The 144,179-nt window shown below is 33.1% G+C and overlaps 2 protein-coding genes and 2 non-coding genes across 4 annotated transcripts; 3 read left to right on the plus strand and 1 right to left on the minus strand.

Annotated features, from left to right (window-relative positions):
* Positions 1–16,221: 16,221 nt before the first annotated feature.
* LOC123691602 (homeobox protein dve-1) lies at positions 16,222–86,870 on the minus strand. The gene is made up of 6 exons (XM_045636085.1): positions 86,674–86,870; positions 51,160–51,331; positions 23,395–23,583; positions 22,718–22,947; positions 18,220–19,047; positions 16,222–18,101 (listed from the first exon to the last, which is right to left on the minus strand). The coding sequence occupies exons 1-6, from the start codon at positions 86,761–86,763 to the stop codon at positions 17,436–17,438; spliced, it is 2,175 nt and encodes a 724-aa protein (XP_045492041.1). The 5' UTR covers positions 86,764–86,870; the 3' UTR covers positions 16,222–17,435.
* Positions 86,871–95,773: 8,903 nt separating this feature from the next.
* Positions 95,774–95,845, plus strand: Trnap-ugg. The gene has a single exon. It is a non-coding gene; the product is annotated as a tRNA-Pro (tRNA).
* A 4,526-nt stretch (positions 95,846–100,371) lies between these two features.
* On the plus strand, positions 100,372–100,443 carry Trnap-ugg. Its single transcript has one exon. It is a non-coding gene; the product is annotated as a tRNA-Pro (tRNA).
* Positions 100,444–113,362: 12,919 nt separating this feature from the next.
* LOC123692182 (mid1-interacting protein 1-B) lies at positions 113,363–116,853 on the plus strand. The gene is made up of 2 exons (XM_045636899.1): positions 113,363–113,587; positions 116,244–116,853. The coding sequence occupies exons 1-2, from the start codon at positions 113,544–113,546 to the stop codon at positions 116,701–116,703; spliced, it is 504 nt and encodes a 167-aa protein (XP_045492855.1). The 5' UTR covers positions 113,363–113,543; the 3' UTR covers positions 116,704–116,853.
* Positions 116,854–144,179: the final 27,326 nt, after the last annotated feature.

Consider the following 144,179-nt stretch of genomic DNA (forward strand, 5'->3'; position numbering starts at 1 on the left):
GATTTGCTACTTCATATAATATATTAGATACTTATAGATTTGGGGAATAAACTTTAATTTTCTGTTATATAATTATGATGATAGGGATTCTAAGAATAAGGTCATATATAAAGCATTTACATTGCTCAGATTCGGTAAAAGCTCACTGAAGGAGCGTGACTGTATTAAAACGCAAATGAGAACCTAGACAGGAACATTTATAGTAAGATCGTAGTTGACTTTATCTTATATAATCTTATGAAATCATTTATTTTGGTAAGGTTTGAAGAAAATATTATTCGTGTAACAATAAAACATAATGTAATGTCCAGAAGAGCGAGATGTTCTAACACAAGCATTTAAATGCTTAAAATGAGATGTCTCAATGACTGGTAAAATTACAAACATATTTGTTACGGAATAAATATTTTTGGTTTTGGTTTTTATTTAACTCATTTCTTGAAGTTTTTTGTGCAATGTTATAAACTGGAGTCACATTCATAATTTAGATTATGACTGCAACTTATTTAGCAGTATTTATCTTTTCAAACCCTTGGAATTTTCTTTTTGTCGTCATCGTAGCGTAGAGTTAATTAATATAGAGACAAGCTGTTATACCGTATACGTTAAGTTGATACGCAATGAAAGACTTCGCTTACCTAAAATGTTTTAAGCCCTCTTTCCACTCTATCTCTATTCAATAGATAGGTATACCTATACTATATTTCCACAGTTGATAAATATCTCAAATAATGTTTTAACAATCCACGCAGCGCAACAAGCCTCTCACAAATACAACATTCAAATTTAAAATTGAATATAATTTCACAAACCAAGTCCAAAATGAAGTAGGAAATTAGTCAAGCGCCCGTTATCACGACAATCATCCGCCTAAACAAACAGCTTATTCATAAATCTCTCGCATTATTCGCGGGAAGGTGATACAACAAATATTACCCGTATAAATCTGCGAGGTATCGCACAAGAATTATGTGAAAAACACACGGGGTTTGAAAACGGCGAACGTTATTTTAAAATGTTAAACTCAAAATTCTAGAAGTAGTTAAATTCTAGATTCAAATTGTATTGCCATTATTGATTTGGTATGTTTATATATGTATTTATTTATTACAAAAGAACATGTGTTTCAGTAAGATATCTATTTATAGGTAGGTGTACATTACAATTATAACAGGTAAGACTTCCGTCCGTGCTAGTCACCGACTGTATTGCAGCAGCATCCTCTTACAACGTGAACATTTTAACACTGAACATTATCATACAAAAATCATACTAATTACTTTTTATGCGACTTAAAGGTGTGTAGAAATAAAGGTTTACATGCCTAGTCACTCGTAGCACAGGACAACTGACAAAAAAAATAATATGACTATTTTTAAACAAATAAAAAGTCCACATATTTTTAAATATATTATGCTCTACGTTTTCGCCGTCCGTGTGTAAATTTGTAATCGAGCACCGTCGCGCCATAAGACAATAGTAAGGCAATAATAAAAATGTTGAATAGCCTCCGTAATGATATTGTTCCCGCAATGCATTCCCAGATAAGGGATAAACTGTACCCAGAAGTGTGCTAGATGTAATGAATGCTTTTATCAGCTCTTACGTGATATACTGTAGTGGCTTGAGTGATTTCATAATTAAATGATGTGCTATATTTCTTTGAGATATTTTTTCCGTAATAAGAAAATCGATGTAAGAAAAAATTGGAAATGAAACTGTTAAAATATTGTTTTTAAATATGTAGATACATATATGTAAGTTTTAAATATTGTGATTTAATTGATTAGAATTTTACGTTTTGAATTACCTATGAAATTAGAAAAATGTAACATTTTCACTCCTGAAGTTTATCTTATTATAAAATCATACACAATAGTAGGTAACTAAACTGAGATTAATTCTAATTACCTACAATAATTAACACGCCTTATAGTTAAAATTAATCACTATATAATTGAGCTGACAAACGCCTTGATGACGTCATTACTTCACTCGTAGCTCCACAACACAACATTTTCTTAAATATATTTCGTTTATTATCCATTGACCTTATCTGACGGAATTGTGAAAAAACCGTCATGACTTAGGAACTGTAGGTGACATTAAATACTTCTCTATTCACGTGGAGGGGACAGATACTGTGGAGTTATTTAAAAATATAACAAGCGGGTGTTGCCAGATAAGGCTGTGTTTCCTGCCTCCCCCGTCGTCGAATTATTTCAAAGTCCGATGTCGCTGTCGTATTCAACACTCTCTGTTAAAAATTTTAGTGTTGTCGAATTATGTCGATGTTCAGGACTCGTGTAATTTTCAAATAGTTCAGATATAATTAATAATAATAAAGTCAATTTATAAATATAATTGTTAAAGTTAATTCATAAGCTTACAGACTATTTCGAATCGTTATTTTACAAGGTAATTTTTATAAATGCATATCTATTAATGCTAGTAGAGCTATTAATAAAGTGAATTTTAAATAATTTTATTTGTTGTTAGTCAAGAGAAATCAAATAATTTACCAGTAAAACTGTTATTAATCAGTTGCCTATAAAAGTAGTTATTTTTTATCGATAAAATTTATAATTATAATAGTATAAAGTCGTCACATCACTAGCAGCAGATCTGTAAAGAGCGCCATGTCAGATGCTCGCCGCTGTTTCTTAATTTCCTCTTCGAGATAAGATTGGCTTTTAGCTTTTTATTGAATTTTCTGTTAGACGTAGCTTTTAACAACTACAGTGACTGGAGACTGAAAGTTTTAATATATACCTACTGATTATATAGTATATACAACGCGTGGGTTTATAACCAGAAAAGTTGTATAAATTATGTTTGTTTCATTGGAATAAGAAATCTTCAATGAAATAAATCAGAAAATTGGAATAAAAATTGAACAATTGCAAATCACAATTTTAACTTAAAAACCTATACACATTTTTTGTAAAACTTTTCAAGCTTTCTTATTCGGCTTTTTACATAATTTAATAATATTATGTAAAAAAAACCTTAGACAAACAATTATAAGCTACTTGAATAAAAACCTCACTGAAATGAAATAAACGATAGCTTCATCAGCTATTTGCGACGTCGGTTTATGGGTAATTTAAAGATTGTGCATCTGAATACATTTGCTGTTATCTCTCGAATAAACCGACTTAGCTATCGCTGCACATTTCCGCAAGCTACGAATGTGCCTTGTATTTTTAAAGCTTATTTTTTGATGTAATCTCTTGGTAATATGATGATACATATTATATGCTAAAACATTATGTTCTAAAAGAACAACTAGATTAAAAAAAACGCCTTTTACTGTATTTTGAAAAAGAATACACTCATAGGTATGAGAAGCTTACGCTATATAAGCACATAATTGTAATAACTTCTAGAATACATAATATATAAATATTAGATAATGAAATGGTCCATTGGTGTCCATCAAATATATTCACAAAAAGAACGATAAAATTTTAATTAAAGTGTTAGTTAAAATATTGTTTTAAAAAGATAACAATAGGGTGAAATAATACACACCAGCGTTAAAAATGATAACATAGTTTTACACTTCACCAACGTGGGGTAAAATGAAGATCTTTAGTGAAATATGTAAACTTACTACTTTATCTTTAGTGTTTTACTTTATATTTATCTATTATCTTTTACTAATAAAATGAACAATGTATCTTTTATAGTACATCAATTAATACTTATTATATAACTTACGTTTGGAAGAAATAGAATAAAAAATAATGCTGTAAAATTAAAGCAAACGTATAATATATTCCTTGTTAATTTTTATTGATAAGCCGTGCTCTGTTCTATCTTTAGATCTTCTCATATTATGAAAAAAAAAATTAAATTGCTTAATATTTATCAAAATGTAAGTTGTACCTTGTATCTTTTACAATACAATCAACGAATGAGCTTTACCCTAAAAAAGCTCAGTCATAAAAATCGTTCATTAAATACGGAACCACATCCATAACAACGGTCACGCATTTTTTCTCAAAAGGTAATGAAAGCTGTCATTCCGAAAGGGAATTGAGTTCTTATCAAGGAGTGTCGTTCTTAAACGGTTGATTAGCCTCCCTTCAACCTCACTTTACGATTAGACCCTCTGGGATGTAATTAAACAATTTTGATGAGTGATCGTTAAAAATTAACTTGTTTAGTCCGAGGGACGGTTTAATGCCTCTGTTTTTGTTTTCTTAATTCGTGATTTCTTTCAATCGGTAATTAAATTATACTGTTGTAAGGAGTATTACTTTTTAAATGATTTAAATTAGTTTGGAATTAATTCGATGTTTCCATCACTTATCATTAACAATAATATGATTACATACTCATAATACAGTTCTCTGTATTTTATATAGTTTTGTACGTATTTACCTACTAATACTTATTATGTAGATTGCAGTCAATAAGAAACAAGTCATTAAAATCATATAAGTATTTATAAAACCTTTTCATCTGTCACAATATGTTTAATCTAATCTAGTAAAAAGTGACAAATATTATGCGACAGACGAATGAGGAGCAGTAAACAGTTAAGCCCGAGATGCAGACGCCGAGCGTGGGATATTTTCACCTGAGACCGCGGTAAACAGTGCCGAGAATTACTGGTAATTATTAGGAGCTGTTATTACCAACTATACCTATGATATATATGCGATATATTTGAAGCGCAGATTGTTGCTTCCAGTGGATCATCCTATGTTTATATTAATTATAAAATATATTTTGTAGCCACTAGCCAGGGTGCGTAATAGTAATCAATACTAAACAAGAATAATTAAATAATACTCTACAACTCTCTTGCAATTGCTGAAAGCTTAAGCAGAGCTTTTTTTTAGTCTACCCCGCGACAGCTTGACGTAGAAAAATATTGCTTTATTATAGAGAGAGCTTTATTAGTCGCCTTACTTTCAGAGTCTGCTCAACTCACAGGTGAATCCAGGCAACATTATCATATTAAGATAAAGCCCTTCATAATGTGTCCCTCTTTTTTCTAAGTTTTACTACGTAATAACAGCTCTATATAATTACTGAAAGCCTGGTGCATAGCTGCGATCTCGCTAGATGTCAGAGTGTGCGGTGTTACTCATGCGTTAATTTCGCACGTCGCGACAAATTAATTCGAGCACAGATTTAGACGCGAATAAAATGCGCTCCCGTGGCTTGCCCCTAAAGGCACACAATTGTTTGTTGTATAGCATAGAATAATTAACGTGGCGAAATGTGTATAGCAGGACATTGGGGTCTGTGAAGGTCCAGTTTTTGATTAACAATAAAAGTTATTTTTTACCGATTTCCTTGTAATAAATTATTTTTATAATCTTACTCTATAAGCTCTACGTAAAGTAAGTTATACAAATGCACATAAAAATCAAGAAGTATTTAATTTTTCAAAAATGATAAGAAATTCTAAAAAATAGAATAGGAGAAAAACTAAACAGAACACAGATAAAGTACAAAACAAACAAATTTCAATACAATCGTTCATTCGGAAGAATTGTCAAACCGAAACATGATTTCGCTTCGATTATCTTTGAAATATAAATGAGGGTGGATAATTGAATATCCCACCCCGATTGGCTGCAATGAATAAAAAATAAGCCGCGGTTGAACCGAAAAAGCGTGAGGGAGTAAAAAAATAATATTATCCCGTGGAAATGAATTAACCATCTCTGAGATACTACGGCCTAGGAGAGGGGCTTGCTAAGTATGGAGTCGTACTTTTCAAATGATATACAGTACTCCCAAACTAATAATGCGCATAGAAAAATTCGTCACTGTTCGGCAACTGTCATATTCCGCGAGCCTCCGAAGATGATATGTATATAGAGTGGTTAAATGTATTTTCTTCATGCATAGTTTATTAGAATTATGAGTTTCATTGTGATTATATGATAAAAGAGATAAGTAACGAAATTTGTTTCGATAATTCAATGTAAGTTAATAGCGAGGATAAGCCACACGATTACGAATATACAGGGTTACTTGTAAAACACCAGCAACCTCGCAGGACAAGATAGCTAACATCATAAGTAACAACATTTGTTCTACGACTTTTGGCATAACGCAATAAATTATTTTTAAATGATTTTTTAAACTTTTATTGTACTCTCCTAACATTTGTAAGTCTATGTTCTATTCATTATTGGATGGACGACGCGACGCCCCCTTCCCCCTCTCGTTCGCTTCATGTTAACGTAATTTTTGGCAGGCGTAGAGTTTATAATATTCAAACGGAAAATTAAATGAATATTTATTTTTGTATGAAAATAAAATCTAACAAATTATCAAAAGTCGTAGAACAAATGTTGTTGCTTATGATGTTAGCTATCTTGTCCTGCGAGGTTGCCGGTGTTTCACAAGTAACCCTGTATATTTGTTGTATTGATTTACTTGGAAAATTCTATACTTAGAACTATTAAAGTGTCTTTCTGAAACTGGCATAATGATGGATGTATGGAAGGTTAAAATAAGACAAAGTTTGTATTTAAAAAAATGATTTTCAAACACTGGTTTACATTTAAATTGTGAAATCTAAGTACTTAATCATTAAATTCTCAGTACAAAGGATTTACAGAATCAGGGAATATCTCTATTTCTGATATCGTAGAATGATCAGAACTTTCATTATGCTCTTATTAATTTTCACTTTCCCCACTGCTATCTGCTAAATGTGTAAATAATCATTTTACCGGAAAATTGAACTTTGAAACAAAACTAAGAAGGGTATGTAACAGCAGCTCTATATAATTCCATACAGAGATAATACGTGCGGTCACCACCAATAAATAAAGACGACTGACGGATTTTTGAATATTTTGACTGACAAGCTACCGTCACTTATCGCCCGAATTGTTTTCAATTGTGTATGACTCTGAATTGACTCCTATTTCTTCCCAACAAGGTGCAAGATGCAAGTGCATTGTTTAGGGCACTTACGATTCAATGATTCGGGGTGATTCGGGTGTTTCTGGAAATACGATAATTAGCGAAGATCTGCATGCGCATTATTAATTTTGGAGTACTGTACCTACGTTACGAAAATTGTAAGTCATTTGACTGTTTTTGTGGATAATTGTTCGTTTCTATTTCAAATTAAATAAATTATGTTCAAGAATTGACTTTAGAAGTTACAATACCTAACCAAGTTGTTTAAAACCAACATCTAATGTAAGCCAAAAGTAAAATATTCTACTTCATCAATTTTACAAGTAAAGTGGATCGATAATAAAAGGGAGATTATTCAGTTCATGATATTATAAAAGCTCATATTACTATATAAATTAATGTAATTATATAAATGTATGTCATAAAATACTACTAATAAATACATTGTAAGAGTCAATATTTTCCACATTCATAAACGACAATCGAACACATTTCCTTAATTAAAGAAAACTCGACCGAGTGCTCTCCACACTTACTTAGCCAAAATATCTTTCGCAGGGTAAGTAGGGAATAAAATTAACCGAGGATGATCACTAATGAAAATAAATTGACGGCAGGAGATTTGAGATTACACCGGCCGCAAGCGACTACGACAGTCGCCGTACGGAGCGGGGCGACTCACGCGAAAAATACTCTATTTAGAGAATTTCGTGGTATGTTTCTAGATTTTGTATGCTATAATTTCAAGGTTGTTTTTTGTTTTACTATGCGTTAGAAGGTTTACAGTGTAAACATAAGTAGATAATATCGTTATAATAAATACTAATTTGTATTTCTTTATCATAGTTACCAAAATGGTATAAATTGGTTCTATTGTTTTACGATGAAAAATTATACACAACGCGTAGTTGGCAAAACTTTTTTTGTAGAGTTAGGATAATATTGTAGAATGTAGAATGTAGACTGTAGAGAATTGATAAAATATTCGTGAATAGATTTCTTCATAAACATCGAATGTATACTTGATATTTTTCATAGCAACATAGTCATTACCAGGGGTGGCTGCAAAATGAGCTACATATCCGACGCAGGTTCATCTTCTTAAGTCAATGTAAGGATCAACTCTTGAGTTATGGCTCCTTGGATTGCCGTTCTTATTAAATAAAGTACCTTTATGTTTTACCGCCTGGGGATTATATGGAACGTTGTTTGGATTAATTAATTTTATAGGTATTGGGTTTTTATCAATTATATAGGTAAGATTGTGAGTAATAATAAGTAACTGCTAATATTTGCTGTTCATTTATTTTTTAACTTTATACCGAGGCTTTATGTTATTGGAAGTTTGTGAAAGAGATGCATTGTTATATTGTATTTTATTTCTCATTTCAAGGATATGGGGCATAATTGTATTCTATATTTTTAGCCGTAAAACAATTCTTATATTATTATATGCTATGTTATTATATTATATAGCATCATTTTTTTAAATGCATCATATGTAGAGCTTAAGGATTAATCAATATTATTTTTGTTAATCACATTGTACATTAGTTTAATGGTGTTATGTAAATAAATAATTAATTACTGTGCTATATTAAATTACTTGTAATATACATGCACGCACACATACTAGCTTAATATATTGTATGCTCATTTAATAATATTAAAAAAAAAACAAATACTTTATACTTCAGATAATAATTTATTTTAATCTTCTACAAACAGCTTTACGTTGTAGCCCAAAAAATGTCATGTCAATTAATAAAGTCTCTTGTAAGCCGAGGCTTAGCCAATTTCTTGTTATATCATAACTAAGGCTTGGACGGGCCGACAGATACGCTCTTGGCCAAGTTTTCCAGATATAAGCGAGCGAATTAAAGCTGATTTTAAGAGAAAATCCTATGTTTATAGTGAAAATTTAAGGAACGGACGATAAGTGTAAAGAATTTAATCTAGTACCTATATCACACAACATTTAATAAATCTGTAAAAAAATTAAAATAATACTACTAAAAAAATAATACTACTGATTAAAAATAATACTTTTATACTATGATAATACTATTTAATGAACTTTATAGTTTACGAATGAAGTATATCGTATTTTGTTATCAAGTTGTATAAACAAAATTATGACGTTATCTACGATGATATTGTAGTTTTTTACAATAAGTTTATCAATAAGTTTCTTTGAGATGAGTTTATGTTTCTTAAATTGTGAGGTGCAGGATAAATTGCATAATATTTGTAAAGAGTCGCACATGTTCTTTATCAGCAGTATTGTTTGCGTATATTGTTACTGCAGATATTATTATTAATTGCATATTATAATAAATTATCTAGCTTCAAACGATTAATACGCATGATTATAAATACTTGAAGTTTATAAGGTCTTCTTATTTCTTGTTCGTGTCTTATCATACATTTTTTAAGCGTCCAAAGCAAGGGCTACAAAATTTTTACACACTTTATCGTAGCTTCCACTGGACCACTTGCCCAACCGGCGATATTACGGTGTATTAAGTTGCTAGAGTAAATCTTCCTCGCTAGGCAACGGGCTTAAGAGTTTTATTGTGTACAACAACTGGCTGGTTAGCTGCCGTTTTCTTAAGATGTCACGTCGCTAAAAGCCTGTCTGGATCGAGTTATCGAAGGTCGCAAATTGGGGCTTCGAATTAATTGTATCTTGGATTGAGGTGTGCTGGATTAGCGGAACGAATGATGTAATTTTTGATAGGGTTATATGTTGATGGTTGATATTGTGGGTTGAGATATATTAAGAGTGTTTTGATGAATATAAAACGTACCTTGTATTAACAATTAAAATCATACAGATACATAATACATGTAAAGACAAATAGAAGACGCATAAATAACTGAATAAAATGAAATAGAGAATATTTGACTTGATTCTTGTCCAACTGAATCTACTGTCCCTATTTTTATGTTTGTGTTTCTACTTCACCAAATATATATTTTCTATCTTTAATTACCTGCGATGATTAGTATTAGAAACTATAGTTACTCATTAACTCATTAAAAATCTTTGAACTTATTGCTAATAGCACCTATTCTTTATTACTATGTAAACAGCATACCATTTGTTACAACCGTCTCTGTTATTAGGTACTTAGCGTATAATAAATTACTTCATTACGTGAACGTCATAATCCGCGGTTAACTAACATGAATGCTCGGCTCTGCTCGCAGGCAGTTTGTTTAGATTAAAACTTAATGCCCGAGCTAATATCAACGAGAAAACAACAATATTTTTACAGCGCTGTGAGAAGCTTGATTGTTTAATTTATTTTTAAGTGGTGAGACGGTTTTCGTTTGAAGTTGGGACTCTTACTTTTTCATGATTTACTTTTATATTTAGCACTAGACCGAATTTAAAAATAAACTCCCAAATAAGAATATACATAAATAATAAATATACATGATTTTTTTTCAATAAATATCTTCAGATATTTTGCGCCTGTTATTTATAAAGGCAAAGTTCAATTTAAGGAGTAATGCCATTTATGTAGTAGAGGAGTATATACATGATATACAGGGTGTCCCAAAAAGTAGTGATGAACGGAAACTGGGAGGTAGAGGACCTAGAGGGCTATCCGAATCACCCCCATGTATGTTATGCGATTTTTCGTATTTTCGGAGTTATGACGTTTTTTTCAATTTTTCGCCTATCGCCGAGTACGATGATATTTTCACTCATGGTGACGTCAATTATTGCGCTAGATGCCTGATTTTTTTTGTGTGCTAAGCTTAGAGGTAGGCCAATTCAGTATGGTAACATTTACTATCGTTAGATCTTCGAATGGAGTAAAAAAAAGAATTAAATGCCAAGAAAGGTAAAATTACCCAGTATGTCTACAACTTCAAGGGCCCGTAAAAAAATAAAATCACAGAAAAAAAGTTTTCCATTTGGCTTTTAAAAACTTGCTCTATCTATCAGGTAGCTTCCCTAAAAATTTCATTTTATTATTCAGAAGGCTTCAATCGAAAAATTGAAATCTAAGTGTGGTAAGTGCAAAAATTTTTTTAACGTGATGATCATTAAAACCAATAAATAGGTGTCTTATTACCAGAAATTTTTAAAATAACCCCGCTGTTGCCCAATGTAAGTGCGACATCACCATAAAAAGTTGTCTTTTAAATGTTTGAATGCCCTTTTATCATTTTTAATGGTTTCTTCTGCTACTATGAATTTCCGGGTTATTTCGTCCAAATTGTGGCATTCTCTCAAGTAGCCGAGGTCTTCTTAGTATAACCATTGAAACAAATTAATGGGGTTTAGGTCGAGGGACCGTGGAGGCCATGCTTTAAGGCAGGCGTCACCGGCGCATGCGCAGGCTGCAACGACCAATCCATCTTTAAGGGTATCTTTGCCCTTTAACCTGGCCTCCACGGTCCCCGGACATAAACCCTATTGATTTTTTCCGTGGGGATACTACAAAGACGAGAGACTGCCACAATTTGGACGAAATAACCCGGAAATTCATAGTAGCAAAAGAAACCATAAAAAATGATAAAAGGCATTCAGAAATTTAAAAGACAACTTTTTACGGTGATGTCGCGCTTGCATTGAGCAACAGGGGGGTCATTTTAAAAATTTCTGGTAATTTAACACCTTGTTATTGGTTTTAATTTGTTTTTATTATTCATCATGTTAATTCAATTTTTGCACTTACCACATTTAGATTTCAATTTTTCGATTGAAGCCTTCTGAATAATAAAATGAAATTTTTAGGGAAGCTACCTGATAGATAGAGCAAGTTTTTAAAAGCCAAATGGAAAACTTTTTTTATGTGATTTTATTTTTTTACGGGCCCTTGAAGTTGTGAACATACTGGATAATTTTATCTTTCTTGGCATTTAATTCTTTTTTTTATTCCATTCAAACATCTAACGATAGTAAATGTTACCATACTGAATTGGCCTATCTTTCAGCTTAGCAAACAATCAAAAATCAAGCATTTAGCGCAATAATTGACGTCACCATGAGTGAAAATATCATCGTACTCGGCGATAGGTGAAAAATTGAAAAAAAACGTCATAACTCCAAAAATACGAAAAATCGCATAACATACATGGGGGTGATTCGGATAGCCCTCTAGGTCCTTAACCTCCCAGCTTCCGTTCATCACTACTTTTTGGGACATCCTGTATAAGTAATTTTGGATTTTATATACCTAGTTATAATAAAAATAATTTTGTTAATAATTTCGAACGACAATAAAGTATCTAATTTCATCTACGATGTTTCACGAGTTTCTTTTTAACTTATATATATTTTTTAATATTATTATAATGAAATGCCTTAATTACTAGCGTGTTTAATTATAATAATTAACAATATATTTTGTGTATATGCACAAAAAGGGCGAATGCTGTTTTCCGATTCATTAAAGACATATAAAAGCAATAATTGTAAATATTTATTAAAACGAAGTAATAATTACTAGTCATAATAATTATAAACGCAAAGTTTACAACGCTAACATAATTAGCGAAACATCATTAGTAAGTATCGTAGTGAAGAATGGATAAGAAAAAGATGAGTGTATGATCAAAGAAATACTGAAGACGCAACGAAGCTCGAAATCTCCTGCTAATTGGCTTAATCCATATAACATCGTACTCAAAGGTTTTTGTATCAAGACGTTGCACCGATGTTTTCATTAGGTGAAACAAAAGAATATGTGAGTTATTAATGTTGTTTTTATATTCCGAAATAAATGCAATTGTTTTCTTTGCTTCTTATTTATCTCTATGATATTTATGATAATATCATATGCTAGATATTTATGATTATTAATTATTTACGTGACTTTATAAATATAATGTTAATAAAGCTACTACACAATCATGATTAACCCTTAGCTGGTATCGCCTTTTTTGGCAACACTACCGGTATCGTGGGTCAAATTCTACCCATACCAAACAATCTGTTGTAGAACGTAGATTTTTTATTATTTGTATAAAATATGGTTAGATAAGAAATAAAAAAATATTTTTTTACAAAATAACCTTATTTAATTTTAGAATATAAAAAAAATATCATGTTTTACACACATTTGTAAATAACCTTATTTTTTGGCACTTTTTGGTTAATGTGAACTTAAAATATAAAAAAAAAATAGAAATGTTAGAAAAACTTTTACTAAAATATATTTATGGCACTTCTCATATCTTTATTATAACAAAAAAACAAATTGATTCTGAAATCAGCATAAAATAAAAATAAAAAACCGGCCAAGTGCGAGTCGGGCTCGCGCACAAAGGGTTCCGTAGCAGCAAATATAATAAATTACAGTTAAATCAACCTATCTCAAAAACTATAAGAGATACTTTGATCAAACCAAAAATCGTTGAAAGAGTTAATTAGCATGCATCACCTCTATTTTTTTTAGAATTTTATACCCCGTAGTTATAAAAATAGAGGGGGGGGGACATACTTTTTACGACTTTGAGAGCTGATATCTCAAAAACCGTTCACTTTAAGAAAAATGTTTTTTAGAAAACTTTATATCATTTTAAAAGACCTTTCCATTGATACCCCACACGGGTATGTACATCGAAAAAAAAAATTTCATCCCTCAGTTACATGTATGGGGGGCCCCACCCCCAATTCTTTTTTTTACTATTTAGTGTCATATTTTTGTAGCGGTTCATACAACACATATTCCCATCAAATTTCATCACTGTAGTACTTATAGTTTCCGAGTAAATCGGCTGTGACAGACGGACAGACGGACAGACGGACAGACGGACATGACGAAACTATAAGGGTTCCGTTTTTGCCATTTTGGCTACAGAACCCTAAAAATGACAACCAAAACCAAAATGACTTCTACCATCAACTATCATCCTCATCTTCTTCACTCTCATCTCTCGTATTTTCGTTCCTCGTATATTTTCTATTATTCTCGTATCTCCTCTTCGTTTCCACTGTCGTAAGAACTTACTCCAAATACACTGTCTTCTAAGCAACTAACAGATTAGGGATTGTCTCGATCGCTGATGATTTCGTCGTCACAAAGTTGGTTTACATTTGGTATTCTTTCATTTTTCAATTCCAAATCATCACTTAAGTCGTTCATCAACTCCTCGATTTGTCTGTCGTTCAAAAAGCCCTCCAATGTAGTACAAATAAACAATAAAACCAAAAAAGTAAGTAATTACACTCAGTGAAAAAAGTTACTTATTTGGTGTCGTGGGTCGAACGTGACCCAGAAAGCTACTTACCTCCGCTCCTAAGATAGTCACAGTTCTGCACATCCACCCCCCGCTGCAGCTAGCGACGCACTGAGAATACTTAGAAGCGCACAGTCGTTGCATAAATATTTAAAGAATTATAACCGAAAATGTTCGCTTCTGGGTCAAATTTGACCCACGATACCTGCTAAGGGTTAACTTTATATTAATTTGAATATTGTTTTTTTTTGTAAGTAAGTAGGTGCCTTTGTCGACTTGTGTTTTTATCCAAAACCTAAATTTCATTCGATATTTTTTAATTACTTACGTCCTTATATTATCATCTTACAAAATCCTATATTATGACATTTGTATTGCAATCCACAATGCCAAATCCGCAACATCTCCCGAATACCTCCCAATCCATAAACCAAAACAATAAACCGAAATGATCTCGCAAACGAGATAATGGCGGTCATTCAGTGAAGATCGAAGACGCGACAAAGACGTCTGCAGATATCGTCGATACCACCAAGACTTGTAAGTTTGACAGGTGATTTGGGTCCGTCGGGCCGGTGACTCTTCCGTCGTCTACAAGCGATATCTATTGACACATGTTATTGAATTGTTCGGTGAAATGCCGATTAAATTTAATTGATTGGCTAAATTTTAAGGACTGTTATATTTGTATGGTATACGAATACTCTAAAGACATTACAAATTACCATCATGTTTTTTACAAATAAATTTTGCGCCTGCCATTTTTTTATGAGCAAATGTCTCTAACAAACTATTTGTGCAAAAAGACTTTAATTATGTGTAATTTATGAATTTCATTAGTTCTCTTATAAATATAATATGTATATACTGTAATTAATTAGTGTCAATAATATGAAGTTCCAGACTTATATTATTAAAGATTTTTATTTGCACCAAACTACTAACATGTTCTGAAATTTGTTTAATTTTACACTGTTATCAATCATTAGAAAAATATATATTATTATCATATAAAATTTAACAAAGAACTTTTCTAAATTTGGAATCAAGGTATAAAATTTAATAATTGTTAACTTTGCGACGTAACATCATATTTTATTTATAGAATAAAAGCAATAGTTACAATTAAAAAGGTATGTATATTTTTAGATATCCAACAAATCAGGTAGGTGTTTGAATGAAGCTATAAAATAACTTTATCATATACAGGTACCTTTTATGATTTATTGACAAAAATTCTAAATATCGAGTCAATTATCCAGTTATAAAATGTAGTGTTTTTATTTCTGTTTATGGTAGATCCTTTGTACCTACCTATATTTATAGTACCTACCTACCTAGGTATGTGTTCATGTTCCATGTTTCTAAGATTTACACAGTACAATTTTATAACAGTAGCAAAGTTATAGTTAACTATAAGTTTTAGTATTTATGTTTTTCTAAATAAGAATAACTTTTATCCCCCTTACGGCTTAATTTAACTGTGTATGAGAAATCTGTATCGACCTGATAAATTAAGGTACTGAATTCAGCCAGCTAGAGTCATTTTTTGTTAGATTTATTTTAACTGTCCTACACATTATAGGTATACAATATATATGTACTAACAATATGAATGTGAAAAAATAAATGGTGATGTATAAATATTTGTTACTCTTTTACGCAAAATCAGCATAATAATATGATGATCTATAAGAAATTTGTCAGACATTTTTCATTGATGAGAATCGGAAGGTTATGAATTATGATGAAATAAACATTTGATTTTCTTTGACCTAACTTAGACTGGATAAAAATGATAACTTTTTAAATACATAATAACATATCTTATTTATATAAAGAGTAAAGACACATATTCCAGCAAGTTTAAGAAGTTAACTAGGTATTATATTTAATGAGTTTGGTAAGAACGTATGGACTATGTGTGGTTGTTACTCAAAAATATGGTGTTTGTCCGAAACTTGGTAGAGTCTGGATTAGCACGCCATTTTTTCCTGATACCAAGCCAGTGACGATGAAACTCTGCCTGACTAGACGTGTTCGATTTTCTATGACCTACCATATACTTTACTTAATTTCTATAGGTATTGTAAGGGATTCAATAAAATAGCATGTTTCAGTATCATACGTAATATATTCAATAAACTTTTCGTTTATATAATTGAATGGAATAAACATTTAGCCGATATTAATCAATTATACAAGCCATAAATGCTTTTGTTGTGAGCCTAATGACGTAGCTTTACAATAATCTTATAACATTAATAAAATATTTACAATTATTTGGAAATACCATCACAGCTTCACAAAACAAGCATAACATCGAAATAACAAAACAATTTAATTTTTTATTTCTATTTCGTTTAAAACTATAAAACAATATTTTATGAAACTGCGCGAAAAAACAGCCTCGTTTTATAAATGCGTAAATACTGTAACAGTTTATAACTTGTCTCACTTTAAAAATAATTGCTGTTTTTCTTATCTGAATGGTAGAGAAAAGTACACTTTTAGAGTATACTTTTTAGAACAGACTAGGTTTAATTTTTGTCAATTGTAAGCGTATATTGCATATCAATATTATGTACAGTTTTATGCCTATTATTAATTTTTTGGGCCGGTAAGACAAGTATCTATGGGTATGAGTTTGGTTTAATGTACTTTATTCTAATCAATCTTTGGATTGAGTATTACTTAACAAAAATAAGGAATGTGCGTATTCTATAACTTTGTAGAGACTAACGAACAAGAAAGTCAATTATACTATAATATAGAACATAATATACAGTTATGTGCGATATAATTCTAAAGTATATCTTATTGACTCATTATTTTCTATACATTAATCATAAAATTATTTTTATGTTCATCTAGATAAGTACCAACTACATAAGCACAAATGATGAGATTATCCACCTTTTAGATACTATGTATTACAATTTCTATAACGTTAATAAATAAAAAGTACACTACTTATATACAAACGCGAGATAATATTATAGTACATAATATATTTTGAGATTCAAATTCATAATTATGACGTGACAAAGGGAAAATGATTTTTACATTGAGTTTAATGTACTTAAATATCAATTTTAGTTTTCATATGATTCTTAATATTAACAAGCAAACGTATAGCTTACGATTATTAAATACCTATAATTTAAAGACTTCTGTAATACGTTATAGGATGCACAGATGCAACATTATTTAATACTAACATGGCACTACACACCATCAACGGTTCTTATTCAGTCTTTCTAAAATGATGTCACGGTTATTGGCTAACATTGAATAGTCAATCAATTTTTCTATACAGTCGTATTGGTTCAGACCATTTTCCTTTCCGCGATAGCGTGTGGGTGTCCCGGATGCCCGTAATGTCCCGGCGAAGTCGGTTCGTACAGTGACATCTTCAAGCGTTTGCACTTTGCCCGTCGGTTCTTGAACCAAAACTGAACATTTTTCGATTCGAGCCTCGGAAATTTTTGCCTGTACGGCATCCTGTTTAATTCTTCGGTATATTTAAGAATCAAGTTGTGAGACGGGTGCGTGTTCATGGAAAACCACTGTTCTAGAACAGGGACTTCAGAGACGGGGTCAATGAAGGTCCGGTTGCGTTTGCGGCGTTCGTCGGAAGCTCCCGCTAGAGCAAGGTTCAAACCACTAGCGCCTTCACCAGGAACCGGTCCAACTCCAGGAAAGCCACTCATGTACTGGCTCATATACATAATCCCGTGGCTGAACATTGGGTGATTTGGAACCATGGGAAACGGTAGACGATCGAGGTGTGGTGACGCAGGTCTGTAATGACGTTCTTGAACTACTTCATCATCAGAAGCGAGGTCCTGCTCGTCGCCGACCCCATTTTCGTCATCATTGTTGTTGTTGTTGTTATTGTGCGAACTATCACTGTTTTTTGCGGGTGACCGTTGTGGTGATTGCATCTGCTCAGATTTTGTTAAATCTCGTGGCTCTTGTTTGATGTCATGTACCTGTAAAAATAAATATGTTTAGAAAGAAGTAATAATTCAGTAAGAGTGTTTGTTTTAGAAAATTTTACTAGACCCTTAACGACTAACGTATTGTTGTATTATATCATATGAAATTTACCTTTATTATATCTGGAGGCTTTGGTGATTCCTTAGATAATTCTTCTTTTTCATTTTCATTGTTATTTTTTCTGGTAGTTATGAGTGATAATGGAGCATCTGGACTGTCTGGCCTTTCATCGGTATTCATATCAACACCATCGTCTTCCATATCAGACCCAGCATTTGATAAATTGTCTTCAGACATCACAGACATTGGGTATCGCCCAGGGCTTCCAGAAAGCTGCATTGGGCTCTTTAATAAATTGTGATCATGCGGTGAATAGTTATCATTGCCAGTCAATAATGATCCATTTGATGGACTATGACTTCTACTATTAAAGCCATTAATACCAAGATGTCCTCCCAATCCACCAATATTGCGCAATTCGGCTCTCTTTTGTGCAGCTCTTGCATTTTTGAACCAGTATACGACATTATTAACGTCCAATGGTTTTCGGCCTCTTCTCGATTCCAGATTATTCAATTCTCGAACATATTGTTGTATCTGTTGCCTGCTAGGATGCTGATTTTCAGCAAACCAACGTTGCAGCTTTGGTAATTCTAGCTCAGGATCGAAGCTTGTTCTCATTCTAGTTTTTTGAGTTGGATATTGACTTTGAACGGTTTGAAGAGCTGGATGCAAATGTTCCGGCATGGCATTTAAGGTAGGAGATCTGTTCTTGGGTCCTGGCGAAGGATACCGTCGAGGACTAAAGGGCGGGGGACGAGGTGACACTTGTGCACTCCACCAAGATTCGAATTTGCGACGAGTTTCTTCCGTAGGCTCGTGTATATTGTGTGGCCCTGGTGTTCTATCCTGCCCTCTGCATATCTGCGCCAATGTCACCTATAACAATAAAAAGTATATCAAGTCTCACGCTACCCATACCAATGTTTGTACAACAAACAGAAAACAAAAAGAAACCGCAAACAATTTTAGATGGTTTTAAAGAGGTCAGTCTAACCAATAACAGATACATAGATAATTGTTTGAATAAACAGCGAGCATTGTTTCTCAGAACATTGCCATTAGATTATGAAAATATTAGGCCGGCTGTTAATGTATGTGTCATGCGCCAGCGGCCGGCTCGGTGCAGATGCGAGGTGTTTGCTCGCTGGTTAGTGCGTATCACTCCTTCGCCGCCGCCGAAACTTCAATCATGGTTTGCTCTAAAACAATGAGCGGGAAGGGCGTCTTTATAATTAGCATCCACCTACAACGCCTTAACGAAACGCCGGCACACCGTGCAACTAAGTGGTTGTACTAAAATGTTTCGTCGGTATCCAGATTGAAAAGTACACTCTCGACTCGTTTAAAACAATAGGCAAATAGAGAGATTTTCACGTTCAAAGTCTCGTTTTAATTATATAACTATGTATTTAACATATCTTGACACCCTTATTTGATCAAGAATTAATTATTCAAGCGGGAAAATTGAATCATATATCTTTTAAGATAATACAGATGTTTAGCTTTACAGTTATGCAAGCAAAATCTGCTCATATCAGTAGATTACATTGTACAATGGCAGTGATTACGTTGTGAAGCAAGTTGTCGGCCTTGCACGTATGTCTATGCATTGCCGAATGTTAGTTAAACAGTAGCCAAGTATTGCATCAGATAGTGTTAATTCATGTCAACCTGGAGGCATTAGCATCTAGCCACAGTGATACGTTAATCCGCCTCTTTGTTTTGTGTTTTTAAATAGTGCGGTCATATTTGCTTTCAGATATCGTCTGCTTCAGATACATGTAAGATTTACGAGAGCTGGCGCCTCCGTGATAACTCTGTCATGTGTAATCTTCTCGGTACGTAATTCGGTGTGTGATTGCGAACATCACTTGATACACTCGTAGTTACTAAGGACAACTTAGAACACAATAGGCTTAGTCTTATCTGATATTAATTTCATTCTGTTTATATTTGCTACTTTACACCTGTCAGAATTAGAGGAGATAACACTTCTCCGAGATATCATTAAGACACATTTATGGAATTCATCTCTTGATTCTAATTCAAACAGTTCTCAAGAGCGTTGTAAAAGTTTGTTGCGAATGGAAATGGAAGTAGCGCAAATTGGCGCGATAAATTACCATAATATCATAGTCGGAGTTCATCTGGCGTTTAGCTACTGTTAACTTCGAGCGATGTCTTTGATTATCTCGCCTCATTGCGGCTTCCTTTGACTTATTAGTTATCGCTTCACAACTTGTAAATTCTCGCATTAAGGTTTTTCGACTCCATATTTTAGATATTGGTGAATTATTTTTAAGCAATGTAATTATTCGTCAATTACGTATAACCCTGAAAGCGCTAAATTGAAATCTCAAACCCGAATCGTGTCAGACGAGGGCGCGCCTCGAACGCTAACCTCGCGTTTAATAAGATTATAAAGCATTATTTTATGGTATTAATAAGATCAAAAGCGTTCGTACATCTAAAACTCCTTTTAACCCTCTTTCGCTAACTCAAGGTGGTAAGATGAGGGATCGGGCCCGCTTGTATTACGCTAATATATTGGAGCACGTGGGTAATGGGGATTTATTATTTGATTAAAACATGTGATCGAAAATTTGTATACAAAATATTTTTTTAGGTTATTTTATAAAAAACTAAAAAAAAAACTTATAATCAGAAAACCTGAGCGAAAATTATGGAATATAAGTAGTAAGTAGGTCCTCTTACGTACTCTTACGATACTGCATAGATACCTATTATTTCTTTATTTTATGGCGTTAATTAATTTAGTTAATATTACAATTCACTAAGGACATGAATGTTAAAGAGCAAATTTTCAGTGTAACATTTTATCTGAAAGTTTGGCAAGAAAAGGGAGAAGCTTTAAATTTATTCCTCCTTAATCTAAAGTGTCTTCACTTAACTAACCCTATGACGAGGTGAATGTTTAGAAAATTTAATAAGGTTCCAACGCGGATGAGTTTCAGGTTCTATTCAATGTGAGGCATTGATGTGCTTTGTCTTAGTTTATAAAACTGTATAGATTCACAATTATTTTTACAATTTTATATGGGAGATCATCAAAATAAAGAAGTAGGTACTAATGAAAATATTAAAAACAAAGATCTCGAGATCTTTTACAACGAACATAATTTATAATTATAAATGTTAGAAAATGGTAAGTCGTTAATCATTGTAGATTTTAAATATCAAGTTCTCATAATTCATACATAAAACACGTTATTAAATATTCCGATACATCTTGTTACAAAGGAAGAATATGAAAACAGCGTTTCCCTGATCCTTATTAGCAGGGACTTAGACAGCGTGTAAATTATAACGAGCCCCAAATATACGGGAGTCTACTTAACAAGACTTTGATAATCTGTCTCCATCTTTAAAATCCGACCTCGCGATGAGCGGCATTTGTATGTTTGAGATACGAAGGCGAAATTGTTAAGAGGACTTAAAATACAACGACTTACCGTACTTTCGATTGTTATTGTAGCGGTCCTAATTGAATAACGGTTACGATAATTGCGTTTTCATTGGTCGGAAAACGACGAAAATTTCAGGTGAACTTATAGTTATATTCGGGGAAAATTATCTATGAAGGGACAAGGGTTATTTTGCTTAATAATGATCGTTTTGTGTGGGTTACGGTTTTCTATAAATTTTCTTTATCAAAGCACTCGTATTTGGAGTATTGACACGACTTAATTATTTTAAAATGATTCACTTTTCAATATTGTTCCCAAAATAAAACAAGTAATTAAATATTTCAATTATTAAATTTATAACATTAACGCACTGCCCTCGCATTAATATATCGACAAAATCGTAATAATTTATACATAACCACGAATATTTTCAATTGGTAATGGAGGACTATTCAGTAGCCGGCTTAAATATGAAAACAATGAATTTCCCGGTAATGAGGGGGGATGTTTAGGGGTGAGGTGAGTATTGTTCTGTCCCGGGGTTACAATCAGGTATTAAAACGTAACATTACCAGGACAGTGGGAATCTGGCTCAGCCCAGTGTAGCGCGATCGCATTGTCGTTAAGAGTTGGTTTTAATGCCTCGATTGATGTTATTTGCTTTGACAGATGTTTAGATGATACGCCGAATTTGTATTTGTTACATCTCGCTAATTTAGTTGATCTAATTAAAACGCAATTGTATTGAATTGGTATTGAAATACAGTTGTTGAAACGAAAACTATGGTAGTGGTGTAAGAGGTTGATGTCTATCGATTTGTTTTCCTTTTAATTTGGTTTTATGCTATTAGTATATTGTAGTTTGTACTGAAAATACTAGTATGAATAGGTTTAAACGTATTACTAGTGGATTAGTGTGTTTAACTAGAAATTAGTAGTTGCCTAGTTTTTTTCATAATCTATACATGCCCTTGTTCTTTCCTTCAATATGTTATAGCTTGGTCTTTCCTTGAGTACTTCAGTAATTTTAAGTTCATTAGCATAACATTTAAGAATTATCATATAATAGATTGAAAAATTTAATTTTTATAGGTATAAGATATATATACGTGTTTTACCTCATCCAAGGGGCAGCCAGTGGACATCAAAAGCGGTCTGCTCTGGACTAGTAGCAATCTCAACAGCTTGTCCTTAATATCTTGCAATGGTGTTGGTCTTGGTCGCAACAGTTGGATCCTCAAGGTTGCGACTGTGGTCAGCTCACCAAGTACTTCGCCAACCGTCGCGAGTGGCCCGTCAGATATACGCTCGAAGGGTAGTGGCTTCCAGTTGTTTATGACTACAGATCCTGGTGGATAGGTATTGAATTAGTGTAAGGAATAGTAAAGTGACTACGGACCCTGAAAGAGTATGATGAGATGTAAGTGAAAGCAAAAAAATCCAATAAGAAATTACTTATCGGATTTTTTAGGACTCGGAGAATTTTTCCCTATTGTAGCACCACGAATTCTGTTGTTTCAATTGATACTTGTAAAGTTTTAACGTATCTAACTATTTAATAAAGTACAATATTGTTCTTTCTTTGCACTTAATTGCAGATCTGCATATATAGCAAGTTTTGATAAATCTCTCGCTAAAATAGATTAACCATCAAATAAGGATCGATTGCATTTAGTCATTTACTGTACTGTGATGGTTAAATATCTTATTATGCTTATGAAAAGTAGATAATGTGATGTAATTATATTATATTATAGTAGATATATTATATTTTATATACTAATAAAAACCTTACCTTTAGCAGAAGCAGCCAGTTCATGAGGATATCCAAGCCGCATCATAGCAGCCGGCACCAGTTCATGGAACGCGGTTGCCGCAGGGATGATGACGTAGCTATCAGTCTCCACCACAGCCCGACGACGCCAGGCTCCCTCTTCTAGAGAGGAGACCGCTTCGACCACGCAGTGGACTGGTAGGGTCTTACCTAGAACAAAAATAGATATGATTAATTAACATATCAATTATAATTTTTACTTCGAATTTTAACAATTTACATGAGATATTGCAGATGCATGGTAGGTATATGTCGTAAGACAAGTGACAGTAAATGTCTATATTTTGTATCATGTGTGTGTATATTAATTAAAGATAAAAAAGAGTAAAACTTTATTCTCTGAAACTATCAATACCTTAACGTTTGGTTTAAGTTCACAATTAAACAAACGAGGAAAGCTTTAATAATCGAAAAATATAATCTTTTATTTACAGCTTTAGTTCCTCATAGTTCATTTATTCATATTTGACGTAGATCGCAATGAGGGACGACGTCCACGGTCCACTTAAGTAAAAACATGACGTAAAAGTTTTCTCGCCTGAAAAATGTTCGGAAGCCGTCGAAACACTGTCGTCAAGAAAGCGTATTAATTATTTAGTAACTTCTCAAGCGAAAATGCTTTTGACTTGCTCATGGCAGCGTTAAAAAACCTAAAGAGTGAAATGTTAAAATAATAATTAATCCTTGTTCTGTGTCGACGCAGCCGTCTGTAGATCGCTTTGTGTCGGCCAATGCTTTTACCGTCACTTTGAGTCTTTCTTCAGCGATATTAAATAGTTCCTGCTGCTTCGTTGCATTTTTACGCCGATGCATTAAAATTATGAAAAAAGTAACTGGCGCTTTTAAAATATTTTTAACTTTTTTGCTTTGGTATCGCACAACAACAATATTCGTACTTTTTGTTCCTATGTAGGTATTTAGTATTGAGCATTCATTTAAAAAACATTATAATAACCTTCTGTTGAGTTCTAAAACAGTTCACACTAAACACAAAATGATAATTTAATACGATACAATGTTAATCACTTAATTCCTTCAGATTTAGGGTCAAAATAGAATATGATGGGTTTTAATCTCATAATGTAACTTTCAATAGATTTCGAGCAAGTTCTTTAGTCGATGAGATTTGGAGGGTAGTTTCAGGTTAGCACCTATGCTTTAATATGGATTAGTTGTGATTTAGTCGCGGGGCCGGACGGTCCTTCGGTCAGTTTAATCCCGTGGCTTACAACTACCGACTTTATTAATATTAGGTTCTGCGCGATAAATAATCTCGATTCGAGTTTATTAATGGAGAAAATTACTTTGGTAATTATATTCGAAGTCCAATATATCTCTTAACTATCGACATACAAAAACATTCTGGATAATTCGATATATGTATATAATGATATCCTATGTTTCTCAACTACTCAACGATATGAATAGATCAATACGCAAACAATCACGGATTATACCAACTAACACGCTAATCTTCCACCAAAGAACTTGTACCGTAAATTGCATCTTAGTTCGCTACATTGTTCATTAGCGCATAACATAAAATGGCAATTAGGTTCGCTCGCTCCAAAGCTTAACCGATCTAAGCTCTCTTAAAAAGATTTCAGTCTTTAACAAAAGCGTGCACCGATGTCAAGGAGCGCCTGATGTATAAGTAGTGCGAAATGCGAATTAAAACTTTACACCAACTGGAGTTTAACGAACGTTTAGTGACGTTGATGTGTGAATACATAATCGGGCTTGGCTGGTTAAAACAAAGTATAAACAATGGGGTACCTTTTGTATAGTATGTACTTGAGAAGTAGTGAAATAGATTATTCTAATAGGGGAGTAGAAAATGTAGAGCTCGTAGAGCTACGGTGTAGCGTTTGATGCTACGAATTACTACGCGCCTATAGAATAATGGAGTTAAAAAGATTTTAATTTTGTAATACGATTAAAGTATTAAGAACATACATAAATACATTAAAAATGATAAAGAATAGTCAAAGTTTATATATTCATTTAAGTTGCGCTTATCATATTTATTAAGAATCGTTTTACGTGAAAGTTCTCAACTTTATACAAAATATTTTTGTAGCCAATTTCACATTTCATTACATAAGTACATCTTTAAATTTCCGCACAAATAAAGCGAATACAGATTCTAATCACTTATTTGAGTAAAGAAGGCATTAACAATGAACTGAAGAGGTGCGTAGTGCGTACTTAACTCGGAGTTAGCATAAGTAACCTCTTAAAAGTCTCATCCGGTCTCCCCTTCGATGTAAGGAATTAACTTGCTAATATGTATATTACTTCGCTAAATATATACTACACAAAAAATATATTAATTAACGCTTTAATCTTCTTATAATGTAGATTTACATATTTATTTTTAAACTAAAAGTATGATTGATATTAATTTTCCAATAATTCAACTGGTTATTTTTCTTTAAAAGCAGCTGTTTTGAACTGTAGCTTAGCGTTATGCCAAATTTAATACCAATCCACACGTTTCATATGAAAGAATCCACTAAAACCAAAAATCATCCATACCTTTGTGATCGTACCACGATATATCGTGGTACGATTAGTATATATACTAATATTATAAAGCTAAAGAGTTTGTTTGTTTGTTTGAACGCGCTAATCTTAGGAACTATTGGTCCGATTTGAAAAATTTTTCCGGTGTTAGATAAATTAGATATCGAGGAAGGCTATAGGCTATAATTCATCACGCTAGGACCAACAGGAACGGAGCAATGCGGGTGAAACCGCGCGGAATAGCTAGTTCAAAATAAAAACGTACGTAATAAATAATCGTACATCCTATAAAAACGTAAAACGCTAACGTACAACGAGGGATACAATAGGCTTAGCATGTAGTTCTCATTCGTGAGCGATGATCTATTTAGATCGGATAGATCGTGGCGTGATAGATGCTGAAGCCAAGCAAATACGATGGTTAATCGGTACATGCGTGACAGGAGGTTGTATGCATTCCTATAGATAGGTATGTAATTAGTGTGTCATCAAACGGCACGGTATTTTATTCAGGTTTACATAGGTTTTTTTTATGTGAAATAGAGATAGGAAATTGAATACGTGCTCTTAGCTCGCCTGTACTTAAAAAAAAAGTTTGAATAAATCTACACTAATATTATAAAGAGGAAAACTATGTTTGTTTGTTTGTTTGTTTGATTGTAATGATTGAACTGGTTACTGTGCTCATAAACTACTGGACCGATTTTAAAAATTCTTTCACCATTCGAAAGCTACATTATCCACGATTAATATAGGATAGGATTTATCCCGGAAATTCCACGGGAACGGGAACTATGCGAGTTTTTCTTTGAAACCGCGGGCGGAGCCGCCGGCGGAAAGCTAGTATTTTATATTTTCAATAGAAGGAGCTAAAGAACTGAAAAACTAATATGAGTACACAATTCAAATTGGAGTGAAATATTTTATCTTTTTCAATGGAGATATGAAAAACAATTTTACAAATAAACTTTATCAACATCAAGAAAAAATAATATCACAATCTGGACTTTTTTGGAATAATAAATACCAACAATTATCTATTAAATTAACAATATAATCGATCTATTATTTGATATAAATAAATCCAAAACTGCACGACTCATAGTACCTACCTACTCATACATTCTACATTTTTATCCGGTTCTTTTATCTTGAATTAATTTGACCAGTGACAGAATTAATATCTATTAAACTATCTATAAAAATGTGCAGATTTAGGAGATTAGGACCGTAGATTACCAATCGTGTAATTAATGTAATATTTGCGTAACCGAGGCAAAACCAAATTTTCGTTCTCTAATGCTTCGCATTATGAGGTCACTTTCGCTTTCTAAAGGTATTCTTTAAATAAAAAGCACTAACAAAACTCATGAAACTCATACCGTTCTTTATTTATTTTGTACAGGTCCAATTCAAATCAAATCAAGGCAGTATCCGAGGGACGTATGGGCTAACAGCTAAGCCTGTCCAGTAATCCCCTTACAGACCCCAAAACTTTCACCTGGACATCCCAGACGAACTAATTCTCAACTAAACAATGCATAGAATGAAGCTAACTGGGTTTTATTTAATCTGAAATAGTTTAGTTTGTTTTTGAGATGAGTAAAATGCAGGAATATACGTTACTTTTATATTTAAGAAATACTTAACAATAAATATCATTCCACACAGCATTTATGATTAAATGTGTACCTATTAGTTTTATTTTCCAATACTTACTTCACAAGCAGACAAAAACTTAACAATTAACACTCATAGTGTATTTTGGTATGAAACGATCAATGATTGGAAAATTTATGTCTCTTAGTATAAAAATAATATTTATCTTATCTATTTCTCCGCACAAACTTATATCTATTCAAAATAAACTTTATTAGCCAATTTATAAATAGCAATAAATTAGATTACCGAAATAAAAATGTATTTACACTAAGTCTGCGTTAAATCAATGTTTACATAACAAATACAATGTTAATTTCGTTATCGAACCAATAATTACCTAAAGAGCATCGGGTCAGCTTTAGGCACGAAAACATGTAAAAACTGTTGATATCCATAAGCCGTAAAATTCGTAAAATGATTAAACTAATCACGTTTGACCCTTGATTACATAATCTTATAGTCACAACTAGTTCAAAGATTAGGATAATAAAATTGCGTACCTATTTTTCTATCATAACTAAAGTATAGTCTGTGGAATTTATTTTCATATTTAATCTATGGTAAGTTTAGCGCAGTGTTGTCTATGCTATCAGCTGACCATAGACTACAAAAGTAAGTTGACACCTGAGTCTTAGAGCCACATACTGAGGCTTACCTGAAGCTCTGCTTAAGCCGCCTCGCGTTTATATTGCACTTTAAGCTCGAGATTTAACTTCACAATAGCAATATAAACTCATATTTAATACCGAACTGTATTCTTACCCTTTAATTTTTAAATATTATATTCTATAAAAAATTATGATTTAAGTAAGAGAATATTTAATAATTTAAGTGAAACTTCTTTATAGGGGTTGGAAAAAAATTGAGTGTAACATTTTTTCATTACGCGTGACTTTTTTCCGTTACGCGCCATCTTGTTTTTATCCCTACCACGCGTGATTGACGTATTTCTGTAAAGTTGCTTAAAGTAAATTATTTTTTGAAAAATAAGGTCATAAAGAAGTTTCACTTCTTACGTGTGTACACGCACAATTTTTTTTAAATTTTATTTAAGTGTAAGTATACAGAGAAAGATATATTTATAAACATTTATGTTTTATGTAAGAAAATATTTTAATATATTTTTTATTCGATAAATAGATTGTACCTACTTCTATAAAATTGTAACCTCTATCTGTTTATGTTTTAGGAAATACATTAAAAATGTTTACGTAATTCTTAAAAAAATAAAATATTGGGTATTAAAAATAATCTAATCTGTGAATTATATTATGTAAGTGTAAACATCATCCTAATTTCCATGTCACCCCATACGTCAGTGATAAAATTAACAATTATTGTATGAGCCGTCAAAGGGCGCGCTGATTTTAATTAAGAAACCATTTATCCCCCACTCAACCTAGTTTCACAATAGATTTATCCCTTGATCACAGATAGCAATATTTTTAATGTATACTTATATAATATCTAAGTTATAATTATATTTTATTTTTCTAATGTTTTAATCTTTTACATGTTAATATTTTTATATGTTTCGTAATAACGAGATTTCTAAGAGTAGGTATCTGACGGAATGATATGACAATTTAATAGACTATTTTCGCCCCGTAATTAATTTAAATTTTAAACTCCACAAGGGATGTAAGAAGGAAACGTGATCATTATCTTAGCTGGTGTCGTAGCAACTTTATGAATACGCTGCGTGTATCTGCCAGTCTTTTGTTCTGTCCCTTGTCAATCGTTAACACATTTACCTACTTACGACTGGGTGAAAACTCGCGAAACGAACGGCATTGTACAGATCGCGGGCGCCACAATAGTATACGCCACGCTTATCGACTCGCTGGCATCAAAGAACTTCAGAAGCTCGGTTTAGACGTTCGCTATCGCACCGTCGTTTGTCACTTCGCGCCGGGAGCAGTGATTGTCTCTAACAAATGACCTTTTTGAGGGAGCGACTCCTGTTCATATTTTAATTGACACCGCAAAAGTATCGTTACCGAGGGTAAATCTTATACAATGCGAATGCGAAACAAATATATTCGACTTTGACTCGTCCTCGTTAAATGAGCGCGCACCGAGCGTGTTATTTAGAAGCCTACTTATGTAAGAGCGTGTGCGTTCGTGTATTAATCCCATTTGTGTAATAAAATCTGTGCCTTAGCCGAGCGATGTGAGGAGTGATCCGGCCCTGAAATGCGTGCCTCTGCACGATAATCCTGTTAGGTTAAGAAGGTTTCTACATATTACGTGCTTTGCTACGCCTTAAGGATTAAAACAACACGAATCGATATTTACACAGGCGTATAATATTCCATATTAAAGCTATATGAAGGCGAAATTCAATAAACACAGCGAATATATAATTCGGTCTTAGCCAGCCGGACTTAAGAGATTACGTGCGCCAAAGATGCAGAGGAGATTTAAAGCAAAGCTCGCCATGACAAGGTGGTCATCGCAAACCCGGGATCTTTACGGACAATGAAGACAAAGGGCGTTTAAATTATTCAGTCAAAGGAAAAGCGACTTTAATATCTCGCACGTGAACTCTATTTGTTAATATTTAATAGTGACGGCCAATTTCGGTTTAAGACGTGTAGTTTGCATGAGAGAGGAATCGGAGAACGTCTGGGAGCTAAACCTTCCCGGCGGGCAGTGGGGCCTCCCATAAATAATTAATCTGCAACGATGTGCGTCGAGCGGTTAACTTAATCCCGCTACAGTTAGGCGCGCCGGCCTTCTCTACGAAACTATTTTCGAGTTTCAATTATTTCTACGTCTCTTAACCAACTTTACAAAGGTTTAAATTGTTACACTCTTTAATAAACACTGCGATTTTTGCACAACACAAATAAAACATCTCAGAAATTATACAACAGCTTAATTAAGTCAATCGAACAGCGATTTCACAAATCTAATTACAACAACCTTATAAACATTTTAACGCTATGCTAATTTGCGCAGAAATAATACAAAAATAAAGCTAATACTTGAAGAATTGGTCCAAACAATTTATTCCATATTAAGTATAGGTGAAGCCCTACTGGCTGCCGTCTTGCGGTGGACGGATAGAACGCGGATTAGGCCGGCTTTACCGGCAAGACACTGCCTCATATACAAATATTGTAGATATATACAACAATGTTTGCTTACGAGAATGTCTTTTTATATCGCTGACATAACAAATAATTAACATTTTAGACACCTGTTGAGTGTTTACTGAAATTAATCGTTACATTTACGTTACACAAATCCATAAATATATAACATGATATTGTAAGAAGATTTAGTGCTTATAAATGGATTATTCATTAAAAAGTCTGCTGCAAAATTCAATCCACGTACATAAACTTAATACTCTAAACTGCAGTTACCTTTAAAATGCGTCGGTTCTCGTAACTCGATTTGGAAAACTGACTGGATATTGGATTAGAAACAATTTGGAACTAAACTTTAGCTGCAAGCCGGTTGATAGTTTAACCGTTTATGCGTACGCAAAATGTTTATGCAAAGGCATGCAATCGAAAAATGTGGAAGGGACACCATTATTTCAATTTATTGATGATTTTTAAAACGTTGTTGATTTTTATAAATTCGTATAATTTAGGTTTAGAGACATCCCTACTAATAATATTATAAATGCGAAAGTAACTCTGTCTGTCTGTCCGTCTGTCTGTTATGCTTTCCCGCTTAAACCTCTCAACCGATGTTGATGAAATTTGGCACAGACAATCTTTAGACCCTGAGAAAGAATATAGGCTACCTTTTATTGCGAAATATGTACCACGGGCGAAGCCGGGGCGGACCGCTAGTTAATTATAAATTTAACATTATTGACATTAATTATTTCAAAGAATTTACAATTCACTTTTTCAGAACGTACTTATTCTGTTAATTCGGTACGTAACGATTATGATTTAATCCCGTGGAATATTTATAGTCCGCCCCGGCTTCGCCCGTGGTACATATTTCGCCTATGTCCTTTCTGGGGTATCAAAATATCTCCATACCAAATTTCATGCAAATTGGTTCAGTAGTTTAGGCGTGATTGAGTAACAGACAGACAGACAGAGTTACTTTCGCATTTATAATATTAGTATGGATATATTATTTAGTATTTACACACCTTTTGACAGAACGATTAATGTACCAGTGATAAATACATATAGCGAAGCAAAGGCGAGTTACTAATGACTAGTATAATCCTATATACTTCTCACATAACTCATAAGTAATTGTAACCATAAGTTTGTGTATTTTTTCATTGAATTCCGGTAAATAATAGATAGCTAGCTAGTATGATGCCATATTGCACAATGTATTACAATATTTCTTCACGCAATATCATCTCCTAATTGTGAAGGCCTAATTTAGATAAGAAATAAATTGTTAGTTAGTAACCTGAAAATATGTGTGTGCTAAGGAATATTCCCTACAATGGAAGATTTATTTTTTAAGCCATAATATAATTATAGGATTTATGTAGAGCCGTAGAGAGTATTAAACCAAAATTTGATACCAATATGTGAATTTTTCCAATTAACACTGATGAATATAAAGTAGGTATCTATACAGGATATAATTCGAGATAATATATCAAGAACGGTGCAAGTAAATAATTGGGGATGTCCCTTACTATATTTTCTAGGGAAACGCGCTCCATCTTAAGCCACATCTCAGCTTTCCATCAGGCGAGATAGGGGTCAAGCGCTTCCCTATAATACAATAAAAAAAATTAGAATTTACAAATAAAAGTATCATTCTAAAGAAAATAACGAAAAATGTAAATAAACTAGACGCGGTAGAGAATCAGCGAATTGGCCAATAGAGCTCGAATAATTAGCAACAATCACGGATAAACTGAACAGCTATCGCGCTAATACCGCATAATTCTAAATCAGCGTTAGTTAAAATAGCGTTCAATAATCACAACGCACTTAATGAATGCATTTGAAAAGTTAAAAGCCCATTGTTAGGCCGCAGCCACGCAGAGCGACTAATTAACATCGCGCGGTAATACCGCCCAGTGTAGAAGTGGACTTAGCGGCATTATCGCCTAAATTGTCCTAATGTTTAGTTGCGAGCGGTGGTCATTAGTGATTTTAGATACAAATGTGAATGGACATTGATTGTCCATATCGTGATATGATATTTTATTGAGGGGGTAAGAATTTTATCGTAAATGAAAACTTTTCGAATAAAGAAATATAATATTAATTTAGTATTATATTTATTATACTATGAAATTAAATCTCGTCAATTAATGGTTTGCGATATATCTACAAATGCAGCGGAAAAATAATCCCTTGCACACTCCAATTCTACACCACAAGGTAAAGATCACACGTCCGCTGTTACACCAAGAACGCGGTCAACCTACGCATCACCACACCAAAAGATTAATTTTGTATGAAACCTATAATAATATCATAAGCCCATTCAAATGGGGGAGTCCATACAAGAGATTAGATTAACGAACATCGAAATTGTGTGCGAACTAAAACGCAGTATTTAGACGACGCAGGCAGACTCGATTTAGTAATTAATTTTACCGCGCGAAGTGCTCTAAATGCACTAGAAACTATAATCCTCATTAAAATGGGAATAGGCGACTATTCATTTTCCCATCAAATATAATTTTGGCTTCTAAACGCGAATATAATTATGTGTTTCAGCGAATCGGATGAACGCAGCGCGGTTCTAATGTGCTCATTAAATATCCTAACACATCTTTTCATTGCATTTATATGTGTTTACATTGCGAATTAATTCACTATTATACTCCAGCCGTTAAATGTACTTTGTAATTAAAACGGAAAGTACTTATGTTCTTACTTTTCATTATTAAATAGATTCCTAAATAATATACACATTTGAGTAAATTCATGATAAACTGAAAACAATACTCGTAAATATTTCAATCGCTACATATATGAATGATAATAGCAACGAAAAGAAATTAAGCACTTATAAAAGGCAATCCGACGGAATACAATAATACGAGGCGATCATTTCATTTTGTTCTCGGGTCGCTCAATTTTTCGCATAACGCACCGTCCGATGAAAACATAAATTAATCTCCTCATTTTTTGCATACAATTTTATATCATTGAGTTCAAATATCTGAATGCGATGCATTTCGCGAAGCGTAATCCCACGTCACATTGATAGATACGGATTACTTCTGACGAGATTGAATTATTTCATCGCGATAAAGCTGCATTATTTCATTACTTCATAAATGAATGAATTTCGACGACTTAAATTCGAGATTTATGTATACGTACGGTGGGCACGAATAAAATTCGAAATCAATATAGGACGAACGACGAGTGTGTCGAGAGCGCCTGTGTCGACGCGATATCCGACACGGGTTGGGATTAAGCGACGTCAAATCCGGGATTAAGCGGGCCGGGATAAAGCGGACCGGTTGAAGCCCGGGTCAGCGGGATTCCGCCCGGGTAATAAAAGTGTCTGCAGCCGATTTAGGCTGAGCCCGCAGGCAATTCGGCTCGGTTACCAATTGCTAGGTAATTTCGTCGTGCGAGTGCGATCTGTCCGCACAAAGCCGTTCTAATGCCCGACAATGGGATTAGCCCAGTGTCGTCCGGCCCTTACAATTTATTGGACGGAATCAGTTGTCCGAATTAAGATCAAATGGAAGATATCTTGCCAATGTAGCCAGTGTAATTTCGACTTCTATTGTTTTATGCTTCTATTTGCAATATCTACATGCTCTTGGCCATGTTACACCTACATAATATACAATGACCTATGGTTTAAATGATCCAACTAAATAATAACCAGCAAACGATAAAGTTGTGTTATAAAATAAAGCATTATTTAACCCCAAAAAAGTAACAAAAGCATTATCCTTTTCCAAGTGAGCGCAATTTGCATATATTTATTTAGATAATGAAAGTTTTTCAAACTAATCCGCGCTTCGCAAGCCGCTCAACCGTTACGGGGGTACGGTAATCCGGATTGGAGATTCATTAGGCCCAGATTATACTTCATTGAAATCTGCCTTGAATCTGCGTAGTTATAGTAGTAAATTAACTGTATTATTAAAGTGAACCTTCTACGCGCGTTCAGAGTAAAATTGCAAGTTCGCGTCCGGCGTCATGACAATACCGTCACATGTTGGAAGTAAGGCGGCGATTTGGTAGCCTTGAATCTTGCCAAAGAAGTTTCACTTCTGACACGTGCGCTCATCACACACGCTCTTTTTTATTTATGTATTGGTAATCACAGTAATATTATTATATTCTATTTTATTTCTTAATAGAGGTAATTTTACGACTTATATAATAATTCACGATCAAACCATTCTTTGACAAAAGTAGATACGTTGGTATTTCTGAGCATACACACTGTTAATTCCGCTAATATCCGCTAACAGCCAATTTATTTGCCTCCGTATCGTTATTGAGGTAAAAAGCCATAATCAAAGGCAACATTATCCTTATTGGATAAGATTGGGGAGATACATCAAACGGTAACACGTGTGAACGTAAACAACGAATATATCGTATGAAAGCTCATGTCGTTAGGGATATTTATTTATTTCATATATCATGTATTCCATTCAACCCCGGCGTATCCATTAAATCAGATCCCACCAAAAACATTTTCATGTAAAATGTTGCCAAGACGAGCCCATATGACTCGCACTGTCAAAAAGTTATCAGATCTCATGTAGAGCCAAGCTTATAACACTACACGCCCTAACTCTACAAGGCCTAACTTCACAAACTCTACACCTTAGTCAAAATATGTGGCTTGGCCATTTCGCTACATTCACATCGGCGTAAGGTGAAAAATTTATTCACTCTTCATTACTTTTGTGTTATACAATAGTTCTTGTAGTAACGAACGGCCAAGCCACATATTTTGACTAAGGTGTAGAGTTTGTGAAGTTAGGCCTTGTAGAGTTAGGGCGTGTAGTGTTATAAGCTTGGCTCTACATGAGATCTGATAACTTTTTGACAGTGCGAGTCATATGGGCTCGTCTTGGCAACATTTTACATGAAAATGTTTTTGGTGGGATTTCATTTCTTTTTGTAAGTTGTTTGTTGTACAAAATTTTATATGTCGATTAATTTTTTTTTTTTTAACAAGGAGTACCTATACATATATATATATCTAGGGGAACCAAGTTTTAGATTATTAGACCTCTAGCGTGATCAAAATTTAATTTAAAATTACAGGTCTCATACAAACTCCCATCCCCTAGTTTAAGGGGTTGGGGGATGAAAGTTACAAGTTTTATAATTTTTTTGCCGTTTGTGTGCTAATACTAGCTTACATACAAAATTTCAGCTTTCTAGGACATTAGGAAATACCTTAAGAATTTTGATGATCATCAGTGAGTCAGTGACGAAATTAGCGTTTTTTAGATATAAATAAAATCTGAAGTATAAAAGCTAATGTAATTTAAACTTAATATGTTCAATAAGTCCGCTATTGACAATATATCCCGAAAATTTTGTTGATCTAGCATAATCCAAACCCAAGTTATGAGGGTTCAAAAAAACGTCGAAGCGTTTCGAGAAAAGGTAGGTAGTGCCCGTGCGCTTCGCTTGTTCGCTTGGCTCGTCTTGGCGGGGGCACTACCGTGCCCCCAGATAATACTTACAACGTATGAGTATAAAATATATTATAAGGTGAAGAAGAAGGGAAGAAACAAAAATTGCTAAAACTCAAAACAAAATTGATTTAGAACGCAAATACATAAATACCAGCTTAAACGCATTTATTTTCGAAACCAACACGCATAAACACATCGCAAATAATATCTATACATATAATAAAATCGTAGGAAAGTCAAAACTGTACATTGAATATTTTTTTAAAAGAATACATAATCCATGATCTATAATCGATATAGAAGCCAAAAACATATTTTTTAGAATTTTTGTCTGTTTGTCTGTTTGTCGGTTTGTCTGTTTGTCTGTTTGTCTGTATATTTGTCCGAGCTAATCTCGAAAAGTACCGCATAGATTGACTTCAAATTTTGCATGAATATTACTAACAGGTCGGGTGAGGCTTTTATATACACATTATCATGCTATCACCTCCGGGGGAGGAGCTGTGAACCTTTATTTTTCTAACGTATTCCGTGTATTACACAGCGTACAATCTAAAGACTCATGTTTAAATGTTGTTTTTGGGTAAGCCACGCTATTATCTAGCTTTACACTATAAAAACTACGTCATTTACGTAATTTTGGCAGAGAAACAGTTTAATGAATCTTAGTAGTATAAAGACAAATTTGAAACAGCGCCATCTATGAGACTTCATTAAAATCAAATCAATTTACATGTTTAACGCTTCTTGCAAATTTATAATTAAAAATTAAATAATATGATGTTGGTGGGGTTTTTAATTGTACTTATTTATTTAACTTTTTAACCCATGTCCTCCCAGAGTCCACTTCAGGTGCTTATATTTTACGTGAATATACTAAATAAAATTTTACAAGTGAGGGTAGATGTTTATTATTTGATGTCAAACAAGACACTATTAACAGTTAATTGTGACATTTTAAAAAATCTTTCTTGCGTTCCCACAAAAGGTAAGTTGTAGCTTTTATATTTATTCTTTATTAATTAATTATATAGTTAGACTCATGTTTTTAATTAGAATTGAAGTTACGACAAAATAAGAAAATGATGAAATTTTATTTTTATGTATAACTTTTACAAGACTATATTAAACGCCCAAAGAAGGTCACTTTAGTTCTTGATAGAATTTTATTTGTTAGTAGCTTTTTAATAAAATTAGGTAAAGTAATCTTTTCATTTTTTTATTTACAGATTCAATGTTCATAAAAATTAACGATTTGCATGAGGATGTAGTAGAAATAAGTATCCTGGCGCGTGGTCAATTGCTGACTAAAGTTAATTTCCAACGTATGGTACAATCATTGGAAGAATCTTGGGTAATTTTAGAGGATATTTTTCGGGAATGAGAAAAGGGGCAGCCAACCACGTATCAGCGTGCGTGCGTGAGAATCTACCTACGTTTTAGTACCAAAAAAAATGTTATTTTGAAACGTAAATATTGCACTCACAACTACTGTACAAGTATGATTTTTAATCGTGCTTTACTGTCATCTGATTGTTTTATTATCGTTATGGCTATCGCGGTACAGATCGTACTGGGATCAGAGTACATATTATTTATCAATTGGTGTGGTAATATACGTACCACACCAAGTAAAATATTTACAATCATACCAAATGGATTAACACGGTATGTACATAAGGCGGTCTTATCGCTTACTAGCGATCTCTTCCAGACTGCCCAAGGTAAGAGATAAAGAATTGTACTCATGATCCAGCAATTTTCAACCGAAAAAGAAGTTTTTCTGTAATTGGTAGTTGTTTCATTTATTTATTTTAAATACCTAATTTTACTTTTATATTTGCCCATTTGCATTACATTCAGCTTCCATAAAACTTATAAAAATTTTATGTTTATTTCTGTCTAATATAAATACTCTTTTTTAGATATAAATAACAAAAACAACTTTTTTATTAAAATTTAGTACCTTGGGAAGATATTATCTATGTGTTAATAGAACAATACATAAAGGAAATTATGTTACGATTTTATACAATGAAAATATGTAAAAAAATATTAGCAGGTGTAATTATTAAATTGATCCCGAACCCAAAACTGTAGTTAATTTTTTTTGTCATTTAGTGTTTAATTCATGTCAATTGGTTCATTAATAAAAAAATTATGATCATGATCATTTAAATATAATCACGGCGAACATTTGCTAAGGCATTCATGTACAAGGTGTAATCGTTCAGTGTACACAGGCGATTTTTTTTTGTAAGTATTACAATAACAAAAAACTTTAAACTGATATCGAAAGTACTTAACTTAATAATGGCCGTAATCATTTTTATTAAATAAATCGAGAAATATCAAAAAAAAAAAAATATCTTTAAACCCTCCCATACATTAAGTACATAATATGAAATATGAATATCCCATATACATTTAATATGAAAGATTTTAGCTTTCTTTTTCTTTTTTTGGTTGTCTGCTTTAATTACTTCGCAAATTTGAAGTGGCATTTTCCACGCTTTTTCTGGACATTTTCACGCATTTTCCGGATATTTTCCGGTCATTTTCCGGGAAATTCCTCACGCATTTTCCGGGGATTTTCCAGGCATTTTCCACGCCTTTTCCGGACCATTTCACGCATTTTCCGGATATTTTCCAGATATTTTCCAGGCATTTCCCAGGCATTTTCCTGACATTTCCCTGACATTTTCCGGAGATTATCCAGGCATTTCCCACGCTTTTCCGGACATTTTCACGCATTTTCCGGGGATTTTCCAGGCATTTACCAGACATTTTCCGGGAATTTTCCAGGCATTTTCCACGCCTTTTCCGGACATTTTCACGCATTTTTTGAATATTTTCCGGGCATTTTCTGGGCATCTCTCAGACATTTTCCGGGGATTTTCCGGGGATTTTCCAGGCATTTTCCACGCTTTTTCCGGATATTGTCCAGACGTTTCCCGGATATTTTCCGGGTATTTCCCGGACATTTTCACACATTTACCGGGGGATTTTCCAGATATTTTACAGGCATTTTCCGGATATCCCCGGAAATCCCCGGAAAATGCCCCGGATTTCCGGAAAGTACGTAAGTTTTTTAGCTTAGATTAGTAATAAATTCTATTAACAATTCTATGAATTGTTTATGGTAGTACGTGTTTACTAAATAATTGTATGTAAAGTAGTAACTACTATGCAGTCGCTATTCCACGCGGACGAAGTCGCGGGCACAGCTAGTGAATTAATATATTGAAACAAAGATTAAAGCGCAAAACGTAGCTTACAGAATATTCAAAAACCGGCGCATAATCCGTAGTCGGAGCTTATCTCTTTATACGAGCCGGGCCGGATTACATCGTCCACCAGGTTATCCCGATAAAATATAATATTCTACGAACATATGAGTATATTTTAATCATTATTTCCAAACTCATAACATGCCACTGACTGAGAGAAATCTGCTTTAATTAGTGGAACAAAACCAAGATTTTATTTCAGAAATTGCGTCTAACTCTACATTCAATTAATGTTAACTACCTACTTATTCATAACAAAAGTATTATATTATTTTATTAAACTTTAATTATTTATCCTTGCTAACTTCATCTAAAGAAATCTAATATGAAGATGATAATAAAATAAAAATAACTGCGTTAAAAACAACCGACTTCAAAAACGGAAAAGTAAGAAATAAAAAAGATTTGATATTATTAATTACTACATATTATTTTTATGTGCTATTTACTAAAAAGGTTTGATGTCGGTGCATGGGCTTAATACTAAGTGCTTAGTGTTTGGCACCGACTTCAAACCTATTTAATAAATAGCACATAAAAATAATATGTAGTAATTAATAATATCAAATCTTTTTTATTTCTTACTTTTCCGTTTTTGAAGTCGGTTGTTTTTAACGCAGTTATTTTTATTTAATACTTTTTAGTGTATTTTTCAACACGAATCAAACGAGCCCAAACTCGATAAAGTTGAGTCAATATATTACTGAGTTCCTATGGCCACCTTCCGATTCCATCATCAGATCAGCTCCATGTCATGATAATGTTTCATCGCTATCCAATTTACATTCGTATACAAAATTTCAGCTCAATCGGTTACCGGGAAGTGAATCAAAGTTACTTGCTACATTGAAATTAAGTCATCGAGTACAGACAAAAATGCTCATAAAATAAAAACTACTAGGCCTAGCCGAATAAAATTTTTATGGGACCAATTCGACACCATCCCGCATCGAACAAAAAAAGAATCACGTAAATCGGTTCAGAAACCTCGGAGTAATCGGTGTACATACATAAAAAAAAAAAAAAAAAAAAAAAAATATACCGGCCGAATTGATAACCTCCTCCTTTTTTTTGAAGTCGGTTAATTACATGTCCCTAGAATTGCACCCGAAACTTCTAAAAACTCAAATAAACTTTGCCAGAAAATGATATAAACTGGTTCTTTAATAAGAATGTTTATACATTTTGGCAACAGTAACTATTGAATAGCCATAAAAATACTATTGAATTGGATCTTTCACATGAAAAAAAATATATTTATTTAAAAACCATAATATGTTTTACACAGTTAGGTACAATTGTATTTATGTTGCACGTTTTACATACATTTGGCTTTATCTAAGTTTATAATAAAGGTTTACCAATAGTACATGACTGCAATCCTCCCTTTGAATGTAGTCAGATTAATGGATTAAGCAGAAGATTATAAATAATTGTCTGCCGCGCAAAGACCCGTGCACGCGTGTTTCCACAGATAATGTATATCGTTCAATTATTATTAATTGTAAAGCTTCCTATTATACTTGCGAAATAAGCATTTGCAAAATTTTGGTGTTTCAGTCAAGTCATGAAGAATATAGTCGTCACAACTTATAAAAATAATAGTTAAAAAAAACTAAAAAACACGCTTTTTATAGAAAACTGAACTAAAAAATATCAAATTAGTGTATTGTCATCGGTCCTCAATAAATCTACAAAGTTTGAACGAAATCTGGCCGTTTAAAGTGGGTCAAAATCGCGCCCAAAGAAGTCGGTTACAAACATACGAACATACAGGTGAAGCTAATATAAAGCGTGTAAAAAAGAATGAAAATATGAACCTAATATAGAATTACAATCCTTTACTAAAAGCTTCGATCGAAAAATTGCTATTTCATTATTTCCACACAGTTAAACTGCACAACATCCCTCAGTTTTAGTATAAAACACGAAAAATCATGATATAGGTATATGTTTGTACGACCCGCTAATACACGGGACCCTATCGTAGGTCGCGGTTCTACCCCAGTGCAAGGTTCATTGACTATCCAAATCCGAAGCGATTACATAAAAAAATAAACCTTACCCTCACGCATTAGGGTTACTTTTGGAATGTAGGTTAATATACTTTCTATTGATAATCGTAGGAAGCGGATTTGCTAAGTTACCAAAAGGTAGGAATAATCTAGTATTTTTATATTTCATAGCAATAAATTGGTACAATAACATATTTTCCAAAGTTTATTCATCATTTATAACAAACATGATATAACTCTCACATTAAAAAGATATTAACTCATTTAATATAGTTTAAAAAGCACGTAAAGTAGATATACCAAATAAGAGATCCCGTTTACATTATTGGGGTCACCATAATTTTGTGTACCGGTACTAACTTCATTACTGGATACTTGAAAAACACGTTGTAAAACTTATTTTTTGAGCATACAGATGTCTTCATTAACCAAAGTACAGCAGTGACAATAGCCAATAATAAATAAATAACTTTAATATGCTGTATACAAATTAAAGTTGTAAAAACGTTTAAAATGAGTTGTTTTAAATGGATTTCGGATTTATTCGGGGCAGTCATTATCCTTATAATTTGTCGTCAGAAATAAAATAAAACTATTATTATATACTATTACATAATTAAATTTATTTTTGAAGATCAGTATGTATGGATAAATCTTATCTCTTCATGAATAAAATCTTTAGTACTTATAAAACAATAACAATAAAATATGTATCCATCTATTCATAATTCAAGGTGAAGCTTCATTAATTCTTATAATATTTATTATTTATTTAAAGCTGATTTATTTTAAAATAATTGAAACTAATTAGGTCATGTATTTTTTTTTTTATTAATTTACACCGGATGAAATATTCTAGGAAGAAAATTTGTCATAGGTAGGTATTTTTAAAGCGGAAATCTAGTATTAAATAGAACAGATATATTAATAGATGTAAAATTTACAAGAAAAAGTTTTCTTTTCCTTTTCCTCCTGGACCTCATTTTATATCCCAATACCTGACAGTCTGATAGGTAGCTAAAAACTTTAAAAGGAATACAATAAATTCGTTAATACACGAACGGAACAAAAACCTAATGATTATTCAGTGTTAATTGGAAAGTATAATGAATACGCGCCAACCAACTTAAGGCTTACATTAGTTTTTATTCACTCTGCTATAGCATAGCTATAGTTAATATTCTTTATAGCCGTTACCTTATTTACATGTAACTTTAATAATGTAGGATTGTGATTGAATATTCAATAACTTCTCAGTGTACAGTTGTAGACAGTTTGTCTGTAAGTAAATTATTATTCATCGTGATTAATATTTATTAATTGGTATTTTTAACTGTGTAAATCCATACTAATATTATAAATGCGAAAGTAACTCTGTCTGTCTGTCTGTTACTCAATCACGCCTAAACTACTGAACCAATTTGCATGAAATTTGGTATGGAGATATTTTGATACCCGAGAAAGGACATAGGCTACCTTTTATTGCGAAATATGTACTACGGGCGAAGCCGGGGCGGACCACTAGTACTATATAAACCTTTCTCTACATATAAAATAAAATACGTGTTCAAGGTTTCTGAACTAATAAGTATTAGAACAATACATCATATATTTTATTTGTCATAAATCATAATAGGCTCAGTCCATCCAGAGATAATCGCATGTGTCTCGCTCTTACACTACGGCTGTATCTGCAAATCCTATCCCCGTCTCGCTCTAATCCCTTATTTGAATCTTATCAGATCTTAGGAGATATACCGCGGTAGTGGCCGCATACATGTTAGGTGTAAGATTATCCGTCAGGGATGTCCAAACTTGATAAAAAATATTTTTGTTAAATTTTTTAAAAGTCATTAAACGTTAACGTAAATACGAGTTTATGTCTTAATTTGAGTGCACTTTTTAATTATTCTAGTTATCGCTCAATTTTATAAAAACTATTTACTGGTTCTCATTTAGCATATCACAAATATGATACACAAAGCACTTCTAACAGCACACATCATTTCTAAAATCCTCATGAGTGACCACTGACCATTTAAAAATCAGGTATCATCTTAGCGCAGCCCTATTAACCCGGCGTTTATTAAGGCTCGTCCACACTAAATCCGCGATTAATGGCCAATGGACGCGCGATTGAAGCTAAATTTATGTTTCTGCACGTCGACAGATTACGTTGACACTAGAGGGACGTACGCAGCTGCCGTAATCCGCCTTAAGCGATCCGAAGATTTCCAATTTGAAATGTTGCCTACACCTGCTTCACGAATTCATTCATATAAATATAGATTTGTTAACGCAGTTTATATGTTAGTCAAACGCATGAAGAAAAGAAGCCAATATGTGGATTCTTATTGCCAAGTCCTTATCCCTTTATTCACCTGATAAACATAAGCAATGCCGCTCTTCAGGCCTTTTATTTTAAATTAGCTCACGAAAATCAGTTGTTGTAACTTGTACTGAAAATAAATTAGGAGGGAATTATTAAAATCCCATAGAAGATATGGGTAAAAAATAGCATTATTTTGAATGCTTAAAACAATATGTCAACAACTATACTTCTCATTAGAACATTGACCAAATATCTATATATTCAAACAAATGAACTAAAAAGCAGAGCAAAAATAATTAAAAGAACAACGCATAATTGTTTAGCTGTTTAAATTAAACGAGCCGTTTTATAGGGCTATACCTATAACGTAATAAGATAATATTGCTAACCCTTTGTAGAGATTAAGATTTTGCTAAGGGCGGGTGTACAAACCCCAGACGGGGTCTGGACCCTTTGTCGTTCACTTCTATGGTTTTTACGATGCTTAGACGAAGGGATAAATGTTATAATATTTATTACATTCCACTTAAGCGGGGCCTTTAGCTTGTACACTTTTAATCCATCTTAGATGCATAAAACATGAAGTAAGAAAATTTATTTAAATCTACAAAGAGTTTGAAAAACACTCCATGAAATTATAACCAACAATTCAGCATTTCAAAATCTTTAATTACAAGTAGAATAAGGTTAAGCCTCAACCAAGTACGGTCGATCTTGACAAATGTACCGGATCATCCTCGCATCCATGAATCGACTTTATCGATCCATATCAAGCTTAGCTGATTGCGCTTCTTTATTGCCAACGGATTAAATACAGCTGTAGGTAAAGTACACATACGTAAAGTATTTAAATTTCAATATGACTTCTGAGTTAATATTGCATGTATGAGTGAAAAAAGTCGATGTTAAATTATACGTTTTCTTCAACATATAGGTAAACATTAGGCTCATATCCGCTATATATTATTATTATATTTAAAGGGCCAGTAAAAGAAATGCTAGATTTGTTTTTCTTTTTCATTCAGGGTAGTCCAATTCGTAGCGTATTTACATTAGAATATACACACAGTTTCATCCGTGTATCCGTGACACACACATGCAAGGTTAAAACATTGTATAAAACACACACAGCTATATATAATCTCGTGTCCGTGTGTGCGTTAAGCTGAATGCAAGCCACAAATTGGGCTCAAGTGCATGGGATAATCTCCCTATGATTGATGAAGCAGCCGCCAGCCAACCTTCTTATCTTTGTTCCTCGCTGTCTTACGAATATGCCTTATGACAAAATGTAATGCTTGATTTAAAGTTCAATTTAATCTCGCTAAAATTAAATTCAATGAAGGTTTGCCACTCGGATTAACAAAGCATAAAGCAGTCAAATAATTCCTTAATTCTTGTTTTATTTATAAGGCAGCATTTAATGGCCATGAATTTGCTATTTAACAGTATTATGATTGCCTAATGCCTATTACGGTTAAATAGCAGTTTACGCGGCTTTTAAAGCTTCATCATAGATACAATGAACTTATTTGTTACCGTCACGTAGGTAATAGGTTTTATAGCGTAAAAAAATATAAAAACACGATAACAAACTACAGCAATAAACTCGGGTTTAAAATCAAAACACGAATGACCCTGTGTAAACAAAAAAAGTGACACGACTATCGCTCTTACATACATGTACATATGTGCTATAATAGCATGAAAGTTTTTACTATGGTAGAAATCTATAGGATAATCCCGAAGGATCAAGCCGGCGGTAATGCCTGTGGGATAAGCAGGCTTACCGCCTGTAACATCCGAACGTATTGCGTTTTCAGCAAACAAATACATTTAAATCAAAGCGAAATTGAATTTTAGTTATACCGTGAAATATTTACGTGAAAAATATAAATTTTAGTTCATGTATTTTTTTTTTTTATAAAACTTTTCAGATATTACACAAAAGTGTATTAAAATACCGTCTATATCTGAAATATGTTCAATTTATTTGAAGAGGAAAATATATGTCGTGTCTTAAGTTTTACATTAATAAATTAGTTATTGAAGTTTAAAAAAACGCATAGCCTTGAAAATATCCAAAAATCATTTAAAAATAAACTAGATCCGAAACCTAATATACTTAGTATCATAATTCATAACACTATCAAGATTGATCATAAAACGCCACGTCTGAAAATAAAAATAGAGCTTAGAAATTGTAGACCTAATTATCTATTAGGTCTATAATTTTTTATTTTTATATAAGTCTAGGAGCGTATCAGAATTCCTACTCAAATTCCCGACTTCATTCACAAATTTCTAAACAACTACACTTTTAGAAGCGTCATTTTATCGTACATAATTTTAATTTTGAATTCACATTTTTATCCAGATAATCCTCCAAACATTCTAAACGAGAGGTGTCAACTATTTTAAAAGGTCATTAAATTCCAATCAGCACCACCACTTTGATTTCACAATTCTTACATCTTATTAGAATACGCAAGGATCGATTCTTAGCTTCAGCTTAGCTTAGCGGTAACAAAGGAAGAATCGTATATAGCACATACAGAGCTTACTGGTCTGATCCGGATGAAACCGGATTAGGTAGCCGCTGCCCACCGCCCGGGATACATCTCCTACGGGATTACGAAAATCCGGATTTACTTGAATAACTTGCTCGGGATTTACATTGTAATCGCCTTCTAGGTAATAGAATTTCGGATGTGTTATATTAGTATAAAAACAGGTCTTACACGGGTTTTTCGTTAGTGCTTTAGTTAGGCTGTTAGTATTTGCGAGATAATTTGTTTGTACTCAAAGTGTTCTGTTTCAATTAGCAAATTTATATAAGAATTACAAACAACAAGATGAGTATTTATGCTAACTTATTAGGACATTACTTTATTTAGTAATTTTCTTATAAGACGTTGTGAATGGAAAAGGAGAGAAGATCTTATGATAAATGTCGCAGTGTTAAACGAAGACTTTTAGTAGATATAAATTGAGAAGCCGTTACCATGTTTATTTAAAAACATTGTTGAAAAGCTAAGAATCACACTAAAACAACATAAATTGTTAAAATAAATATGCCATATATGTAAAACGCATGCCTTTGTCGATCTATAAACCAATAAATCAATCAGTTATGATTAGGTTTTAAAATATATATGGTAATATAATGAAGAGTTTAACAGGTTATAAACTTACAGCAAACATAACGGATGCGGATTAGTGGGCTCCAGGGTCAAACGTCCGTTTTATAGATTGTCATAATCACGATTATCTTTTAAAATATGAATTCCATTTAGTTATAATGTACGCAATATGCTAATATTAATTTATGATAATACTACCGATTGAAATTCTTTTTTTATTAAAAAACGTAATTTATAAAATAACGAAACTATGTTTGCGTTGTTCGTAATTTATAACCAAGAGTGACGTGCTAAATAAAAGATCTGTCAACTTTCCCGCGCAAAAATACTGGCAATTTGTAAAAGAAGAAATTGGAATAAACAATCAAAACACCATAGATAATAATTAATAGGGACCGAGACCAACACGAAAATTCGAAATTCAAACAACACAGATTATATTATAGAGATTGAATCCATCTCTTTGTCAACACATACTAAAGTGTAGCACACACGGATACACGTACGTGTATGGATCAGGACTAAGCCGGATTACTCGACCGTCGGATCTGGATTGTATCCTGAGGTCGAAAATATTATAGATTTTCGCAAACGAAAAATGTTTTAGAATTTTAATTTTCCGTGAACAAAAATACTGTCTAAAGCAAATCCTTACTATCAAAGTTAAAATTTCTAGGTTTTCTTAATTTACGACCGGTTTCAATATGTTGTGTACTTATCTTATTTGACATTTAATATGATAAGTAATGTTTGAAAAAAGATCTCAAAAAGTGTTAAATAGTCTAACAGTGACATTATCCGCAAGTGGTGAAACTTTTCCTTTAAAATAAGTATGTTCAGAAAATTATAAGTAATATTATACGACTTTTTGACGATTATAATTAGATACATAGTATACATATTATTACCTATACTTATGTTACAGTATGTAACAAAAGTACAGGCTTATACATTATCAAATAATTTCCCTGCCTTTTTCATTTATTAGCTTTTAAAAAAGTAATCATAAAAAACGCTTTTTATCCACATATTATTTATGCAAACCCGAACATACCGTTAAACTACAGTTTTATAGGCATTTCATTAGCTTAATCTCGGGCTAGGCATTGCAATAATATTCGGCTTAAAACTGAACACTATTAGTCGTAATATAAATCGATAGGACGTACAGGCTGCGATTATCCGGATGATCCGGGCCGGATCAGCCTCGTGTCGCCCGGAGATAAAACGGGTACTCCCCTCACTACGCTTTTGGATACGTAACACGTATGCTGTGTACATTGATTTGATATAGTTTGGAATGGTGTAGATGTGTCGCGTTAAAACGTATAAATCTATTTGGATAAGGAAATTTTTGAAATGTTAAGTGTATAATGTTAACTGTGGCGAGCTGATTCGCGTAGATTTAGATGAAAAATTACCTGATTGTGGATAATCCTTTTAGAATGTGATTTGTGAATTATAATTTTTGAAATTGTGTGTGCGTCGATACAGATGGTAGATATTTCGATTTGATCGATGCAGGAAGGAATGGAAACTTTAGAAGCATTTACAATATTATGAGGATACATTAAAATTATTCTTTAAGCATGCAAGATTAATTATAAAATCTGCTAAAGCACTTCTTATCTCGGTATAATCTGATACTAATATTTTTCATATTCAAATTAGTTATTTTTTATATTATGTTAATAATATCAAAAATAGTAGACTTATCATTATAATATCATCTGTTGGAAATATAATAATATTTAAAAAATATGAATAATTATTATGATCTGTTCAATTTAACTCTCATATCAGATACCTTGATCTCATACGATGCTTATTTTTAAATGTCATAATTTTAATTTCAAAAACGTTAAATGCAAAATTATTATTTACAATACGCCTTATACTTTATTTAAAATAAAATTCCATACAATAAAAAAAACAAATCGGCTTATCTATATAAAACCGGCTTAATTCGTATGATGAAGCGTCGGCAGATTAAACACAATTATTTAAATTATATTTTTATGGCTTATCTGTTCATAATCATATAAAATCCTATTCATTAATCGATATTATGACAAACAAGAATAAAATTCTTCTATAACTTGTGAACTGAATATCAATCATAATATAATATTTTCCATTCTATATAGGTATCATTATAATTTTACTACAATATTTAAAGGTATCTGGTATATAAATGATGCATATTTTAAAACAATAAAAAGCTGTAGGCTAAATAATTTTCAATAAAAATATTTTTTCTGCTATCGGTACACAGGTACGAATTGACAAAAAGATATATTTACAGCGCAGTATAATCCGAGGGGCATTGTGCAATCGCTAATCGGCGCGGATCGACGCACTCGACTTGAAATTAATAATGATTTATACCGACCGATTAGAGGCATTAGGTATTAACTCGCCACCGTGTCTTTGGCGGGCCACGTGATGTATGTAATTTCTACGAGTATATTATTCTTATCTTTTATTCGATGTACCGAGCCTTAATCCTTTTATTTAAGACTCAAATTTGCATGTATAATATGACAGGTGATAGTTAAAGCTAATCGGACGAACGGAGCTTAACGCTCTTTGTAAACGATAAGTAGGGAAATAAAATTATGTTTATCTATGTTAAACATCTTAGAAAAACTTCGCATGTTCGCGAGCGATTCAAAAAGGAATATTTTATGGGAAAATGTTATATCTTTTGTATTCAATGACTTTTCCCAGATTGGAAATTGCGTCTCTAGATTACTGGCAACATTCTTAATTTTTTTAATCGTGCAATTTCTTATTATTTATAACGCAGCTGTGTTTGGAGAAGTTCTGATTGTTTTTGAATGTGTTGCGCAACGTTTGTATGAGTGTGTAGAGCGGCTTAAGCTTTGTACGCGCCTTACGGCCAGACGGGATGTCCCGGATTAGATTTAAGGGGTAAAAGAACTCGAAAGGGATAGACATAGACAGATTTACTATATAGTGACAGGGACAAAAGATCAGAGATTTAGAGATTATGATTCATAAAGAGCAGAGAATGAATGGAAAATTATAACGGAGGGAATCAACGTAGGGAATTAAGGCGCACGCTCAATGTTGTGAATTCGTGTCATTTTGGAATTCATGGAGTATGCGCTCCTGCTATTGAGGACTTTCATTAACTTTAAATCGTGAATTAAATTTGTTTTAAACATCCTTTCGGCGTTTATGAATATTAATCAGAAAATATTTTTTTCTAATAACTATGTTTATGTGTGGTTTAGGTAGGTATAATATAATATCATAATTTTTTTTAAATAAAAAATAGCTTTTTCCTGTTTCGCGTCTACTTTGAATTTTGAATTTAGTTTGACAGAAACTCAAAATTATGATATTGTGAATTAAAATCACATTAAATTTTTTTATGGTGTTTTCCCATAGAGCTTCTATAAAATATCTCAGACTATAATTCAACACTCAACACGCCTAAAATTCTCAAACCAAACTGACGTCGGCCGAATTGAAAGATATCAGTAAATCAATTAAAGAGGAGATTAACGCAAGATGAGGTCCAACAAAGAGTGCGAGGGGACCGCGCGTGACGAGGAATAAACGGTGCAGCGACGTTTGTATAGATTATCGTAACTTATCCTACTGATAGACGAATTGATACTGTGTCTTTCCGGCGTAAGTTTTGAAGAACATGCCGAATTTATGGCTGAGTTTTAAACTTTTATATAGACTGTTCTTATAAAGATTGAAATATATGTAAAATTTGATGATTTCAAAACATATTGTACCTATATCCATTTATTTATGATGTTTGTTTTCATTAGTTTGACGAATATTATAAACACGATATTTAAATTTTTTCTGCAATATTATAAGTTTTTTCGAAAAATTATGTAAATTTTCTAAATGGGTTCTATGTGTGGTTCTATGCATAGATTATCCATAAATTTGATATAATTTTTTAATTTAGTGCCTACCTTATAGTCTGCAAATTTATTAAACATTTTGTAAACTATTTCCCTACACGTTTGTACAATGGACGATTGGACATACTGTATTTCACTACGCTTACATATTTTATCTACCCTTTTGACGACATAACATCAAATGTTTTAAATACAAATAAATTAACTTCCTCGTAATATTTACGCCTCCAAAAAAACGAGTACTTGCAACTTACCAGTAATACCCTTATTCAGTATGTTATTAAAGGCCTCCTTCTTAGGGGATAGATGCGGGGTATGCAGCGGCCGGTCGTGGTGGACCGGCGCGGAGGGCGGGCGGGGTACAGTGCGCTCCTCCGGCGAGCGGCGCGGCGGCGTCTTGCTGCGACGGATCTCTGATGATAGACTCTGGAACAATATTGGAATATTGAATAAACAATTAACGATGAACACGTAAAAATACAAGAAATAAATCAGTTAATATGTATGGAATGTGATATTTTTTTATATAATAAAAAAAAACCAAGTCTGTCATATAAAATTCCTCTTTAAAACTTTCTCATTTGAATGCTATAAAACTAAACATCAAATGAATGGAATATGTTTTAATTTAAAAATGATGAATTTCGATGAAGAATCTTGACTCTATCATAAAGGAAGTAATTCAAAAGAAAAATAGGATAAATAGATCATAGATGAGTGAAGAAATGTGGTTATTAACTAATTTTCAAATTACATGGATTTTATTAGGGTAGTGTGTTCAGTTCCGACCTTCTGACTACCTACCTACTTACTTGTAATATGTGGCCTTTTTTATTTCAGGAAAATGATTTCCTTCAGTGATCTCAAATAATAAGCTACGTGGGCCCAAATGCCAATAAGGTTGTTAAAGGACAATATATTCAAAGAGGACCATAAAAAAGAATATCCTATTGATATTATTGCATCTACCCACGAATGACAAATACACATGTATTTTGTCATTTTCTTTTCAGTAATTTAAGTTGTAAAATTCAGGTATACCGTATAATACAAATTCTCTTAGAAGGCCGTGTCCCAGCAGTGGGAACGTATATGGCTTATGATGATGATATTGAATTCAAATTCTAATCTAAGAAAAGTCGAACCACTTAAGACAAAGAGATTCAAATTGGACACTTGTATTGCGTCAGAGCATTCATGAGCCGCACTGATTACGCTCATTGAACGATTGAGGCTCCACAACATGGCGATTGGCGAATCTGAGCTTTAATAAGGTTAAACAGAATAGATAAAAACACTGACAGACAGACGCGTATAAATTATTGTGCTAATCAATTTGCAAAAGGTGAATGGAGCAATATATATATGGCTTTGTGAACGTTAGTAAAGGAAACAGGTAGTTTAAATTGATTTATTAAAATAAATAGTTATGTAAATACTTGAATAATTAAATTGTTTATTTATAAAGTCCATACTTTTACGGATAACTCATCTTTGACCGTTTACATTGTTATGTTATATTTTGAATACATAGAGCGCGCGTAAAAAGTTCAAACAAGTACGTAGTACCCGAGCTTTTTTTTGAAACCGAATACGTTCTCATGTCGATTATAGTAAACAATTGTTTTAAAGTTTATAAATGTTTGTAACGATAAATAATCTCTTTCCTATTATTTTCAATGTTTAATTATTACGATTACAATTTTATCTTAATTGATTGTCTGAAAACGTATTTTCAGACAATCGATCAAAATGCACAAAACTGAAAAGCCAGCCAGCAACCCTTGCAACAAGGAAGGCAATAAGAGGCCATAGAATCGTCGATTCGCGCCACAGATCTGTCTAATATCATATTGGAATTTGTGATGCCGTTTGACCCCTGTTAACCTAGATTACGCTCCTCGGCGCCTGATTCGTCCTCCCAGCATGATTGTGTTGTGACACAAACTGTAATGTATTATGTGTTAACTCTTGCAATCACGGCTAGCACCACAATTACAATGGATACGTTCGCCGAACCTACAATTTATTTTGTTTCGTGATAAGTAATGTATGGACGGGTTAAATGCTTACGTTTGAAAGGACGAAGAGGTTGATGCTGTTTTGCATTTGTACTATGATGAATTGAAAATTGTATAATATTTCAGTCGATTAGATACATTTATACAGAAATAAATTATGTGTGCATCATGAGGTATTTTGTTTATTGTTGGGAATTTGTAATCTAAGTCAAATCTCTTAATTTGCGTACCGAAAATTAAACATCGCCTCATTTTGTTTACCTACCTTAGTTAGGACACAAATCGAAAACAAATGAAATAGTTCTTTGTTATATAAGTTACCTATGATAACATGCTTCCGCTTAAATATTTATTTTAAATATAAACCGTGGGAGTCATTGATTCGGGTGTTATCACCCTTAACAACATATTTATTTAACATTGTTTCACGTATCCAATAATTATAAAAAAAACTACCGGCCGAATTGAGAACCTCCTCCTTTTTTTGAAGTCGGTTAAAAAGCAACCAACACTGTGCCATAAACATGAATACTTCAGATCGATTGTTAATATGTTTGTCAACAAAAACGTTTGAAATTGCAAATTATGTTATTAAAACGTCATACAAAAGTCATAATATCTGATGGATCATACCAAAAGCATCACCCCTAATAAGGTGTCTTGCAAAAAGATATCCTCATACACGTTTAAAATTATGCGCATTTGTTTCATAACGAGTAACAATTTAATAATTAATACGAAAAACTTATAAATACGTAATTAAACACGCCTTCCCCGCTTTAGCAAACAGGGCTCAACGCTGTCAGTTAATGTAATCTTCGAATGTCACGTAAGATCATTAGGAATAATACACTTACTCTATTTACCAACTTATCTCATGATGTTGTTTAAATAATGTATTTGTGCTACTGTGAATTGTGACACACTAGCATGGAAATCTTTACAAATATGTGTGTATTCGATTTGCTACTTGCTACTAAGCGCCCTTGAATCACAAACAATATATTATGAAATGCTTTCATTGCCACAAATAAAGAAAGAAAGAAAAAATATTTATTGCCACATGTTACACACACTTAACAACTACTTATATTACAAAAAAAGGATAATTTACATGGCAATCGGGTCAGACTCAGCCATGCTGTCGGGCTTTAACACCTGAACAGCGCTGATTTTCAATCTGCCCGTAAGATCGATCGACTTTAAATGAACAGTAAGTAGTTAGCTTAGATTTTTATATATATATTTTATAGATAATATATCTATTTACTGAAATGATTTATATTTTGGGTTTTTATAAATGTTAAACTTTTTAATAGATTACAGTCTACAACATCATTTTAGCAACAATTTCGACTCTACAATAGTGAAATAGCTTAGAACATATTTTATTCCGAACATGACGTTAAACAAATACGAAGACACATTGACCTTTTCTAACAAAAGTTTACTAGAAAATCGATGCGTGTACGCAGGTAAATTAAATTCAAATGTATTGTTTAGAAACCTGAACACACTAAATCTTGTAGCATCAAACATAGATCGCTCCGAACATGCTTATCTGAACAGGGGCTGCGTAATGGTGACATACAAACAACAACCAAAACACGATAGTAACATTTACCATGGCATTACGCGTTTTGTCTATCGCACTGAGCCACGATTATTTATGTCCCACTTATTTATACGAGATAACGTTGAATATCTCGTATTTGTGTAAGATGCGAGTTATCTTTTAATTCTACAGCTGTCAACGATGTCGGTGGCGTACCTCACATGATCATTGTGTTCTTACTTCTTATTCCATTAAGGGCTGATTTTTCAATCCTTGGTTAATACTTATTCGTCGAATAACGTACTAAACTACCATTTCAAAAATGTATTATTTGGCCGTATTTGACAGTTTACGGGTGACATTTTAATATTATCGTGTAATACTTTATTGGGCGGATAAGTTTTAACTATGGATTAAAAAATCGGCCCTTAATAGATCAGCGTTACGTAAGAAAAGTACCTACACACAATCATCATCGTCATCACCTCATATAATATGTTCCCACTGTTGGGACACGGGCGATATGAATGGCGAATGAGAGTACAGGCCATAATCCACCACGCTGGCCAAGTGTAGATTGGCGAATGTAACATGTCGTCCTTTTGATTCTAAAGACATGTCGGTTTCCTCACAATGTTTTCCTACACACAATACTCGAAAGAAATTGGGAGATTTTTTATTCATTTTTAATGGTCCTGTTTAACTTGGAAATTTTGCAATGTTTGTTACTGAATGAATGAACCTACAGGTATGTAACCTACATGTAGGTAACATTTAGCAAAAAAAAATTGATGTTTTTTGCATATTACATACTAATTGCGTATTTCTTTATGTTAGTTCATCATCATCACGATGCGAGAATTTAAACAATTTATTATTTACTAGCTTCCGCCCGCGACTCCGTCCGCGTGGAAAAATTAAGATTTATTTTTTTTCTACGTATTTTTCCGGGATAACAAGTATCCTATTTTATGCCCAGGATAATAAGGTATAATTATACCAAGTTTCATCGAAATCGAACCGGTAGTTTTCACGTGATGTCTTCACATACAGACAGACAGACAGACAGACAGACAGACAAAAAATTTTTTAATCACATATTTGGGTTTGGTATCGATCCAGTAACACCCCCTGCTATTTATTTTTTTAATATTTTCAATGTACAGAATTGACCCTTCTACAGATTTATTATATGTATAGATTCTGTATATATTGTGAATAGCGAACCTTAAAATAACAGCTTAATAGAGCAACTTAAATGTGATTACTGCTTAAAGCTTAACGTATCTTAATTTAAAAATAAAGCTAAAAAGAATTTATATTTAATTATGCACAAACTAGCAATTGATAAGAGATAAACTGGCCTAAACTGAAATAAAGATAACGCATTTAAAACCTAGACAGGTAAGTTGAATGTGAACTTAGATCATTTACTTATTGATCTAAGAATGTAAAGCGTAAGTATAAATGATAAATATAAATAGAAACTACAAGAACATAATTTAGGTAATTACTTAAATGTAATATAATCGCTACTATATTATATAAAATGACGTAACCGTTACTATTATACAACATACTTACTATTTTAGCAAACATGTATGGAAGTTTTTACTTTAGATATGAAAAATACGCACAGCGGCGATAAGAAACCTAAAATGTATCTATAGTATTACTTGTGACACACGGGTATTAAGAAATTAATAACAAACGAATATAAATATTTAAAAATGTTATCAACTACATGTAATTATCCATTTTATAATAATAGCAGAACATTCTAATATAGTTGATCTGCTATAATAATTCGTTTAAAACCGCGATATTTAAAACAACAAAATCATTGCATGGTTATTTAAAAAAAACAGTTTATGCTATTTTAGCACGATTTTCAACATTAGAGTTATACAAAATTGTTTTTTTATATAATCATCAATACTATTGCTCCTCTAAATTTCTACTAACCGAATACACATAACACATACAAATCTTAATATATATAAATCTCGTGTCACAATGTTTGTCCTCAATGGACTCCTAAACCACTTAACCGATTATAATAAAATTCGCACACCATGTGCAGTTCGATCCAACTTGAGAGATAGGATAGTTTAAATCTCAAATCGTTTTAGAGAAAGCGGGCGAAGCCGCGGGCGGTAAGCTAGTTTATTAATAAAAATCATTCATCATTAAAAAGCAATCAACCGAACTTCACTGCAATGTTACACGAATATTTAACAAATCTGGATTTATGTTTATCAATGGCTGATTTAGTTTACTTCTCGTTATCATTTCGCCGTCATCAGAGCCATGGACGCGACCCGTTTTGAACCATATTTATAATTTTTATGGCTTTTATGTGACTTTATGACATACAGTTTTATGACCACTCGATATGTAAATTTAAAAAAAATGTGATAATTTAATAGCATTTTTATTGTATGGACTGCTTGAGATTAAGCATATTCTGATTATTTTACAACAAACAACACGTATTTGTGAATCGATTAAATATTAATAATTTGAATATTAGATCGATCCGTGTTATAATTTATTCACAATATTAGTTTATGAGTGTGCGAACATTATTATCTTAGCAGTTATATGTATTCCTAATGTTCGGTAATATTTAATCTATACTAATATTATAAAGCTGAAGAGTTTGTTTGTTTGAACGCGCTAATCTCGGGAACTACTGATCCAATTTGAAAAATTCTTACGGTGTTGGATAGATATATCGAGGACGGCTATAGGCTATATATCATCACGCTAAGACCAACAGAAACGGAACCACGCGGGTGAAACCGCGGAGCGCAGCACTAGCTGTACTTACTACTAAGTAATCATAAACTATCGAATCATATCATATTATGTCCAATATTCACATATTAGTGTACACACAGTAGTGTTCCAATAGTAGTGTTCTTTCCTTTTTCCATTCATTTCCCATTTTTCTTTCTATTCTTTTCCCATCCTATGCTTCAGTCTAACTTCCCAACAACACGTTAAAACATATCTAAATACTGTTTACACTCCCGCGGTAGCCAGGCTTCGTGTAATCCAGTGACTACGCTCAAGCCTAACCTTATGTCAATCCAGCCTACTTTATAGTGCCGAAAGAGCTTTAAAATAAACCTCGGAATGTGGTGATAACAACATTTATCTTTTAGATTAGAAATGGAGACGTCTAATCCCCATTTTCAGAGTACTATTTGTTTAAATTATATTATTTTATAGATGATCTGTAGGGTAGAATTTTTTGTGGCTAAAGAGAGGAAAAACATGCCACTTCAACTACCATACAAACTAAAATAAGAACAAAATGATAAGGTATTATATTTTATTAAAAAGATGGAGGTTAGATAGAGGTTTTATAAAAATAGAGTTACATACATAAAAAAAATGAACAGTATTTTATTATTAATGGCGTTGGCGTTACTAGTAAAATGTAGAGCTATGAATTAATTTATAAATTAATTACATTTAATTGAATAATTAAGTTTGTATTATTCCCAATAAACACATAATTTAATCCCATCTTACAAAGCAAACGTTTGCAACTTTACTGCAAGCGTCGAAACGGATACAATCCAATGTCAGACGTTACCAATGATTAATAGGTATAAACAATCATGTATTGAAAGCCCCAACTGAACTACTGAATTTATCCACGTGAATATTAATCATACTAGCCCTTCGCAGAAGCAACAGAAACTTTTCCCACATGCACCGTTATATTTTCCGAAGACATTCTCTATGCGCGGCGCGGCAATCTGCGCTTCCCTCATTATTCCAAGGGCATACTATGAAACGCTTGTCAAACATCCGTTGTACCTACGTTTACAACCACTATCGATGATCTAATGAATTCATTAGTTCTATTTACGTATTTAGTGGGTGCTTTACAGGTATTAATAGATGCTGGAACTTAGAGCATTTTTGCGTGCTAACATTTGCAGTTTTTTGCAGATTATGTAAAATTGAGATCGGATTCAGATCCGGATAAAATTATATAACATTTTGTTCAGTATATACTTATAGTAATTGATACATTTAATAAAATAATATTCCAGTATGAATTTTTCATAAAAAAAAATGCAGTATAAGAATTTTTAAACAACGTTCCAGTACTACACCGTAAAAATAAGTCAATAAGTAGATATTATATTCACGTTTAATATCGCATATCTACAAAACAATATTTACGATTTTAAGCAAATAAAAGCTATCTTTCATTGACCATATACACCAATATATTTAATTCCCACATTCTAAATAAAACAATAAATATTGACTACGGAAGCGGTTGTTATCATCTATTTGATTGAGGTCTATAAAATTAATTTTATCAAAGAGAATACCTAACATTGTATTTATTCAGTGACATATTGATTAATTAATAAACGTCGTTTTATTAATTGAATGCAATATTCGAGTAGTTTTTATCTTTCAATGCATTTATCTACTTTATTATCTCTCACTTATGATTAACAAGCTAGGGCCTGCATCGTGATTCGTGTGAAATTTATTAGTTACCTACCTATTATATTAACAAAATATGTAATTTTAATTATAATATTAAACAATTATTATTTGAAATAAAATATTATTATTCTCTCTACATTATGTCTGGACGACTTTTTTTACTATATCGTCAGCCCATTCGGAATTTAGTCGATAATAATTGTATTATCATATTGGTATTAAAACAAAAAATCGGTCTTATATTAAATAAACGCACCAATGAACAAAACTACAATATTACTCACAAACTCACGTGTAAAATTTCGAAACGGTTCAATGCGGCTTAAACGAATTCAGTATGAGCAATCCATTAACACGGGTCCGCTAGAACCTCCTAATTAGTGTCATTTGCACTATTTTTGTACGGGATAAACACAGCAGGGCATATTGTCGAACTGAACAAATTGGAAACAAATGGTAGAGAGTGCTAACTCAATTTGGATAGCGTGTGAGCCATGAACGTTACACCATCGAGCAAACGTTTTACAGTTTAGTTTTGCTACTGTATGTTCTAAATACTGTGACGTCTAATTACTTCAGAACGTTACGCGGTCGCAACGTTTTACAGTATAGTTTTGCAACTGATGGTCTACATAGTGTGACGTTTAATGACTTCAGAACGTTACGCGGTCGCAGCGTTTTACAGTTTAGTTTTGCTACTGCACAGTCTAAATACTATGACGTTTAATGCTAATAGGTTTTTTTTTAATAATTATCACCCGTTAAAGTTATCACCCGAACGGATGACTCAGCAATTTCTAGGCAAAGACAAAGTATTATTCATGCTTATCTATATTAAATCCTCTTAATTATATCATAGTTCAATTATTATTAATTACTAAGTAGTAATTAATAATTATCTAAAGACATGTATAGTATTTTAAAAAGTCGATATTTTTTCAAATCTTACATTCAAGCATCAATACTTGGAAATTTAGTGATTGGAAGAAAAATTAAAATCACTTTCTCATCTCTGTAAAATAATATGTATAAGAAAATAAAATAAATTTTAATGACAACAAACATTTTTATAAGCCCTCATAAAAAAATTAAAACACATTTGAATGTATCAATAATTTCCACCAATTAATTACAAATCAATACAATATTTACGTAATAAATTAATCAAACGGATATTGAACACGAAAACCTAATCACATTAAACAACGCAATACGTAATCTCATAATCTCTTTGAAAAGTGCACAAATACCGACACTTAATGCGATAAAAGGAAATCTGTGTGTTAATCTCCGTAATCCACGGCTGATTCGATAAACGCCTATAATTAAGACATTATCGACATATTGTTATCCGTATCTGCCTTAACATTTGATCTACGTGACTTATCACTTTTGATTTTCTATGAAACGCACTCTTTCAAGTTGTGAATTATTTTACTATCGCACATTTTACTTTGAATTGAAATAGATTATCTGTTTCGAATTTGAGGAATACGATAATGCAAGATTGTGCATTTTAATTCGATACCTAATTAGATAATCGCGTAAATCGATTTTTGCCTATTGCTTTGTTTTATTAAAGTCGTTATCTGAATCGTTTTATATAACTCAATGATTAATAATATCGTTTAATGTTATTCCTGAGGCATTGTATGGATCAGATAATTAATATTTTTATTTTATTACCAATTGAATGAGTTGAATAAGAAACAATCTCGGTCAGTTAATAATCAAGGATGGTATTCTATCGAGTCACGTGTAACTGTGGCTCTGACTGCCTTTACGTACTAAGACCTACTTGTAAATATTTTATTATTATCCAGCACAATCTATGTGTAGTGGATTTATAAGTTCGCAGTATCGACAGTCTAAACTCTAAACACTCCAGATAGGTGTACTCGATACATACACCATTAATTAATCAACGGTAGATTACCTTCAGCGATGATTATCTCTAACTTGCACTCGAGTACCGAGATTAATCGAAGTAACCCAGTTTACCCACTCGCGGTCGAAATAGTCGTGAAGTATCGACTTTGAATAATACTTATTGTATTCGCAACGTACGTCATAAATTATGCAATAATGCATTTTATAAGGAGCGTCTACGGCGCAATATGGATATAACGTAGGAACTTGGAACACCGGGAACAAAAAAGCTATCAATGGGGCCGCGGGCTGACCGCGGAGCACATTAGATATTGTTGACAAAACTTCCTCTTCAATTAATATGCATCATCAGGTAATGTCGCGTACGTGCGCTGCGCCGAAGCCCCGCCGCCGCGCCCGCAGACTACATTTTCGCATGCGCGACACATCCATGCAAAATTTTAGGCGGGATGCGTTTGCTTATGTAAGAAACGTCCAGTAAAAGTCACCATACTTTCCATCGACGCCTCTTTGTCTTCATGGTTCATTGGCTTCGAGTTAGACAGGGATGGAGACGTTAGCGCCGATGCGTTTGGACAATGCACGACGCATTCGGTAAAAGCGGGTTTTGACGACCGCTGTCGCGCATTCCCATGCAAGGTATGCCCGCAGGAGCTATGTCGGCAATTTAAATATTACGGCTACTCAAAAACGTGAGATGTAGGTAGTAAGAAAACCCGTGTGGGCTCCGATCTCGCCGAAACTGAGATGCACTGAATCGAGCCGAAAAAATTATTTTTATAATTATGAGGCGACATTTTTTCGTAATTAAATCGTACTTCTTGCGATGCTCATATGAGGCGAGCGTAATTAATAATGCCCATGAAAAACATCGCGTAGTCTCCGAACGCATCTACATGATGAGATTATGCGCTATAAAAATTCTCGGGGTTTTCGTTTTAATTTTGGTCGAATTAAGTATAGAGTAGTTGACATTTTGCGCACAGTCGCCCACGTCGAGCATTCATTCCCATGTCGGCACGGAAAAATAATATTCAAATGGATTCACGCGCGCGCGCCTCCGTCCGAATTTTGCAACCTCTTTTGATGCGCCCGCGCCGATTCCGGCAAATCCGTCGCGTCGGAAGTGCGTGGCGCGCGCCCCGCCGCCGCTCGATGTGTCGATATGCCCACATGTCGTTGACCTCGATCAGGACCTCGATAAAACTTATCATAGACCGTTATTGGGCAGATTAAGAAGCCGCCCGAGATCTTAACCTCTAATAACTGGGCGACAATGAGCGAGCCGCGCCGCGCCCGCTCTAACTCGCATGTAAATCGAATCGCATTTGCATGTGAAGTGCGCGTCTATTTACATTTAAGAGACGATATCGACTATGAATAAATTTATATATAATTTTAATATGGATACGTTCTTTTTCCACTTTAATTAGCAAAAAATTCACGTAGTGTAATGAGTTGGTAACTGTAACGAAAAAGTGGTAATGAGTGCGAACTATCGACATTAGGTATTCCCCTCACTAATCCCGTTGATACGTATACGGTCACACAATGCACTTATTATTCGACAGTTCAGTTTCTAAGTAAAGTGCATACAGATTGAATACAACGTTGAAATGACGTGTGCGTCTGTCCTTCGAATGTCTGAATATTAGTTTCAAAGAATCATGATACAAAGTAGAAAATGAATCGATTAGTATTGCTATGGATTATCCAAAGTAGTAACCGTGCACGAGGCTGGAATATTTTAATAATCAAACCGTTGCCAATATTATATGGAACAGTTTAATGCGTATATTTTAAAGGAAAGTTTACTAAGCTGTTATCTGATGCGGCTAAAAATATGTATCAAGGTTTACTTTATATAAATATGTGTAATGTTTAATTTTAACGAATTCGGCTTGTAAATTGTAAAGGTTTTGTACACTAGATACAAAATTATATGGGAATTTAAACTTTTTTTAAGTATTCTGTTTTAATTTTTACTTTTAGATTTTTTTTAGTAAATTGATATATTTTTCAGACCAAAGGAAAATTACAATGAAATCTTATGGTCAATAATTAAGCTAATTTATGATCGCATTTAATTAAGAACATGCATTTAATTTTTTATTAACTCTAAGTTAAGCAGAAAGAACTAAATTTATATGAACAGGTACCACCATAACTCAGCAAATGACAATAATTATCGTAAAACAATTCGACAAATCTGGTTTTAAGATGGAAAGCATACAATCAAGGTTTTTGCTTATACTTCAAACGTGTCGGGAACTCAAAACAGAGGGATTCTGTTAAGGCAATTAAGTGAATCTTTCCTTGTAAGTGAGGTAGCGTATACCTGCATTTTATGATCCTAACAATGAATAAGAAATCCGGCTATGTCCTGCCATTGTTTATACTGTTACGTCAGTTACAATATCCCCATAAATAGGATCATCAGTTAAGCTTTGACGCCCGAGGACATTGTGAATACGTTCTACCTGATCTGTTATTTATGACTAGAAAAAATTAACGGGATAAACTAACTTCTTTGCGACCCTTTCGGCTTAATTTGAGTTAACTTATCTTGTTATCCTAGAAATAGAAATACCTTGTTTTGGTGTTTGAAGTAAATTACGGTAGCGATTTTGTTTTGTTTATTGCACTGAAAACAACAAATTTTGCAATTTCATAAAATAGATCGTCGTTGCCTTTTTACGTAGGCATGGTTTTTTCGGCTGTAAAATTTACGAACATTTTCTAAGAGGGCTTTATAAGAAGTCTTCCGTTGAATATTCATTCCATAATCAATCTCACTTAATTAATCTGTTTTCATTGTTGTCTTTATCGTAACTATACGATTATAGACGTCCTCTTGTTTACAAACCACAGTCAACTTACACTCGGTTGGGATCGGCGTGATTCATTGACTATCTATCAATACGTAGGTACATCTCGGGCTCTGGAAGCAGCCACAAAACAGAGATTAGAGTTCGTTCACACAGGATTTTATTCCTCTGCATCAATATCGATGCGCGTATCGTTGCATGGCTCTTACTCATTTGTTGTTGTAATTGTAAAAGGGATGGCGGATGAGATAAGTGGGTCGATGACATTTGGCTGCGTCCGATTACTACGATTATGCACTTTGAGCGTTGAACTTTACTACGAGCTTTGATATACGACTAGCTTTGATAATGCACTTGATGCGTTTCGACTGATCTCGTGTGACCTGTGCGTGCGATGCCACCGTCTGTTGTGCATTGTACTTCTCATGTGAGCATCGATGTATTGAGTGATCACGTCAAGGTGTATGCACATAGAGTGTAAAAACCTAATCTAATTATACCTACTTATTTAAAGCAGACTTCCCCGAAACCTAAATTTATTGAATACGTAACATCCCATTTCAAATCAAATCAAACACTGATAATGAATTATTATCACTATCTTGTATAGAAACAATGAATGTTTAGGCTTTTGAGTTTTTGTCGAATGCAATAAAAACTTTTATTTGGAAGGGCGTTTTTAAGCGCACTTAAAAAGCGATGTACCTGTACCAATAAGTTTATGATCATTCCTTTCAAACAGGATAACTGTGTAAATGTATGTAGGTAATAGGTAATTGTAATACTAACACTAGGATAAGATTTAACTAATATTATATGGGCTATGTGGCCTGAAATAAATGAATTTTATTTATTTAATTAAAAATTATTGTTAAAACAAACAATAGTAAACTCGTAACCACAACCAGTATACGTATAAATTCCCATGCCATAGATAAGAGAATCTATCTGAACGTAGAAACCACTATTACCACTATCGCATCCGTTGATAGCCGTACGATCATTCGTAATCTATTGCTTTAACCGAAAACACTAGCCCCTACAATACTGTAATTATCGTACACGATAAAAATAAATTGTGACAAATAATAAGTATTGAAAACATGGCTTTGAATCATAAATAAACAGATCTACGCACTTTTTTAAACACTGTTTAATGTAACATCTGCACTACTTAATCAGTTACCTTGTATTCACATAAATAATTAATCAATATACCTAACAATAATAATATGTTTATTATGTATTAAAATATTTAAAAAGTTGTTAAAGGCTAAAAAAATGTAAGTAAGTAGGTACATTTAATTACAATAAATTGTTAAAATTATTTTAATTTATTCTTTCGTTAATTCGTATATTTATCTAAAACGGTCTAATATCCTAAGGTTCAAATCAGCGTTCCGATCAATTATTTCGTTGAATTGAAAATACCAATCTTAATCTGAAAGCGTGAATGACGGTAGATATACAGATACTAGATAGTGTCCCAAAGGTTACAATGTCAATTGACGTCGACTAAACCATAGACATACGTTGTTCTAAACGTTTAATCAGCACAGATTCTAAATATAGGCACTTATGCTATACCAACCGACATGCTGATGTCAGCAGACCTTTACGTTAAATTAATGTTACGCGTGTAATTTTGAACTTATTAATTTCGTGTTATTACTTGTATTGTTTTATTTTTTATATGCATGTTTCGATTTAATATTACGAATTGAAATCCTTTTTGATGGTATACCTAGATGTCGATCTGCATTTAGTTGTCATCAAATACCAACCTAGAAAATATAATATATATACTTATTTTATTTAAAAAAAAAGTAGAGATCCCTACTTGCAATTGTAGTTTCTGAAACGTTGAAAGTTTGTTAAGAATATCATTCAATTCAATAAAATTCATTATTTCCTGAAAAACGTAAAAAAGTAAAAAAATTAAAAGTTGGTAGGTACCGACTTATAATAAATTTCAAAAAATCTCATATTGTAGTTTTGTCATTATATTAAACTACCTTTTATAATTTAAAAGTTAATTAAACGACCGGTTTATATTAATCCTTATCCAAATAAATTACTTTATATTCAAGGCCGTTTCAGTAGCTGCAGATTACTTTTTAAAATATTCGAATTTCTTTATTTCAGGAATTATTACGATAAAAACACAAAAATGCGTGAGCTATAAATAAGACTGGGTCTCGAATGATTCCATACCTAAAAATACATTTGCTGTTATTTTTCTAACTACATAATATTATCAGGAAGAGGTTTGTATGAAAGAAAATTATACGCAATTTTTTATCCCGGATCAACCCGGTCAAAGCCGCGAAAAGTGACTAGTTTATTTTAAATGTGGCTAACTATTTATATTGAGGAGCAAAAATTAACTCAAAAAAGGAGAAACCACTACTTATTTATTTAGCCACTAGCTACTACTCTTTTCCCTGAAACAAATTGTATAATTAATAATATATACGAATACTAGTATTCCACCCGCAGCTTCGCCCGCGCAGTCAAAGAAAAAGCTGCATAGTTCCCATTCCCGTGGGAATTCCGGGATAAAACCTATCCTAGGTCCCGGGGTAAAAAGTAGCCTATGTCCTTTCTCGGGTATCAAAATACCAAATTTCATGCAAATTGGTTCAGTAGTTAAGGCGTGATTGAGTAACAGACAGACAGAGTTACTTTCGCATTTATAATATTTATTTAGTATGGATTAGGTAGCTATTTTGTATCATGCTTTTTTCATTGTAATTGCTTGAATATAAAACAAGTAAATCACAATTCACGTACTTAATAAATTTCATAGGTAATTAACATTAAAAAACATATAAATACATGAAAATTAAAAGACAAGTCGTAGGTATAAAGCCAAGGCCACAGAACAAATAATTGAAACAATAAAATGAAGTGATAAATTATTTGTTGATATTGGAAAGTTACTGTTATAGGATACAAACGATTTGAGTTAACAATAAACATGTCTACAGGAAGGGCAAAGGGTATCGAACAGGATTAAGGGACAACAGAACATTGTATACATAAAAATATTGTTATATAAAATATAAACCTAGTTACTTAAGTGGTAAAAAATAATACATCACAGCTTCTTATTTATTAAGAAAACAACTCATCACGAAAAATCACGAAAATTATAAAATAAAAACCCTTAATTATTCCACTTTAAACAATGTTTTTGAAAACAAAATGTAATAATTGTCGTATATTTAACAAAGAGCATTAAATTCAGCAATATATCTACACTAATATAATATTATAAAGAGGAAAATTTTGTTTGTTTGTTTGATTGTAATGAATAGGCTCATAAACTACAGGACCGATTTTAAAAATTCTTTCACCATTCGAAAGCTTCATTATCCACGAGTAATATAGGATAGGTTTTATCCCGGAAATTCCACGGGAACGGGAACTATGCGAGTTTTTCTTTGAAACTGCGGGCGGAGCCGCCGGCGGAAAGCTAGTATTTTATAAATAAATAGTAATGATAATGGAAAAAAAATCAAGAAAAAGCGCTGTCTGATAATACAAATTTCAGTCCTACAGTTATCGAAGTTCTATCGAGTTTAATTGATGTTTAATAGCAATAAGTAGTAATTACAAATAATTAATAAAGGTTTTCGTACGACGAGTGGGTCTTCACACACGCGGCCTCCGTTAGGAGGCTGCGTGGGGAATGCTGATCGGGGCGGGAAGCCCCCTGCAGCAGGTGGATAGCGCCGCCCGCTAATACGGGCGGGTTACTGTGGGGGCGAACCGCCCTGTTTAGGTATTTGGGGCACAGTATAGGAGACTGTGCCCGACTCGGAAGCTTTGAACCTTTTCGCATTTTGCGAGGACTCGACCGACCTGTGTTTGGTTTTACGAGCCCGGCCAGAACTTTTTAGGCCGGGGACGGACAAGGAACCCGGGAGCGACACAAAACCGATTGGTGAGGTAGGAAGCGCCAATTGCGCGTGGGGATAGGCGTGGGAGTGGCTGGGTACGTTGTGTACCGATTGTGTAGGAGTTATGCAGGGTGAGGCGACAGACGGCGCGGTAGGGTGCGCCGTCGCAGGCGGGGCTTGCGTGGGTGGGGGTATTATAAGGGAATGCGCTATTTGCGCGTGGGAGTGGATTTGGTAGGAGGGAATAGTAAGGGGCGCACAGAGTGCGTGGGCGGCAGGTGGCGCTGGAAGCGCTAGATTGGATACCGACGCTGTTTCCAACGTCGGCTGGTGGGAGGGCGCTGTAGACGCCTTAGGAGAGGGGGGTGGTAGTAGGTCGCGCGGATTTGGACGACGCGACCCGGGAATGGCGCGGTGCGGAGCAATCTCTCGGAGATGGTGATGAGAGGAAGCGTCCGCCCGCGAGAACATATTTTGGGAGAGACGAAGGATAAACTCATCCAGCGTTTCTACACCGAGATCGCTACGTATTAGCTCGTTTCTCACATACCTCGGCGCGCCGGCGATAGCGCGTAATGCGAGTGACTGCCGCGCGCGCATTCTGCGGCGCAGGCTTTCACACACATACACATACCAGGCGGGCGCAGCGTACGTGAGGAGCGGCCGTAGGTAGGTTTTATAAACGCTTACCTTTATACGTAGCGGGAGTTCAGAGTATAACACCGGACGAAGTATGGCGTGGGCGGCTTTGCACTTGTTGATTACCTGCTTCACGTGGCTGTTAAAGCGAAGCCTGCAATCAATAGTTACACCTAGGTAAAGGACAGTGTCGGACCATGGGATCTGCTCACCAGCCAAAGTGAGTTGGTGGGAGGGGGTCAAACCACCGAACCGAATCACCTGTGTCTTTCGCGCGTTGACAGATATCCGCCAACGCTCGAAATACGCAGGCAACTCATCGAGCCAGCGTTGCGCCTTAACCATCGCATGCGTTGTATTCAACGATGCGGCGATCAAAGCTACATCGTCGGCATATAGTGCGAGGATTTGATTAGAGTTTAGCGCGGGGGAAGGGAAGTCATCTGTGTAGGCGGAGTAAAGCGCGGGCGATAAACAGCTGCCCTGCGGGACACCCGCCTGCACAGAGTGGTTTCGGGAAATGGCGGGGGACACGGAAACGTGAAAGGAGCGGTCCGTGAGGAAGGAGTGCAATATCCTCACAAGCCGCGCGGGACACTGGGTAGTGGTAAGGATCTTATATATAAGACCCTCGTGCCAGACGCGGTCGAAAGCCTTTTCGATATCTAGAAATATTGCGACCGCTCTCTCATTCCTGTTCAAGGCGGAGCTAACATGGTGCAATACTCTAGATATCTGAAGGGTGGTACTATGTGCCGAGCGAAAGCCGAATTGCTCAGCGCGCGGCGACACGTACGGACGCAGCATAGGCAGCAGTAGTGACTCGAACACCTTGGAGACTGTGCTCAACAAGGTGATGGGTCGATAACTGCCCGCTAAGGAGGCATTCTTGCCGGGTTTCGGGATCATTATTACGCGACCGGTTTTCCACACTGAAGGGAAATGGCCGGTGCGTAATATACCGTTAAACAGCCGCGACAAAGCCGCGACTGTTTTACGGGGGAGGTGGCGGAGGGATTCGTTCGTCACGCCGTCCTCACCGGGCGCTTTGCGCAACTTTGTACGCGAAATCGCACGGCGGACGGCGGACGGGGAGGTGAAGAATACTTCCTCAGCGGGCGGTATCGGTGATGCTAGAAAACCTGACAGGTGTTCGTTCACCACTGCTGCGTGGGCGGCGCTCGACGGCGTCAGGGGGTTCGGCTGAAAAACTTGTGCCAGATGTTCGGCGAACAAGTCAGCGCGACCCTGAGGGGCGTATATATAATTACCCGCGGAATCGGTGAGTGGGCGCGCGGGGGCAGTTGAAGATTTAAGCCTGCGACAGAGGTTGTGGAGCGAGGGCCAGTCCTCGGCGGCCGAGTCGATCGCACGGTGCCAGCCCTCGATCCTGTTCGCCTCAAGCGCATCGCTAACTTGCTCTCGCAAGCGAGCAAGTTGCCGCTTGAGGGTGGGACAGCGCGAATGCTGCCACTGCCGTCGCAGAGCTCGCTTCTTCTGGATGAGGGCTTTGATGTGAGCGGGAATGGGGGGGAGTATGGAAGTGGACGGTTTAAGTGTCGTGGCTTGGGAAAGAGCGGACTTGAGTGCTTCATGCAAGCCATTCGCGAATATCTCCACGTCCTCGGCGCTTGAAACCGCGCGTGAGGGCGTAGAGCGCTCAAGCGTATTCGCAAATAACTCCCAATTAACACAACGGCGGGAGTAGGATGGGGCAAGCGCGGAACTGTTTGCAGTGATCTCGACCAATACCGGCAGGTGGTCTGAGCCGAGATCGTCCACAATAACAGTTTGCGACATCGACTGGCGGATCACATTGTGAATCGTAAAGTCGATGACGTCCGCTTGGTGGGAGTCTGTACGAGGATAGTGAGTGGGTTCGGAGGGGCCCTCTATAACAATGTCGTTATAATCGATAATGTTATAAAGGGCTTTGCCGTTGCAACAATCGAGGCGGGATAACCAGTGCGAATGCTTACTGTTCCAGTCGCCCGCGGCGATCGTCGGCACGCTCGAGGCGAAAAGTCGTTTCACCTCGTTCGTGTCAACTCTCCCCCCGGGCGGCCTGTATACAGCATACATACGCAGCCTGCCCACCGGAAACTCCGCCTCGATGCCGAGCGCGGAAAAGGATTGGGATGTGAAAGCGGGGAGTGGGGTGTGAGGGATGGACTTGCGGATAAGGATCGCGGTTTTCGTACGTCTACATTTTACATGTAAATACAAGATTCTTCACTAATTACGGGAACGCATCGCTACACTAACAAGTAACAGGCCTAACTTATCGCGATATCACTTTCTGATAAATACGTAAGTAATTATTCTATTTTTTTCGTCACGTTATTTACGCGAAAATATTGCGTTTGTTAAATGGGGTGCAATTAGACATTCATGATTTTGCGATACGATCGGAAATTAAACGTATTTTATTAGGTAACGGTTACTGAATTTGAGATTATTGATACCGAGAAAAAGTAAAATGAAGTGAAATTAAAGCAAAAAATTAATTCACATACAAATGTAGAGTGCTAATGTAGAGACAACAAAGGTAAGGTGTAGTCCATTTATTAGGTACATTTTTTGCAATCAAATACAATTTGAAAAGTTAGTTGAATGAGAAGTTCTCACAAATAAAACTACGTATGTAGGTACTTACATTCAAAATCTTTGAATAAAAAAATGTATAAATTAACATTTTTCTCAAAAACATTATTAAATTTGCAAAGCGCACGCCAAGCAAATATCTCCAACTAATATAAATAGTCACTAATTTAAAAGCAATAAAATGGCTTTCTTATTGAATTATTTCGTAGTTTAGTATTGTAGGCCCGGTGGGTAGTCGTGTGTGTCACCGGCCCCTCAGGCGAAGCAGGGATGCATTCATTGTTCTTTTATCCTATAGTTGTACTATATTTTGTTAAGTTTTCTTAGTAATGGTTTTATTCAGAACTCTTTACGTCAGGAAGGTAGATTAACAAGGTTAGTACAATCACAGTTTAATTAAAAATTATTTTTATTAAATCAGGTTTTTTAAATTTCAGATATCTTTACATCAAGAACTAGGAGCAGCTAGGTATATTCAAAGGCAATTGAATAGTTACTACAGCTACGGTATAACCTAACTCCTATGTGTAATGTTTTATCTGTAACTAGCTGTGCCCTGTGGTTTTACCCGCAGTGCTCCACTCCTGTTGGTCTTAGCGTGATGATATATAGCCTATAGCCTTCCTCGATAAATGGGCTATCTAACACCGAAATATTTTTTCAAATCGGACTAGTAGTTCCTGAGATTAGCGCGTTCAAACAATCAAACAAACTCTTCAGCTTTATAATATAAGTATAGATTTATCTATTGCTCATATAAGCTCTAATAACGTTGTCTTAGATTGATTTGTTTGTTTATAACGAATAATCTCTGAAACCAGTCAACCGATAATTATTATATCAGAAATTTACATTTACTATTTTTTATATTACACTAAAGGGTATGAAGAGGCTATTTAAATGTTGAATGTTACAAAACCATTAGAACATATTTAGTAAAACATAAAATTTAATAGCTTTCATAGGTTAAGCTCTATCACTAATACCTAAGCATAATTTATTAACATAACATGAGACAAGCCCATTTGCTATTGATTGCAATAAATAATCTATACGTACAATAAAATCGTAGACAAGTCAAAACTGTACATTGAATATTTTCAACACTTGGGGCGTGATCTACAATCGATATCGAAGCCAAATATTTAGTATTTAGATTGTATTGTCTATTTGTCTGTAGGTCCTGGCTAAATTCAAAAAGTAGTGCATATAGATTTACTTCGTTTTGCATAAATATTACTAACAAATTGGGTCAACATAAAGGCTACATAGCATATATCATCAAGCTAAGACCAATAGGAGAGGAGCAATGCGGGTAAAACCGCGGGGCACAGCTGTACATAAAATTCTCTGTATACTATGGTAATAACATCACTTCAAAAGCAATATTCTAATCCGTCCCCGTAAGGACATTTCGCGTAAACAAAGCATTTGAATGTGGGGGTGCGTGTACACTTACATGTGGGTAGGTTAATGATAGCGGGCTTCCGCCGCGTCACACCTGAGAGAGTCTAACCGCCACTGGATATAGATACCCCTCGGGCGTTACCCCGCACCCCTTAATTCAACGCACTATGCGTGGCGGTGATATGGAGCTGTGTTTACCGCCTAAATTTATTCCCACGCAGGAGAGGCTTTAGTTTTGGTTAGAATTCGGACTTTTGCAACTTGCGTTTGGATCTTCATGCGAATATATTTTGACATAAATTGCTCACGATTTCATCGTTGCAATTTTTGTGTGTTTCCAAATTATTTGCAAGCTGATAAAACATTTTGATTATTATTAGCCTTTCAATGTAATTTTTTATATGAAGAGGTATAACAAGCTTGTACCTAATAGATGCATAAGAGTCCAATGTATCATTAAATAACTTATCACTATGCTGTTGTCATAATGGCTATAATGATAGTTTTCATATCGCAAAACTATGGAAGTGATAAAGTTAATCATTGAATTAGATATTGAATTATTCCGATAATACTGCATTATAAGTGCATTCAATTGATCGCAGATAAAAGATAAGCGTGTTGGAAATTGAAGTTTTATCAGCTCTATGTCATTACTTCGAACGCATTACAAAAGGTTTTTGAAGAATAAGTAAGAAGTTCAATTAATCCTAATTTGCCCGCTAAGATTAAACTTGCGATATGCCATTCTATAAGAACCCTTTACTTTCAATTCCCTCCCTTTTAAGCCGCTTTAAAAGAGTTTGACAAACACGGGGCTAATGCGTAACGGAATTATTTGGGCACATCGGTTCATTTTAATAGCTATATCTATGTTTAAATTATAGTGTTCCGTGGTAAAATATGTCGGCAAGACATATTTGTGTTGCATTATTAGAAAATATTATAAAATGAAACTATTTTCTTACTTTTTTGAATAGTTTCCACGCATTCAACACCTGATGCGTTACTTAGAAAAAATATGTATGTTTATGCATATTCAAATTATTATTATAACATATTATGTTTTACCACATTTTTGCATCCATTCCATCAGCGCATACGCACCCTTATCGAAGTATCGATACCACCGGCCAATGTAGCCGTTACAGCGCATAGGTTTTTCACGTGAAAAAACCACAATTATTATAATTATCGTCCTAGTATGGGATCCCGGCTTGTTTATGCAAATAACCATTCTAATTAAGAGGGAAAATTATTTTTCAACGTAGTTTGCATGCGCTATGCGGCGGAATCGGAGTAAAAACTGCGCAGGCGATTGTAATATGGGGAACGGTTCATTGTCATTGGAATAAGTAATAGAATGGAGAGTTGACTGATCTGTTGATAGGTACAAACGATATGAGGTTTTTATAACAACACGTTCATTACTTTCTCGATTTGCTTTAATCTATGATACAGATTTTAATCGTCTCATAATGTGTGTATCATTTCAATTAGGTAATTACTTCAAATAAAGATTTTTCTCAACAACACATCTTTGTTTGACTGCGTAGTTATCTGCTATGTAGTCTTTAAGTCTAATATAAGATATTCAGTAAATATGTATATGCAAATAAAATACCACTTACGTATTCGATCATTAGAAAAATCCCTCATTTGAATTATATAATGATTATAATATCCGTGTTCACATGTAGTCACTTAAAATATATATACGTCATAATATGTTTATTCTGGAATAACCGTTTGTAGCGTTCCTTCATTAACAAAGCTTTGTCGAACATTTGATGCGATTCCAGATTGTCGGCCGATAGTTCAGGGCGTGGAATTAATTACTTAATACCAATGCGTGCATAAACGCGTGCGATTTCTAACGCAATACCGCAATTATGTATTTTTTAACGCACTAGATAGCGTTTTTGAGAGCTTATCGCGTCGTGCGCATGAACCGAAACGATATTTATGAATAAAATCGTATCGTGTCGAAGCTATACGAGATAAACACATTTATGGGTTTCATTTAATAGTATATTGCACGTCAATTATGCTGCGGATAACATAGCTTATGAATAGATCAAATCCTCGGTGTGCGTTGATGTATGAAATTTGTTATCGGTGAGAAATGTTGGAAAAAGTGCGGGAAAAAGTTGATTGTAAGATAATCTGTTCAAATTCTTTACAATTATACAAAGCAACTTAAAACTATAAAATGATTTGACTGTTTTACCTGTGACAGATAAAATCTAAAAGTTGAAGTTAAACCACACCCCGGACACTCCATACAAAATGATTGTTTTGACAGTCACACTGTAGAGACTGCAAATGTGTGTGTTAACGCTTTATGGTTGGCACATTTGTGACTAGCGTAAAAAAAAATTCGCGTTTTTCTGATGAAATACATCCGTAAACAGCACAATATTTAACCATTTTCTACGAAAAACGATAATCACAAATCCAAAATAATAAAATTACTTTATGTCAATTTAATTAATGTTGTCAATCTTCGTTGCGTTTCGTCTAAGACGTCGTTGGTATCGTCCTTGCGGGGAAATGGGTACCATAACATGTCTGATCGTGCGGGGTGAGGTAAGTGTTTAATTTTGGCGGGAGGCGGAGAGTGTCCGTTCTGTAGCGTTTAGCTACTATTATGTATTCTGTGGTTAAACTTTAGAGGCAAACAAAACGCACATTCAAAACAAAATAACAAAATGTTAAAAATTATTAATTAAAGTTAAGACACATTCAGGAAACATACTGTATACGTTAATTTGCGTGTTTAAATAAAGTAGGAAATTTAATTATTTAATCACCAAGTAATGATAATTATTTCGTTTCGTTTGTCAAATCTATTCCAGTTGTTTACAGTTAATCAGTTATACATTTCAAAATCCATGCAATATACATATTAACACACTGCAAACACCAGTGTACATTACAAAATCCGACCAAATTAACATGTACACGCGTTATCGCTTAAGGACAAGCGAGTCATGTCATTTCAAATCCAGTGACCAGCATGCAAGTCAAATAGCCGTGCGTGCGTTTTCCAAAACCACTTCCTCCACGAACATTGGATGTACCTACAGAAGCTACATGTGTGCGTGACAAGTGCACACATGTCTATCTCACTTTCATGTGATCTTATCACCGTCTGTAATAATGTTGCGAAATGCTACTTTTGGCGAATTAGTGGAAGTAGTAACGAATTGGAGGCACAAGAAGACATAATGTGGGATGTATAAGAAATTTTCTATAATACTCTTGTATGCAATAGTGAGCTCTATTTGTATCTTCCCCCCTTCTTCCTTTTGAAATTTAGAGTAAAATTTAATTAATAATAGAAATATAGTATATTTTCATCCAAACTGTTGATAATGTTGTTGGTTGGACAGTTATACCTATATTTAGATTAAGTTTTATTGTACAATTAACCATGACTGTTCTGCTGTTTATTATCCCTAATAAAGAAAAATAAAAAAAATATAGTATTTTCATTGATATTCAATCACAATTACTCTTAATTCGTAGACCGCATAGGTATGAATCTATTATTAATTGCTTGTTTTCATTATAAAAACAATCTTTCCAACTTTACCGAGCTTTCTGAATATTAAAATTTCCTGGAAAATCTCATAAATATAAACACAACAATTTTAGTAAACAAAGTAACATTACTAAAGGTTATCATAGTACATATCCCTTTGATATAATTAGTAACTGCTTCACTCAACTGTTATTTGTTACCCCGTGAGGCCAAGACTCTTATTTCTTGTGAAAAATCAATAAAAAATAAAAACTACAGTTGCATACGTAATCGCTAATGCCGTATAAATATGTATTTGCATAGCATGTGTTTAACAGTGGATTACTAATATCTGCATCATAAAAACATTGGCTTATATTGTTCTTATAGTAACCATCGACCTAGGGTTGTCAACTTAACGATTGATTGCATGAGAAACAAATACAGTATTGTGTTAAATATATTCTATATGGACAGGTTGATAATAAATTCGACGTAATGGGCACTTTATTTTATAGAAAACAATCATTAAGTCGATCTATAATATCATCATAATATCTTTATGATTTGATATGATTTATATTCAATATCTTTCACTGATTAAAAAAAAATGTTTAAGTAGTTTAATACCTTCCGTTCTGCTTGACTTATGATTTGTTTATGTATTTATAAATAACATCTATTAACCATTAAAATAAACGTGCCTGTAGCCATCATGCCTATCTATGATGTTTCACATCAAAACGTTTCTTATACAATGGTAGCAACGTATCAAAATATGTATGTTTCGCAGTTACCCTAGCGCGGTCACGCACACATAATATACGGGCACACATAGACATTTGTGGCCATCAATATTCGTCTGTTTCCGTCATTTCCCTGCGCAGTCGCCGATCGCGATGATTGCTCACGCGTTTCGCATCACTCACCCCTGCCCCTGGGATAACACACAATTTACATAGACTTTACTATGCACCTCGAAATGTTTTATAACAGAAAACGGTAATCTACATACGTACGCTGCACGAAGAACCATTGACGCATGCGCTTAGCTGATACAAAGTGATATTAAGTCTTTAATTATCTTTTAACTATGCTCAGAATACCAGCAATCGTGCGAGCAATGCGAAGAATGTCTAGCGTAAACATTATAAGAAACAAGCGTGTTTTTATACAAAAAGTTAAAGAAAACGACTTAACATACACAATCCGACTGAACGGAATAATTCGCTCAAAATATTCCTTATAATTAACAATTGTTTTCCACAATTGACCAGACTTGTCCCATGCGACAACAATGAGCGAACACCAAAGAATTATGGAATACAAATTGAATTAAACAACTCCCAGGTATTAAAACGTTTAACAAATGCGAAACGCACATGGCCTGGGCGTGTCGTGTACACAGCTCTCACCCCATTGTTTATCCCACGATTAAAACCAATTCAAATACTAACTCGCACTCAAAAATTAAGCTCGAGTGGTGCTACGGAACCCTTTGTTTTAGACACAATGCACACTTGGCGCTACAGCGAAAACTGTGGACGGTTTTAACGATTATATACGGGGCCATGTTAACATGGGGCTTATTTTTTAGGTTATGTGTAACTATAGTTCACATCTATTGTTTTTCTATTAAACTATCAGAGAGATTGAGTGTGAATTTTATTTTGCTTATATCCTCCAGGGTATCTACCCTGGCATTCACAATTTACGAATTACAAAAAGTACAAAAATATTTACCAGTATCAATCATTTGATTTAATTATATGAATATAAAATACATCTTGAACAGTTACATTAACAACCTATTACACTGAATGAATATTGCTATAAGATTTTTTTGCTAATTTTAATTTTTGCTAAGAATGCCCGCAAGTTTTCAAAACGCTCCATATTTTTAGTTCAAAGGCAACGCTAAGCATGGATTATAAAGTGGGGTGTTCGTTATGAACTCTTCAGGCTGCGCCGGCGCAGACGACAGCTGAGCTCTTTGAGAATTTTTAGCAATTAACCACCCTATTGTGCCTTTATTAGCGATGTATGGTGATTGCTATCACCGACTTTCCCCTTTGACAATATATGAGAAATTAATTTGTCATTTTGATGTAGAGGACAGTTACAGCTTACTCCATAATGAGTGCCTGGAAGTTATATAACGGTTCTCCCTTTATTACATATCAAAATTATGAATACTATAGAGCATATTATATTATAACTTGATAATTTTATAACTTATTCTACTTGTATATAAACCTTTTTAATATCCACAAAAACTTCACCTCCATTATAAAAAAAGGCAAAACACAAGTCGAACATTAAGTTCCCAAATAATCCCTTGCATTACGATACCAGAACTGAAATCGTGTTTGGTGGTAATGCAAAAAGTGGTCCGTAATCACAGTGAGCGTTACATTTACGCATGCTTTATCGTCAATCAATAATTAATATCTGGAGGCTGGACTGCTGAGAGGCTCCCGAATTTCGCGGAGAAGCATGAGAGCCGTTCGAGTAATCGCACTGGCAAAAAATGAAAATGAAACAAATACGAAATACTCCATTACTGATACGGGTGGCGTGGAGTCGGCGTTCGATTTTATCGGAAAATTATTTGTGATTTTAATTAATCAATATTGCGAATACGAGATTGTATTTTACAACCTAATGTTAGTGACAGAGTGATAGAATGCCACGATTTTTTATACTGGAATACTTTGATTATTTGCAATTACGAATTATTATTTTAACATTTGATTGCTATTGAATATGTTCACAGTTGAATTTATTTTAATAACAGTATTCATATATCAATGCAACGTTGATGCAACGTCATAAATGTAATTCACAGTTAAGTTAGAAATGACTAGGAAAGAGTTCAGACTATTCATAATTCTATCAAAATGACATTAGTCAAGAACATTAGACGTCATCTCCACACCATCCCTATCCACTGCGCTGCGCATTATGTATGCAGGGCGCGGCGGGCCGCGGGCCACGTCAGCTATTTGCTCGTGACCAGAGGGCTAAGCCATTCAAGGCTATACGGGGCCAGTTTTTGGCCGCTTTTGACTTGATCCGCCACTTCAACGCCCCTGCACCCGCTACGCACCAACTTTCATCACGCTTCCGAGAAAACGGATTGATCGTCAATACATTTCCTTAAAAATGAAAGCAAAGTGGAGCATTCGTCAGTTTTTACGCGTCACACCGCGTGGCAAAAACGCTAATGAGCCTTTTTAGGGTTCCGTAGCCAAAATGGCAAAAACGGAACCCTTATAGTTTCGTCATGTCCGTCTGTCCGTCTGTCCGTCTGTCCGTCTGTCACAGCCGATTTACTCGGAAACTATAAGTACTACAGTGATGAAATTTGATGGGAATATGTGTTGTATGAACCGCTACAAAAATATGACACTAAATAGTAAAAAAAAGAATTGGGGGTGGGGCCCCCCATACATGTAACTGAGGGATGAAATTTTTTTTTTCGATGTACATACCCGTGTGGGGTATCAATGGAAAGGTCTTTTAAAATGATATAAAGTTTTGTAAAAAACATTTTTCTTAAAGTGAACGGTTTTTGAGATATCAGCTCTCAAAGTCGTAAAAAGTATGTCCCCCCCCCTCTATTTTTATAACTACGGGGTATAAAATTCTAAAAAAAATAGAGGTGATGCATGCTAATTAACTCTTTCAACGATTTTTGGTTTGATCAAAGTATCTCTTATAGTTTTTGAGATAGGTTGATTTAACTGTAAATAATAAGTTTATTATATTTGCTGCTACGGAACCCTTTGTGCGCGAGCCCGACTCGCACTTGGCCGGTTTTTCATTGATGGCTGTGGGAATGGAATGGTACACTGATATCGGCAAATTAATTTTTATTAATTACTTTTTAATGTTCTTTGAATGCCAGGCGACGAGACGTTGGTGTTCCTTTTGCAGAGATTCGTTTAAGTTTTTACTTTTGCATATGTCCAAAACTTAAAAATGATATGTAAATGAGATGGGTAACATGGATAGATCTGGAAACTATTAAGGCCTGAAAGCCAAAATATAACTGATAGATTCAATAATTGAGAAGACGAATTATTAATGATTGAGGAGGCTATGTATAAAAAGTATAAGTTTCTTCCCCTAATCTTTGGTATATGGTACACAATCCGACACAAACATACACCGTTACTTAACCCGTATCTCCATCTTAAGTCTTAACAGTGTTTGCACAATCGTAGTTACTTACCGAAAACACCCGTCCATTATTAATTGCACTCAGGTGCTAAGATTATCCTTATTAGGGTACCGCAAAGCTGAAGCTTCCTTACAACACGGCATGTATTAATTTAAGTAATATATTGGATTACAAGCGTGATCTAACAACACTGTGATTTGTATATAAACATGGAATATGAGAGACAGAATAGGGTAAAGTGAGGAAACCAAATATAAAAGGGGGTAGACAACGAGACTTTTTCTGCTATTACAAAAACACCAAGAACGTGGTAGAATAAAGAATATCAATTTATCAACTATTACTCAATATTAATATAATAATTTAACGACAAAGTAATTTATGTCAAACGAGTTTACGCAATACCATATTAGCACTGTTGTTAAAAAGTATGTCGTTCCAATTAGTTATTTATTTACTTTAAATTGAACAACAAATAGGTTTTATTATTACACCGGAACTTAATAGCATTTCCAGTGGATTAGGTAAGTTGAAGTAGTCAGCGATTTCAGAATGGATTGCGAAAGTTTAAATTAAAAACCGAATTGGCTTTCTGAGGCACCTCGCTCCCCGCCCCGCGCGGTAATTGCAGCGCGCGCGCAGATTATCAGAAGCAAGTGCGTTCGATAAGGCGAGCTCACGAATGCGTGTTATTAAATTTATTCCTTTTTCGCCAGAATCTGCATAATGAGGGGGGCAAAAAATACAGGTAATCGCTAGATTGCGAGTCCCCTGAAGTAATGCCTTTGTTTTGCATGTACGCAGGTTTCGATGAATATATTAAACTGCTTTAAATTATAATGGCAATGCCAAGAGATCCTTCGCAATGATCGATACAACGTGCCTTGTATAATCTATATCTGGGTTTCATTATTGTAGTAATGTGTCATGATCGCCCACGTCGAAGGGAATCCTCTCACGTAGCAAATATAAACGAGCAAAATATTTCTTTTGTTGATATTCTTGCGACTCATAACTCATTAACATTATAAAAATTCTGATATCGATAAATTGACAGTTAATTGCTGGTTTAACTTTCAGTCAATGTCACGGTTGGCATTCTATGGGTTGCGAGATATTCATCTCTACATTGTTTTTTTCAGTGGAGTAATTGTTGATCTAATCAATTTACTGTACATATTAGTAACTTTAACTACCCACTACGCCTATAACGAGGAAAACTGAGTCGGTAATTATATCGGTACCACCACAGTGTAGGTACCTACTGCAAATTATCTCCGAGTTGCGTATGTAGTACTTATTACCATTCTTGATTTTTCGAAGCTCATTAACGCTTAATACTTCCAAAATTTGTCTCAGGTGCTCGTGAGAAATTTGCTTTGTAACAGGATCGGGGTGTAGTAAAAAAGTACCGCGCGTGTCGTCAGCGGCCGTCCGGCAAGTAGTCCGTAAATTATGGTTAGTTTTTGGCATCGCCTGCGCAATGCAGCCTCACAGCTTTTCACATTCACTCCCCTCGCCCCGCCGCCTCACACGGTCACAGACCCCGCGTCAATCTCGACTACTTATCCGTCCGCATCCATTATATTAATCATTTTTCCAAAAAACGGCCGAGATCCCATCGCGGCCGGGAGCGGAGCTTTCGAAATTTAGAATTGACAAATCGATATCGCAAGATATTTATTGAGGCATGTATCGTTCGGCCGGTTCATTGTGACGCCAAAATTAATCTCGGGGTTTAGCTGCGTCACAAAGGCTGCATGCCGGCGCGTACGGTGGCTATTACGGACACCACATTATAATTACCTTTTTAAATAGTTTTTTCAGATCTCCATATTAAAACGTCAATGTAAATAACTTGTTAGCCGCAATCTCATTTCTGGGCGATTGGATATTACAATAGTGTACGTGATTTGAGAAAGGTAACGGTGTCGCCGCTTTATCCGACAGATGGAGCTTATTACAGGCGGAGCGCGTGCTCGACAAGGCTACACACTAAATAGTCAATATCGACACGATCAATTTGTTAATCGAAAACTAACTCGAGTCTCGATCGTAAATGTTGCAAGATATAACTGATATTATGTCTGTCTACTATGTACTCATATAGTTTGCAGTTTAACAATGTTGATAGAGACAATTACAAGACCTTTTATGTCGTATTTTTTGATTTTATTTCTATGTTAATTAATTTACAAAAATAACATTATGTATTATTGTGAAAAAATAGCAGCTTGCGGTAGTTCGAGTTATAGTATAAAATTATAACTCGAACTCCATCAGTTAAAATTGTGGATTAATAATTAAAAATATTACGATAATACATTAGATTGTTGAAAATGTTCCAAATAAACAATCGGCTTGGGAGCTTTCGAAAACTTTTTTTCCAGATATAAGATAAAACTTGAACCTATAACAACTCTACAATAATCTCTATGGTAGGATCTATCGCATACATTCATCTACCCTTAAAAATGGTCACATACCATGTGGTATTTTGATAGCTATATGAATACAGTATTAATCGTTATCAACTTAAATATATTAGTTACCTTGAACATTTCACGCACATTATGATAATCCTTTACACTGTATAATTTCAATGAATATCTCAACAGTAATCGGAAAAAAACTAACGCGCTCGAAAACGCTCTCACACCGCTCTCAAGCCTTTAATAAAAACGCATCCAAATCCAAGTAATTCTGTCTAACAAATAGTTAAAAACCGTCCTAATCAAATGATTCGGTGTCAGCGTAGATACAACAATAAATATCTTAGTTGTACGTGTGGAACTGCACCGATCTATCTGTTATGAGTCGTCATCACTTTTTGTGGACCGTCCAGCACGCGCCGACTTTCTATGTACCAAGCATCTGAATATAATTTGTTCGGTTTTTTATTTTCGCGCCGAAATTATGTTAGTCATTGTCGGCGCTGATAACGGTCAGTTGGTTGGTTTGGTCTTCGTTTAGATACATAATGGATTTCTAGGTATTATTGCTGTTTAAGATTTCGTTAAGGCGTGCATTCAATGCAACGTTATTTGCAACCGTTTTCAAGAGTAGGAAGTAATCAAAGCGACTGTATGTTTTTTTACGATTATTCAGCTAATTATAAATTGAATGTGATATTTGTTTTTTTTAATACTTAGGTCCTAGGAACTCCTTTTTGCTCTTACGCGTTGATATGATTAGGTAGTGCATAATTGATATGAATATTATAAAATTGAATATCCTGAAATCTTCGTAGCAAATATTATTTTGTTGTGTGAATGATACTGGTACTGGTATTTTCCCATATCAAATATGTACTGATAATAATAATATCACAAAAATAACCACTTTTGTACACTTACCTTCCTAGAGCCACGAATTATAAAACTTAATAGAGACGAAAACATTCCTATTAAATTTTATCAAGTATAAAATATTCAAATTTGTATTAAAAAAAATCTATTTCAAACTTCATACAATACAATATAAATCACAGTGTTAATGATGATGTTAAAATAGTACCTAACTACCTAACTTTCTATTTTTTATGGTATGGGCATTAATTATTATCAACTTAAAAAGACCTTAAAACCTAAAAACCTCAACTGAATTCAGCCCTAAGACCTCCAACTCAGCCACGACGTACCAATCTACGCTGTTGCCTATTTGACTACTAATTTATAGTCCCATGGAACAAACATGAAGGGGGAAGCAATGAATTAACCAAGCCAATAAAAATAAATCTCAAGTATGTCACTAGAGCATATAGGCAAATAGCACTTATCGCAGTAATCCACGATAATGGATTAGCTGGCACGTCGTTATTTATAAACACCGCTATCGCGTTTAATCGAAGTCGATTCGAATAATGTCCACGATTATTGAAACGATAAGAGCCACAATAAAAAGTGGTAGCGTAGATAAACTCGAACTGATTTCAGTTGCGACAGAATTGTTTACATTAACTATAAAAATATAAAGGTTTGCGGATAATATCCGACACGAACTCAGCTTAAGAATAATTTTATAACTACAATTACTCCTAATTAATGCAATTATAATTCCTAATTAACATAATAAAACACTTATTTTTAAATGTCGATTTATTCAATTAGTATTTACGTGTCTGTAGCTATGAATTGAATGATCTAATTTTTAGTATAATTAAATGTTTTTTAAATAACTCTTCTAGATATTTATGCTCTTCTTTTTACTGGTAAGAAGGTACCTATGTACTATTGACACATTCCCAAACGTTTTGTTTTAATTATTAAATTTATATGTTAAAGTAATAGGTACTAGTTACTACTAACTACTAAGTACTAAGCAGTTCTCTTTATATTATGTACTTAGTAATATGTGGTAGGTATAAGTACCTAAATACAAAAGTAATACGACCAATATGTGCAACAATAATTTTTTGTATTTCTGTTTTTATCATTACATTTTAGTCTGCTTTTAAAACTAAAACTAAAGAAAAAAAACAATATTATGCGAAAATGTGTATGTTTGTATAAACATACATCTTTAACATAACAACCGATTGATGTATGTATTTTTGCATATTGATAGTTGGAGGGTCGGAAAGAATTACATTATAGTTTTTATACTGTATCACACTAACAAACCAATAACTCTATAGGAAAATATATTCTTACAAATAAATAACACATAAAATTTACAAAAGTGTATTATTGCCAAACATATCAAATAAATATAACCACGAAAGTTTAAGGAATTAGGAAACCTTGCAAATAACGATACTATTTGGTAAAACTAAACCACAAGTAAACCAGTTTGGAGTAGATTAAAAACCTATTAACAAAATAATCTGATTGCGTTAGTTAATTTCACAGACGTTATTTTCACTAATGTAATAATTTATGTAATTTTCACGATTAATTTACATCTCTTTAGAGAATAAAACTTCTATAAAAGAGTGTCTATAATTTTATGCAAAAAGTTAATTTTATGATTACCCTACAGTTTACATTATGATACAAATTATATTCGATGATAAGAAACTATAAACCTGCTCAATTAATAATATGTGATAACATGATGTTATATTAGTTTATAGAAAAAAATGTAGAGCCGTCACAAACGTTTTTGTAGAGCCGTCACTTTGAAAGTATATAAATACAATAAATCAGTTCAGACTGTTCTTCTTCTTCGACTTCAGTTAAAAACGACTTATTAATTAAAAAAAAAAAAATCAATTTAATATTTAAATAAAGGATATCGGAAAGCATTTTTTTCCGTCTCGTGGCTTATTTTTTTACAAAATTTTAATCTTAAACAAGTAAAGTTATAATTTGTGTTTTATCAGTATGATTATTATTATTAACAACAATCCAGAACGCAATTTGTGAACGTATTTGCCTACGGGAAGTACATTGTTACGAAATAGGTACCTAATATTTTAACATAATATGCAAAATACAAATAAAAGATAATACCATGCAAGTTGTTATTAATAAATGCATACCTACATGATTTGACAAACATACACGTCTTATCAAATATCTTGTCTCAAATGTTTGTCAAGAAAAAAAACAAATCAGTAAATTATTTTTAATCCAAGTTTAATTAGCTTAACCGCATCGTTACGGATAATTACCAAAACTAAGAAGTAATCAGGAGGATTTAATAAATTAGTTAATTATTGCAAACTATCTGGTATTTTGATTATAGCTTATTACGAAATAAACAGTAGGTGTTAGTCACCATCCGTATTTTTCCCTCATTTTAGAAGACAATACACCAATAATGGTTATTTGAGTGACTACAAAGAAGTGAGAAAATCTTATGTTACGTTAAATCATACCATATAATTTTAATGTAAATAGGTAGGTATTATACCTACAATAATACGCCTTACTTAAAAAATAAAAAAAAATTAAGGTTAATTCAGTAATTTTAAATTTTTACAAAAATATAATCAATGCACCTTACTTACCTATGTTTTGTTTTTTATTAGATACTTTTTAATCGTTTTAAAATGTACAACAATATTACTGGCTAGTTTAAAACAAAATTATCGGAATATAAAAAAAAATCATTGATAAATATTAATTGCATAAAATGGGTTATTTAAATTAAAACTTTTCACGTGGCTCTTTTTCATCAAATCGGCTGAAATTAATGTAAAAATCACGGAAGTGTTATACTCATCGATTAATTTATCTCCATTAAAATTGGATAAATCGAAATTAATCAATTGAGTTTTTTAATAAAAAAAATCGGTCAATGTCATCATAATATTACGTAACTACCTATTAACAAAATAATAGGTAGATATAATAGCATATTATTGCATACAAAATCTTATCATATAAATTACAAATAATATCTACAACACAGGTCCCTAGTGCAATGCAATGCTCCACTTCTATATTTCAGTGACCTTGCCAAATATCAATAACTATTGTCTGAACCCAAAATATAATTTGGTATGTAAGTGTTTCATTATATTTATGCTAATTTCGCTTATCAAGATGAACTTGCTCGTTTATTGTTTGAGTGTATCAATTGAGCATGTCTAATACGCCGTAACAGTTACTTATTGTTTATATAATTTTGTCCCTTTACTGAAAAAAATATTGCAATTTTTTTATTTGAATAAACAAACTCTCCATTATCGCGTGAAATTTTTTTTTCTGTGAACATAATACCTATGTCAATCGACACAAAAAGTCAATTTTTAAAATATCCCAAAAATAATTTACCTGTGAAAGATCGCTGGGGGCTTCTGATTTAGCCGTGTTGGCCGCAGCCCATGCCTCTGCGAATGTCTCCATAGCACTCTGAAAGTCCATCTTTCCGATTCACGACATCAACATACCGAAATTTCCACACATGTGCCCGAGAGAACGGCGAGAGAATCACCCTACACGCGTGCGTTCGTGCCGGCCGGCGGCGCGCTACTGACGGTCGGCCCCGCCCAGCGAACCGCCCGCGTCGAGAAAAACCGATACCACCACAGCCTCCCGTTTCAGCGCTTTTCTTTTTTAAGCCGATATTTTAACGAGTTTCTTTTTTCCATACAAAGCCCAGCCCACGGTGGTGGTTGGGCGGCCTTTGGATTATTTACACTTGTAATTCACAGATTGTTACGATACTTAATTTGTTTCGCTGAGAGGGTGTTAGGCGTTATCTTGTTGCGATTACGCGACGCGCTGATAGGCGTCTTTATATCTCGCAAAGCGCGCATCAACATGACTGCATGAATTTTAACAAGCCGTAATCATGCCTGACTTGATTAAATACTTCGCGTTATTGTATACTTCGAAATTGGCTTCGTATAACGTATACAATTTGATCAATTCGGTCATTGGTTTTGATGATAGCAATTGGAAGATACTTGACGAGACTTAATTTGTATGCTAATTTGGGAATATTTTTGCAATTTTAGAAGTTATAAAAATCGCTAATTATGATATTCGAGCAAGCGTTAGGTGGGTACTAGAGCATTTTTATTCATTAAATAACTTCCCGTCACCCCAACTTCCCGTCTGCTGTACCTATTCTGAAGAAAAAAAAATTGTCACGGCTTCCTATAATTTTGTACGTGGCCGTTTAAACGGTATTACCTTCCGGCAAGCGGCATTTTATCTTAATTTCTATAGCTTCTAGTATATTAACGGCCAGCTATGACAAATTATAATGAAACGGTCTCATAATTTGTAGCTACGGGTTTATGTTCGTAGCTTTATTCCTTCATTATTGATTACATTTAAGAATTATTATTAAATAAAAACACTTAATTCTATCAATATAAATAAATAAATAGACTTAGAAAAAAGGTCCGTTGGGGATAATCTCCCAACAGTTTTACAAGGTTACCGTCAAACCAGATCTTTCGAACATTGTTTACGTACAAACGATGATACTTTATAGCCATAATATAAGTTCCCTTCAGATAATCTAAACAATATAATATAACCGTTAGCGGCTTCACGGAACGCAAGTAGGTCGCTTTATATCGACCGACATTCTTTGTTACCCGCCCGGATAAAACAATGAATTTGTATCTGTATTGTTTTAGCTTCTCCCGGTTAGTTTCTAGCTTTAGGTATATCCTGCTAATATAAGAGATCTTATCTCTGATACATTGATTGAATAGCTAAATAAGTCTGGACTGACAAGGCAATGAGGCAACGGTTTAATAAAATAATACCTAGGTATTGATAGACTACACGTTTTATTAATAATTTTTAGATACTTTATTTAGGTATACTCGTGTGATTTTTGAATATGTTATATTTGGAGTTGTCATATCAGTAAAATGTTCATTTTCTTGTGTAAACTCTAACAATTACAAGGAAATACCGATAATGATATAGGTATTAGGTATGAGTTATTAGAGAGTATTACCTAAACATAATAAAGAAAAATATGTTTATAAATATAACATATTATTTGTTAGTCATTTTTATACATGTACCTATACAAATTATTTCTATGAAATTGTATACCTACCTACAGATAGTAGGTACCTACCTGTATGTATTTTAATTGTTTAATTATTATTTTTCAAGTTTTAAGAAACTTTTAGACTTTATATATACCTATGCGAGTTATTTTAGTTCTAAATTCCTATCAATTATTTTTTTAGAGCAATAAGTCATAGGTAGTTTAACGCTGAAAGCAATAAAATAATGGTCAAAACTTGGAATTCCAAAAGAGCTTCGTAGGTCGTAGGTAGGTACTTACCTAATTCTTAAATCAGGCCGTAACTCCATGTTTCATCTCTTCACATCTACGAAATAAAAACGTCACGATCTCACAGATGTCAATGAAACTATTTGTAGAAACGTCAATAACTGTCATAAATTAACATGTACCGAATGTTTTGTTTTTTGATTAAGCGTGTCTATTTTTAGCAATCCTAATCAGCACGCCACATGATTTGTTTTACAAAAATACACCTTTATAGGTTAAAAATAACCATAGTTTTTCTTTTACACTTATGGTGTAAACATATACGTATATAGCTTATTTAAACGAAGTTTTCCATAGTGTACGATGCTAATTAGATCATCTCATGATTGTATAATGAATTAAGTAAGTAGTTACTACTTAGGTAGGTATTATAAAGTATTGACATCGTTTCTTCATGGGTGTTGATAAGTTGAGACAACAATCTTAATATATATAAATCTCGTGTCACAATGTTTGTCCTCAATGGACTCCTAAACCACTCAACCGATTATAATAAAATTCGCACACCATGTGCAGTTCGATCCAACTTGAGAGATAGGATAGTTTAAACATGTAGGTACCACGGGTGAAGCCGGGGCGGACCACTAGTAGATTTATAGATTTTCCAATCTCGGTAGGTACCTAAATCTCTTATTTTCGGGAATTTACGTTATCTTTAAGCTAATACGATGTATAAATATCATTATCGCGATCACGATATTAATTTGGTATTAGAAACATTGCTATACTCAAGCAAATGAAAGCGTAAATAAATATCCTACTTACATATTCAGTTCATACCTATTCAAAGTAATGTTTGAAATGAACGAATACGATTTATAAAAGTTTAAATTAATCTAATAGATTTAAAATAAATTCGATTACCTATCTTTCAGTTGATGCTTGCTTAGGTACCTACGTATATTAAATGGCGTGTTGCAATTGATTCAGATTGTTCCATAAATAAGCACTAATACGAGCCGAGCGTTCTTACATAATAAGATTTAAAACAGCGCTGAGCGGTAAATGCCGACACCCAACGGGATAAGAGCACACCTCCTGAAAATCCGCGCTGAAAGTGGATTACATAAGGCTTACATATCCTAATCCGCCTATATCCGAATGCCAATAGCGTGGCTAGGCGTCGACATTCGCTAAAGCCTCCTCCAATGCCCGTGTGCCCGGGTTAGGTTTATCCGTTATCCGGGATCGGATTAGGCGCGGTGCCGGCGGGGCGGGCTGGCGCCACGCCCACCGGTCGATGGCTCACTCGCACAGTTGTAGACTTGGCTCAGCATTGTGCTGTTATCTGCGAGAGACGAAGCACGCTCATCCGGCGCTCGTCACAGATAAGCAACGGTAAAACTGTGACGTCACCCGTCTATCCGTCAATCTATATTTAACTCGATGTAACGACTGCAACATACTGTCTGTGAGCTTGCTGCTGTTTTACAGTTGTATCTACTATGTCGTAACTAGAATAAACTAGTAACTTATGTAGAGTATACTTGGTAACAATTGGATAATATGAATTAAAATTATGAAAATCTAGTTCTCATTTAAACACACGTATAGATAGATACAATTAGTTTTACTTCGTTTTCAAAAATAAGTTATTCCATAATCGTATGCTATTCACTATTTCCTTATTTTCATTTTACAGTCTCTACATAATTTTGAATATGCTTTGTTTAATCAAAAATTGTATTTTATTACACATTGTTATTTGAAATTTAAATTTTAAAATAAAAATAACATAACTTGATAGAATTTTGTATTAAATAATATGATGACAATAATAATAAATAGTCATAGAGCTCAACTCTATCACAAGACCTCTACTTAACACACCAGTTAAAGACTTCTACTCTACTTATCTGCTTACACAATAGTTTCTACTTGAATTATTTATATAATGAGGATACTTTTCGAGACACGCCAAATGATTATTTATTAAATAATAGAGTTAAAGCTCTACACGTTACAAATACCTTTACCTTTCAGAGAAAACAATTTGCAAAGATACTGAAATGCCTCATTAACAACGTATTTATTACATATCAATATTGTATAAAATCTCAGTGACCTACATAACAAATAAATGACTACATTATCGAGCGCTGTAAAAACTAATCGACTCTCTAATTTTGGTATCTTGTTAGTTCGCTAACCTTGGAGTCGCAAATTGCACTAACTCATTGTAAACTGTTACGAACATTCGTTCTATTCGTTATGTCTAGAAATAGGTTATTTCATGACATTCATTACAATGATAAAAACCAAAAATCACAGTAACAAATATGAAATAGAATTATGATAGTTTTGAGACCATTTTATGTACCTACCTTTATATTTTATTTATTTATTGAAACAGAATTATTCTGTGTACTTACAGTAATAATACCAAAGCGTATGTACATAATAAGCGTAACTTTGATGGGACTGTTATAATTTTGATGAAAAAATACATTGCTATAAACTCACTTGGTAAAAATGTATAGATAGCTAAATACATAGGTGTTTTAATAATTATGATAACAAATAAGGGGATTTATATGCAAATAAAGGATATATAATCCATACTATAATATTACAAATGCGAAAGTAACTCTGTCTGTCTGTCTGTTACTCAATCACGCCTAAACTACTGAACCAATTTGCATGAAATTTGGTATGGAGATATTTTGATACCCGAGAAAGGACATAGGCGACCTTTTATTGCGAAATATGTACCACGGGCGAAGCCGGGGCGGACTTCTAGTATCTATATATGTCTAGATAATTCCTGGTCTTAATAAATCTAATGTTATAAAAATAAGTACCTAGATCATTCGTTGGATAGAATTGAACAACTGCGTTAAAAATACAATACTACAAGGCCAAGGTCCTTTAGTTAATTAAATAAGATCGATTTAATGGACAGGTACGTAACTATTCTTTGAAAAAGTTGATCTTTGGCTTAGTAGTTCTGTTGCATACAAATTAAACCTACTTGCTAATTTAATCATACATTAAAAAACACAGGTTTATTATATTCTGCAACTATCTGCTAAACATAATATTTACAGCATTTAATGTTTTTAATATTTTTTTTTTATAAAAAAATATTTATTTACAACTCTCTCCCATCGTTCGTTCTATGATTAGGTAACACCAAAAAAAAATATAGAAACCCATTTAAATATTTTTAATTGCAAAAAAATCTAGAATTCAAAATATTATATACACGACATAATGTATCTAATATCTAACCAAAATACATGCTACACATAACACAGTACACACGTCACGAAAATGACCAAAATCAAACTTAAAACCTGTTAATATTCATAGATTTACCTTCAGACTGGGGGGTGGGAGGTACCCCCTGGCTCTGAATTTGTTATCTCGACAAGTAATAAGACAGAGATTAATTCCCGCGACCTTACCGATCGTGTTCATGTTGAATACACGCAAATTGGTTGTTGGTAACGATTATTTGAAACCATAGGATAGTCGTAGTAATTGTAGGATATCTAGAATGTAGGTATAGTGTATCGGACTACATCTATTTTCAAAATAGTTCGTCAATTCGTAATGTTGAATTGAATTTTATTGAATAATTATATACATACCTATATTGAATTTTATATATAGGTATGTGAATTGTAAAGTTAAGTCACAATTCTTCCAGCAAGAACTCTAGAAAAATAATTCCGTGAATATAATTGAAATTATGCCTAAAGTGTTAAAAAGACGATATAAATAAAGCGTGTTTAAAATCAATTTATAAGTAATTAGTCATTAATTCTATCCAATTTTTGACTTCGAATTCATAAGTAACATAGCATAAGTTCCATTTAAAAATTGTAACGCCATAAAAATACATTTAATTGCTTAATCAGATTCATATTAAAATTCCCCACAAGTCCATAATAACGCCAGAGCCTTAGCAGTATTAAACATTTTAAATTAGTTTAAAGATATCCATAAAAACCTGACCAATTGTGCACCGAAAACCAATTTCAACGTCGATAGTGGATCGAAATCGGATTTTTAGAATGCGATGAATTTGACAAGTCACTATTTTTTTTACTTAACAGATTATCTGTTCTCCTTACCCCACTCGATCAATCTTATCAAAGCAGCTAAACATACAGAAAGACTTATAAAAGAACAATTTGCCAAGCTAATTTCAACTTTAAGTTTAACAGATAGAGTAGATTTTTGAGTAGTGTGTCTAAATGATGATGCTCTATGTTATCCAAATGCGCCGGATCATCGTCGGATTCCGGGAAATTCGCCTCGCGTGAATACCTGCGTTTACAGGTAAACCTGTGACCTTAGAAAGATTAGACACGAACGCTCGAAGAATATGTAATAAGATTAAATGTGGAATGATAGCGAAACATGTTTGCGTAGTATATACATATACGTATAATTCAGTGAAAATTATGTTATCTAAATTAATTGTTTATTATAATTAAATGTATACCGTTGAATTAAGATACGGATAACTTTTATTAATTAATTTTCGAGAAAACTTAATTATCATATCATATGATGGTTGAGATTTATCACGGAAAATAGCTACGGATAAAAAAATGCACGTGCCTATATTTTCTTACTACGCAATGGAGAATATCGATGATCGTCTATTTCTCTACGTAACCCCTTTACGTTTTATTATATTTGAATTTTTGAGATATTATTAGATATTATTTACCAAATATATTGACAAATAAAAAAACGGTTTATAGAGAACCCCGTTTCTTGAAAAGAATTTTGTTCCACTGCGCAGTCTATAACCCCCAAGCTCTATGGCAATATGACTTGCTGTTTGCGAGATGTGACTGTTGATCCGTTCCCGACCTACCCCTAAGCAAACCTAGTGACCACGCGAATATCTCACCTTCATAATTATTTACGTTTTAAGGGATTAAAAGGGCTTCACTTCGTGGAACGGTAGGTAAATGTGCAATGTTTGTCTATTTTATTTTATTAACCTTTTTATAAAAATTAACGGACTTCTAATAGAAGTGCATTGTGCATTGTTTTAAGTTCAAATATCAGTTGATCTATGACCATATAACTTTTGTTAAACATCTGTACGTCTTGTCTGTTTCAGTAGGTAGGTAGTATATAAGGATAATTAATATTTCTACACCTGAAAATGTACATTATCATTTTCGGCTCTACTAAATATAACATACGTTGTCGATACATACTTTTTTCATAATTATCTCCATCAAATGTCGTATTCGTCAATTCAGAGAATCTCTCCATTTTTACTTCTACCATAGTACAATTATATTATCTGTGCTACAGAATCCACGTACATATACAATGGCAGGCTCCACGTGTAAGCAAAGTACAACAATTACAAACGCTCTGTATTTGGTTAACGTGACGTAAATTACGTATCACGTTCCCGCCATAACTTGAACGAATATAAAAGAAACAGCCATTCACCGTATCTTCATATCTGGAAATTATTCAGACTCGCATCTGCGTCTCGCTTTCGAAAATAAAGTTTCGTTTAAACGCCATTCGTATGGGAGATACGAATGAATCGTAATAAAGTGTATTAAACGTATTGCAAATAGAAAATGTTTTTCGTGGAACGCGACGCCAATATTATTTACGTAACGTCTCAGATAATACGAGATGGAATGAGTTTTTTTCAGTTCAGTGGCTTTTTAAACGATTTTCTGTAAATTATTGAATTTCATTTCGCGTATTTGTCGTGTGCAAACACGTGTGGGATGATTTGTGTTTGGGCAATTTGTTTGGGCAAATGTTTTAAAAGATTGTACGTTTCTTCGTTCTTTTACTAATGTACCAATTCGGCGATTTCGAGAATAGGAGCGGCAGCTCAAGGCGCTACTGCATGCAAAACTCAGAATAGCCTTAGATGTTTTAACAATTAAGGTTCTCGTAGTCCTATAAGATCAAGTTGGTCAGTTTTATTAAAATAAAACAGCCTAATTATTGAAGAAAAAGCTACTTTTTGCTACAAATACCAAACATGTTCTTTTACAAGTGAGGACGCGGGCTAAAAGCTTGTAGGTAATTAAATAAATGAAACACAGAAATAGATGACATTTACATATAAATTCTTTAATGATACCTGCTATAGAAGCTAGGTTAATCCTACAATCTTGAAAGGCTTCATCGCAGCTATGTTTAAAAGATTCTATGCGAATTTTTAGTCGCAAATTCTATTATAAACATGATAACATAATTACCTAATATATACTAGCACTGCGCCCCAGCTTCGCACGGTATCATCTCATGAGAAAGCTTGTGGTTATTGTTTTTGCGTCATGCGTGTGATGGTTGTAGTTTGGATAACTTTTGAACTTAGCTTCTTTTTTTATATATATTTATTTTAAATATTTGATGTAAATGGTTGAATAATGCGCGTGATCTGCTTAATTAATGCATTTAAATTGATACGAATAAGTTGTCCACCAAAATGTACAAACATGTTGTTTTGGTTCGCATTACATTAAAGGTAAAAAAAAATATTATAAGTAATTTGGAGAAATATAGATGTGTCATGTGACTCATGTGAGTACTTACCTAATAAGTGAGAAAAGCACAGAATAATAACTACCTAGTAGCTAGCTAATTTTAGTTTTCTTCTACACTTTCTACTCAATTCTGAATTGGGTTTTTTATCCTGATATGAGTATGGTTGTTTGAGTTTCCGTCATTGAGTTTCTTCTTCTTCGTCTTTAGGTAATTGTTTAAAGGTAAGTTAAAAGTTTAAGGGCCACTAAGTTTTACTACTAATAAGAAAATTAATCAAACATGATTTAATTTTCTTACAAGAAATTTATTTTTAACTTTTTAAGTATAGATATGAGACAAAAGAATAACTCAAAAGTAAAATTAACTATAAATATTTAATATTCTGATTTGTACGCACCATAAAGCGTTTGACCACGTTTGACACACTTGTGACGTTGATCACATTCGCTGACGCGCACTTTCACACGTGTCGTCTTTATTACAATATAGACTCTATTACTAAACAATTAAATGCATTTTCTATTGAATATGTATTGTGAAGATGTAGGTTGTATCAACTTGATGTAAAATTAACATAAGCCGTCGCCAATTTATGAACGGATTAACATCGGCTCGTTGGTCTAGGGGTATGATTCTCGCTTTGGGTGCGAGAGGTCCCGGGTTCAAATCCCGGACGAGCCCGCGTTCCTCTTTTGACATTTTTTTTACAAAAATAAAAAATTTTGACCGTGATCTCTACATAAATTGTTATATGAGATTTTTCGCTGATATAACATACTGTTTGTTATCGTCTATAAATAAAAAATAATATTATGTTAAAAGCTAGTTTAAACTTTAAACACTTCATTTTTTAAATAAACTTTTACTTACGCATAGTATATTATGTAAATGATTATCGAATTACTTATAACTAAGTATGTAGATTGTAGATCTATGTTAAAATAATTTTCATCATCACTAAGTAATACTTGTACCTACGTAGTATATTATTATTAGTCTGTGGTAATACTTACCTACTATATTCATTCCCTGCATGGCTAGTAGGTATGACCACGGTATGACAAAAGTTTTTCAACATAGGTTTTCTCTAATAAATAAGATAATAACTAAGCTTTATCCCAAATATTAACCCATAATTAAAATACTTTTCCACCATCAAAGAACGTCTTAATGCTATGCTCAATACGAAACGATCTCAAAGGAAATATCAAATAATCTAATATAAATATCGTAAGCAAATCATTAGCCGTCTCAGAGACGTCGCGTCGTCCTCGTCTTCAATCGTACAAAGGTTCGAGAATTATGTATTTTTTAAACCGCTCGTTAAGGAAAACGTAGTTCGAAACTGATTGGGATGTTATCGATAATTTCGATTATATTCATAAATATATTTTATGTTATTAATATATGTTACAATAAATTTTTTTCCAACCCCGATAAAGACTTCAAAAACTCCTGCAACTTTGTAAGATTTTGAATAGCGTTTTAAACTCTATCACAATTTCAGCATTATCGAGATAGACTGTTGCACATTTCACGTGGATGATTTGTGAATTGCTTACTTGATTCAGAATTATTCAATGAACCCTCTTATAAACTAGGTAGGTACAGTAAAAAATGTGAAATTAATAGCAATTATATTACATACTGTATCATCGTTCACCACCTCAAAACCGCGGTTACAATTTCTCCAAAATTCGCGGACGTTCAATGCTCAAGCATTACTTATAAACTTTTACATTCCACGCTTCGAGGGAAACGGAATCATCTTAATGCCAGTAATTATACGGATTCACCGAATTACTCGGCCATAAGTAAACAAACGGAATGTCCTATTTACAATCGTAAATTTCGCGAAACGGACTGCCTCGGAACTGTTTTTATACCCTCCTACTCGTGGGGTAGAAACGCTTAATAAATTTACAAGTTCTTTCGCTCTTAAGTACCGTGGCTATCGTTATGAATTAAACAAGTACACACTTTGTTCTATTTTAATACTATATACCCACAGTATATACCTAATATAGAAATGTTTGCAGATGTCAAAAAATCAGGCGAACAACTTGTGAACATCAAACTCCAAAACTGTAATATTTGTATTATATTTTATAAACATTCATATTTGTCACAATCATAATATTTTTTTGTGAATTAGGTAATTTGTAACTGATAACAATTTGTCCTACTTTTTTTCCTTTATAAAGTTTTGTATGTGAATACGTATCACTCGCCTGAAACGGTCCCTAACAACAATATAATATATAGCTAAAAATAAACCGACAGTATGAATAAAATCTTATATGAAATGTGACATTAAAATACCTATATACTTACACCATTATTGTTGAAACTTTTACCAAAAAAAAATTGTAAACGACCAAATGACCAACAACTTGTTTTCTAATTGCATTAAATCAGTCAAAATCATGTCAAAATCACGTGTTTATTATAAAGTGGTACCTAGTTTAAAAAATACTATTCCTAAATAAGTACTTAAGTTTCCATGAATAAAAAGTATATTTGAGCTCCAGTTTAAGTTTAGCAAAATTCATATAAAATTAAACTATTGCTTCAAAAATAAACGAATCCAGCATTAATTCTCATGGCTTCGTAGCCAAATGGCAGCGGGTTGGCGAGCTAATGAACGAAGATCCTCGCAGCTAAGGAATGGCGGAATTAAAAGTACATAAATGAACGACCGACGCTTCAAACTTGAAATTATAAAGCTTAAAATGCTCTGCTCTATTTCTGCGATCATAAATTTAGATGTATAATAAACGTAAGTATTACTGGTATAAGAGAGATAGTAATTCAGGGACAATGTAATGTTATCCATGCTAATTTGGCGTAGTGTAGAGGCGGATTCGAATACGCGCATCGTCACAGAATTTTCTCTTCTCTTTAAAAATTTCTCGTACCTACCTACTAGTGTTGTGCTAGAATTTGGGGAAAACAAACTAAATAATAGTCTGTAGGTCATCTTCATACATATGTATCTGAGGAAATTATATAATTATGTTAATTCTACAGCATGACTTAGTTAAATCTAATTAAACTGTTCAAAAAAGTTTCAAAAGTATTACATATACCACACCTATAGTTTTTTCTAGACAGAAGAACTTTCTACTCATATTTCACAAGTTTTATTACAACGATACATGTAACGATTTTCCTAAACAGTACAAAACTAGGTCATAATGGTCATACTGCAAATCAATCGATATAGAGATTGAGACGACGCGCTTCTTCTTAATAAGTAATCAAGATAATATGTTATGCTTCATTATGTATTTAATATGAGGAATTTTTGATATTATGTGTAGGTAAGTTTCGATATTTAAGTGAAGTTACGCAGTAGGCTGATATAAAGTAAACTTTTTAAGGAGCAGAGCTGTTAAAAAAAACTCTGTCAAGAGAGATAAACATTATCTACAAATACCTACTGGCTTTAATTTTGTCTTGAATATTGAAAAAAAAAACAACCAGTTGTATCAACTAATTATGGCTAAGGTAATTCCGGGGTAGATGGCCATAAAGGAGAGATGGCCTATCGAAATATTTCAGGGATTCGTTCACTAGGTGACACTATTTAGCGATTAGTTCGGTGCGCGTAGTGCGTGAGGGCAAAGGTACGTCGAAAAAATAAGCGAAAACCAAAGAAAAAGTAAGTAAATCCTTTGTTTTTTGATTCGAATAGCTTGAATATTTTTTATATGTCAACTGTTTTTCACAAATGTGATGTTAATTTCTTAAAATAATGGTTAAATTTGTATTTATTGTAAAGTATACGAACAGTGCTACGTTATTACCTCAAAATTATTGGTTTCATGTCATTATTTGTTTTAGTTTTTGATGTGGCCATCTCTCCCGAAATATGAGGACAGATGGCCAATTCTAGTCTGTAGATGATGGCCATAGTGACATAATATAAAAATTATGTTTTGCACAAATAATTGATTTATTTTTATATTTGTTTTAGACGCCTAATAAATACAAGTGAAAGACAGTGGCTGTGAGAGGTCGGAAGAATCGGTAAAAGCAGCCATTAATCTGTAATGATAGCTTATCCGTATGCGCGCCAGGGCGCCAGTACCAAATACCTAGAAAGACATTAGATTGAAGAATAAAAACAAAAATGTGTGCCGAGCACACGTGTCAGAAGTGAATCTCCTTTGGCAAGAATCAAAGATCCAAAATCGTCACCTTATTCTATGACGTGACGGTTTTGTCATGACGCAACCTTGAAATTTTACTCTCTATCTAATCTAATATGGAAAGAAAGAAAGAAAGGACCAATGAGACCTACTTCATTTGGAGAAGAAAACGAGAAGAAATTTGTTACTTCTATCAAAACAAAGCAAGCTAAAGGCTTTGCTTTATCGATGGATGACGAGATCTCCTTACTGCGTATTTAAGATGGATGAATCTGGTTTACTATATCTGGCTTCTATAGCGGTCCTAACAGTGACGTCAACTGAAAAGGGGGAGACAATAACCAAAAAAGAAAGAAAAAGAAGACTTAAAACTAAAAAAATAGGACTAAAAATTAACCGTAAGCCTATAATTTAGTTATGGCCATCTTACCTCTAATGCCATGGCCATCACGCCCGGACACCTCGGGAGAGATTGCCAATTGTGATTTTTTTTAAACTTAAATGAATAAGGTGATCCTATTAGAAATTTTTACTTTTATGTTTAGAATATCATAGTTGAATCTTTAAAGTTTAAGAAAAAATAAATACAATAACAAAAACAAAAGTATTTCATTTCTGATAGAGCTTAGAAAAAACTATGGCCAACTACCCCGGACTTACCCTATAAGAATTATGGTATGGCTTCGTATAGGTATATAATTGTAGAGTTTATTAATAAATGTCATATTTAATATTTATTTTACAGTAAGTTTTTCCTTTATTATATTGCTTAATATGATATCCCTATAATTTAAATGCTAACACTAATCAAAATCTGATAAAGTTTCATATTATGTAGTAGGTAAGTAACTACATATTCTAAAATAAAGTTGTCCTATAAATTAGTTATTCAAGTAATTTTAAATTATAATGTAACTTTGAAACTTATACAGTTTCAACCACTTTGATTGATCGTTAAAAATATTGGAAATTGTAGAGTTGAGGTAGAAACTAGAAATGATGACGTGAAGCCTCAAAGTTAACCATTTGTTTTTTTGCTTCCAATAATCACACGGCTCGTTGGTCTAGGGGTATGATTCTCGCTTTGGGTGCGAGAGGTCCCGGGTTCAAATCCCGGACGAGCCCGCACTCTCTTTTACTTTTTTATTTTTGTTCTTTAATTAAATATTATTCACACTTTACCTATGATATTTTTATGAAATTTTTAAAAGAAAAATTACAAACGGGTACTTTACAATTTGCATAGACTTTTACAGAATGAAGTTTAACTTCTTTTTGAAATAATTTCCTCGTATTTAGGCTAAATTTTAACAAAAGCGTAATGCTTAATTATCATTGATTTCGCCGAGAAAGTCCAGATGAAAGTGAGGGCTTAGAAGCCTTTTGAAAGAAGTCATCTCCTTGATTGATGGGCCCTTGTAGATTTATTATGGTAATACTGTCACCGCCTGATCTATTAATGAATTCCACGAAATGCAAAAAAGTGTTTCTCATTAATTCAATTGTACACGTAAGCCACCACAATTTATAGATCCATTAAACAATTGTGATTGATTACTAAGGTTATTTTTAAAGAATAGATTTAACTTCAATAGCATAATTTATTGCGTTCGTAGTAGAAAATTAAATATTAGTATCAATAATTTTTTTTTTTTTTTTGTTTATTTTAGCAAAATTACGTTACACACAATTTGCTTTTCATAAATACCAGGCGCTATCAAATTTGCTCAATACGGATCACAATATTGAATTAGGAACGAACATTCTCATTGTTTTACCTTAACCTGACTAACCGGTGACGTCGGCGCCGCATCCTGCCTTCAAAAACTCAATAAGTAACATTATTAGTAGAACAGTGGCACTTGATTGAATCAATACGTCAACCCTCGCGTGGCGCCCACCTGACAATTACCTTCTGCTTTCAAATCATTTTAACCCTTGCCCGAAGGAGATAAGTTTATTTTGAGCCGAGTGGCGTTGTCGTTCATTTAAGTGCTTCTTTTGTGACGACATTCCGCTGCTCCTGTCCCAATTAACTCTGGCTGGTTCAAAAATTAAGTTAAATACCCCCGACTTTGCGAATCGTGTTTGCTTATTGCCAATCGTCGTATAACTTCGTAAATTAAAACTCCGCCGGGACTAATGTAGTGAAGTTTTTATGACGAGACGTTTTTGTTTTATTTCTGTGTCGTCTGCGGAAATCAATACGCCTGAAGCTTAGTGGAATGTAAAGGAGGTTGCTGAAGCTTAGCGACGCAGCGCAGAAAGGCTTTGCTGTAAGCGCTGTCCTGATAAGGACACGAACACTATTTATGCAATAGGTGTATCGATCAGCTTCTATTTTTGTTCTCACTTAAAGTAGGTACCTTATCACCTCCCATTTCTCGATAACCGATCTCATTCTCTGAAATAGTCCTACTCCCTTACTCTATAATACTATGCTACAAACTGCTCTAATATTGAATAGGAAATGGATGGATGTTTCTTCTTATTTCATGCAAAAGTAGCTTGTTAAGATTTGTATGAAGTTATCACCAATGGGTTACCAGTTAGCACATAAAACTGTAAATTCTATTTACTATGTTGTAGTTTATATTTCAACTATCTACAGGAATTTAAAAAAAATTACAATAGATATTAACAGAAAATCTCGCATGTTAGAACTTAGCAACATAATAGGTTTAGGTATCGACAAGTTGCCATATATGCCGCAAGTAACCAAAACTAAGTTACACGTACAAGTATCCAAGTTGTAAAACTTAAGCTGAGCTCAAACTTGGCTTACTAACAGTAAGTAGAGACATATTTTACAGCGGCTCAACTACCTGCGCCTAAAACAATCAAACAGCTACTTAGGGATTGAGCAAACATGTTAGAACGGTTAGGTTTAACTAAATACAAGTGTGGCTTAAGTAAGATAAGTGTTCGTGTGTGAACGTGTGGCTTCAGTTGTTCATTTATGACAATGTTGTATAAAATACCAAGTTTTTGGTTTTGGAGGATAAAATAAATGGTAGTAGGTACTAGATGCAACTGCTCGACCAAGCTTCCAGTATGTACCTTTTCTCCTTACTACCTATTTTCTTTTTGCGCCTACGTCTTATCGGCTTTACACAAGTAATTTTCGATAATACTTGAATAAATTAGTAAACTAAACATCAATCTAGAGATTCGCATTAATAAGCTTATACAGAACATTAGGTCCGTGTTAAATTGCGTCCCCTTCCACCCCACAATTTATTTAAGAATGTTATGTAAATTTGAACACAAGTCTTTGATCGTCCGCATCAAAAGTCCGAGTAAAAAAACTTTCAACGAAGCGAAGAAAAAGCGTGAGGAGCTTAAGAAAAATAATGATTTAATCTTACTTTTCGCTGTCTCGCATATAAAAGACTAGAGTTGGGGGCGGCGGGGCGAGAATCGGTTTTAATCTTTGCTTTGTAAAGGTGATTATGAGGGATTATAGGTTGGAAAGTATGGCAGAAATTTCGCGGCTCAGGAGGCGGGCCCTCCGGTTCATTTATAGTATATTTTTTAGTCCCCAGGTGGGGTTGCGGTCGAGCGGCTGATACTTCTCAACTTTTCCTTAGTTCCACAAAGGAAAATTTGCTTCGTTCAGTTTTACAGTGCCCAGTAGGCTTCCAGTTGGATGAGCTGTGGTCGCGCAACGTAATGCTCTGGTCAAAATGTTTTATAATCGATTTGTAATAGAGATAATGCAAAAAAAAACGTTTTGAACCAAATGTATTGGTACCTATTAAAATATCTCTTTAGTCAAATAATAGTCTTCCTCTGATATTATGATGATTATTTACTGATTAATCAACGTGTTTTCAATGATGTCATTCGCGCTGACAGTTAACTTCTCAAATAACTTCAACATATTATGTAGAAGTAATCTAACCCGATTAGGCAAGGTAATGTATCTATACGTTTTTTTATTGCATTTGCAAAGCGAGCATATTTCCTTCTAGCAATACATCTGAATCCCTATAAGGATGCAAGAAAGATGGATTGACCAATCAAAATATCTGTTTAACGACGGATGTAAATACTATAATGTGACCAATTTAAACACTCGCTGTTGATATATGACCATTTGTTTACCATAAATAGTGCATATTATAATACCTGTTTTTATAGGTTTTATGTAATGAGATAAACAAGTGTTGGCGTAAAAATAATGGTAAGGTTCTGCTTAAACGTTAATGTTATTTACATAATAGGGATAAGTTGACGGAAATGGGGGTAGTCAATTTTCTCTGATAATATTTCTTTTCTCTTCTGTGCCAGATAGTCTGCGAAACTTACAAAAGCACCTACAAACAGGATCAGTTAAAAGTTAAAAGCAAAGTCCTTTCCATGAGGAAATAGACGTTATGCAATATTATGTAATAGGTAGCTATGCAGGGATGTCTTTTCACTACATACACTACATACATAATATAAAACAAAGTCGCTTTCTCTGTCCCTATGTCCCTTTGTATGCTTTAAATCTTTAAAACTGCGCAACGGATTTGGATGTGTTTTTTTTTTTAATAGATAGAGAAAAGAATCAAGAGGAAGGTTTTAGTATACAATTTATTAGTTTTAGACAAAGCGGACGAAGCCGCGGGCGGTAAGCTAGTAATTCATGTTATAGTTATGTCAAAACCTTGTATGCCTATTTTGGTTAATTATCACAAAATCTTCATGATATTAATTATAATGAATAAGTTCAGCGTATAAAAGACGCCTATAAGGATTATTCTTATAATGAGAACGTAGACCATGACCTACGTATTACTAGGTACGTATTAGACGTATTACGCAGGTCATGGTACTATAGTAAATAACTTTTTAAATAGCATGGCTTGCTATTTTATTGATATTTATCGCCACGAGATCTATATGCCTGAAAAGAAAAAAGAAACATCTAGTGTCTAGATTTCATATCAGGAATATATAGTTGCGAAACATAACACGAAAGGTTTCGCTATTTCCACATATAGTTAGTATGAAACGAACTTAATTATATTTGATCTCCGTGGGGTGGCGGGGAGGTCTCATCTCAATCGCAAATCGGCCATCTTGCGCCCCCGGGATCGACCCCCTCCCCCCTCGTCCATTATACTTTTTAAGCTCCAATCTCGTTCATTTAAACGGTTGGCTTTAGATGGCAATCGCATTTTTCCACTGCAGGTCACGTCTCGACCCGTCTCCCGGTACCGAGGCTTAAATCAACAAAAGAAAATAATAAGATTCGTTCAAATTAAAAGTGTAATGTCGCGAAAGTGCGCGGGCGGTCGGTAATCCCGGAGCGTTCTTCATTAGGCGGGCTTTCGGAGACCGCTGAGCATCTCCAAGAATTTTTCTTTATTCATAACGAGGATTAAGAGAAATGCAAATGAAGCGAGGCGTCGGGTTCACTTAGCTGTGTCAACAGTGTCGCCCGTCGACGATTGCTTTATATATTTTTGTTATTTACTATTCAAATGATTTGTGCCAATCGTAGATATTGCATTGCAATTAAGTGCAAGTACTATGTTTAATTATAGTAATATCTAACAATATTTATTGTTAACAATAACACAATTATGTATTTATAACTGCTTTTTTAGACCTTTAATTCTGGATCTGGAAATAAAAGCTCTCCTATCTACTTAATCAAAATCAAAAATTTCAAAAGAATAAGTACTTTCAACATTACCTACCTGCAACTTAAACAAACTACCTAGGATCAAATTACAAACACGTGTTTTGAATTAGAGTTATATTAGAATAAACTTTATTGAAATAATTAATACACGGTAAGTTGGATATTCCAAGTAAATGACAAGGCATGAACATAATTTGTATTATGTTTATTATGGAAAGCATTTGTATCGAACTACCGGTCCGTTTATTTGTTCATCCTGTCTTAACGTTTATATTCCTCGGTACTCCTTGTAGCTGGTCTCGAACAAGTAGTGATGGGAAATATAAATATCGATAACTTATAATTACTATAAAAAGAAACATTTATTTACTATCCTTGGCATTTGTTTCTGTTTAAATGTGTATCTGGGCGTCATCATAACGATTTAAAACTTTTTAGTGAATATCAATTTGTGTATTTAATTATAAATGTTTTAAAAATTTTCAGAAACTCGTCGAGAACCTCTTGCCTCAACTACAGCCTACAGGCCTATCTACTACTAGATCTACTACTAGACTTAATAACATGTCTGTATTGTACCTACTTTTAAGAAATAGCTCTGTTTAATTGGTGCATGCTGTGTTAATCTTTAATTATTTACGTTACTTTCGGCAAGAACACATGTTGATGCCTGTAATATTTATATACCTAGTAAGAATCACTGTAAACAAATGTTGGTTGACCAAATAAATAAATAATAAATCTATCTACGAAATTTTTACTAGTATTAGCAGTGGACATATGAATAACGAATACACTATGCCTGTATGCCTGTATGCCTGTATATTTTTTCAATTCACACTAATTACACTGGTCTGCAAAAAAATTTTTTTTCGCGCTCCTTCTTATTTTTGCACAAGATTATTATAGAAGTGATACTTCTGAACAGAAATTAAGTTTTAAAAAATTTGTATCACGTCTAGATTTTTTGTAGTTTAATTAGAAAGAAACCCATTTTTTGTTCTAAGAATACATCGTTATTTTAATAATTAGGTTTGAATATTACAAACAATGTCAAGAAAACTATTAAAAACTATAAGATAATATAATTACACATTATATATACATTGTTTCAATTAGTAGTTTTCTTTTCTTTTAATATTTTATAAGGAGTTTCGCGACGAATCGATCAAGTAAAATCATCAATCTTTGCTGCCAACTTATTATCTATATTTTACTATATTTTCAGTTAGCTTTTCCGTATCTCCTCTTAAACTTCTGGTGAAATGTTTCATAGTGGTCACCGGATACTCTTTTTACAGCTTTAGTCTGCTTAATTTCATAATTTAATTCTTATCTAGGCTCCCGCATTTGCAGTCCCTAGAGACCACACTAAAGACTCGCGCTTTCGATGTTGCGTCGCTTAAAAATTCATAACACGTGATTCAATTTTGCTTTATGGTTGAAATTATTTACAAATTTTCATCAATATATCAGTACAATATAAAAATTTTACCAAATTATTAGGATAAAATCATCAACCGTCACCTTAAAACTTTACTTTGAACTGAGCGCAGCGGAGTCATGATGAGAACTACGGAAGCCCATAAATTCCCTTCAAATTAGAGTAAAAATAATGTCTTCAGTAGATATCGTTCTAGTTTTATAAATTCAAGTCATTTTTGTGATGAAAAATATAATAAAGACCGAATAAAATAGCATTATTGCAAGAGAGACTACCAAACAATACAGAATTTTTAGGTAATTAAAAACGACAATAAAAAAAAATTTAGACGTGATACAAAAAAACTGAAAGCAGATCTAGATTCAGCATGTTAAGATCTCCATGTTTATCATATTTTTATTCAAAGGAGGATTTCTTTGCAGACCAGTGTTATTATCTTCGATAGGTACAATGTACATATTATACTATTTGATGTTTTCTTAATTATACAGTGTACTAGCTTTCCAACCGCGGTTTCGCCCGCGTAGTGCAAGGAAATAAGCAGCCTACGCCCTACATCATTCTATAGCCGCCTATCTTCAGATACAAAAATTATGTCATAAACTCGCTTTTATACAACATAACAAATGATTTACAAGTAAGTAAAGAATGAAACATTATTAATTGATTTAGTTAATTCCATCATTCTATTAAATCTAATTAAAGCATCGATAAACCAAAGAACATCCCTACGCAACTCAGCCGAGTGTATTTTTATTCGGAATTTATATCTAGCAACGAATCCCACATTATTGTCTCGGAGCATTTATTTTGTGATGGGCATTAAAACCAAAACCCCTTTTTCTCGAAGGCGATTTCATTTTAGCTGGGTTTAGAAAATTTAAGGCCAGTCTTATAAAGCTTTGATTTCGCGGCGCTCTAAAGAGCCGGGAATAATTAATTTATTCTGCTATTATTCTGATTCTCCTTCAGATAATAATGGAAAGATATTTCGTATTTGTTTTATCGCTTTTAGATGGAGTTCAGTTTTATATTTTACTGGTAGGAATAAAGTGGGTTTAGTTATATTGATGCTATGTATATTATTATGTAAATTGTGATTGTGATTGTGAAACTCTTACCACCGTATACCGTCGAGTGTAAAGGTGTTTCATTTATGAATACATATTTGCATAGGAAAAAAATTGTTTTAAGCTGATCTTTATTAGTTCCAAATACTATCTGCAGATATAGGAGAACCACAGGAGAACAATTAAATATAAATAATCATGAATTTTTTTTATTTAAAATATTGCATAGAATAATAGTAGCTTAAGGTTATAGCGAGCTGATAGAGCCTCTTACAAACATCAACCCCTTTTTCACCCCGGGTAATAAAAATGAAGACATGAAACGTTCAAGGTTTCCCATTAATTGATATTTTTTCTATATTTGTAGCATTAGTATTGTTTCCAAATTCAGCACTTTTCCTTCATACGGATTTTCACTATCAACGACAACACGATATAATTTATAATTATTGTGTTTATGTTTTGTTTTTATTATGTTACTAGCTTTCCACCCGCGGCTTCGCCCGCGCAGTCTAAGAAAAACCCGCATAGTTCCCGTTCCCGTGGGATTTCCGGGATAAAACCTATCCTATGTCCCGGGGTAAAAAGTAGCCTATGTCCTTTCTCGGGTATCAAAATATCTCTATACCAAATTTCATGCAAATTGGTTCAGTAGTTAAGGCCTGATTCAGTAACAGACAGACAGACAGAGTTACTTCCGCTGTTCGCATTTATAATATTAGTATGGATTTAAGTACATATATTTAAGAATTCTTAGTATAATCCATAAGTATCATCTACGTACATTTTTTTATAATTATTCCCAAATGTTTGTAGTTACCTACAAATTAAATAGGTAACAATCAACTTTATTATTTTCCTCAGACGAAAGCAAAAAAGAAAGAAAGTTCATTATATTATTCAATATGGTAAAAGCATATTATGAAAATTTCGACAAGCACATAATATAAGAGCTTAGTAATGAGCCTGTATAAAGGTAAATAAACAGAGACTGCTCATATCGAATAATTTATTTACATTGACTAATGAAATTGATATATTTTTGCGTTTGCCGCCACTCGTAGGAATCAAAGCGAACGAACCGAGCTGCTGTGTTTGCACACTTGTTCATATCCAGCCATGAAATCGCCTAAATATCCCAAGGGTCAGATATAGTGGAGATGGTCTTTAAAAAATATATATATTGTCTTTTTTACAATTATTAAGCAGGTTTTTATTGTTGTTACTTGTTAGTTAAGTCTGTAGGTTTTGAAATGTAGGATAATGAGGATTAAACAATTAATTTATATTTTTATATGATAGGCTTAGATTTAGGTAGGTAAGTAAGTATGTGAAGTTTTATTTCATTATTTTATTTATACATAATTATTTACGCTTGCTACATTAATTAGCTACTTCATTATCGAATCTTATTTTTGAAATATTCTGTTCATTACCTATTGTTAATTTGTTACTATGAAAATGCGCTACAAAAACTTCCTTCTTTTGCTAAAAAGTATCTGAATTTTGTAATAATATTTACCAAGAAGACTATATTATTATGTTCATGTTTCACACCATATCTTTGTTAAAATGCAATAATTTTTCGTTGGTTATTAATCTATACTAATATTATAAAGCTGAAGAGTTTGTTTGTTTGTTTGTATGTTCGTTTGTTTGTTTTTTTGAACGCGCTAATCTCAGAAACTACTGGTCCGATTTCAAAATTTCTTTCGGTGTTAGATAGCCCATTTATCGAGGAAGGTTATAGGCTATATATCATCACGCTACCTATAGACCAACAGGAGCGGAGCAATGCGGGTGGAACCGCGGGGAACAGCTAGTTTAAAATAAAGCCATATCCATATTATACAGCACTAGTATCCACAGCTTAATTTGATTAGCGACCACAAGCCGCAAAGTGCTCACTCGATGAGCAGACAGCAAACTTTACCAGAACTACTGATATCGCTGTTTTAATCTTAATTAGCCGTTTTAATTACATTTGAATATTGTTGTTTAGTTTGTTTTAAATACAATTTTATAGAATTAACGTTCAACATTTTGAAATAGGATTTACTGATAACTGATGGATTAACTAACACATGATTAACCTACCTATACAACAAACACACAATATAAATATTACAAAATATTTATAGGTAATTCATGTAGGTACCTACTTAATTTGGTACCAATTAGTTAGGTATATCTAATAACACAGACCAAAAAAGAGAATAATTATTATTTATTATTATTGATCTTAGCACAGATCAGAGACTTCGTCTGAGTGAATGACTATAAATAGATACATAGGTATGTGCCTATGTTTTAATTAAAATAATTTTATAATTATTGTCATATTTTTGTCTCCGATTCTTAATGATTAGGTACCGTTTACATAATAGATTATATAGCAATCAATTTCTGTTAATTTAAAAATTCGAAATACTTTGTATAAAATTAAAATTAAATTACACATTATATATAAACATGTTTAATTGTTGTTGTCTTTATTTAAGGTCAAAATTTTTATGACTCGTTTATGTAGCGACATCTGTAGGTGAATAGAGTATATTATTAGTATAATATAATTGTTTGAAGCGCCATCTTTCGAATAAAACTTTAACTAAAATATAATGTCAGGTATGTTGTTCATAATAATTTTAGCACACTTATAGATGGCGCTGTAAAGTAGTTTCATGAGCAAAATATAAAAAAAAGAATTCCTTATTAAACCCATCAAGAGATGGCGCCATCAGTCAGAAATTTCTAATGTACATATACAATGTATTTTAATTTATAAGTTATATATTTATTTTTATTTAACCTAATTATTTTTAATTTTTCCCATACGTTGCGGTCACAGAACTATGTACAATGTACATATATCGATATAATAATATGTAGTTCTGTAATCTGTGGTCGCGGTCGGTCAGGTGCCGTTTGAGATTCGAGAGAGTCCCTTAATCGTGTCCTTTTAAATTATCCTAAATAAACTTACCCATCTTTTCACTTGTTGTGGTTTGTGCAACTTTTCGTATCGAATACCCATTTCACAATAACGGTTTCACGTTGATAGATTACCTAAAATTTACCGAAAAATAATGCTGAATGCCATAAATTTTCTTTTTAAATGTAGGATATTTACAAAAAACTAAATCTAATAATCTACCTATAAATTGTTTAAAAAACTAAACCTGTAAAATTGTACAGTAATTCTACCTTCAGAAATAAAGGTCATTAATCTTACGAGAATGTTAATGTTTAAATATTTTCCGTAAGACATGTAGGTAGGTACCTACTTACAAATATTTATTTCTTATTATAAAACGTAAACACGGGCAACCTTAGTATGTACTGTTATTTATTTTCATATAATTATAATTATTAACATAGCTTTTAGGTAAACGAATTGGAACTTAGATAAGCTCAGCCGTTTTGGAATTTGTATGTCACAAATTGACAGACACATAGGTACTTACCTACACATTTTCACCAAGATTTCCTAGGAAACGAGAAGAACACGAGTTAAATATATAATCTATATATCTAATAAGTATTTATTTTATTTATTCATATATCGTTTATTTCTTATTCTTTCATAGACATAGACATGGACATTATATATTATATATTATGTACCTACCTTCCTACGAATAACGATACGTGCGATAAGCGATACTGCGATCCTTGATTTGATTAATTTAGAATATAAAAAATAATTTGCATACTTAATTACACTAATTTCTACATAGGTATAACACACTCTCACACACACACACACACACACACACACACACACACACACACACACACACACACACACACACACACACACACACACACACACACACACACACTTTCACACACACTCACATACACACACATACTTGTTGTTGTTCGGGTTGAAATTTGCTATTTAATTCCCATTGTAATTTAAACACTATATAGCTATATTTCTTTGTTTTTGTCACTTACGTTGTTCGGATAATGGTGTACCTTGTTATTGGCGTACTTTATTATTAATTACTCTTTATTGTATTATAAGCTGCAAGGTACCTTTTATAAATAAAATAAAATAAAATAAATAAATAAATAATAGAATATACATGAAATAAAATATAGATGAAACCGAAATCCATGAATTAGGTACTATTAGGTATGAATGAATATGGAATGAATTCATTAATGAAAAATTATTTATTGTAACTAATAAATAAGAAGATGGACTACAGGAAGTCATGCATACTAATTAGTAGGTATATGTTATAGTAACACAGTATTACAATATATTTAGGAAATAATATATTGTAATTTGTAATACTGTGATAGTAATGTACCTACAAATTTCTTGAAAATACCTATTATACCGCTTTTTGGACCTTCATAGAGATCGGCATTATTTACAAACACGATAATATAAAAACGTATATAAAATCCCCCAAACGGTTTAATTTGAAAATTATTATGAATCGCAAATTTAAAAAAATGAAAATCAATATCGTGAAAAAAAGACAATATTATGAAGTCCTGCGGAATCTATTTATAAAGTTCGCGACCCCTAGAGGGGCGTTAGCGTTTATAACAATTATGACCCTCAACTCTGAATGTGTTAACAGATAACATCTGATGCAGAATCTAGTTGCAATTACGAGCGTGGTGACGAAACGTGGGTGTGTCACTTTCTTGCGAACTTTTGTGCAATGAAAACAAGATATCGAATCGCTGTTTTATTTATGCTAAGTCTAATGTAAATAATTATCTATGTAATTTCCGCAAATATTCGCGAGGATAAATATCATTAATTTGTTGATTATCGCAAATCGCAAATGGTTCATAATACACATCACGCCTGCGGTAATGCGTCATTGGGTACTATTTTAATGGATTTAAGAATGATCTTTAATTAGAAATCTCAACACGTGCGATGATTTTGTTAATTCCTATTATTTTCTCTTTTAGTGCGATGTAATCCTCTGATTAAATCCTCTGATTAAATCCTCTGATCCTAAGATTTTAATCCTCTAATCCATAATTACTTACGAATAAAAAAGTCGTAAGTTTATAATAGTCTATTGCATAATAATAAAGGAAATATTTTTCCACGTTTAGGTACCTACGTAAAGATGGAATAATAATGATGGATTCAATATTAATTTATACATAGGTGTAAATAGGAGTAATCGGTCAATACTTTGAATACAATACACATTCAATATATTCAAAAGGCCTTTCACCTTATTTACTCGATGAAAGGTAATTTTATTTACCTACATGGAGATAGGTATGTTACTATGTATTTTTTTCGTATATATACACCTATAACTTAAATGTACATAATAAACACATATATATATACAAATAATAAAGAGTTGTCTGTATTTTTTTCCGATTTTTCTTGTGTTCAGATTTTTGTGGTAGGTACAGCCTAAGGGTACAGCTATCTGCATCCTTATTTTATTTTAGGATTACGAAATAACTAAATAATAGTCTTAAATTATGAAACATCGAACTAATCAATATCTATAATAATAATATACACATTATGCCGAAAAGTAAAAGATATCTATTGAAAATTATGTTTAAATTTACCGCCGTTGCAGTTGAATCAGTTGTCCAATGAAAAAAATTCATAAAGTCTACTTAACCAATCAACGGACGATACGATGTGGTGTGATTTGAGGGCACGCGCTTCGCGGCTGATATTATTTTGCTTCATACCTAGCTTAACTTTTGTTTTAACAAATTTTTACACGTTTATAATTAAAATATATGCAAAAACTTTAAAAATAAACATCGTCTTTATTCATCAATAAGCTTGAGATAACGACTGCTTCGAGATGCCACAACATAGCACGATAAACGCTTTTCGTACCCCGCATCGTATGATCGTGGCGTCATATAAAAGCCCAAGAACGCTCCCCACTTCTAGCCAAACGTCAAATCATACTCTAGTGTGCGGTCGTTTGTGTCTGGTGAAATCAGTCTTTTTCGCGACGTTTCGTAAGCTAGAGTTACTAGCGTTAGAGAAGTGAATAAAAATAAGGGCGTGTGTGTTCAGTGATATTTAAACAAACATAAATAATACAAGATGTCTTTCAACACCGACATTTCGACTAAATTGGAGAACAGCAGGTACGGACGCATTTTTAATCGACCCCGTCCCTTTTGGTTAGACCTCCGCGTGATGCATTTATGATTAGCATAGCAAAGTGTTTTATTGATTAAGTTGTACATTAATAAACGCGTTGTATAGAAAATAATAATATTGATGCATACTCCGGAACTTCAATGTAACTGTGTTGAAATTCCTTTCACATTGACATAATAAGCATCATTTTTCAATGTACTGACGCAATGCTTCTGACTGTTAATTTTTGTCACGCTAATCATAGAGGCTTCAATGCATAAACGAAATAAATTTCATCTTCGGATTAGTACAAAGAGGTAAGGGATTACGAATCGTGTCACATCTGGGCGTGCGCCCTGAGATGACTCAGGGTACCTAATTCTTCCTTTAAAATCTCTAATAATTTTACGGTAGGTAGGTACCTATAATATAAATTTTAAATGAATAGAATATTACTACATACCAAATATTTTATTGAAGTCTTCATCTGATATCTGTATAATTTTAATTAAATGCTTGTTCAATGAACAATAACGAAGACATAAGCACGATTAACTGGCTACCTGTCAAAATAGAATGGTGATTTTACATCTCAGTCATACACCTTGAATTCAAATGAGTTTTTTTTTTTTTTATATTTTTCTCATGTTTCATGTGATTAACAATTTGAATGTGTAAAAAAACGTCATAATATAAGGTCAAGATTAACATGACCTATTTGAAAGCAAGGTGACACTTTCGTCAAGAGCTGCAAGGCTGTAATTCATATATATAAACATTCCATGTGATGATAAAATTTAATAAATTCATATTATATCAGAATTATTGTATAGAATAAAATAATACTATTGTATTCTTTTATTAACGATATTACTAAAACTAAAATGTTTACAGTTATCATAGTAGGTTTTAGACACATAAAGACAAAGGCATTCTTACATTATATTATAAAATTTATAGCTTGGCTATAGCAGAAACACTGCATGATATAATTCTACATACAGATTTGTTAAAGAATAATTCCTCATCCTAAATATAGTGTGTGGACATTGAGTAGTATAAATTATTACTTCTGTAAAGAAGTTTACATGAAAAAAACAATCATCAACCCGTCAGAAATTTTCGTCAACTAGGGCAAGGACATCATTCAATTGTCTTGAAGTAGTTAGTGGACATTTTAATGAATTGTGATTTTAAAATACTAAATAAGTATCAATATATTGTATGCTACAAACATAACTAATAATATATTGAGATAATTTAAAGTGCATCAAAGAGTTATCGCTATAATAGCGACACACCTAAATGTTAAAATGCTAACAATGTCCCAATAAAATAAAAGTAATCAAATAGAAACATATTATCCATACTAATATTATAAATGGGAAAGTATCTCTGTCTGTCTGTCTGTTACTCAATACGCCATAACTACTGAACCAATATGCATGAAATATGGTAGAGATATTTTGATACCCTAGAAAGGACATAGGCTACTTTTTACCCCAGGAAATAGTATAAGTTTTATCCCAGAAATGCCACGGGAACGGGAACTATACGGGTTTTTCTTTGAATGCGCGGGCGAAGCTGCAGGTGGAAAGCTAGTTTAATTATAAAATGGTATTGATAAATACAAATCACAAATTTAAATGTAAAATGTTTTGTATAAAACTAATCATCATTCGCTATTTCATGGCATAAATGTTATCGCTAATGAATTTATGAAACTTTTTTTAATACAATCTATATAAGTTATCAATTTAAAAAAATTTAATCTATAAATCTTACATAGAAAACGGAAATCTATAAACATAGTCTATGTAAATTGTTTCAATTATTATCAAGGAAATAAAAGCATGGAAAACATTAAGATGAAATATTACTATAGTAATATACTAAGAATGGAAAATATTATGTAACAGCATTTGTTCTTGTGTATAATGCATTGCATAAGTAAGCATGGGTTAAGTACAGCTTAGGAGCAGTATTTTTACATTACGGTTATTGAAGTATAAAAATGGACCTATGGGTTATCATTATGTATGTTTTAGACCTGCTTTTTCTAATAAAACACTTGTTTTGAAGCAGTTGAATAATGTTGTGACTAGTGAAGCCCCATGTCCTCTAGTGGGGTAAGGGGCAGATACATTATACATCTGTTTTACTGATCGATTTCTTTAGAGACAAGTAGGTGATCAGCCTTCTGAGACATTTTTTTCTATGTCTCCACCGGGAATCGGAACCCAGGACCCCTCGGTTTTACGTTCGAGCGTCATCCACTGCACCAAGGATGCGGTCCATTTGTATGACTAAACCATAGAAAAATCAAAGATTACATAGCGCTAAAGTTTTAAGAACATTTATAGTCTTATATAACAAAAGTGAAAGAATTTCTTACTTATTATATTGAGATGAGTAATTACCCCTTTCCTGATAATAGTATTATCTTTATAATTATGCTCTCATGCAATAAGTTGAATAATAAAACTTATTGCACCTAGTGATAATTTTAAGATAAAAAATGTAGTTTTGATATCAAACAATTCTATACCTGAGTGGAATATTCTACCGTCATTAAATTTATTTTATTTTTCTAAAGTACCTTTATATCATGCTAGTGTAACATGTGAGCAAAATTCTAAAAGTCTATTTCCATTGTTACAGGAACACCTTGCGAAAAATCGCCAGACATGATGACACCGAGTTCTCCAAAGAAAGCATCCTCAACGACATGGAGAAGTTCGTCAAAATGGTCAATACCATGGACGAGACCGTGCTCGTGCCGAGCAGGCTGATGAACTTGCAGCAAGAGGGTGACGATGACCCGTTCAGCCTATTCGCTATGCTGAACGACTTGAAGACTGAGCTTCTGTGGGCCGGAGCCGAAGTGGAGCACGTAGAGCGGGGCAGGAGAGTGTCCGACATGAGTGACACAGAGAGTGACGCGTCCAGTGCGGCCGGAGACTCCGGGATCGAGGGTGAGGACGAGAGGGAGTCGGCGGCCCGCGCTGCGGCGAATTGCAGGCGCCATCTCCGCGGCCTGCGCCGCTGCCTGCGCCACCTCACCGCCGCCGCCGCGCATCTCACGAGATCGTATCAAGAAGAGGTCGGGGCCCCTGTTTAAACTTTAAAATATACCTGTGATCAAACCTGCCCTGCACATGTTGTACATATAGGCTAACCGGCCCGCACTGTAAATATAGGTTATAGGGCCGGACGTGTGTGGAAATCTCAGTAAGTTATGTGGTTATTTAATAAACTTAAATGTCAATAAGTTTTTTGTTTTATTTGGATAATCTAAACGTAGCTTACTTCATCTAGACTATTGAGTAATGCTGATTGCTGACATTTTATACCTAGTATGACTAAGATCTATTAAGTAAACTTGAATTTGAATTAGAGCTACACATTCTACAGTTACACGGTTTTGTGAAATAACATGAAGTTATTTACAAACTAGATCATACAAGTTCAATTGACTATTTCAATATGAATTTCTTATTACACAATTAGGTACTTAAAGAAAACTATTTAGGTTTGTGTGTAGAACTATTAATTCAATAATATGTACCTATTTGATATCTGCTGGATAAATCAAAAAGACAGATATATGGTTAATTTGAATGTTAAACACATAATTAGTTACATAAATATGATTGCCACAAGACAAAGTGTTCACTAATCTTTACGAAGCCATATCGCTGATGTACATCGGTGTTGATAAAACATCACCATGCACTGTTATCTAAACTGTGCTCATAGTTACATAAGTGACTCTCAATGTTAGAACATTTCGTAAAGCGTACGTTTCATAACACGATACCTACTCCGATTTGAAGTCGAAGAAATTTGAATGAAAGCTAATGAACACCAACACACCATTCATCATTTCCTACAAAAGTAATAAAAGTGACACTGAATTAAACCAGGATCTATTAAATTTCATGGTTAATATAGTAGTTATTACGTGATAAACATTCTGCCTTGAAAATTATATGTTCGTGGCTCGAGCAGTAAAAATATCGTGACGTATCAATTAATATGACACTGCGACACACCTTTGATTAAGTATATTATTTTACTAGATCTTGTTTTTCCGTTTCATAAAATTAAAATATTAACACAGTTGACAGATATATACTACGTACAATCTGTATATTGTGATATATATCAGTTTCTAACGGGATATATTATATTATCACTGGGCAATGTGACATATGTATGGGTAGGTCATAATTGCATCTACACATAAGTGATAAATAATTACCTAACAATCTTACTAATGAAAAAAAATACATATTTGTTGTAACGTGGTAGGTACATACTCGATACAACAAATATATGTATTTTTTCAATATTATTCTGGAAATACAAATGATAAATATGTTGATTATTATAACTTGAGTGTGAGTACCAATTGAGTATTAAAATTTTAGAGTTCTGGTTAGAGCATCAAAAGCACCTTTAGATAACAATAAACATTTTTATCTTGGGCATATTATATCTAGAAAGTACTACAATATTCTAAACGCATTGATGCACCATAAAACACTTTCTAGAAGGAAATCTTATTTTAAATGAGCACAGCAGGTGACCCTGAACTGAATACACCAGAATCGATCCTAAGTGCGCGCTGCTACAAATTCTTTAGTCAGACATTGTTACATAATTTCGTGAATTGGTTAGTTTGAGTAGGCGATATTGATGTGACCTTGCATAATATCACTATTCACCTATTCACTGCATGTGACATAATCCCACAAGAAAGCCCGTAGATGGTAAATTTGAGGTAGGTAACATAAAGTTGAAAATATACAGTTACAAATACAGAAATTTAAAAATATACAGGTGAAGTTTAATAGCTTCTGAATATATTGTCAATAGAGTTCCATATTAGAGTACCTACAATTACCCTTATAACGTAAGAAAGGCAACCCTTAAAACAATTTTGTAAACAATTATTTCCATTGATTATTTCTTAAAAATATTTAGGTAGTTATATTCTTATTTTGGGAATCGATATACCGTAAATAAGGTGCATATTACGCCACTGTCTAAAAATTATTAATACATAATGAATTATTATCAATAAACATTTTTTTATTTATACAAAGTGCACGAGAAACTGTCGTAAAGATAAGAAAGTAGATAAATTCTATTAATGACAGTAATTCGTGTTCAATCTATCATCGGCACTTTAAATTTCATTATGATAGATAATAATATAATAGAATAATTGAAATTATAGTTCGTTTTAAGAGATGCTCATTACATAACATTCAGTAAGTAGGTACCTACTTATTTAAATTAGATGTATAATTTATTTGACTTTGAGGACATTTTAATTAAGATTGCACCTACCTAGTACCTACCCACTAATTAGGTATTTCTGAGTCTTGTAAAACGTTATACACATGAAAATGCTTTCCATTCTAAGACTACGACTAAGACGAATAGCTAGGTACCTAGGTATATTTAATAATCCTCTTGGTGAAATCGGGTAATAAGGAAATATTCGCACAATAAACTGCATTGATTTTAATCTCAGTTTTTACACAAGGTGTAATTAGTAATAATTAATTTATATACATACCTACTCTTAATAATACCTACCTACGTAACTAAGTTCATCCACTTTTAAAGCGAAGCGTGTACACTGCCCAAGGTTAAACATTTTACTTTTTGTGCCTTCTAGAGAGTTCTCTTTGAAGCTGCTCGTTGCCAATGATTCTCGTTGGAGAGAATAACTTACGCAAATAAATACCTAGGTTATAGGTACATATCTACTCAAAGCAGAAATATAAAATACTAGTTTTCCACCCGCGGCTTCGCCCGCGCAGTCAAAGAAAAACCCGCATAGTTCCCGTTCCCGTGGGATTTCCGGGATAAAACATATCCTTTGTCCCGGGGTTAAAAGTAGCCTATGTGGCTCTGTCCTTTCTCGGGTATCAAAATATCTCTATACCCAATTTCATGCAAATTGGTTCAGTAGTTAAGGCGTGATTGAGTAACAGACAGACAGAGTTACTTTCGCATTTATAATATTATAGTATGGATTATGTACCTATGTAGGTATGATAAAATATTAAAGATAGTCTATATAAGTATTTTGTCAAAGAAAAAACTTTACCCATTAACTTTTCCGCTCAACAAATTCATATATAATCATAATCATTTATTCACCATAAATACAAAATTAAATACATACCTACATAGAAATCATTACCTATCTTAATAATTAATTTAACATAAAAATACAAGGGTATTATAATAGACCTGATGATTGAAAATATAATAATATGACCTGCAGTTATACTGGTCATGCATAAAATAGGAATAATAGGTATATAATAAGAAAATATATCTAGAATATCTATAATGTGTGCATAGATACCTAGTATACACATTTTTACTCGTCTGTGAAAAAGGCAAAGCCTCAAACTTCAAAGCAGAGCAATGAATGTAAAACCGGTATTATATGTTTAAACTTTATTTATACCTATTACCTACCTATGTAATTATATTCTTAAAGTATCTAGGTATAACTTACAAAAGGTGTTTCATTAATGCATATAGGGTATGATCAGACAGAATGTCTTCATTCTCCACTAAGTAATAACATTACCTTTTAGACATTAGTTGTTATTGTGATTGTCTGTGACCTATGACAAATGACCATACTTCTTTTATATCTTTAGGCCTTTGATAATTTACTTAGCCATTAGGTAGTCCTGTGATTATGTATATGGCGCCGTCTATAAGTCTGTGTATAAGTCATCAAGTTCAAGTATTTCAAAATACTTACGTTGGATATGAGTAAACTGAATGAAATATTTTAAAAATGTCTTAACTAATTGCTCAAAATAGTGTTTTCTAGACACTTCTAATTAGAAATAGCTATTGGGGTCGCTACGTTCCTTTAATAAGTAGGTAAGTACTTACTTATGCATTACGTAAGTAAATAAATCTCATAGTATTGTTTACATCGCATACTATTTTACGTCATTATTACTAGATGTAAATAGGTCATACCCAACATAATATAAATATTTACCCTAGTTACAAATGTGAGTGAACGATAACAAGATAGTTTGATATTTAATATTATTATGATTATATAACACGCGAATCAATAATGCAGTAGGTAGCTACTAGCTACATAGACCGAGACCGATTATTTTTATCTACCTAAGAAAAAGGACGCTTGTATACCTATTATTTTACTCCTGTATTCCTAAATAACTTACCGGCTTTATAACAATGATGAAGTTTTGCTGATTAATTATTTTTCTCGTTAATAAAATTTAAAATGTACCTATGTAGTTAAATGTGTTGGGTACATTGCGATAATATTACTACGTATGGAGGAGACACCACGAACAAAATCTGTGCGCCATTTTTTTGCTCTAACTAAGTTTTAAAAATTATTATCTAGTTAGGTACTTACCGATGAAAGTTATTCCTTTGCACTTTTCCGTATCATTTGTATTATTTGTGCAATATCGTAACACACACGAAGGCATATTTGATGCGTTTCACTTTAAAACAAATAAAAAATGAGCGTGCAGTTACGCCATATGGCGTATGTTGAGCGGAACATAAGTGATGTAGGCGGTGTCGTCTCCGTAATATGTATATCTCAATGGTTGGGTATCTAATTATAATACCTAAGCAATTAATTGGTAGATCATCATTAAAACCCCACGCGTCAAACATTTTTTGTTCTGGACGTAAAAACCGTTGTAGTTAACTTGTTTTCATTTGTTTTTCTTATAATTTAACATGAATATTACCTACACTTTTTATCAGAAAGCAAACTATGAAAAGATTGAATGATTATGATTACTTTAAAATTGTTTAATTACGGGTAAAAAAATTATAAGTGCTCTAGTCTAGTCCTACTGTCCGGTCCTAGGCATTATGTTTCATAGGCGTTTTATTATATTACTGGGTGGTTCAGGTCAAATATCATATAAAATAAAACACGCATCAAACATAATGCCTAAATGAAATTCTCAATACCTATTGATATCTTCAGATTTAAGATTCCATATCACTGCTTTACAATTTACTTTAGTAGGATGATGCAAAGAAATGACAAGTTCACAAGAAAAACTACTTTGACGTCAATAATATTAGAAGAGAGTAAACACTGGTCATCTTTTGCGCATGAAGGAAGGAATCTGTATGTCATTTTGTATGTAAACATAAAATTATTTAGTATCGATAATGTGAATGAGAATTGAGACTGTAAATAGATATATTAGTGTATCTTGGCGATTTTCAAATATGCGCGTGAGTCATTTTACATCCGCCAATAGGATTGCATGATGTCATGGGCTATGGGTGAAAATTCGTACCCGAAAAGAAAAATACAAATCAAATTGTAATAAAAAAAACATCTAGGTATATAAAATTAAGTCGGGTTTTCGTTCCTGACGCTATAACTCCAGAACGCACCAACCGATTTCCACGGTTTTGCATTCGTTGGAATGGTCAATGGTCTCGGGCTCCGTGAGGTTTATAGCAAAGAAAAGGTGTCTCTGGTGGCGAAACGGTGTTCGCCCGGTTTGCTATTTTTACATAATAATTTACGAGTCACGTTAGAACTAACATAATCGTCTAAACAATGATCAATATAGCATATAAAATTATAGCAATAAGTAGAAGAAAATAATAAAGACAAACAAGAAAAGTACAATTATTTTTTAATTATTATTCGTTGTGCGTAAATAGAACGGAAACAGATGAACAAATCAAAGATAATTATTACCTATTGGCTGTTTAACCAAAAAGGCCACAGTCTTCCTTCACGCAATAGGTACCTACTAACTAATAATTATTAAATTATATTTCTTATCCGATACAATATTCTATATGTAAGAATACCTACATTATAATAAAATTATTATCTGCATTTTAAAGTGAAACTTCTTTAGGCGCGTTCAGAAATTAAAAGTCGCGCCATAGCAATGTCATGGCGTTAGGTGATGATTTTGGTATCTGTGAATCTTGACAAGTTTCACTTCTGACACGTGTGCCGAGCACACACACATTTTTTTCTTAATACAAAGATAAGTAGTACCTACATACTATGGTAGTACCTAGTAACTTTTCATTCATATGGGTATTATTTTAACTAAATATATAGTATATGTACAGGCACATATACTGGCAGCCGGGCATTGTAACCAATATATCTTTTCATTTATAAAATAAGGTATCTGGGTGACCCTCATTCCGGAACATCTCAGGCTTAGCGACTTATCTAGTATACTGAACTAACTAGTTCAGTTCAATTCGTGGTTAAAGAGGTTTTTAAAAGGGTCGGTACTCAGTCGATACTCTGTGCATAATTTAAACATTGCAGTGAAGTGCCAGATGTTTATTTTCCCAATAGGCACTACATTTGTACCTGCATATGACTGCGTGTCGTTTGGCAGAATTAACCAATTACGTCAAAAAGACTAACAACATACTCGAAGACGTAGTAATCATCCAACTTCCAAAGTATATTAACATGCGACATAATAATATACGTTGTATGTATAAAGAAACAAAGCTTTCAAGAATTATTTTAATTTTTTTTAATTGAATTCAGCGCAAATTTAGTAATTTAATATTTTTATGGGATTCATGTAGTTATTAAAACCACAGTTCTGTGATTTAAAGCATTCATACTGTTTTCCTTATTATTTTATTTTTATTTTTCTGCAAAAATATTAGTTAGTTACTTAATAAAAAAAACATATTATGCGGCCGCTTGTTGCAGATTTTGTGCCATAAATAAAAAATTATCTTACCCGATATTTAAATAGTGTTTTAAACTTCTGTGGTTCTAATGAGTAATGGTAGAACTACCGAGGTATTCTGTGGTAGAATCCTATGAGACGACCACAACTGTTATTAATCCAATTTGTATTATAACGGGACAGTGTTTTACATTTGAAAGTCGATAATGTCAAGCATTTTTATCCAGGCCTATACTTATAGGTAGGTAAGTAGTTTCTTTGAAGGATTTACAATATTAATCCTACTGTTTTATTAATATTGCATCAGTGAGTCGTTTATAGCGCATTTGCAATAAAGTTACGCACATAACAAGATTCTGCTCCAAAGACATAGACGCAAGTGATGAAACATTTCGTCTTAAAATTCAATCATGAATCGAATAATCGGCCTTGTCGTCCGTGTGTTGCGTTAACTATTCCAATTGTCGAAGAGCTATTGTCTATTCTGTGGCTGCTTCCTTACGACATAGGTTACAAGGCATAGACAATGTCAAGTGTACGAGGAAAAAAATGCTTAGCGTGCAATCGTGCATACTGCGCATCTCGATTCGCGCTCATATTTTGTATTTTTTTTTCTGAACGTAATGTCTAGGTTATAATGTGTTTTTTTTCTTAATATTCACATAGCTATTATTATTGTTGGTATTTAAAGTTACAAACATCAATTTACTATTGTTTAGAATACAAAATAAGTAGGTAATAACGTTAAGATAATTGCCAGTAATCCTGTAAAGAAACACTTATCTAGTCTCCAGCATAATGATTCATTCCTATAGTTTCAATCAGAACGTTATATATCACTATTAAATTAACGTAGGTAGTAACTATTTAATCTATGGTCAAGTTCAAATAACTCTAAGTTCGTGCTACACATAGATATAATATTACTACGTATGGAGGAGACACCACGAACAAAATCTGTGCGCCATTTTTGCTCTAAGTTTTAAAAATTATTATCTAGTTAGGTACTTACCGATGAAAGTTATTCCTTTGCACTTTTCCGTATTATTTGTATTATTTGTACAATATCGTAACACACACGAAGGCATATTTGATGCACTTTAAAACAAATAAAAAATGAGCGTACAGTTAAGCCATATGGCTTATGGTGAGCGGAACATAAGTGATGTAGGCGGTGTCGTCTCCATATGTATATCTCAATGGAGCTACACATGTTTGATTATATGATACACACTTTACTCATTTTATTATGGAAACAAATCTAACGCAAGTGAACGTTAAACATTTATCTACTGAGCTTTATCGGCGGGTTTATTTAAAGATAGATAAAAATAGATTACCTTCCTATCGTGTTATTATAGGAATATCGGTGAATAGGTGCTTTGGTATTCGATACTTCTTGGAATTTAATGTTTGTTTAACAATACTAGCTGTCGTCCTGGGTTTTGTTGACAAATGTAAAATATGTAGAATCTACATTTAAAGAAAGATCAAAAAATATCAATACGGAAGAAAATAATGAAAGCAATTATACTTACCGGTTTTTATTTTGCCAAAACATTATCTATTCTTATCGGTTACATGTGAAAAACTATCAAACAAAGCTGACAGGTTATGAATAAGAACTTTTAATTAACAATGTGAAATAGAGCACTCACGATACTATGTTTACGCAGCGCATCTTAAGCCATTGATTGCATTTACCATGTACCCTTTGATTATTTATTTTGGCACCATACTATGTATTAACAGCAGTACCGTAATGTTTAATGTTTTGCTGTACCAACAGCTAGGTACAGTAAAACAAAAAATTTACTGAATTATAACAGCTATATGATTGTTAGAAAAATAATCTTGCATTCTCAACATATTCCAGACACGCTAACTCTAGAGCATTAAAAAGCGCTAACTAGTTTTAATTGCATACATTCCCGAAAATTTAGCGGAAGTTTAACCCATCGGTTTGAAACACTAATGATTAATTTACACAGAATTAATTATCTGTATTTTTGTAGTGTTTTTCATTTCTGATACTGTTTTGCGAAAATACGCCTCATGGCTCATTATCTTGACAGACCTAGATGACTAAACAGTTACGAAGTGAATCTTGTTCAGGGTGTAAAATTGTCCTTATGTACCTAGTTTTGATTACTGTGTATTTACAAGAATTATTGTTTGTAACCATAGCCTCTAAATTTATATCGATATGTAAATAAATGACTGATATTATGGAATAACTAAAATTATGATAATACAGAAGTCAGGAGCCGCGCAAACATTGCACAGTGCACTCCTTTTTGCGCAATCTTTACTATACTGTCCAGTAGATTAAAACTTTGCTACAAGAATCATTTCTCTGATTACCAAGGTTAAAGGACATCGTCCTAGACGATTTTTGTTTACGATCTCATATTTACCATAGTGGATCTAAGCAGTGTCGGAATGTGTAAACAAAAATTAGAGGCAATTTGTATTGTAGGCAAAATTTCCGCGTAATAATAAGTACATTACTCTGTATGTACATATATTCAGGTAAATGTATCTTCAAGTCTATAAGGATATATTGTTATTGGGAAATCTATCTTTGATTGTGACGAATACAATGCATATGATTAGAATGTTAGTAGGTATGTTATAAGGTTTCTCCCAATCATCTTTTATGTGGTCCTAATGTCTTATAGATATCTTATCCGCCTATTATATAGACATTACTGCGTGTTGAATTGAAATATGAAAGTAAAACTCGACGTCAGAAGTCAGAAGCAAAAGTGAGCTTGCTTGTGTACATTTTACATGATTATCAAGTATCACAATTCACACAATACGTGGCATTGTCAAAATTGTAAGTGAACATTTACGGTGGATTTACATTAAAAGGAGTAATAACTGTACAAAAAATATATTTAATGGTATATATGTATGCTATGATATATATGTAATTGACATTATTTCGTCTCAATTAAACTCGAATAATAAAAATTTAGCTGAATTTTCGTCAGGTCAAAGGCTTCTAAACATTACAATCGTGCACTCGGCGTCCGCGGCGTGATGTAATAAAAACACGAGACGATTATTTCGCGATCGTTCGATGCTACGTCACCAACCGGTTAGTCACTTGTTAGCTGGCTCTGTACAGATTGTAACAGTATTTTTTAAATTTTTTTAACGAATCTTATAATATGCTCGATTGATTGAAACTAGTTTAGTATGATGATGTGTAGGTTTGAACTGCCAAGTAGGTATTCAATAGTTTGTGATCATGTGATATTTATGGAAAAATATATTGTAAGCAAGAAGCTTTTAACTTATACACTGGAGATTTCGGTATGAACATTTGACGTGTAACAAGAAAATTGTTGTGTTTTATCACTTTCACACCTAACTTGGTATTGCCACTGTTAATACGAAGTTTTCCCAAGGCTACTATGTATGCCGTAATATTCTGTGCAAAAGGTTAGTTTTTGTACATGAGTTTGTTGATAAATTGCCAACAACGTCATTCAGAAGCATTGTTGGATGAGACAATTATTATTTATGCTAAATAAAATAAGTATCTGGACCAATTATTAAAAAGCGATACTCCCTGATTATGGGTAGTTACCATAATAAAATTGTAGCAACTCTCACTTTGACAATATGGCATAAGTGTCAAAAAAATTGCCTCGCTTCGAATATTTAAGTTAATATTGTTGCGTATTTAATAAATATTTTCCGAATATAAATAATGTATTGCATTGTGAAAAATTGCAGAAGTGTTTGGACACCAAATTCTGGCATAGAATTTCACAGGCAAGTGTATATTTACGTTATTTACAATATTCCTCAATACTCCTGCATTTACCTGTTTAGAATCATTTCAATGGCAAAAATTGTAAAATTTTGCATCATTTTAGAAAGCAGTCATGTTAAATTTGTTATTTTCCTAATACTTTATCATTTTTCAACAAGTTTTCAATAAACAAAATTAACAAGTAAGGTAACCATGATGACGAGTTTTTATGGATAGTGAAGAGAATATATTGTACCTAATAACAATATTATGATGAAATTTAGAACACCATTTTCAAGATTTTTACTAGTAATGAAACAACACTCGACATCGGTATTGCACTCACATGTAGTTATAAGATTGTTCGTTTTTACATTGAAATTTATACTTTTTTAACTTACCTCATATTTTTTGTTTTAGGTATTTCAGCTTTCCAAAAAGTAAAATAAAAAGAAATATATGTGCCCATAAAGGGTAAAATTACTGAGGATTACGACCCAGAAAAAAATACCTTTTGAAAAATAAACTTTGTAAAGTTAGCTGAAATTTGTGCAAGGCGTTTATTATAAACAGTTTTTCTTTGATGATTTTGGCTTGAAATTGACCCGTCGAAGCAACGCGTTTAAAAAGAAGATCTGAGTAGCTTACAATTTGGTAAACAGCATCTGATGCAACTTTCCTCTATTTACAAAGGATGTTAATGCTATATATCGGTTCATATCCAGGCTTTGTAGCCAAGAGTTATTTAAAACTATCATTCTATACCAATTAAAATTGTATATGTATACCTATAAAGTATGGCCAGTAATATTATAATATAATTAATACTGTTAAAAATATATGTCGTTATTATTTATAGACCATGATTTTTAGTTTTTTATATTTCGAAAAATCCTGAATATACAAACCAGTGTGGTCACCCACAGAAAGAGACAAAAAACAACACTGACGTCATTCAAGGTTATATTTTCTTGTGACAAGTCAATGGTCATAGTGCAATCTCCAGTGTATTAGATATAAGCTTCTTGATTGTAAGTATCAGAGTTTTGACGCGTGACGTAAGGAGTAAATCAACTTTAAAGAAAAAATTCTATGCTGAGTGCGGACCATTTAGGTGTCACGATTTTTCAATCCTTGGTTAAAACTTACCCGTCGAGTCCCATAAAGTACACGATAAGCTGATGAAAATGTCACCTGTAAACTGTCAAATATGGGCAATTAGAATACATTTTTAAAATGGTAGTGTCATACCTACGTTATTGAAAAATTAGCGCTTACTATAACACGAGCAGTTATTTCAAAAATAGAGCCTAGCAAAAAACACCTTTGTAGGTACCTAGTTTGTTGTTTCAGTAGGGAAAGACGTATGGGAGGTTTCCGGTGCCAGTTCCTAGTATGTCTTCTCGCTAGTCAACTGACCTGAACGAAATGCTTTAGCATTGATATAAAGATAAATTGCTATTTTAAATTTGAACCGTTTTACGCACACGTTTTAGCGGAGATCCCAAGATCCGCCAAAACGTTTATTCAAGTTATAAACTTGTTTGTATTTTAGTTTACAGTGGAAACTTACTGAACCTTAATTCTCTTGTTGTCGTGGAAAAGTATAGCAAATTAATAATGATTGTTTATATTATTCCAGTCACTAATCGTCTCTGATAGTATTTAGCGCGGTAACGTCATAATTTGAATAAGGTCCGTAGTGCAGAATACTGAACAGTATAACTAGTTGTAACTACTCTAGGAGGTTGATTACCTCCTTGCATGTAAACTATAACGATCAATACAATATATGGGGAAGTCCCATACTCCATAATGGAACAAGAACTTGCAACTGTATTCACAATAATATATCAAAACATGTTGATTCCGGATAAAAAAAGCATTATCTACATAATATAATATTTATTAAAAAATATAATACAATAAGTTTATATACAAAAATGTAACAAGTTCTGATTATTACAGAATATACCAACAAAATATTATCAATGCTGTCGAAATATAAACATGAATTAAAAGTGATAAATGATAATCATTCTGACTTCGAAGCAGTGTTACTATGCCACAGGGCAATGCCCTAACAGATATATAATAATACACAAAGTAAAAATAGCCAATAGGTGTTCACTATTCTGTATGTTTGTATAAGCTCTTTCATAAGGGTTTCGGATTTGTTTACTATAGGCCATTCCAGAAAAAGATTTCCATAACGTCAATAATAACATAGGTACCTTTGTTTAATTGCCTTTGATATCAAGTTATTAACGTTACTTTTAGCTAAGAATAAAAGGTAAGATATAAATAGCAATGTTGTTATAAACAAAACCATTATGTTTTAATATTATTATACTGACGTGTTCTATAATCGTTTTATATTCCTGAATAGCTTCTATATTTCGTAAGTAATAATCGCTGATAAAAAAACTTTATGGCGTATATAAATGTACATTACAACAGGATATGATAAGCTAAGATGAGCTAATTAATTTAATTTTCACACCAATCTGTAATTATCCACTTAAAAATAAATAAAATAAATAAAAATAAAAAAGCCTTTTATTTCCTTAACAGTGAATAGGTACATAGTTTAATTTCTTTATTTTGTATATTAATATTAAATTTTTGTTGAATTGCTTATCTAATTAATCTTTATTAAGGACCTCTTAAGAGTAAGGGCCTCCTCCTGTATTGTCCATTCTAGTCTGTCATTTGCTTTTTTCATCCAGTTTTCACCAGCCACTTAAAAATACCACCTCTTAAAATATATTTCTCCTCTTTTACTTTTTGTTAATATCATATGGGATTTAAAAAATATGAGATTTCTGACATCATTTCTAAGGGCGGCCGTACACGGACCGCTTCAAGCAGTTGAGACCGACCGCTTGAAGCCGCGACCGCGCGGTGAACTATAGGCATTCATGCACCGCCGTACACGTGACGGCTCGAGCCGTCGCGACCGCTTCAAGCCGTCAACTGCATGACGAAATTCCACTGTGCCGTTGACGGCTCGCGAGCGGTCGTGAGGCATACACTGACTGCTCGAGCCGTTGACTGCGCTAGAGCCGTCGACGGCTCCCTATACCCCTGAAAATCAATGACTTGACTAGTCAAAAAAATCAACGGCTCGAGCGGTTGGTAGCGACGGCTCGAGCGGTCAACAACCGACGGCTCGAGCAGTTGACGCCGACCGCTCGAGCCGTCCGTGTACGTCGCTCAGCCGTTAACTGCTCGAGCGGTCCGTGTACGGCCGCCCTAAGCGCTCTACATTCAAGAGACAGCATCTAGTCATCTTAAATCTAACAATATGAAAACATAAACTGACGCAAATAAAACCTGTCTGTCCGGTAAGTTTGCATAATACATATTAAAAATTACCCAGTTTTATTCCATTATCATAGAATACACATGTGCTATTTTTTATTATTTAAATTACGGATCTTAAATATTGTGTGTTGATTGAGACAATTACATTTTTTGTCGAGTACTCCAACATAAATACGTATTATGAAACTTATGAAAATTATGTACCTGTTTATAATTATATAAGTACAATATAAATTTTTTGATAGACTTAAAAATACTATTGTTCTCAACATCTCCTTGTAAAGTTGCAAAAAGTTCTCAAGGAATATACAGTTAATGTTTCAAGATAAACAAGGTCTTGATTTTTAACCGACTTCAAAAAAAATGAGGAGGTTATCAATTCGGCCGGTATGTTTTTTTTTATGTATGTAAGTACATCGATTACTCCGAGGTTTCTGAACCGATTTACGTGATTCTTTTTTGTTCGATACGAGATAAAAATTTTATTCGGATAGGCCCAGTAGTTTTTATTTTATGAGCATTTTTGTCTGTATTAATTGTAAATGTTGCAAGTACAAGTTAGAAGTCGGTTGTTTTTAACGCAGTTATGACTTGTGTTATATCATCCTCATAAACTCAAACTTAAACATTTGTTTATTTAACCAGACTTCCTTTGAACTAGCGCCTCTGAATCTTCAAAATAGAAATATGTACACATGAAATTATTGGAATGTATTATAGTGGCGATCGTCTACAGTGCGATTCTCGCGACACTTCTTGCCGAGAACCACGCTGTTGTGGAACAAGTTACCTGCTTCTGTGTTTCCTAAAAACTTTGACATGGGCACCTTCAAGAAGAAAGCCTACACATACCTGAAAGGCCAGCAAAACGTTCGTAAAGTCTCCGACAGTGCGAACGCTCATGGGCGGCGACGAACTTCCAGAAAGTGAGTCGCCTGCTCTTTTGTTGGAGCTAACATAAAAAAAAAAAAAAAAAAATAGCGAGGGAAAGATGTAGGTAAGTTATGTAAGAGGATAAGAGGCAGAACTAGATATGTAGCTTATAAGCTTATACATAGAACATGATATTTATAGAATAACGTCCATATTTTTTTAGAAGGAATAGAAAAATTCATCCATCAAGTTTACAAGCACCTAAGAAGGTAAACCAACCGGATTTATTAATGTCAAAAAGAAATTTATATATTTATAATATTTATCTTAGATTAAAGGATAAAGATAATAATTTTATAACGTCTGAGATAAACAAATTAAATGGTTTGTCTCTGTCATAGCATTTGTTACTGGAAATTGAAAGAAACCATTGGCAAATCTTATGGACGGTGTAGAAGCAAGATAACCAGAAAAAAACTCATTCTTTTTTGCTCTTATATTTTTACCTTACTCACCTAATGCTTTTTACTTTACCTAGGTACCTATCACTATTAGAGTACCTAATTTAAAATTATTTGAAAATATAAATTAGTATTATGTACCTGCAATACCTGAAAAAAATAGCAAATGTGTCTTGAATCTTGTGAAGTCTTTAGCTTCATAAATTAGACGAGAAAAAATATTGTAGTAAGTATGAAAACTAAAGACATAACCCCATAACCCAACTAATTTGAAAAGGGTTACCTACTACCTACACAGCTTTAGAAATATTATCGAATTTCAGACACCCCATGATATTTGGGTATCATACTACAAATAAAGAAATAACATAACAGTTTTACGCATGATCTATAATATGAATGAGCAACTTGAACGCAATATTCCATCGAGTGTCGATGCCAACACATAACTAAAAATAACTGCGGAATTATATCAATAGGTACTTTGTATTATGAAAGTGCTATAGAGATGTGCAAAACTACGTAAAAGATGTGCAAACTCGCAATTGAGTCCATGATCCATCTTATATACTTACGATGATTTTTCGCACAGCTTTCTTGCCAAGAGCATTTTTTAATAGTGTCGGTTTATCTATATGTATATAAATAATATGATATTATGCACGTAGAGAGCTTTAATCTTGACATGAACTGATATATAGTCAGAAACTAGCATAATACAGGTATGAGGTTGAGGTATGACACATAATTTCGATAAATTTTATCAAGCCGGTGACGGATGAACCTAATTCTGAATCAAATATACAAGGCCAAATTCACTTCAAAATTATCTATAGTAACACTTATGCGTAACGTGATAATTATTATAATAATTTTAACAATACAACTGATGTGTTATCAATTAATTAATTATTGTTAATTAACTACCGAACTTTGACAGTCCCAGACAGGCGTTCACGGGTCACGCGCGTGAGCATGATCATACTGTCATTTATTATTAAAATTCTATAAACACGATTCAGAAGAATGTAGGATTAATAAATTGCCGTGTATTGAATTTTAATAATAATTAAAGATTAGGTATATTCATATGTCAAATTGTATCAGAAATGGGAAATGGAAGCTTCTACTAATTACTTACGTTTAAAATAAACTTTCAAAATAAAACGACCTGTTCACCTGTATTAAAGGTTGAGGCCGTAATTTAATAAAAAAATCAGAACTCATCTGGGAATTCAGTAAAAGGAGCTTTTCTCAAATTTTTCATGAACTCCTTATTTAAAAAGGTGGCTATTCTAATTTCCTATTCGATATAAAAACATTTTAGATCCATTCAAACTAAACATCTCATTTGTTTCACATATCTACAATATTGACACATTATCAGTTATCACATATTTCTAATTACAAAAGAGTTGTTAACCTTAGTCAACACGTGGTAATTCATAAGATAATACCTAATTGATGATTTACATCCGTGAGACACGTGTAAATTCTTGTAATATTGCAAATACGTACATCAAAACTTTGTTCATTCTTGAAATACTAGCAGCATACCGTGGCTTCGCTCGGACAAAAGAAGATAAATCTTATACTGCTGAATATTATGTACCTAGTTATGCCAAAAAATAAAACCGCATGGTGAAAGTTCTGAGGTGATTTTGCACATTTCTTCCACGAATAAAGCCAGAGAACACCAAACTCTACCGTGTCTAAATTATTACAACAACTTCCCATTCATATAATGACGGAATAAGTAGAGAAAATATATTGTTTTATAACACCACTAGCGGTACGCCCTGACTTTGCCTGTACATATTATATAGCCTGTAAATCCGTCCAGTAGTTTAACTACAAACAAACGTACAAACGCACTCATAGAGTCTAGATATAGATTTCATACAATCCCATTAATGAATCACTATTACGTATAACAATTTCCTGAGTAGTTCCCTACAATCTCATTCATTAGTGACCTTTAGATAACCGTTACGCTTGCGGCTTGCGCTTTTTATTACAAAACAGTGCCAATAATCTAATATGTTACTTCTAATTATATCTTAACGATACATTGATCTCACTTTCTCTAATACAACATAGTCTTTATTAATTACAGCTGATAACTATACTAGATACATATTATTATATTAATTAATTAAGTCTAGGTCATAGATTTATCTTATCCCATATTTTTGATAAGAAATCGGAAGTGTCATTCACCGTATTACCATGTGTGAATGATTATTTCAATCATTAATTATTTAATTATATGCTTTTAATTGAATAATTTAAGGTCATATTTAATTCAGTATGTGATTGACGAATTCAATAATAGTCCCAAAATTTGGAAATAACTTGATTTTGCGTGGTTTTTGCTAAAATAACATTCAACAAAGTTCCTGTGGTTCTTATCTGACTAACTAGTGCCTATACATTTATTAACAAGTGATAACTGCGTTAAAAACAACCGACTTCAAACTTGCACTTGCAAAACAAATGACACAAATGCTCATAAAATAAAAACTACTGGGCCTATCCGAATAAAATTTTATGGGACCAATTCGACACCATCCCGCATCGAACAAAAAAAGAATCACGTAAATTGGTTCAGAAACCTCGGAGTAATCGGTGTACATACATAAAAAAAAAAAACATACCGGCCGAATTGATAACCTCCTCCTTTTTTTTAAGTCGGTTAAAAAGGGCGTATAAATAACATGAAAATGATGCAATCTCAACGTTTTCTTACCATAAAGTTGAAGCAAGTACATATTTAAATGAAATATTCATTTATATTTCATCATATACATATTATAAGATCGTTGAACGCGATCATTAAAAATAGGTACGTATGCAAAAATAATAAATTGTTATAAATTAAAATAATAATCACAATATTATCATAGCGGTTTTTTGGACAATTTGCAAACAAGTTTCACAGATCACGGAATATCGTATACCCGTTTTAAACCTTGTATTGAAAATCTGCAACTTGTTCGAAACCAGTCAAGTGTGTTCGTTAATATCCAGACTGTCTACCTAAGAACCTACATCCACTTTTTCCGAATTTTGTGATTGTGGCTTCTGGACGTAATACGTTTATCCAAAGTTATTTCAATAAAAATAGCTTAGGATGTTTGCTGCAAAATTCTTGTCGAAATGTGAAACTTTTCAATTTTTTTGAGACACCCAAATGTATTTTTAATTTTTTTTTACCTACGTTTCAAGGTTGGTCCTAATTTCAAAAGATTGTGAAGAAAATTCTTTTACTTTACGCAATAATAATTAATATGACTCAATTTGCACTGATTTACCATAGATACAATATGTAAAACATACCTATTGTTTGAATCGTTAATGTTTAGGATCCAATGGCAAATTATTAAAACTATGATTAGATAATTTTTTTATTAAATTAATACAAGTGCTTTGTCTTCCATGTGCGTATCTAACCTTGAACTATTTAATATTATTATCATGACATTGATAAATAATCTATAGAACTTGCCTTGATAATAATTAACAATACGATTGTAGTTCATTCGCCTTCTGACAATGACGAGATCGCAAAAAAAAAAAAAATGTATTATGAAGTAGGTTACGTAAATCCATTATTTTGAAATTTCTTGTGAACACAATAATATCCAAGATAAGTAAGTACGTAAAAAATTCATTTTCCTTGTTTGTTTCGACGGATTTTTCTCAGTGACGCAAATTGGTAGAGGCACAGAATCTCTTAGTTTGGAAGTTAGGTAACTAAATGGTGCTAAATGTATAATATGGTATCATGCCCATTTTTATCTGATCCAGTGGGCGAAGCTTTTGCACTTCCGGATTGTCGATTTAAAATAATATTAATTGTTTAATACTTCGTTTGTTTCCTTATTTTAATGCGTGCAAAATCTTTCAAGGTGTTAAAAAATTGTTATCATCAAGAAAATCATACATTAAATAATTATGTATTTATTATTTATTTATCTGCCAAAATACAAACAATAAAAACAAAACTTATTCTAAAGTCTAGTAATTTTGGCTAAACGTAATAAATACAAAAACAAAGAAATTTTTTTATAAACTAAAACGATTATTCTCGAAACATCGACGAAATGCTTAAAAATATGATAGCAAGTATTTATCGCACTAGGTAACAAATCGTTGCATTTGAACAGCATAACGATCTTTACAATACAGTATGATAAGCAAATGCATGGCTTACAATGTAAGTGAATATATTTTAGCATATCAGCCTCGTGTCGGTCTATATTATAATGGTTTAAACAGGGGAGTATTCGTATTTTTAAGGCCCTCAAATATTTTCTTGAACGCATACATTTGGCCTGCAACGCTAGTTACAGTATAGTATAGGAAGCGATATGTAAAACCACAGAACTATATCGAGATATCTCTCTCTCTATATAGTTCTGTTTTACACACAGAACTCTATCTCGATATAGTTCTGTGTGTAAAACAATGACTAGTACAAAGAATTGAAGACTTTAATTTCTAAATGTTAATACACACATAAAATCAAGCACTAGAAAATACTGGTACAAAGACGTTCTTACCAATTCTACTGATGAAAAAATATAGAGTCGTTTTACACATTTTAAAGAACTCAGTAGTCAGTATGTTATGTTTAATACCTATTTTCTGAAAAATAGTATTATAAAAGTTATTGTAAGGTAAATATGGTATTTCAGGTTTACTTTCAATGTTTTTATTGCCTTAATTGAGGTACGTGCGTAATTAAAGAAGTAATCACGACATCGAAATAAAATTTAAATAATTTATCAGATCTAGTTTACAATTTTTGAAGGTAAAAAGTCAATTTTATTTAGATACTTTTTGTAGAGCATGTAAATTATGTATAGCTACAGATAATATATATATAAAACTATACTAGGTATAACCAAATTCTTCTACGTCGCTATCTAAATTATCATTGAATTACTGTGCGTGTGTATCTTCAATTGGATATACTATAATTGCCGTTATTGCCTACAAATTTACACGAAATAATATTACGTCATTTGTACAATCAACTATACTTTTATTTTTGTTTGTAGGATCAACAACTCACTTACCTAGTCTGTACTAAAATAATTGTAGTAATATACATTACTTATGTTAAGCTAGAGCTGGATGACCGAAAAATAATAAGCTCGATCGATCATCCTCTGAAATCCCAATACCCAATGGGGCAAAAGTATTCAATATGACAATACAGGGTCTTCAGGATCTAGATGACATCGAACTAGGTTAAAGCATCATTTGAGTCAATACTTCAATAATTTTTGAAAAAAAAAATCAAGGGCTTCGCAATAAACTTAGTACCTGTACCAATAAGAATTCCTTTTAATAACAAATAAGTAGAATTGACTCGCGACATTGACCTCACAGGAATACTTGTCGTGATCTTTACACATAATATACAATGGATAACTTCGCTTTATAATCCACGTGTCTCTAAATTATATTCAAATGAATTGTGTAACTGCGTTTTAATGTTAATCTTATCTTATATGTCCCGTGCAGACAAAGAAATATGTACTTTTCAAAGGAGCATAGAAGTCTGGAGATGCATTATGCAAAATACTGTTGGAAAAATAGTGTCTAATACAATAGAAAATAATCTGTTGCAAAATTTGTATGAAGTATTGTATTAAAAGGTTTGAAAGACGAATAGAAGGATCTTTTACTCTTATGTAATGCTGTATCGTGTTGGTACTATCTCGTACAAAATAACACACTTTAATGGAAAATTAAAATCATTTAGTAAGCTTCAGCCCAGTGCTCTCTTGTGGTAGGTACTATGAAGAAAAGAAGCAAAAGTATAATTTGTTAATATAAATTTCACAAATCTACTGCATTTCATCCATGTCCGGACCAAGAAGAGTTTTACATCCATCCATCTATGCTCAACTCTCAAGTTTTATGTTAGTAATAATATTATCAGAGATAATATAATACTACTAGTACCTACATAATAAGATCTTTTTCCTAGCTTTACAGACGAACACTTTGAGGAATGCGAATTAATGACTTTGACCTATGATTCACTTGACCTAAGGGGTCAGTATGTTTAATGAATATTCGACTATGAAAGGATATATTTTATTGTATAGAAAACATTGTACATAGAAGATATTTAGGCACTGATTGTAACCATGATTCGTTTTTGTACCGAGTTATGAGATAACATATTACAATATACACTAAAGAGTCCATTACCAATTATGTACTTAAAATTTACGTTGATTTCATAGAAAACATCAATTTTATTTGTTATTACAGATAGAAAATGTAATACGTATCTATACCATTTGAAAACCTACAATTTGTTCAATATCAATAGTTCAATGGCGTTCACGCAATTTTCACGTTGATTACCTAGGAGAATACCAGTATTTCTAGAAAATATTGTTATACGAGTAACTTCGCGTAAACCGGTTCAAATGTGGGAAAATACCTATGAATATTTATAAACATCCGATCACGCTGTGGTTTGTTGAAGCTATACTGCTTGGTGCCATGTATTGGTGACATACCTATATAAAAATGTGTCTAACTGATAATAATCATCAATATGAGTTTTGCAATAAGAGCTGTTCCTTTGAAGTACTTTCCTATAGTTAGTTTAATTACCCGCCTGTTTTAGTTAAATGTTTGTCAAAAATGGTTTAAATAGAGAGATCGTTTTATCTCCGGTGCGTCATTATAAAATTTTTTGTCGAGTACAGCGCAAGCTTGCTCTTTACAAATCAATGAATGAAGCAGATGGTTTTTTTCACAAGTTTAATTTTTTACCCTTTGTGTAATTTCAATTCAATCTCGAAAGTGCTTAAAATATTAATCTCAAAATTAATGAAGTGAATCAGTAATTGAAGCCCTCTTGAAAAATCTCGACTCCAATCTATAAAATAAGTATTAATACTTACCGTGTATTAATTAATTGTTTCAAGAAAATTCTCAAAACAATTGTAGATAATACCTGTTTATTCATATTTCGCATGATTTAAGAATATATTTTAAGTATTAGATAACACTGGTCAACAATGATTTTGTTGCCCTGGATGTGAAAGTGGTTTCGAATAATTTAATGCATATTATATATAAAACTATTAATGGTTTTGGTAGATTGGCTCTAGTTTTTTTTTAATCCTTATTTTCTTATTAGACTATAAAACGCGGCATGAAATAGTAGGTATATTTGTTTAACATCATTTATTTATTACAAAGTTTTACTTATTGTTTTGTTTTAGTATTTAATTAATTCAAATGGATATAAAAAAAGAGAAAATTCATTAAAACTTATGAAATAGTACAAGGAAATAGATTTTATAAGCTTCTCTTCTTAGTTAATTTTGGGACAATAGTTTTGTTATGGACCATCAGTAATCTGCCATCGTATTACGATCCCATATACCCTTTTACCTTTATTCCATTCTTTTTCGATGCGTTCTTCCTGTTTCTCACAGAAATTTTGCATATTTACTGGATATCTATCCAGGAGACTGTGGGGAAAGTGTAGCTTTATGTTCGTATTTGCTCATAAAATAATGAAGATTTTTAACAAGTGTTGTGCAATTTCTTTATAATTTGGTGTTTTAAATTTACCTTAAATTAACCAATACTATATCTCTTCATAATTTACATTCAGCATCAGTTATAAAATTTTGTTAAATTTTCATCTTTTATCAATTTTCGATACGCCCGTCTTGTAGGGCCGTCGGGTATTCTTCTTATACTTCTAGAATCCCTCAAAGACCTAAATTCTCATATTTATTAATTATTCCTAATGAATTTGCTTTGTCTTATTCTATTAATAAAAACGTCAAGGGAATTTCGTATACCTATCCACTTTGCTGACCAAGTGCTACTGGGTTTCTTCAACTCAATACAAACCGAACATTGTTGTTCATAAAAATGTTTTTTTTACAAAAACTTTACAAAAATTTATTATTCTGATATTCTACAGTCAGTTTTATAGAATAGGGTTATGTCTGAGCGAATAAATGTGCAGAAAACGTAATTCACCAAAAAAATGAACACTTCTTAGTAACCCGTATTCTGAAGGGCCGTAAGAAAATTTGATATATGAAAATCCAAATTAAAAAAAAACTAGAGCCAATTAAATAATTTTAATAGTTACATTCGCAAACTGGGTACTTGAAATATATAAATCTGTAGAAATATCCAGAGCAACAAAAAAAAATTGTTTTTTTGTTGAGCTGTGTAATATAGCATTGTTTAAATACATATAAATATTTACAATAATTAATCTTAATCCTTAATCGTTCGCATTAACATAACACTTCAAACATAATACGATACTTTACATTCAAAAGTAGATGATATCATGCGATATGCATAAAGTAAATAATAGCGCATTATAAAAAATAATACACAATTTATAACAACTGCAACGATAGAAGTTATAAATATTACAATTAGTTATCATTAAAGGAGTAATTAAAGGCATAATAGGTAGTTATTCCTATAATTGATCTATTGACATTAATTGTGTGCCTGAACGTAATATTAATTTTACAAACCTTAAGTTAAGATAGATTATCACGTATTTAACCTATTTTTTTAGTGTTATACGTATTAAAGAAGTAATTAAGGGGATAATAGTTATTCTTAGTGGCTCTATTGACGTATAAATTATTGTTTAGATAGATTACTTAGTTTGGGACCCACTGCCGTACATTAATTGTAAAACACAAAATGGATTTGTTTCATTTCATTTCATTATTATCACCTATAGTAAGAGTGTAACTATAGTAGTAGTGTAGTTTTAACTGTTACAAAAACGCAGAACGTAATTTAATAAAGAATAGACATATCTACAGTTCTTATTAGCTCCTATAAAAAAGCTAGCAAGTGACCCACTAGCTTGCTTTAACCGCATCCAAGGCCTGTCATACCACGTGGGAAGGTATTGATTATAGCACAGATAGTACCAGTTTGCATGCGCAAATAATTCGTGTACCGTAATATAGCGCGATGCCACGACCACTGACCGAGATTTGGCACGATCAAATTCGGTAACGGCTTTTTGCGAAAGCTCATCTTCCACTAAATGGAGTGGATTGAGTTGGTGACGTATGAAGTGTGGTATGACGTCATCAATAGAAAGAAGTAAGTACCTTGATAAATGTGTGGAATAATATTCATAATTCAATTATTCATCGTAAGGTATAAGGTATTTTGATAAATGACGCTGGCTGGAAATCTATCGAGTATCGACTCGTTTTTCATATAGGTGTGATTTGATTTTGGTTTAGCTACGCATTTTCGTAATCAGTGAATATTAATGTTTTATCTATAATAATATTATTGTAATGAACTGAAAATGTCAATCAATATTCGCTTTTAGTGGAGTGGTTCAAGAGCTTTACGGCATTTATGATGAACCGATAAAGGTTAACTAATTTTGTTTCGCTTTCAAATAAATGCGTCCAAGTATCGGAAATAGAGCAAAATACCCACATAATGAAACACTGTAGATATAATAAACTAACAAGGAAATGATTACGTAAAAGATCAAAAAGCTATCAAAATATCTAAAATACCATAAACGTAGAGTACACCCACATTGTAGGATTTCCACTGTTTCGTTTATAGCTCACTGCTAAAGGCTACTGCAACGATAAAAAAACATCAAATGACGCATAGCAGAATACTTACAGAAAGTTCTAGAAAAAAAAATGCCAGTTAAAAGCTTGTGTTGCACATTGCACAGTACTAATAAGGAGTAGGTAATCAAAAATCTTTGAAAATAAACCATAATATCATTTATATAGTTTGTAAGTACCATTGTTATAATTATATTTTACAAAATAATAAATATTAAAAGCAGCGCAAATTAAAGAGCAATTACGGAAACTTTGATTCATAATATCTTTTGCAATAAAAAAAATTTGGTGGGTAAACTGTATAATTTGTTTTTTATCACTGCATGAAACCTGTTTTACATAGAATCGCTTGGAATATACGTCGAAAGAGAACAAAGAACTTTTATTTGTGTATTCTATAAAATAAGATAATTTGATATAGGTAAGTAATACACAATTTAACTGTTTATGAATGGCACGGTTTAATTATAAGAAGCAATATAAATGATGTCTAAAAACCGTTTACCGGAATCCTAACGATAAAAGAGAATACATTTTAAATTATCTCTTACAAATTTTTTATTGTTACTAGCAGTTAAAATTAATTAATACAATTTTAATTATGTACATTGTATTAACGTTTTGATGAAGAACATTAAAAATTCCAAAAGTAACAATACCTACCTGTAGAAAATTAATAACCTAAATAATTTAAGGAATAATAAATATAGAACGTGATTTTACACTAATGTATAGTGAAGACAATAATTATTAATTACTAGCTTCCGCCCGCGACTCCGTCCGCGCGGATGTCGGTCTTCGCGTGGATGGTTTATTTCTCCATTTTGAGTAACTCTGACAATGACATCTTATAAATATCTATTGGACCCAATTCCCAAATACGGCTAGGCCTACGCAACGTGCGTTCGCGGTTCTACGGAACAACGTCTATGGATAAAACTGAAAAATTAAGATTAATTTTTTTCTACGTATTTTTCCAGGATAAAAAGTATCCTATTTTACGCCCAGGATAATAAGGTATAATTATACCAAGTTTCATCGAAATCGAACCGCTAGTTTTCACGTGATGCCTTCACATACAGACAGACAGACAGATAGACAGACAGACAGACAGACAGACAGACAAAAATTTTTTTAATCACATATTTGGGTTTGGTATCGATCCAGTAACATCCCCTGCTATTTATTTTTTCAATATTTTCAATGTACAGAATTGACCCTTCTACAGATTTATTATATGTATAGATAACCTCATCACTACATAGTATAAAACAAAGTCGCTTTCTCTGTCCCTATGTCCCTTTGTATGCTTAAATCTTTTAAACTATGCAACGGATTTTGATGCGGTTTTTTTTAATAGATATAGTGATTCAAGAAGAGGTTTTAGACAAAGCGGGCGAAGTCGCGGGCGGTAAGCTATGTTAGTTTTATCATAAAGTACGAACAAGAGTACGAATAAAGCTAAAATACTTCCTCCTCCTACGCATGTATATGTATGTGTCTTTAGTGACATCTTGTCTCCAGGGTGATTGTCACGAGTAAAATAGATATATGTTATGTAGGATCACAGATATTTATTATAATAACTCGTATAGATATTATGGTTACAACAGTAAATATTAGCCGGAAGTAGAATTGATGAATCAAAAAATTGAGCTTTGAAACTACTCGTCATCATAATATATTGGAAGTTGGAACTTTATCATTCGAAAATAATATATTATGTTTTTATTTGATGTTGAAGAGAGACTTGAGTTGTTGGATTCACTTTTGACATGGGTTCTACGTTTGTACGTTAATCAATGTACGAAGGAGTTGGTCAACGTCCGTCAAGAAACCATTGCAAAAAATTTCAATAGTAAAAAAAAAATATACTGACGTTTTTATTCTTAAAGGATTACTTTTACAATTTATACGCACACATACAGCACACATAATTAATATATTTTTAAGAAATAATTTCGATTATCATAATTATCGCATTATAATTTATAATTACTCATAATGCCAGTAGTAACTAGACACAAAAACTTATGTACTTATACGTGTACTGATTAGATTATATTGGAATTTGGAATTAAACAACTACAAGTATGTATCCTTCTTTTGTTAACAATTGCTAAAATTTTGTATCGTAGTCAACCCGCATTTGGCCAGCGTGGTGGATTATGGCCTGTACCTTCACACGAGGGTCGAGATCCGTCTCCCAGCATTGGGAAAGAATGTGGGCTAATGATGATCATGATATCGTTATCGATATTCAATAAAATTTAAATTATTTAAAAATCATACAAAAGAAACGGAGTGTAAGGATAATAAAATGCAAATTTAAACTTTCATTCATCTTCATTTTCTTCCTTCCTTTCATTAAATGCCACCGTACACTTTATGCTCAAGCGCAACTTCCTACAATGATCGGAACTCGGAAGCTTTGCAATAAATTGGCCTATTTCTATCATAATTCCGCTGTATTTATTGTAACATATAAGAACACAAATGAACAAAAGTGTATAAAAGGTGGATAGGCCAAGAAGCAAGAGTTGTAAGAGACAAATAATAAATACCTAGTAATATATTATTCGTTTTACTTTTCCACAATTGTAATGTAATTAAAACTTGTCACCCGGAGTGTGCGATGACCTATTGGACTTTAAAAGTTATTTCCCGGACTTTCTTTTTACCTTGTGAAAGGATGCAGAAAAAAGTGACCGGGTTGTTTACCACGTTTCCTCTCTAGTCTCAATCCCTAGAAAATGATGAATCCCTTTATATAGATG

This window comes from Colias croceus, chromosome 1, assembly GCF_905220415.1.
Source record: "Colias croceus chromosome 1, ilColCroc2.1".
Lineage (NCBI taxonomy): Eukaryota > Metazoa > Arthropoda > Insecta > Lepidoptera > Pieridae > Colias > Colias croceus.

Excerpts from the sequence above, each read along its gene's own strand:
- LOC123691602 (XM_045636085.1), bottom strand. The coding sequence starts at position 86,763 with ATGGACTTTCAGAGTGCTATGGAGACATTCGCAGAGGCATGGGCTGCG. Across the intron at positions 51,332-86,673 it reads CCCCCAGCGATCTTTCACAG|AGTCTATCATCAGAGATCCG; the intron begins GTAAATTATTTT and ends ATATTGTTCCAG. Across the intron at positions 18,102-18,219 it reads AGCCTCCAGATATAATAAAG|GTACATGACATCAAACAAGA; the intron begins GTAAATTTCATA and ends TTATTTTTACAG.
- LOC123692182 (XM_045636899.1), top strand. The coding sequence starts at position 113,544 with ATGTCTTTCAACACCGACATTTCGACTAAATTGGAGAACAGCAG. Across the intron at positions 113,588-116,243 it reads ACTAAATTGGAGAACAGCAG|GAACACCTTGCGAAAAATCG; the intron begins GTACGGACGCAT and ends CCATTGTTACAG.